Genomic DNA, 143,941 nt, shown 5'->3' on the forward strand with positions numbered 1-143,941 from the left:
CCGGAGGCACAGATTCTCCGCCCCCAAAAAGGTTTTTGAGCCGCTCCAAATTAAACAACAAATAAAAGATTTAGCTTTTGAACAAGACTCATCGAACACCAAACGTTGTACCGACTACGCAGTCCGCGTAGTTCCTTCAGCTCCTTCAGATTGCCACCCTTAATTTCCCTTAGAAAAACAAGTAAAACACATCATCAAGACAGAGGTATGACAAAACAGTTGTTGACTGATGTGATGTGGGATATGACGTTTTGAACACCCTCGGGGACGCATAGCACCCTCGGCTTCGCCTCGGGCGCTATGCGTCCCTCGGGTGTTCAAAACGTCATATCCCACATCACATCAGTCAACAACTGTTAAGTATTGCATAGTGATCTCTGTACCCCAAAGTGATCATTTGTGACCATAACTATCAAAATGTGGACAATTGAGGGGGCTATATATACAACTCATCAAAATGGCAGCCTCCACTAGTAAAGTTTCGTGGTGAGTTTCTTAAGATTTTGTTTTAGAAATTCTTCTTTCTCTAAGTAATGGTCAGTTGGTGGCCAATTTATGTTGATGTAGTGATTCAGGAATGTAAGGGGACACTTTACTTTGTAAAATATCATATATTTTTATGTGATTTATATCGTCCACTTTTGTGGACACGGGGCACTATAGGGCGCCTATCAACATATTATGTGGACGTCGGGCATTGTGGCACTGTAATTTGTGTGCACCTACATGTACTTCTATAAATGTTATATCAACAACAGTGACAATCTCGAAAATACTTATATTCTTGTTTTGTTTTGTACTTTCCTTAGTGTTCATCACTAATTGTTGTATGTTGATAGTTATTTTTCATTTGTCTATTTAACAGTATTTTAAAACGCATGTCGGATGAGAGCGAATTCATGAGGAATATAGTGTATAACGCAACTGTAAATGCCAGATAGACGACATGTATGCCTGCTCAGAATTTTACATTATTTCCACATTCTATTCTTGCCATTTTCTGCAATTATTGCCAGAATGCTTGTCACTAACCATCTTAATGAATAAATGTTGCAACTGAAGTTGAATTTTACACCAGACACGTGTCCACAGCGCAGTTTATATCAGTCCTAATTCATGAGGAATATAGTGTATAACGCAACTGTAAATGCCTGACGTCCACATATGTGGACGTTTCGTAAATTGAAAATTAAATATGCAAATTGGCAAATGTGAATATTTCTCCAATTAGTGAGCCTATAGTGAGACACACAGCCAGTAGTATCAATTTTAGTAGCCAGCAAGTACTCTCAGGCACTAAAGGGCTAGCAAAACGTTGAATCAGGTCTCGTTTCGGGCGAGTAAGGCCTTTCAAGTTTACGTTGAATCGGAGTACCCAGGTACCAGTCTAAGGGGTTTTTCGAAACTTTTGCTTCGGCTTCGGCTTCGCCTCCTACTTCTAAATCACTGAGAGGCAAACTAAACGAAATTATTCCAATTTTTGTCTTCATATATCAACCGATTGAATGTTCCTGAAGCATAACAGGCACCAAAATGTAGCTGGAGTCCCCGAAGTCGGGGGCCTAAAATGTCATTAAGCCGAAAACGAACCAAAGCCAGTCGTTTCGAAAACGCTCATAGGCTTGACAGCTCGTCCTCATGAGGGCGCGTGCTCCAATGAACTGCGCAGGAACTCTTGTGAAGACGTAAAGCTGTATACATGTATCTGCATATATTATTGTCGGTAAAGCATCCCGGGGGAAACATGACACCAACTAATAGAGAGAAGACAATGAGAAGAAATTACAGTTTTAGAGGTGGGAGGAAAAGCCCAGAAGATATTCTGAAGAAAACCCACGGAATCAGGTAGGGACTGAAAACCCACATATTGACCCAGGCGGGATTCGAACCCGGGCCACAGCGGTGGAAGGCGAGGAAAGTACTGCTACGCCAACCTGACTCCCTTAAGTCTTGAGATGTAATGGCGAACAAATCACGATAATAACGACTTCAGGGTGTTGCTCCAGTTTGACTTAATACGTCATAGCAGGATCGCCAACGGGAAGGTAGCAACATTATGATCCCAGAATGTATTGAATAGTCACATGCTTTAACCTCTTCGATGGTAACACTTATGGTGGGACTAATACAATTCTTAAAGTCTGTGTTTTACGAACTCCAATTAGAAAGAGAGAGACAGAGATTGCCCTTTATTTTGTTGATTATGCCAGCGATTGTGCAATATTATTATAATCTTTGAATTTCCTTTTTTTATTGTACAGATTATTATCTTGACCTTTGCTCAAACGTAACGATCATTGTTTATTTTAAAGGCTTTTTGCAGAAACCATCGATAGAGGCCAGACACCGAGAGTGCACACACAGCAGTCTATTCGCACCATGTTAAAAACTGTGCAAAGAAATTTGTTATGAATAATTTTTTTGTGCAACATCAGTGTGCGACATCAGAAACTCATGGTAAGAAGCACTTTGAAATGCTGGATTTCCTTTTTTGGCAAAACGATAAGAAATTCATGTGGTGGATTGGTTGGATGTGTGGAACTACCAAACAACGGACTGACTGCCTGGAGTTTACTGCTCTGATGAGTACATGCAGTATATATACCCTGGTGAGGTTTCTTCTTAGTTCCCTGATTAAACGATCCAATGACGTCTCTTAATAGATCATTGGTTGATACAAACGACACAATCAAAAATAGAACACGACACAGTAAATTGCCCTGCCCGGCCCTCGTCCAATCGTGTATTACTAAATTATGCCTACTTGACTTTCAACGCTGTTATATGTCTGCTTTGCTTGGCATCTATACCTAAGTTATTCGTCAGATAATTCGTCACCGTTTTCACGAAGAGCCACATATCTCCAAAATTACAATTTTTTTCGATTTTGATTTTTTTCGATATTTCGCATTAAAACAATGTACTTAACCATTTTGACATGTGTCTGTAAGCAAAACATCATTAATTTCTAAGTTACATTAATGTTGCAAGGGGCAAAAATCTCGATAACTGCATTTTGCGTTTTCACGAAGAGCCACATACATTTTGGCCCTTTGAACGCGTGCAAAACCCATTGCACGGAAATACGTAAAAGTAGGTCAAATGAGATTTGCGTTTTCACGAAGAGCCACATATCTTTGTTACATTTTCAGGCGCGCGCGCGTACTCACGCGCGCCTATGGAAATACACGTTGAACAGAAAGGGCCAATATGTCGGAAACGTGAATTTGCGTTTTCACAAAGAGCCACATATCTTTACTAATTAATTTCTACTAATTAACTGCTTTATTAAGTCTTATTACCGGGTTTATGTAAAACTTCAGCTCACGTAGAATCGTGTGATGGTTTTCTTGCTGCACAAAGTTGTTGCAAAGTAGTATTTCTTGCAGTTTTAAAATATAAGAAACTTCTTTTGTGATTATCTCGAAAACACTTTACTTCAAAATCAACATAATATATATAGTATGTGGCTGTTCGTGAAAACGGTGACGAATTGTCGGAATCTTTTGGTCTGGGAACAACACTAAGCTTTCCCAAGAATTCATCGGTTTCAGGAAGTGACACATTTTTTAAACAGGAAGGACTAAAGACCGCAATGAAACGCGACAAATTCTGAGCCCGGTATAGCCGACATGGTGTGCCCATCATTATCAGAGTCATGTTGCGGATGGTGGCGCCGGGTCGTGTCATTCGCGACTTTCGGTCAGTTTTTCCTAACCCCTGTTCAACTTCAGTATATACCATTCCAGAGTCATTTTCTTTCTATTCTCTAGACGGACGTCTGAGAACATCGAGGAGAAGCGACGGTGAAGGCTCCGCATTCTGAGGCTGCATTGTACGGCCGATATGGTGTGCCCATCAGGGTCCCGTTGCGGATGGTGGCGTTGGGTCGTCACATTCGCGACTTTCGGTCAGTTTTTCTTCACTCTTGGACCCCTGTTCAACTTCAGCATACTGTTTGTGAGTCTGCAGGAGGATTTCCATTCCAGCTCGGCGTTGACAGGTTAGTACGGAAATATGATCCAGCGAGATGAGAACTTGATTTGGGTATGCCTGATGCAGGCTAGACCGGGCCATTCGTGGATCGCGTTGCCAAGTAGCGTTTGGAAACTAAGAGCCGCCATAAAAAAAGGACCGCAGACCTGAAGCGGTGAATCAAGGTTTGCAAGACAGAGTGATGACGTTATTAAGGGATCTTAGTGAGAAAAAAAAATGGGGGGGGGGGGGAGGGGGCAATATACTATATTGGTCAGTCGGAGGGGCCTGATTATTCGGATTTCACGATTCCATAGACTATAGACAGGGGAAGAATAGCATCGATTTAAAAACAGGCTTCTCTTCTATAGTTGTTTAATGCCTACTAAAAGAATATTTGTTCAGGTAAAAAAGAAACCTCAGGGTAATTTTATAATCCCCATTTCGCTTTCAGGTTGGCTAGGGTCTCTGTCAATTGCACTGACTTGTCTTGCTAGTCCTCTCTGCTCTCTCCTTACACACAAACTGAGCAGTCAAACCGTCGCCATTTTGGGAGTGATTACCTTCTGCGCAGGACTGTTGACGACGTCATTCGTTCCCGTGCCAACGCTGGGATACGCGTTCTTCACGTTTTCGATCTTGACGGGCGTGGGCGCCAACCTGGCCACGAATGCCTCCTTGGCCCTGCTGCTGGACTGGTTTGCCAAGGCGAACTTCTCGCGGGCAAGCGCCCTCGCTCTAATGGGATCCACAGCCGGTAAATGCGATGATAGTTTCCCACAACTATGTAAACATACACAGATTTTCCTTGTCTTCTATAGAACGAATCCAATTTCTAGCGATGAGAGTGTGTAAGAGTCGGAAAAGACACACGTTGATGATTGTTTGACTCGTTCAAATAATGCACTAGTATATTCTAGTCTACTAGACTAATTTATACTTCATTTTAATGGCAATTTTCTTTGTTAATCTTTCTGATATGCAGGCATGCTTGCCTTTAGCCCTTTGTTGACAGCCTTAATAACTCACTACGGATGGCGTAATGCGCTGAGAATTCTCAGCGGTGGAATACTCGTGATCGGGATAGCTGACGGTCTGCTGCTAGCTGACCCACCATCAACCGAGGACTACGCTAGGGCGCCCGATGAGTCTCCTGGTGATGAGAAACTTGAATTGGAGAGCATGGTCCCGGGGAAGCAGGTTCATGATGACGGCTGCATTGAAGAGACTGACGATGATGCACGAGAAACTGACGATAAAATTACCAACAACGAGGAAGCGAACAATTCAAATCAAGCATCGCTCGAAGTTGGAGATGAGAGACATTTTCTCGGAAGGCTGATTAGTGCTTTAACGAACCCTGAGGCTTGGGCGTGGTACTGTGCTGTAATGTTCTCATACGTGGGCTGGACTTTCTTCAACATTAATTACGTACGTTTCCCACAATTTGTGGTTTACCTGTATCAGCAAAGCAAATTAGGCCTATGTATTTTGACTGCTTTCGTTTGACCAGGCATGGTGGAGCAAAATTTACCTCACATGGCTAAATTAAAGTTGATAGGTCTTTGTGAACATACCTGCATTACTGTGGTCCTTTGACGGTCGACAACATTTATATCACATTTTCATAAATCGACTTAGATAGTAAATGCCATTGCAATGCACCAGTTTATCGTATGAGAAATGCCGATTATTAGAATATAAAAGGCAAGTGCAAGTAACAATTGTAAGTTTGGTACAATAGGCTCCATAATGCAGCATGGACTGATGTTAGACTGAATATAACTTGCTTTGGTTCTTGCAGGCTAGTTTTATGGACGGACTTGGTCTGGACAGCAACAGCATTGCCTCCGTCATCGTATACTTTGCTTTGGGGGAACTTGGCGGGAAGGTCCTGATAGCCGTAATTGGAGATCGTCTGCCTTTCTTGTATCTTTATCTATTGATGGCCTCATGTCTCCTGGGAACCGTCGTTCTGGGGTTTCTGACCATTGCCAAGACGTTTGCTGTCATGGTTCTCCTTGCAGTAGGTAAGGCATTGCATATAATTCTGATCTCTTATCTTTCGAGGTCCGTTTATGTGCAGAACTGACCTGGTCCATCGAGTACACGAGCCATTGGAGACACACTCTTAAACGTCTCGGGTGCAATTATGTACTTTGTCTGCAACGAAGTATAGTACTAGTCAATGACCATAATGCGAATGCATCACTTGGTATAGCGAAATAAAAAAAATTCTCCAGACCCACGAATCAGAAAAAAGTAACATTTCATCGATCAGTTATACAACATGTACTAGAAGTCTAGAACTCATTTACGGGTGAACCAGGTCTTTTGGCTTAACAGGCGTCGTCTGGTTTTACCCTGTTAAACTATTCGGAACCCCGTTCTCGAGTGACTCGTGAACAGCGTTGTTTTCAGGTTCCCGATTACGAAATGTGGAGTGCAACTATGCGAAATTTCAAGATGGCAGCCGCCATATTAAAACGCCGAATGAGAGTGATGGGAAAGTAATGATCTTATGAAAATTATTTAAATCTGGGACAGCTTTAAAAATTGGCAAAGACAAACCCACTCATTGATCACGAACAATTTTTTTGTATCATCTGCACATGCTGCTCCTGCATTGAATGAGTGCTTTGAATCTTATGCATACAAAATTAACGCAAGTTGCGATAGGGGCCTAAGCTCCACTTTTGTTCTTAACGTTCTTCGTCTACTACCCGATAAGTCATGGGGAGTGAAAATCATTCAAAACCCATTCGAAAGCCGTTCTCGTGTTCATTAGACACAAGAACTGGGTTTCGAATACGCCCTATCTGCAAGGGCGGATCCAGAACACAATTTTTTTGGGGGGGGGCAAAATTGTTTTGGTCCCAAACAAATTACGGCGTGGGGTTCGATAGTTTTTTATTCCAGCCAGTGCTCTGTGGTGCGATCTGAGGCAATTTCTGCCCACCGTGACCTATTTTTTTCGGAGGAAAAGAGGGTGGTGTACCCAGTGCCTGCCTTTATTGCGTCGGCACTAAAAAAAAATGGGTTCGTTTTTTTTTTTTTTGGGGGGGGGGGGGGGGGAAGGCAATGACCCCATTGGCCCCCCAGATCCGCTTTTGCCCATCTGTAAAAGGTTTACTGTACCTGTATAAAGTTTGCGTCAGGGTATAGAAGTTTTGAATGCTGACGCTATGCATGAGCGCATAAAGTTAGCTCAGAGTAGAATCAGAGCCATGAAATTGGTCATGTAACTTGCAGGCGTGCAGAGAAAGCGTCAAAATATGCTAAGACAAAAAGCAGTTTGTCATGCAATATTATATTGCCTCTCAGAGAATTCTTGTTTAGCATATCAATTTTGCTAAGTTATTATATATATTTTTATTGTTTTAGTTTCTGGATTTCTACGATCGGGCATCAACGCAACACTTTTCGTCAGCGCAGCAGAACTTTTCCACGAGCAGTACGGGACCAAAGGGGTCATGGTTATATCGTTTGTTCCAAATGGAGTGGGCAGTCTCATCAGTGCACCCTTAGCAGGTTAACTTAATCATCTTTAATTTCACACTATGGATAATGTGTACATAGTACCACCTCACTCGGTTTCAAAGCTATCAAAGAGAGTTGGAACGTATGCCGTCTGCACGCTTGGTGCTCATGTGAAGACGTTCTCATTTAGAACAGTGGTGGATCAACGGGGTATTGATGGGAGGGGGGTGTCAGGGGTCTTATCCCCCCCCCAGTTTTGAGCCGAAACAATAGGAAAATAAAGCAGGAAAAAAAGCAACACACGTCTGCTAAACTACCCCTTAAAGCTAACCCCGCCCCCAGCCAAACTTTAAGCTGGACCCGCACCTGTAAAATCAAACAAGCCATGCGAAATTCGCGGCATTCGCTTAAAAAAGTGCTAATTTGTTGAAGTTCACCATCAATATTTTGTGTTCCTTCTAGAAAAGAAGGGATCAGTTGCCTTGAAACCTGCACTATACAAGTCCTTGTTTGCAATTGCAATTTGAAACTGAATAAGATCATTTTTTTGTACTCGTTTCTTGTTACTAGGTGCACTGTATGACGCCACGGGTGACTACGTCCTCAGTCTTCTTGTCATTGCTGCGATGTTCCTTTGCGCCGCCGCGGCCTGTTTATTCATACCACTACGGAGGAGATTTCGTCGACGTGCTGCACACAGATCAAGCCCACCCTCTGCAAACGTTACAAGCATATAAAGTCATAGCGTCGTCAAATCATATAGGTCCGGCAGGATACTGAACTGGAAAATGATGTGACAATCACAGAAGTGGACCTCATCAGATGACGATACCTAAAATAGATCTTGGCCATATTCCAAGATGGACACTACCTAACTAAATGAATAATGCACATTATGTGCATTATTCATTATAAGGCCCGAATCATAACAGTAGCCCTTTGATATAATCCAGCAGACGTTTTTTTTACAGGGTTGCAGATGACGAACATACAGTGCGAGTAAAAAAAAACCACTATACACTTGTAAAATTGGCCATAGTTTTATTCTGTAGCAATAAAGATAAGATATTTTCATATGTACTTTTAGAGTAACTCTTCCTGCTTCTTTTGGTGACATTTTCACTGGATTAATTTTTCATGCATGACTGCACAGGAGACAATTAAAGGGGTCGGGTGAAATCTGACTTGTCTCCTGTGCAGTCATGCATGAAAACTAATCCATTGAAAATGTCACCAAAAGAAGCAGGAAGCGTTACTCTAAAAGTACATATGAAAATATCTTGTCTATATTACTACAGAGAAAAAATATGGCCAATATTTTTTACTCGCACTGTATTGGAAACAGAAATTTGCTAGGAGAAAAACTATGTTCAAGAGCACATACGAGGAGAGCAACTTTCAATATAAAGAAGTAAACACATCGGTACGATACTTTTTTAGTTTGCTGCAATCGTCAACAGCAAAGGCAAGGGCCACTGAAGTTGACAACTACAAACAAGAAGTAAAGTATTAATTTAAAGAGACAGAAATCAGTTGATATTTTGATTGAACTGTGATAAGTTATGAGAAGCACGCTCTTTCCGTACGAGGAAAGACGCTTGTAGATATACTTCAGTAGAAAAAACGGTACTAAACAATTGTTGACTGCTGTGATGTGGGATAGGCCTATGCCGTTTTAGCATCCGATGGGCGCATAGCACCCGAAAAGGAAACCGCGCTTAGGCTCAGTCCGTGCCGTACTGTTATAGATACAAAGTCATGTAGTCTCATTCATAAAGGTTAAAGTTCTCGGGATTTATATTACGTTTTTGTTAAAAATAAAGATTTTTCAGGACGAAACAGCATACAAATGCGCGTGAGTGTATGGGTTACTTATAGTGTATAAAACCAAGTTGTGATATATACCACAGCCTTAAAGCAGGTTACATTATTACCCCAAACTGCTGTGGTATGCAGCAAGCAATATAATGCCATCGTATAGGTCATCGGTCCCATTTTATAAAACACGCAACTTTTAACGTGAAGACATGAGTCAGATTCTCTTTCAACAATTAGGGGGGGGGGGGCCGCGCTATCAACAATTCTCGATAATTGTTATTCATTAATCAAAACAGAACAGTTCAAAATGATATTGTCAGGTCTCAATTGCTGAGTTCAGTATTGACGGCAACCATCAGACCAATACGTTACATCCCAGCTTAGGTTACAGAAAGTTCAAAAGCAAGGAAATACATATAACCGATTTGTGGAAAACTGATTTGTGGAAAACTCACTGGGATCCGGTGGTTTTTCTAAAAAATAAAAAAAGGCTTAAAAGCTGAACCCTGCATGGCTGTTACTGAATACTTCTGTATTCAGTATTCATATTCCGAGAAACCAAATACAAATTGAGTTACAGACAGCACTGGTAATTAGGCCTACCATCCGTTCTAAAACTCGAGAAGAATATTCCTATTATACTCATTGAAACCCTTTGCATGAAACAGGTCAAAATTAAAGCTTCCTCCCACTCCATGATGACTGTTGGGTTCACTTTCATTTAAACATCCACAGAAATTAATGCATTTTCACAGTACAGAAAACGGTAAAGTATTGGCCCACTTGCCTTCGACCGGCAATTCTCTCTTGATAAAGAGTTTTGTGGCTCCTGAAATTGAGGATTTGTAGTACAGAAATGGGAAGTATATCCAGCTGGCTTGGGTGAAATTTGGCAAACTCTAATCCCGTGATGAAGAGCTCCCACAACGCTGGAAAACAAAACCAAACAACTGAGAGATCTTTAATCAGTGTAATTGTTCCGGTGCTCTCTTACGGTGCTGAAACTTGGTCAGCAACCAAGAGACTGGAGAAAGACCTACATAATATATGAGTCACAGACAGAGAGCAATGGACAGAATCTGGATTGGTGTTACAAGAAAGGACATGCAGAGTTAGCAACCAAGACCTGAAGCAGAAAACAAAAGATATAATACAAGGAATTAAATTAAAGAAGTGGAGGTGGGCTGGTTATCTATCTAGAAGACAGGTGGACCCATAAGCTGCAGCTGACAGACTGCACACTTGCGCATATCAGGCAGACTAAACAGAAGGTGGATAGATGTCATCAGAGAATAATGCGTTACATGGAAGGGGCCTGAGAACAGCACAGGACAGAATATTGATGAAGGGGTCTTCCTTCTGCATGCAGTGGAGTGAAATAGGCTGGAAAGAAAGGTAAGGCCAAAAAAAAAGTCTCCGGTTTCTGGTATGGAGCTTGCCCCAAAAATGGTGCGGCGACGCGGCTTTTTTTTTTTTTTACCTGGTTTTTTTTTGGGGGGGGGGGCTGTCCAGAGAGGGAGTCCAGAGAGGCCACATAAAGATTATTCTCGATCATAACCCCATCTAAAAACACGTTAAAATTGTGCAGCAGCAGGATTCCAGTCAAACCAGTGAGTTTGGCGGTTTTGAGACATCATCTTGTATTGAAAAAAAACTTTTTCATTTTGCCGACGCGCATGGCTACGGCGACGCGCGCGCATACCAGAAACCGGAGACTTTTTTTTTGGCCTAACAAAGGGTCAGTAATACCGGTCTTTGAACTACTTGGCAATGGACCCGAAGGACGCTCACTTCATTTTTGCAGTGATTGTAATGGTCGGCGATGGGCTTTCGGGAGTACTATAGTCGGGATTACTTTGAAGGCCGGATGATGATCATCTTAAATTGGAGGGGAACAAATCAGCCAAAAATCATCGGCAACCCAAAATTGGAATAGAAGGTGAACGAGGGTAAATCAAGTTACTTGGTGTATTTCTGGAAGTTCTTTTAAGAATTCAGAGTATCATTTTTCCCCCGATTGCTTTTGAAGAGATTTATGTCTATGGGAAGTTGACTCAGTGGTTTGCACATGTTGTGGTCGTGAAAAACCGAATGAGGGCGCGACGTCGGGCTGTCATGGCTGTGAGAATGGTACACAGTACGTATTTACTGTATACGCCTACAGGTTGGCATTATTACTTCCTGCTTCCCGATCGGTAAGTCATCAGATCGGATTGTAAACAGGTAAGAAATTGATCTCTGAATTTCGTACTATACCGTGTATTTGTTTTCTAGCTTTTTAAGGAGAGAGTTTACATTGGCGAACTTTTGTACTATTGTAGAACTAGAAAGTGACTGATCAATGATCAAACCAACAAACCTCATGTAGAACACGTGGTCATTGTGCAGTGATACTGGTACGTACGGTAGGCTATACTGTACAGCGTACTGAGAAAAGTTGCGTTCAACATGGTTCCTCCATGGGTCGACGAAGGCCCAACAACTGTACACTACAGTTTGTGTATACACATGTTGAGTGTAAATGGGCATGCGCACATTATGCTACGTGGGTGTTTGGGGGCATGGGGGGGGGGGGGGGGGGGGGGGGGGGGCAGGAGCTTGAAAACATTTATTTTATATTTGCACACCATTTGGTGTGTCACCATTCACTGTCAGCACATCAGACTCACTTCGGAACCATTGAGTTTCAAGAACACATGAGGTCTAAGTTAATGTAAAATTATTTTGTATGTATTGTCGGTGCTCATCACATGATGCCTATATGTATACCAGCTATTTTCTCAAAATTTTACTAAGGCCTGACACCAGAAAGTTGTATGGATCTGTGATAAGTTCAATTGCAGGTTTAAGCCTTTAGTCTAGAGCCATATTTGTGGGAAAGAATGTTGCAACCTGACACTGCTTTTTTTTTTATATATCATCTAAATCTCAATGAAGGTCAGTTGCAAAATGATGATAAATCTGGGACTGAGAAACATTTCCAATTTTGCTAGGAAATACTTGGAGAAACTTTTCTTGAGTCTCCATAGGCTTTCCATGGCAAACTCTTGGTTGCAACATTCATTCCTATTTGCCTTTTCATAACTGTTTATGTTTGGAATATCCAGCTAAAATACCTTCACTCCGTTTGTATTCTTTTAAGAATAGGGAGTTGTAAAAGGTCACAGTGGGACTTTGACATGCAGAAAAACCTGTAAAACAGTGGAATCGGACCAACTTTATACTCACTCTTTAGCCAACCAAATTCTCCAATATTTTCATGAGTCAAAGACAAGGCAGTATTTCACCAGCCAAGTTTGAGGTCTCAATTCAATTTTTAAAGGAGACTTTTTTAAAGACATTTTGCACATGAAAGTGAAGTCAGGTGATTTCAATTTGAAGCCTAAGACTAGACCGGTACATGTCCAACAAGATTGACCCGTCAGTAGTCATGGTGGCATGACTATGGAAATGTGTAGAAATAGAGGCCTGTACCAGATGTTTCTTTTGACACAGTTGACTGATGCAGCTACATGTAGTACTAAAGATTGGTTGTTTCATGTGCCAGTCTATTTTCTTGTATTGCATGTTTTTACAATCTTTAGTTTCGGGACACTCATAGTCATATATACACAGGATATATTCGAGAGTCCCAAATTATTCCGACTAAAGGGTAAGAAACTGTCGAATTCAGATTTCTCACTTAATTTCATTTTATGTATCTCAAAAATAGATGGACTTCAACGGGTCAATCGGTTAGATGGCATCATCTAGCTTGATCATCTGGCTGTACTGGTCTTGTATTGTGCTCATGTTGCCATGGCAACCCGCATCCGTTCTGGCTCCAACCACTACCTCTTACAACTGCACACTTTGTAAGTTAGCACGCAGCAATAAATGGAATTAAATATCAGAATTGGAAAATATTAATGTACATAGTGAAAAAAAAGTAATCATAACTGATCATCACAACTTTAACACAAAAGATACATGTTATCACTGTAGCGGGGGGGGGGGGGGGGGGGGGGGGGGGGGGGGGGGGGGGGGGAGTAACGTGCCTTCCCCCAAAAGAATCCCAGTGCCACCCCCCCCCCAAGGTACTGGTACGTGCCCCTTCTCCCACAAAAAAAACCCAAAATTTAAAGTATCTTTTTGAGATCTATACTTGTATTACACAGAAGAAGAATGTAATGACTATTTTTTTAAATTGATTCTAATCCCCTTAACTCCCTTAACCCTATGGCTTTATGAAACTGAAATGAATTGGTTTAAAAAAAAAAGCACGTCTGGCGTCACATGAGGCCCCCCCCCAGTCGGTGCCCTGAAATTCGGGAATATTTTTGATGCAGGACTGCCCTTGGTGCCCAAGCCCTTGGTGTCCCCCCCCCCCCCCAAATATTCTGGCTACGTCACTGTGGTGAAGACATACCCGCATTACAATATACAAATTCATCCTAATTATGTGAAGTTTGATTCTTGTCAATCCCAAATTTTTTCTGTAAGTACACTGGTCCCTCAGTATGAAACCAGGCTTAAAAAAAAATTTGGGATTTTGCTTGGTGGGGGGGGGGGGGGGGGGGGGGAGGGGAGAAGCAACTTAGCAGATTAAGCAAACAGCTGTGAACACCTCATCTCCTGACGCAGTCCCATGCATATTCCCTGTTTAATTGTTTGTTTTAATGTTTTTGGTGTTATCTTTATTACTTTTCAACTGAGGGGGGGGGGGGGGGCCTGGCACCATGCCCCCCTTCCCATTAAAATACTCCACTGCTTGTGTTCTACTTGTGACTGACCCATGATTAACCTAAAATTGACACAGTGACAAATCTTTTACATGCAGTGACCCTGGAGGCTGACCCCAAGGTCGCCCAAGCAGGCAGCACTGTTCGTCTCAACTGCAGCCTTGGCTCGCAATCAGACCTGCAAAGAAGGCCCTACATGTACAATGCCAGCAACGTGCAGTGGTTTCACAATGGCAGCAGCCTGATGCCGGGGGTCCGGATCCAGACCGTGGAAGCTGCAGGCACTTCACAACTGATTTTGAATGGAGTGGGGATTGAGCATGGCGGAAGGTACAGCTGCTGTCTCAATGCATCCTGCGCCGAAGAAGCTTGCTTTGCCAGCCTAGACATCCTCGTAGGCTGTAAGTAAATGGTTAGCAGTGTTCTCCAACTTTGAAATTAAAGGTCGGTGCGCTGTCAAAAAGCGGAGGGGGGGGGGCACTATAATTATGTTAGGGGCGCTATTTGCAGTCATACATTTCTTTATGCTAGGGGGCGCTATTTGCAGATGAACATGTACATTATGTACGGATAACAGCTTTTAGGCCATTTCTAACACAGTAACAGATACAAATAACAAATAAGTACAATACCGGCTCAGCATCATCTTTTTTAACACATCATTGACCAGGGACTCTGAGGCAGTTTGGCCTTGAAACATTTGATTGCTACAATGGACAGGCTTGTCAGTTTGACAAGTGTTGCATGTTTCTGCTTTTGGCAGAGTTTCTGGCCAAAATGTACCCTGGAGGGTAAGGGTAGTCCCAATTGTTTTTCTTTTTTATTACTTTTTCCTTTTTTTTTAAGCGTGGCGGGCAACTTTTTAAGCTTGGCGGGTGCCTCAGAAAGCTTGGCGGGGCACCAGGTTATATTAACAGGTTGGAGAACACTCCAACCGCCTTCTAGTTGGTAACCCCCCCCCCCCCCACCCTGAAAACAGAACTCTTTCAAAATCAAAAAGTTGGTGGTTTAAAGCTACAGTCCATCATTTGCAGCTATCCAAAAAGTAACTGACGTAAAAATTGTTGAAAAAAATACTTGGTTGAAAGAAGGTAAGGGGACTAAACTCCCCGGCAAGCTTTCATTTTGAAGAAATCAACGAAAAAAGCCCTTTCCAATGGTGCGTCTAAACCGTTGGAAATTTCTTTTAGCAGGCCTATAGTTCGCTTTTTTTTTGTTCGGCAAAGCACGCGCAAGCGTTGGCACGATGCACACAGGCGCGCAGTTGCTATAATTCGTTGGATCGGTGCGGGACATCGCGTAACTGCACTCGGCTCAGTGAGAACATGTCTCGGACGCTGAATTCAGGCCCAATTCAAAACATGATTCAGCAACTTTTGATTTGAAATCGAGATCCTAGAATGCTAATTTTCTTGGAATATACAGCTGGAGCTGAGCTAAAAGTTCATCAGGTCAGTTGTTCAGCACCCTTCTCTAGATTTTGAGTACGTTTGTTGCTTCAAGCGAACAAAATGCATGAATTACAAATGATGGACTGATAAACAAAAACAGTGAAAAAGTTACTTGTAGTACAAGCCAACTAAAAAAAAAAAAACCCTGGAGGAAACCATGTGGAAACATATGTTCCATAATGAAGGAAGATCCTGTGTTTCTTTTTCTGTGTGTTTTTCACATTGTTTATGTAAAACTTACAAGAACGTTAATTAATGGAACTGAAGAGTTTAACCAGAGGTGAAGAATTCATATGAAACTAGCACAAATAATAAGAAAAGTATAAATAAAAAGAAATGCAAAATTAGAAGATGGTTAATGACTTTAGTGCCAATATAAAGTGAGTAAGAAACAGAAACAGGGATATGAATCCCAGAGTTTTGATCGGTGTTGACCAGGCATTGATTTCGTGATGCAGGGCCGCCGGAGAAAGCGAAAGATTTGCGATGCACAAGCAACGATCTCAAAATTGCAAACTGCACGTGGACGAGGGGTGGACAGCACAGTAACCTCCCAAGCAAAGATGTCCTTAAACGCAAAGCAAGGTAATAAGGCCCCCCAAAAATTAAAATGGTTGTGTTACCCTCACATGAAAAGTCATATCGGGAGGGTCGGTCGGTCGGGGATTACCCCCCCCCCCCCCCCCCCAGCCTCTGCATTTTACCAACGTACTCGAAACATTTAGGCTACATGTACTGCATGCGCCAACTACACATGCATGCAATACAATTGACAGTACAGTTTTTGCCATTAACCCTAACAGAACTCAACCCATCAAACCCCAACAGCATGATTTGTTGGAATCTGTCAGGATGGGTACAGTACCCCTAATCTGACAGTCTTTTACATTGGGTTGGCACACCTCCAGAAACTAAGTCAGAAATATGTGTGTGCAGTTTCCCATATGATGTTGGAATTTGCCAGGATGGGTGTGGTTCCTAGTAAATCATGCTAGGGAGTTTGGGTTAAGGCCAAAAAAAAAAATATTCGGTCTCTGGTCAGACCAAAGTTCCGGAATTGACGCGGCGACGCGGCTTTTTTTTTTTTTTTTCAAGCTTGGATTGTACAGACAAGGTGGGGTACTATTTTGCTTTTTTGGTGTCCTCATGTACATTGGTGTCCTTCATTATTTGCCTTGGTGCTCTCGATTATTTGCCTTGGTGCAATTTCCCATTCCTTGGTGCTCTTTGGTAAAAAAAATTGAGGAGGTGCGGCAATAGAGGGCGCTGTTGGAGCTACCGCGGAACATTTTGGAAAGAAAAAGATTGACGCGCGTGATTAAAATCGATGCGCGCGCTGACCAGAGACCGACTTATTTTTTTTTTTGGCCTAACGATGGATTTGCCCCTTTGTTTTCCAGTAGAAAAGAGTGGCAGCTGTGCAATGATGAGGCAGATGCCGTCTGCACGGCCACATCCTGTCATTTGTGCTGCTCTGAAGCCAATATGTGGCACACGTATCGTGTGGAATCCTCCAATGTGCTTGCTACCGTCTACTCCAATGAAACCATCTTTAATCTCGACACTGAAAGTAAGTACTGCTCCTAGAATTGAAGAATTGTGCGTGAATGAGTATCCAGAGCATGATTTTGAATGCTTGTGTTATTTTGAATGATAGATTCACGAAGCGTTTTCATACAACATGCACATACATGTCAGAAATTGAAACTAAATTAATTTTTGGAATTTGTTTTCTTATGTGATGTATTACAAATGATTATTGTTCACTAAAGTAGTAAAGTGTTGCTAGTAAGTAAAGATGCAAAGTTCTTAAGATGTGTCATAAGTTGGTCTTTCCTTGCATAAGTTAGCATAAGTTTAAGTACAAAATGTCACACACGTGACCGTTCAAAATGTCACACACGTGACCGAACAAAATGTCACACACGTAACCACAGCACAATTTCCATTTAGTAAAAGTAAAACAGGCTGTGAATGCATTCTGTAAATCACAAAAGACTATAGTCTTACATCAAAATAAGTATTGGTGTTCGAGTCCTTAGAACTTTGGAAAAAGTGTGAATGTCCAGTATGGGCTGGACAACATATTTATGTCTGATGTCACGCACGTGACCAAACTTTGATGTCCACTCCAAATATTTGGACACTGTTTGTGAAAGTAGAAACTATACTCTGAGGAAGGGAGTAAAATTTACTAACCTGATGAATCAGTGAACATGGTGAAAGTAATATGCCAGATGTAGTTAACAAGGGGCAAAGCTTCAAAAATCAGACAAGCCCAATTTTACGTCACACAGTGACCAAAGATTAAAGAATGGCCCAGGTAAGTTGTGAAATAAATGTCCAAAATAAAGTCTGGCAACAATTATGTATTTTGGTACATTAACTTGTACAGTTCATGTATTTCTACATGTACTTCTACTCTAAAGATAAGTATATTTGTATGAAACTATAAGAAGAAAAGCATAACCAAGCTGCACTTTCTTTTCTGACAACATTAGAAACACTACATTTTGTGGCCAAACTTTAAACAAAAAGAGTATTTTGTCAACTTATAATCCTAACCAGTCTGGTTCCCCCTTAATCCCAAGGGCCTCTTTAAATTGAGTTGGCTGTTGTAAATACATAAAACTGTAGATTTTCTTTTTCAAAGCTGCTGTCACCAGATAACAAGGCCTATATGTCACATGTACTGTTCCCTTGGGTTACAATACACATCAGCAGAGTTGGCCAGCGTAATGTTTTAATGCACACAAGGTCCCAGTCTGAGAATTGCCCACTTTCACTTTGGATATTACAGCATACGTACAGTATTTAGCAACATGGCACAGTAGCCAGCTCCTTTGTAGGCCCATTGCATTACTGGTAGCAGTCTAAAATGGCTCCCATTAGCACAGGGGTTGGTGACACCGATAAGATACATGCAGTTAAAGGGGCCATTACGGACTGAAATCCCTGAATGTTTTGAACTTTATGAAACTTCCCGAAATGGAATGAACATTCTTTCTGATTGAATGAACAAGTTGCAAAATTGGAGGGGAACACCTATAGATAATAAAACATTACACATGTTTGACGTTTCAAGTATAGAATGTCTGAAAGCAAAGGAAATAACATGTGGCATGATCGATAAAATGAAAAAAAAAGGAACAAACAATCCCCTAAGATTTGGTATCAGGTGTCTGCAGCCATTTACTACGTATACCAAGCGCATCACCAGGCTCGGGCCAAGTCTAATTTCAGCTTGAGCATGAAAAAAGCGCAGTATACTGAGCTTTTTTTTTCAAAGGAATCACTACCTCTTAAAAAAATATAGAAAAATTTGAAAAATCACAGGAATATTAACATTAATAGCAACCCCATCCCCAAAAGCGCACCTTTTACAGGATGAAAATAATAATAAAAAAAGAAGGCATGTTTCAGGTTTCAAATTTGGGAAACCTAGACATGCTAGAATTTCTGAGAATATAACAGAAATATCAATTGAAATGAAAGATGACATGAAAACAAAGAGGAAAAACCAAACCCCAAATTTTGTATCGGGTGTCAGTAGTAATATTATACTGCACATGCCAATCCCAACACCAGACTCGTGCCAAGTCTAACTTCAGCTGTTTAAAAAAAAAAAAAAATCCTTTCCTCTAAAACGAAGCACAGCTTGAAAATATCATAGGGATATTAGCTTAAAATAAAAAAACAAATTTCAGAGAACAAGAGAAATACCGTGTGTATTTTGGGCTGTTTTTTTTATCACAAACAATTCCACCCAACGAATAGACTGGTTTCTTTTCTTCCACAACTAAACCGGGCTGAATTTTTGGTTGGATGTCTCATTCCAAAGTGAACAACTCCTGCATTGCTAGAAATAAAAAAGCAGTTAATTTTTTTAAAAAAATCCAACTTTGGGGGTGAAAATAGACACTTCGGACAAGTACCAGAACATCTTTAAAAGGGCCACAATCTTTTTAGTGTCAACATTGCCTTCCTCGGTCAGTCTCCCGACAATGACAAGAGCAGGCTAGTTGAAACATTGACACCAAAGACAATTTTGTTTAGAACTTAACGCAGGACTGTTCTTATCAGAACTAAAACTTCTTAGCGAAAGTTGATAATAAGCAGAACAATTTCTTATCTGAACTAAATATTTACTGAGCGACAGTAGTTATCACCACATGGTGTTACTGCAAACCAAAATGATATGATCTCTCTCAACAGCAATACCGGATCCTCCGACAGGTGTAACTGTGACCAACAGATCCTACTCCTCCCTCAACGTTCACTGGTCCACCCCCCCGGCATTGGCCCACCATCATACCGAGGAGGGGGCCCTAAACCTTATTGGCTTCTGTCTCCAATACAAGTGGGAGGGCAGTAAGACTTTCACCAAAATCAAGGTACATCTAACTATAAATCCCAGGAATCTCTGTGTGTCTGTCTGTACTTTGATTATCTTAGTAATAAGTTCAGTTAGTAATTTCATATCCCAAAATGTCACCCACCAATGTACCGGTACAAGCCTTTGTTCGTGCAAGAATTTGGTTAACTGGAAATTTTGTTAACTGGAAAAGTTCCTCAAATACTCCATTGTGAACCCTTGTTTTGTTTTTTTTATCAAACTAGAGATGATTTCAAGAAAAGTAACTGAAGCTGTAAAAGTGCGCTGAAAAATCGGACCGATCTGACTGTTCACAAGACGACCGCATAAAATCAAACATGTTTGATTTTTTTCGCATCCGATGTCACCGGATCGGATGTCATCGGAAAGGTGTGTGGGCAGCGCACCATTCCCGTGACATCGGATGCCATATTTTATGCAATATTTATGTTAACCAATCAGATTCACGAAGGAAGTCGCATGATTTAAAATTGACGGCTGCTTCTTTGCATCATGTTACTGGTCATCATGTGTCTGAACATCATGTGACCAATTATAAAACGTATTTGGGCACGTGTGCTGGTAACATTGTGGTGTAACAGCAAGAGTGAAAAAAAAATATCGGATATGTGGTCAACTGGTAAAATCAGAAATGTGTGCTGCAGGTTTTAGAAGAATTTTTGATTAAATGAAATCTGTCTCTTTGTACTTTGGCAGTTTTGTACGCCACAGAATCGCACTGAAGTAGCAATGAAATATGTGTACTTTTTTGCCCTTCCCAATCCCACCAGGCTGACTCTACGGACTACACAATAAATAACCTAACACATCCATACGGCCTGTACCAAGTCAAGGTTGGAACCTTCTTAAAACACACTGAAAAAAAAAAATGCTGGAAGTTTTCAAAAAAGGTCTTTGGTCATACAACAGAAGTTGGTAAGTTTCTCAAGTTTTATTTCCTTTATTTCCTTCTCCTTATTTGTGGGACCCAGAGGGCCAACCTACTGTCCATTTTTAACCTGACTGACTGACTCCCCGACTGACTCACTCCCCGACTGCCTCAGCCCACTGATCTCTATATAAAGACTGGATAGCTTATAAAGAGCCGCACAATGAATGAATTTGACGCCATATTGGTGAGACCGGCTGGTGATCTACAAAGGACAAGTTGCCGTCTTTATAGACAGCATGATTTCTTTTGTAACGTCGCGGTTCACTTGACTTAAATTTTTGCCACCACCACTGACCAAGGTTTACTACAATTTTTCTAACGTCGTGGTTACTTTTATAATGCCGCAAATCACTTTTTCGGCGTTTTTGAAATAATAATCACTATGGAAATGTGTCCCTTTTAGAACATCATAATATGTGTACGTGACCAAAATGCGCGTCAACTGTTGATACAACGCGCGCGTATTTACACGTAGAACGTTCGTGTTATACGCGGCCATCTTCGTGAGATCGGGGGCGAATTGGTCAATATGCAAAGTCTACTGTGTGAATGTTGTATGCATATCCGCTATCCAGTCTTTATATAGAGATCAGTGCCTCAGCCTCGACTCCATGGGCGCGTGCACATTCCCTACACTAACCCCTGGCCGTGATGATGACGTAAATGACGCTGATTGGCTATTCACTGCGTACTGCGCGCATTTCGAAGATTGCACGCCGGGCGCGCCCATAATGCGCTCGCGTGCTTTGCACGTAAACGTCACGTTCGAAAAAAAAGTGTTATTCAAAAGTCGCGATGCCTGTACGATATGGATTATGGCAGCCTCGTTTTTCGCTAAAAAATCCCTGTATCTTCGGTTGTAAAGGGACGAAAGGGGTACGTACATTTAATACAAATCTTTGCTAAATAACGCAACGTCCAAACGTTATGTTTGAAAGGATTGATTCTTCAAAATCACAACTTTTAACATTTTAAGATGGCGTCGGCACGTAAAACGGATAAACTGCAGCCTAATTATAATGTGCCATATTTTGACACATTTAAATTACACGATTCCAGGGGTTAAGATCGCGCAAGGCATGATGGGAAACAAAATGGCGCAGCAAGATCGTACCCATGGGGAATGAGGTTGTGACTGCCTCACTGTCACTCGTGAGTTGGACTTGCTTAAGTCTCTTCTCGGCCAAAATATTTGACACTGATGGATATATTATAGGCCCCTTAGGCCAAAAAAAAAAAGTCTCTGGTTTCTGGTATGAGCGCGCGTCGCCGTTGCCATGCGCGTCGGCAAAATGAAAAAGTTTTTTTTCCAATGAAAGATGATGTCTCAAAACCGCCAAACTCACTGGTTTGACTGGAATCCTGCTGCTGCACAATTTTAACGTGTTTTTAGATGGGGTTATGATTGAGGATAAGCTTTATGTGGCCTCTCTGGACTCCCATATATTTGCACTAAGTTTAGTCGGGCACCATTTGCAGTCATCAGCCGACATTTGAAGCAAAAAAGTCAGATAAAAAAAAAAAAAAACCGCGGCGCCGCACCACTTTTTGGACAAGCTCCATACCAGAAACCGGAGACTTTTTTTTTTGGCCTTAGGGCTTGGCTCTAAATATATCAATATAGGATTTGTAACAACTTCCCTGCAATCTTCCCCCAATTAAGTAGATCACCAGTATATCTTACCCAAATATACCGAATATTCAATCACCACCTGAATATTTGAATAGCTTTACCCCGGTTTAAATATTTAAAAAGAAATAAACATGCACGTGCACACAAGACTGTGATGTTTTTTTGATTGTAAATTTGTGGGTTTTTTAATTGTCGGACACCATGTTTTTTTTGTAGACCGTATCGTTTTTGTTGACGCCTATTTATTGGTCCCATTCTTTGGTCCAAGTCCCTTAGCAGTTATAAAGCACTTACTGCAAAACCTCCAGTGGCCCATAATATCCATTGCTATTTGCAAATTTTAATCGGCGCGCTTTGAATGCAACTTTCAATTAAAACCCTGCGCAGCGTTTACAAAAAAACTATACAACTCGTCAACGGGGGCCCTCTGGGCAGCAGGTATTTCCCGCACTACGCAAGACCCTATTCATAGCAATACAACAAAAAGCCACGTGCCAGACAGTGTCCAGACAGTGTCCAGACAGTGCACTGGAAAGATACTTGACTGGTGGCCTAGGTATGCAGTAATGAAGGGAGATGGCTGTGTCAAGTTACAGGTCTTTGTTGATGTTTCAATGAGACTTGGCAGGAGGCCTGTTTGAAAGTTTGTTGACACGGCCTGGGTGAAGCCCTGGCTGCAAAGTTCATTGAACCAGCTGATTTGGCAAGGGTTGAATGAGGATTAGATAGGAGGTGACCGTCATTGGCAATCAATTTTTTTTTTTATTCAAAAAATTCGGTCACCTGATGCCCCAGGGGCATCAGGTCACTCCGCCCAGGGTTCCCAGCGAGGAAGGCAGCTGCAGCTGGCGTGTGTAAAACTTGATCGGCAAGTTTTGAATATTCGAATATTTGGTCAATTGCGGTTTCAAATAATCAAATACTTAATTATTGGAAAACCGATAGCCCTAGTATAAACCTTCAAACCTTAAAATGTCTTTCCAAGTTTTGTTTTACACCAGATCAAGTAAATTGCAAAACTTGAGTGACTGGTACATGTACACGTATTTTGGAGGTCACATGTTAAACTCCCTTGAAGTTCTTTGTTTTGCCTGAAATCAATGAAAATGAGCTTACTCACTCTTCCCTTTGTGGTTGATCTGGCAAATTGCTCTCCCCTCCCGTCAACAGCGCCTGTAAATTCTCCTGGGAGTTTCACTTGTCCAGTCTCTCTTGACCAGGGGGTTGACCAGGAGGATATCCAGAACGTGGATCTCAGCTGGAAGGTAATAATTCAGGTTCAGATAGATCCGCAAGATACTTGCACTATAGGATGAGTAAAAAAACCCCGAAACCCAAATGTTGGAACCATTTAAATAGTGAAGTTCTGCATGTAGCACTTTCAAAATCTAGGATATGAAAGCCCATTCATAAGCTTTCTTTTACTACAAGAATCATTCAAATCACTTGTGTACTTTTCAAGTTACAGAATTACAAACACACACACCGTTTTTAACTTCTGTCCACGGATCACAAGAAGGTTTGTGTTCTTTCAGCAAAACAAAAATGAATCACATAGGGATGTTTGTAAATTGTTTTCGTTTTGCTGAAAGAACGCACACCTTTTTTTGTGATCTGTGGACAGAACTTTAAAACGGTGGTTGTGTTTCAAATTCCGTAACTTGAAAAGTACATAAGTGATTTGAATGATTCTTGCACTGAAAAAAAACTTATGAATTGGGCTTTCATGTCCTAGATGGGTCATTCTATAAATTTGGGGTCCAAAGTGTGACATTTTTCCCGTCCCTGTTACCTTGGTACTTTGTAATTTGCCATTCAAGCATCATTAAAAGTGACTTCAAATGATTGTTTATTTGTTGGGTAGGTAGTTTGCTATTCACAATCACTCTTGGAGGATGACCGCATTAAGGAGTGCATCAGAATTATACAATCATAGACATCAGATGTAACAGGAACGGGAAAAAAAGTGGACCCCAAATTTATAGAATGACCCAGATTTGGAAGTGCTACATGAAGAACTTCAATAAAATAATAGTCCCAACATTTGGGTTTTCCTTTTTTTGACTCGTCCTAGTATACTAAATAACAATGGCTGCGTCCGAATTACTTAGCCATACGGCTGAAAGTAACACACGGATCTACGGGCAGTGTGGGGAGTGTGGTCTGGTTGTTAGGGTTTGTGACTCATAATCAGAGGGTCAGGGGTTCGAATCCAGCTGCTGGCCATATGTTGATTTCTTGGGCAAGCCACTACACCCCCACTTGCCTCTCTCCACCCACTAGTATAAATGGGTACTGGCATCAGCTGGGGACTAACCTGCGATTGATGAGCATCCCGTCAAGGGGCAATAGAAATATTCTCAGTCATTTTGTGCTACTGAAATGCTGGCCTGATGTGTCACATTTGTTTGTGACAGAATTGACTTTTGACTTTACTCTATGGGAATTGGCTGCATTGGTCTGCTTCCATAGGCGTGAGTGTTATTTTCAGCTGCAGCCAAGATAAATTTTGAAATCCTATTAAATTTTTTCAAAAACTTGGACAAATACTTGGTAGATGTAACTTATTGAGTGACTGCACCATAAATAACCCAAATGCAATGGAATCAAATATCCCAAAACCAAATGGTACGAAAATCAAACATCCCCACAACTGGGGAGAAAAACAGTTGAATCCCCACATATTTAATACACTCTGACGACCACAAAGAAATAGACGCAACACTAAAATACAATCTTTAACCACCCCAAATAATTGGAAGTTCTCATTTTTATTCAAGTAATAATCAAACCAGTTCAGTGTTAAATTGTACCTTTCACCGACGTGTTTATAAATTGGTGAAGGGCAAAACCTAATATTGATTATCACGCAAACACAAAGTCCGTCTTATGAATAATCAAACCGACTTAGTTTGTCGGTAATAGCAATGATGTATATTTACCATTTTAGAATTTTGTTTTGATCCTGTCGTCATGTGAAATGAATGGTTTGGGAAATACGGTACATCCAACAAAATTATAACAATATTGATGAGTCCATAGTCAAAAGAATGAAAAGAAGAAGACAATGCAACATGTTTGAAGTCTTTGGAACCTTCTCTGAAATTTTCCAGGCAGTGCCCAATGAGTACAAACAGAATGGAGAAATCCTCGGCTATCAGATTGTGGTTCATAACCAGAATGTGAAGCATCATGTTACGGAAGTGGCCGTTGGACCTAACATCACCAGTCACAGGATCCAAGGTGATTTGAAGTTCGATGCATTTTTTTAAAAATCAGCGGGAGGTGGGTTGCAGGCCAAAGCCAAGGAAAATGCAAGAAACAGAGTCGACTATTTTTTCTTCTCAACTTACTTTTTCTTCTCAACTTACTTTTTCTTACAAATTCACTGTTGGGGTTCGCTCATTTTCCTGTTCCTATTAACATCCGACATCTGTGATTTTATATGTCCGAGGTATTAAGTCTTCCTTAATGCAGTCGTCCTCCAAGAGTGATTATGAATAGCAAACTAGTGGGTTTGCCCCAGTGTTTCTGGCAGTGGCTGCAATATGCGCCACAGCACCTTCTAAACCCTTATAAGGTGCTACATAATGGGTCTCATATTTCTCATCATTATTACCCGGTATTTCCCTGTAAAAGACATTGAGTACCTAATTAGTAGATACCGTACGTGCACTATATAAGACTCCCATATTCTATTATATTATTATTACCTACACAACATTGAATAGAATTGCACAGCTCCCCCTACTTGGCTGAACTTCTTTCCTTTCATGAACCTGGTAGGGAGGGGCTCAGGTCTTCCGACAACAATCACCACCAAGAGAACAGGAGACAAAGCATTCTCCATTGCAGGTCCAAAAGAATGGAACAATATCCCATCACACATCAGAGACTCCCAATCTATCCAATTTTCAAGAAGCTTCTCAAAACCCATCTCTTTGCTCTTACCACCAGCTCTTCTTGATTGTTTCTTTCTTTTCAATGCTTTGATCTTGCTAAAAGCGCTATACAAATCACCAGTTTATTATTTATATTACATACTTGAATGGCAAATTACAAAATACCAAGGTTACAGGGACAGGAAAAATGTCTGTTTTTGGACCATACCGGTACATTTATTGAATTGACCCAGTAACAAAAAAAAAAGAAGAAGAAAGAAAAAAGAATCACTTACACTTGTATGAATCGGGCGCAACCCTCTAATAGGTGGAGCCAGCCTTTTATTGAACTCAGAATCAAAAAGTGTGACTTTCCTGTTTGAACCATGTTTAAGTTGATTTGTTCACAAATATGCATATTTTCGATAAAATGTCAATTTGGTGCAACTGGGACTAGTGTTGCAGAAGTCACAAACTTGCCCAACGTGCAAAATGTTTCTCAAGTGAAGTGACAGATGTTGCGCAAGGCAGTGTTGAACTAGTTAAGCAGGATCATGATTTATTTCTTTTAATGACCCTGCAGGCCTGCTCACTGGTAGACATTACAACATCAGCTTACAGACACGTAACTCCATGGGACTGTCTGACCCCAAGTGGTGTTCTGTACCAAGCATTTCACCAGGTAATGTTTGGAATCATATCAGAAACTGCACAGATATCCAAAAATGTATGCATATACAGGAATCCATGCATTTGAGCCAAATCCTGCATGACTTTTATCTTATGGTCACCTTCATAATAAAAATACAAAGCTTTATTCGGACCTTTTTAGGTGCGTCCTTGGTGTCATACACTGGGCATTATGGTCACCTTAATAATAATGTAAAGCTTTATTTTGACCTGTTAAGGTGCATCCTTGTGCCATACACTGGGCATCATGGTCACCTTAATAATACAAAGCTTTATTCTGACCTTTTAAGGTGCGTCCTTGGTGCCATACTCTGGGTATTATGGTCACCTTAAAAATAATACAAAGCTTTATTCTCACCATTTAAGTTGCGTCCTTGGTGTCATACACTGGGCATTATGGTCACCTTAATAATAATACAAAGCTTTATTCTGACCTTTTAAGGTGCATCCTTGTGGCCAGTGTTTGTGTCCGTACCTATCCTGTGTGTCCTGCTTGTTGCGTTGTGTATGGTTTGGGCCAAGAAGAAATACAAAAGCTCCATCAGGAGATGGCCTGCAGCCAGACTGCCCACGCAATTCATAGTGAGTGTTGTAATGGTCTCAAAACTTAGATGTCTTAAGTTTGAATAAATCCATGTGTCCACCATGCATTAAGCATATTGTGTAGTGCGTGGTGCATAAAAATATGTTTGAAAAGCAATTGGCGCATGTTTTCACGTTCCGTTATCTGTTTTAATTTCACGCACTCTGTTTGCAATTAAAATAGGTGGTCCCTTCCAATACACACATGCTCTTTTTGGAATAACTCAAAGAAACAATGTAGTGGTGGGATGGAAATATAAATATTAATGGTAGGCCTAAAAAGGAAGCACTTTTAGTGTTTCAATTTTATTGGAAAGAACTGGGACCTGCTCTGGTTTTCATTTTTCAATTTTCTGTTAATACTCTGTTAATACGTTATCAAGATTTTTAATTTTGTTAATTTTTTTAAGTTTAATTTTTCGTAAATCATGTACTTTGCCAACGATTATCTAATGTCATTATAACTTGTTTATTTTATTTGCGACCTGCTGAGTGTATATGCACCAGTGGATTTTCAGAATAGGCTTCACAGATATGCAACCAGTTAACGCACAATGCATTACGCACATTGAAAATGGACACATGATTTTTGCCTGTATTAAAAAACCCACTAGTTGCACCATTTTTTGCATTTGTGCTTCTATGTACTGCATGCTACTGTGTAGGTGCTGTGCTTTTTTGTGCATGTTGAAATGGAAATGAATCGCACCAACTTAATGTTTGAGGTTTTACTTCAGTTCAATGCTAACCAGAACTCATGTACCTCCAAGGAAATACAGTTGGAAGTAAGAGCTCTCTCAACTTGTCCAACTTGGAGCCCATACCCTTCATATAAAGTCAGATCCTCATGTGGTACAGTTTAGCCATCTAAATGGTGAAATTCATTGATGGCATTGCTGTGAAAATTATACTAAAAAATGGACATCCAGCCCATAACGCCCCCCAAAAATTCTCTAGTTTCTGGTATGGAGCTTGCCCCAAAAGTGGTGCGGCGACGCATCTTTCTTTTTTTGACCTTTTTTTCCCTTCAAATGTCGGCTGATGACTGCAAATGATGGCCGACTAAATTTAGTACAAAATGTATGGGAGCCCAGAGTGGCCACATAAAGCTTATACTCGATCGTAACCCCATAAAAAAACACGTTAAAATTGTGCAACAGCAGGATACCAGTCAAACCAGTGAGTTTGGCAGTTTTGAGACATCATCTTACATTAAAAAAAAAACATTTTAAATTTTGCTGACGTGCATGGCTACGGCGACGCGCCGCATACCAGAAACCAGAGACTTTTTTGGGGGGCCTAAATACAATTAAAATTTTCTTAGAAAGAGCAAATACAAAAGTATTGAGCAAAATTAAGGTTGGGGAAAATAATGCTCTTGGCTCATTTTCACTGTAAAGTGAAGCAGTTTAACCCTAACTCCCTCTAGAGCATGATTTACTAGGAACCATACCCATCCTGGCAAATTGCAACACCATATGGGAAACTGCACACACATACATTGTATTTCTGACTTTGATTCTGGAGGTGTGCCAACCCAATGTAAAAGACTGTCCATTTTTACTGTGCCCATCCTTACAGATTCCAACGAAACATGCCGTTGGGGTTTGGTGGGTGATCTGTTAGGGTTTATATGCCCTCCACCGTGTATTTTATCTTGTATGTGAAAATTCTTCCTTTTTTTATGGTTATGCAGAATAACAACATTACCCATGCTCGGGGTCTCACGCTGGTCCGAGAGAGGGAGGTGTTTGATGAGCTGCCTATCAAAGAGCAGGTCCCCAGCGACAGTAGCCAGGATGGAGGATTGATTCTGATTGGGGCTCACAGAGGCGCTTGTGGTGGGCGATCACAACCTGTAGCATTGGAATTGCAAGGCCTCGGCCAAGTGAATGCGGGCAGTGATACAGACAGCTTAAGTACCATCTCGCCAGGCAATAAGCAACTCCCTAGCAGCCGCATCAGGTATCCCTCGTCAGAAGCCTCCTCGCCCCACAGTCCATTGAGCGTGGCCAGTGGCGGCAGCTACATGATTCTAAAGGATCCCATCCACTCTCACATTCGGGAGGGTCTTTCTCCGGTTGACAGGGATCGACAGAGGATGGGAAGCGATCCGTCACCAGGCCTTGTGGTCAAGGATGATGTCACTGGGTCGGCCTCCCGCTTTGTTTGGGATGAAGGGATCATTGATGGACGATCCTTACGTCTTGGTAGCTTCACAGAAACTGGTGACCATCCCTTGGGGTCACCTACTTCTTCTTTAAATAGCCCTAAAAAATGCCCTCATTGCCACTCAATCATTCAAGGTAAGAGACACGCACCTAATGAGTCCCAAACTGATGCCTCAGTCACAGGTGAAAGTAGGTCTCCAGGACGGGGGTTAGTACCAGTTGCTGAGGAGAAAGATGAGAAGGAAGAAACACATGAGCAGAGAGAAAATCCAGATGTTTTCTTCGATTGGGGGGAGCCTTCAGTAATGTGGGAAAGCCTTCCCAATATCCCAAGAAGTGATGCTGCAAGACCGAAAACAGAACCGCTGATGGATTCTAAGAGAGGAGAATTAAATCTTGCAGCAGGTTACTGTGGGATGAATCAGGGGGGCTCAGAGAAAGTGGCCAAAGTAGAAAGAACAGCTGCATCAGATTATTGTAAGATGAAGAGCCAGATTGGCGTGGATGAATCTGTCAAGTCTCCAGAGGGAATTGATGGAAGTGTTTGGTCACAGTGGCCTAGGGATGCATGTCATACCGAGGGTTTTCTTTCCGACCAAGAGCCCCTGCTCAGTCCAGATTCGACTGTTTCTTTGCCCATCGACTATGAGAGTCTGAATTATGTCTCTGTTTGCACAGATGGAAGTGATGAAGACATGGAGGAACAGGAAGCAAGTTCACAGCTTAACACGAGCAAGCTTCTCAATGATTCCGATGATTTAGCTACACAACGGGACAACAGTTCAGCAGGTTGTCGGGCTGAAGGTAACGGCAATCCAAACCAACCGTCTCTTGCTCCTCCAAGAAAGAATGACGATTCATTGGTTGCGTCCGAGACAGGAGAATTATCCCCTTCAGAAGGTTACTGTAGGATGGACCAGGTGGGCTCAAAGAGAGCCACGTCCGAGGGAGAAAGCACTCCTGCATCAGATTACTGCGAGATGAACCCGATTGGGTTGAATGAATTCACCGAGACTTTAAAAGGAAACAACAAGGGGAGTGATTGGTCACAGTGGAATAGGGATACAGGTGATGGCGAGGTGTTTCCTTCTGAGCAGGATCCCCTACTCAGTCCAGGTTCCAGCATTTCCTCACCCCTTTGTGAAGATGGCAGTTTACACGGTTCTAGTCTTCTTAAAGATTATGAAAGTCTGAATTATATCTCTGTTTGCACGGATGGCAGTGATGAAGAGGAGGAGGAACAACAAACAAGTGAGGCCTCACGGTCCCTTCACAATTCCGATGCTTCAGTCATGCAAAGGGACTCCAGCCAGGGCATTAATACAAGTTCAGAGGACTGTCTTGCTGAGAGCGATAACAGGCCAAGCGATGTAGCTCTTTCTTCAGATGAAGGCTTCGAAGAACAACAAAGGCAAGTACCGGTAACATGAACTGCAGCTTCATCTCTTTCTGTTTTTGTTTAGTCCTGGGCAAGACGACGTTGTGGTTTGATATGCGATAAGCCACCGCCGCGAGGGAGTTATCACAATGAACTGCTATCACCCACGAACCGCGAGCCAGCAACAATGTGTAGGGAATCTTGTTTATCTTCTAGATTTACAAGAGCGCATGTGCTACTTCTGTACGGTCTATTTTCTTTCCCACAAAATGCCACAAAAGAGCTGCCCAGTGGTTCTCAGATTTATAATAGCTTACACATTCCAGTGACACAGCATCTGGTCGACAGTGCAACTATCTTGAAAATCAAGATCAAGACATATTGCATAGGAAAGCTTTCGCCAGGAATCTCGGTTGCTCGGGAAAGCAGAGCTGAAAAATTATGCTAGACAACATCCTTACATGCATATTTGAGAAAACAGTATGAGACGTGTGTATTAAATGAATGCTTTAGATCACATTTGCATATAATACTTTGCCAACTAAGTTACATTGAAAAAAAGTGGATGTTGTTACGGCTTTTTGCTTGCCATGTATATAGTTACCATTCTGCCATTTTTAACATTCCATGTTTTATAAAATAATGCTTGCCTCACAGTACATGTAATGTATGTATTTTATGAAGAAGTAAAATTCCTATTTGCAGTCAAACCACTTGCCAAAAGAAATCATGCCAACAGTATTTGAAATCAAGACCGTCCAAGTTTGTGTGTGTGATGAATTACATGTAACTTGTGATCAGCCAGTACACAATAGGTCAAATATTTAAGAGGCATAAAAATGTACATATGTGTAGAGTATAAACAACTGAACTGTATACTAACTGGACTAGATGCTATACCTGATTTGCACTTTGAAGCAGCTGATTTCGCCATCTTGGATCCCCAAAATGCCACGCTGTAACATACAATGTACATTGTTCTACAATTGATATTTTTTTTTACTTAAAACAACAATTCCCTAATAATCTGTTATTCTTTGTATGTTGGTACGAAAGCATCAAAGTGCCGCAAGCAATTTCAAAAAATCTCAATTTGTATCTTGCCGTGGCAATTTACTATCTCACCGCAGGGACTTACCGGTACTATCTCACTGTGACAATTTGGTATCATGCTGTGCCGAGATGTTATCTCGCCGTGGCGAGATGCTATCTTGCTGCTGCAAGTAAATGTTCCCGTAGTAACTTGCCGCAGCAAAATAGTGTCTTGCCACGGCATGATACTATCTCGCCGTTTTGTACACTTGAGCACAATACCCGATGTACACTTAAAAAACCTGCGTCATGTGGTTGATTCAATATGGCTGACGGTTGCTTCATTGCACAGGCATTGACATCCATTCCACTTTAAGACCAGTGGTGTAAACAGTTGACTTAATACTGGAGTGAAGTTGTAAACTTTGAAAGTTTACTGAAATTTGTGGATGGAAAAAACATTCAACATATAGCTGGATGTATATTTATTGCTTGTCGAGATTAATGCAAACTAGTGTAGGGCTAGTCCGAAAATTTAGGACTCTCAATACTGTGTATGAGAGACCCAAAACTTAAGGTACAGTGCCATATGGAAGCATGCAATACAAACAAATAGACTGGCACATGTATGAAACAACCAGTCCAACAACCCTTCAGTACTGCATCACATTTTTCCATAGACGGTCAGCCGCGAAGAGGTCAGTCTTTTCAAATGGTTGGATCATGGTTGGAAATGTACCAGTCAGGTCTTTGGCCTCAAAATGATATCTCTTGACTTCACTCTCGCGTGCAAAAACATTTTTGTTTTTAAAGAAAAGTCTCCTTTAAAAATTGAATTTAGACTTCAAACTTGGTCAGTGAAATACTGAGTCATCATCATCATCATCTTCCTATACTGTGCAGAAACCTCCGCTGGAGTATACTCGCACATTGGTTGAAGTGCAAACAAGCAGGTGCAGACATAACTCGAGGCATAAAAAGACAAATATGTGCAAGTAAAAACAGCTATTTTGGGACAGGTTGGTTATCTGAAGGTGACACCGTTCACTCTGGTCTTGAAGACATCCAGGGTTGGTGACTCAACAACTTGCTGGGGCAGTGAGTTCCACAGGCGGATGGTGTCTGGGAAGAAGGAGCCCTTCAGTAAGGTTGTACGGGTGGGTGGGATGAGGAATTTCTGGCTGTTGCCTCTGGTAGATGAGTTGACCGGGATAAGGTGGTTGTCTGGGATGTCGATGAGTTTGTTGGTGATCCGGTACATCATTGCAACTTTAGAGATGGCTCTTCGGTGTTGTAGAGACTCCCAACCCAGTTTACTCAGCATGGTGTTGACACTGCTGTCTCTGGAGTAGTTATTCATGATGTACCGGGCAGCACTACGCTGGACAGATTCAATTTTGGTGATGTTCCTTTTTGTGGAAGGGTCCCATACGCAACTGGCATACTCAGCAATAGGCCGCACAAGGGTGGTATAGCAGCGGGTCTTTACTTCACGAGGGCAGTTGCTCAAGTTGCGTCGTAGGAAGCCAAGAGATCTCAAGCACTTCTTGGAGGTGGTGTCTACATGTCTGTTCCAGGATAAGTTGTCAGTGAGTTCTACCCCTAGGTATTTAGCTGATGGTACTGCCTTCAGAGGATGGTTGTGGATGGAATAAGTGAACTTTACCGGTTTGCGACGTTTGGTGATGCGAAGTCTTTGCCTTTTCAACAATTTGGAGAATTTCGTCAGCCAGAGAGTAAAGTTGGCCTGAATTTGTTTTGCATGTATTTCAACACTCAAGGTCCCATGTGTGGGGCGTAAACTTGAGGTCATGTTCTTTTTCTTTTATGGGATGTAAAAAATATTCTGTGTGTGCCATTTTTGAGTTCCACTAAAAAAAAATGGTTGAAAAGTACACACATGGGGAATTATATGTACATGTATTTGCTGCCAAACATTTGTTAATATCTAATACAGGCTAGACTGGTTCCTGCCCCCAACTCAGCATCATTAATGTGGGGTCTAGGAACTAGTCAACTTGCAGGGTGGATCCGGTTGTGTGCAAAAGCACCCCAAAGTAGATGCAAACCTTTTTACAGAGGGATTTTGCCCAAATCAGAACTGTATTTTGGTAAAATTAAAAATACAAAAATTGGGGAGTTCTGGACAGCACGGCTTATGTTTGGATCAAGGCATCATTGTTGTTGGTAAACCCGGGAAAATTATCACAAAAAGTGTGGCTTTGCCCTAGTGTTTCTTACCAATTGATTGATTTGTATCGAAACAAAAAAAATAAATAACAATTAATATTTTTTTGTACATTGTTTAGATAACTGTTTTATATGTTAACTGCAATATCGACATTTTGTACATGTATGAGGTTTGACATGCAATGGTTCAATTTTCTTTTTACAAAATTAAGAGCTATTGAAAAATAGGTGCTACACAAACTGCTGTGTAAATTAATGCCATAAATGCAATTAAGATACAATTAGATATGTATTTATGCAATTACTGCAATTTAGAATTAGCTTTACCGTAGATATACATGTACTTCAACAATCCAAACTTTGATCTTGATACGTTGAGTATTTTTCCTCCTGCTTACGTGCAGTGGCGTCACCAGACTTTTCAGTCTGGGGGGGCACAGGGGGGGGCACCAGCATTTGATGGGGGGGGGGCACTTAGGTGGATACGGATCGCCGTCCTGGGGGAGGGGTCTAAGGGGAGGGGGTGCCCCCCTCCCCTTTGGAAAATTTTCGCATACGGAGGATGGGCTAGATGCAAAATGGTGCCACATTTGATGCTAAATTCGATCTGAAGATATCTCCAGAAATTGCTATTTTTGAGGTAATGATTTTAACAACGCGCAGAATTTTGCAGAGGATAGGGGGGCACCAGCATTTGATGGGGGGGGGGGGGGGGGCACGTGCCCCCCCTGGCCCCCCCTTGGCGACGCCACTGCTTACGTGTAAATATGTAGTTTTATAGCTTTTTTGACAGATTCTTGGACTTACTTTGACCTAAATATGTGAAATTATTCTTAAATTTTCAAAGAAGACACATAGGGAAACTGACTAGGTGTATTATAATTATTTTAAGGTTGAACAAAGAAATTGACAGGAGCAAGGTTTGAACCTGGGACCTCCGAATAACTGTTCCAGTGCTATACCAACTGAGCTATCCAGCCCTGTGTTGGCGGCTCCTCATTTTTAAACAGTGTCTTTGTTCAAGGGGTGCTAGTCGGAAGCCATAAACCCGTGTGTGCCATGTAGCCAGGGATCACGCCCAAAGTCACGAGCACCGGAATGGTTATCCGGAGGTCACAGTTCAAACCCCGCTCCAGTCACTTTTCTTTGTTCAAACTTTAAATAATTATTCTGAACTTATCTTGCTGACAGTATTTTACTACATGTATTGCAACAGCTAGTTGCCATAATGTTTATTATGCAGTTTTATATCATAAGCTGCATGCTATTGGTGCTAATCCTGTTTAGGGATATTGATGCTCTTTGACGAATGTTATTAATATTTTACCAAATGTCCTAAATACCAGATTGAGTATATTGTTGATATAAGAACATTTTTTTTGGTGGACAACCCACATACAGGTACTTAACAACTTAATGTTGTGTTTTGTCGCAGCTGAGAACTGCCTTTATTTTAATACAACAATCAGACGGGCCTGTGTACATGTATACATATCACATGAACCAATTACAATCTGATAAAAAAAGTGTGTTAAAGACACCCACATGTGCGTGTAGGAACATTTGTAGTTGACAGGAAATGTACCTACATGTACCTACCTACATGTACATGTATTAAACACAATAGGACTGGTACCCAATACCCTGTGAAATTATTCCGCCTGAAATGGTGTCATTCGGAAGAAAACAATCATTGAAGGTAGTTTAACCTAACCTCAACTTCAGGTAAAGCTACAAAACACTACTATAAGTAAACTGTAGTACCTGTATGCAGTACTTTCATTATTTAACCCTAAAAGGGCCGGGGGGGGGGGGGGGGGGGGGGGGGGGGCAGAATCTGCCCCCCCTCAACTTTTTCCAAGATAACCTTGAATTTTTTTTTTTTTCGCGACCCGAGCTGTAATGACTTTTTAGCCTCGAGCCTTGCGCATCTTTTGATACCAAAAACATAAAAAAAAATTCCGGCGCTATGCGCCGTGAAAACTGAATGTTCCCGTATACGTCGTGTACACAGAGCAGAATTGCCATTCGTACATAATCAATTAGCCATAATTCCAAAACCCTTTGACCTATAGTCATGAAATTTCTTGGGTATGTTCATGTTTCGTGAAACACCCCTCTGGCCACTTCCATGGTACGAGCTGTGCGCGTGTAGTGCTGAAAATGTCGATCGACATGTGCGGGGCTCGTATTGCCCAACTGGGTGCAGAACGCAGCTCGGTGCAGGAGAAAGTGTTTAAAACCAGCCAGTGTTTTATCCGCGGTTTAAAACCACTCCCATGACGGAGCTCAACCAATCGGAATGGGTAAACTGTCTACGGTATTTATGAATGTAAATTAAAGTTCCTGCAGCTCTTTCTGTGACACTGGTGTTTTGTCTTTTTTACACTAAAAACATAAGCATTTGGTTTTTTTACAGGTACTATAAGCTATGTTAAGAAACTTTAAAGCCCTTTGTAACATTGAACTGGTAGCTTATTTTACTTTAACATGTTAAATGCTCATTTGTCATAACCTATTTTACAAAATATAACTCAGTATTGGTATGGATCGAATGTTCCATCACAAATGTTCTTTAAAGCAACAAACCACTCAATGTTAGTAATAATTATGGAGAAGTTAATGAACATTTAAGGATTTATGTCAAACAAAATATACACATTTATTTTTAGCCTTAAAAAGTTGAAATTTACAGTTCTATTAAAAAATTATAAAAAAACATTACTTTCTTCAGAATTGGTTCATTGTGTATCATAGGGCCAATGATTTTCCATTTCATGAACCCCTAATCTTCTTAAATGACTGATACTAGGAACTTTCCTTACACTTGCAAAATTCAACACCATATGGTAAACTCAACCCCCTAACTGTTGGACTCTGATTAAATGGTGGTATACATGACCATGTAAAGCATAATCAGTTTACTAGAATGTCCAGCGCAGTTCTCACTCCAACAGAATCAAGCAAAATATATATATGTGCTCAACAGGTAAGATTCCATCACCGCGCCCCAACCCAGCAGAGACGCATCTGTCGTGATCAGGTGGACTGGAGGGCTGGAAAAAAGGCCCGATGGATATTGTCTGGTTGGATCCACCACCGGAGATACGACCAGATATGCTGTGAACAGATATGCGGTACCACATGGGAAACAGGATGGGACAGAAGATAGAATTGAAGGGGTCGCATATATAGGCGGCACAGCGGAAGTAAGTCCTCAAAGCTCACAAGTAGGCCACGAAATCACAACCATGTCAGGGTTGGTGCTGTTGGCACATTGACAAACATTGGCGATTCGCTCCTGCGTCGGGTAAGTCATGCCCCGTTGTAGATCGAGGACGGTGCTGAGATAAGTGGACCGTTGAGATGGAATTGGCTGGGATTTGGACTTGTTGATGAGAAAACCTTAATGAATGGCTAGAGCTCTCTAGGGAATAATGTACCCGTAGTGGTTCTACAGGTAAGACGAGCGCAGAACTGGAAAACTTTCCTCCCGGAGAAAGCTGTTAACATCCCTGCATGGCGTGAAGGTCATGCTACGAAGGCACTTTACGCACGTGCTTGCCTGATTTCTTGTGCTTGCGTTTCAATCATTTTACACAAACTGCACTGGATTTTTGTGTTCATTTCCGAAACAAATCATTGTAGTATCGTGTACACATTAACAAGGCATATTCACTGATATAAGCGTATAATGTTCCAGTGTCACAATGAACATAATGTAGGACAGTCGTTTGTACAGATACAAAGTTTACGCCCAGCTCGGATACTTTTTCCATGGTCTCGGTAAATTTTCCTAAGAAAAAAGTTTTCAAGTACAGACCCTGCTAATGATTTGCCAATACGGATTTAATCATCATCTCCTTAAAATCGCAGAAAGTGTACTTTTTCAGCTAATATTTGTTTCTAAAACGGATTTAACCATCATCTCGTTAAAATCGCAGAGAGTGTACTTTTTCAGCTGATTTTTGTTTCTAAAACGGATTTAACCATCATCTCGTTAAAATCCCAGAAAGTGTACTTTTTCAGCTGATTTTTGTTTCTAGAGCCCCGTTGCTTGGCAACTGACTTCCCACAGCTGTTTTGCCAGTGCCTCATCTGTTGCCATGGCAGCCTCGTTGCAAGGCTGACAATCGACAAAGTAGGCTCCCGTGTGTTCCTTGACCGAATCGTCGATTGCGCAGTGGATCACGCATTGGGCTCCGGCGTCGGGAGTGCGCATGAGCAATCTAAAGTGCCAACACAAAGAGAGGCCAAAACCAAGGGGAAATAAAAATAATAAAGTAAAGAAATAAAATTGGTACAGTGTAGACCACGTTTGCCTTGTTTTTATCATGTTGATAACATGACTATTCAAGGGGTATGGGATTTGGTGGGGGATGGTAAGGATGGGTAACGATCCCCTACCGTCTAACCAATTTAAATTTTATACGTAGCTGGGAAAAATTATTTTCCCGAAACATGTGTAAAGTCGTACAATAGTGCAAATTGTATTACGTGAAAAAAATCTCAAGTGCATAGCAATGCACATGTACGTTTTGGTGATCAAAGATGGTCAATTAGTTACTTTGAGGTGTTTTGGCCGATCAGCGTTTCGCAGCTAGTCCAGTAATTATAGAGTGCAGTGATTCGCAAGGAACAAGGTTCTTACCTGAACAATGGGATGAGTAGCTTCCTTAAGCAGCCTCTACGTAACAGACCATCGATGGCCCCCGTGTAGACTATACCCGGATGGATAGAGCACACCGTCACCTGGGTGTCCGCCAACCGCCGGCTGAGCTCGTGCGTGAACAGGTTGACCGCCATCTTACTGATTGGGTAGCTGGCCAGCTTAGGGTAGCGTACCGCACCAGTTTCGTCTGCTTCCGCAAAGTCAAACTCCGGCGAGAACCTGTGGGCCAGGGAGGTCAAGTTGATGATGCGACTCGGCGCAGATCGCTTGAGCAGATCCAGGAGGAGGTTGGTGAGAAGGAAGGGGCCAAAGTGATTGACACCAAACATGAGGTCAAAGCCATCTTCTGTTTTCCCCTGTTGACCTATACCTGCAAGCACAACAGGTTCAAGTTGAAAAAAGAGATATAAGATATTAATCATCATTTAAGAAAGCTACAGGGTAATTCCATGGTAACTAGTGTTACATTTTGAAGGGGACTTTGGTCAACTTTCTACTGCTATTTTATGAAGTCAAAGTATTTAAATGTATGTAGGGTGTGTTGTTCTCAAGTTGGACCTTTAAAATTAAGTGACTTAAAGTACATTTGTACCAAATAATAATCCGGCAAACAAAATAAAATTTTGTTGGTTTGGCAATAACTTTTCTTATTGAACTACTGAAAAGGAAATAAAATTAAGAACCATGCTTCTGAAAATTTCCTCATACTGTGAACTGGTGGGAAATTTTTTTCAGTGCCCTTAATTATGTCATTTAGGGTATATGTCATACGGTACCATATCACTTATTTGTCCATCCATCTTTGGTGCAAGATCAAACATACCGGAACATTATAATCTCAAAATATAAAACCAAAATCTCACAATAACACTTGTAATTTGCGTGTAACGACAAGGTGCCAAAATGACTACCTAAAGTCATAATTTTATCCCCTCCCTAAAAAAACCCCCAAAACAACAAAAACCCAAGGTTTTTAAGAAAAAAAACCAACAACACACACACACACACCCACACACCCATCTTTGTTCTGTGGACAACACAAGAGTTGTCCCATGGTACTATGGGGACCGAAGACGTTGTGGGGACAGCAGAAAGTCCCCATAACTCGGTCCTAATTTGCCTAACAAAAAAAAAAATCCCCATAACACAGTGACGGCCCGCCCACAACCACGCAGCGTTACACATTGTGGGGAAGACCTTTGTTTCCTTTCTTTTGTTTTCCTTTGTTCCTATTGAAATCTGAAACTCCTCAACGTTTCCCTTATGGGGTAGATTGATTTCTAAAGACTTCCTCATGGGGTCTATTGTTCCATTGTGTTTTCTACCCCATAAGGAACACTGTACATATACACATATCCCATCTCAATGGTAGACCACTCAAATGAAAGTTCTTGATGTTCCCTTTTTTAATTTGATTCTCATTTGAAATTGTGATGCTTGTAATTCTGAAGTTTACATTAAAGTTCCCATTTTCAGCCATGCCAACTTTCTTATGGAATTGCGAATTGAAACTAATTTCTATAAATATAGTCTAATTAGTTGAGTCATTGTAACAAGTTGGAGAAAGGAATACAGTACTTTTAATAGTTTCATAGATTAGTGTGGTGGAGGAGTTACATGTATCTCGCATCAGTAAACTGACTGATTAAAGATGTTCTGTCCATGCTATTCAATATTTTTCAATTTTGTCTCCTAAATTAGACCTAATTTGACTGTTAAAATACATTATTTTCCTCTATTTTTGGTGTCTGGAATCCTCTGACAAAGTCTTATTTTAGATTGCTTCTGTGAACAAATAGTTTCAGCCTTTGAGAAGACTGGTTATCCCTTCCCTCTTATCAGGCAAAAAATAACAAACATTTGTAAAGTAATTGTATCATAACTAAATTTGGGCCATTTTTTTTGTAAATGATTGACTCATTCAAAACTAATGACATTTTTATTTTGAGAAATAGGGTAATTTACAAAAAAAAACATTCAAGAATTCTTAATTGTTGTACGCATAATACTTGTAATTAGTGTACATGTAGGTTTTAATGGTTTCATAGTTTCTTGACTACACATGTACATGTACATGTAAGTTATAATTTTGGCCTTACTAAGCATTTGCTCAAACAGTTAGTACCGGCCCTCATACAATGTTCAATGTAAAAATCAACTCTTAAAGGGAATATACATCATTTGCTTTTACTGTAATTTTCAGAAATGGATGGAATTGGGGGGTTGGAAATACATGTATATAGCAAATATAGTTACACTGACTTTTTTGAGGTTTTGGGTTCGAAAATGCTAAAAAAACCCAAGAAAAACAATCGTTTTCCTGTAGTCTGGTTCCCTGACTCCATATAAGAAGAAACAGAGCAGTTTACATACATTGGGGAATTGTAAGGTCAGGGAACCAGTCTAGCTGGCTCGTACCCGTTCATAGGTTTGTAATCGATTGCAGACAAGTGCGATGGTCAATTGGGGCCAGTATTTGAAAAAAAGCCAGTTTTTTCAAACGCTGATTGGCTGATCAGCGTTGGAAATTGATACAAAAATACCACTTTTCTTGAAAATGACAGTATACCAGGTGCCATGATTTTACAGGATGCTTTACACTGTCATTCACTAACAGTCCAGCAAGGTATTTTAAAATGATTTGGTAGTTTTATTTTTTGATGTTTGCAAATGTTGTATTTTCCCTTTAATACAAGATCTATAGGCTACATACCGGTACGATACTCGATAGAGAGTAGCAGGTACAATGTACAAGTACTGGGCATATGTACACAACCATCAACAAAATGATAAGAGGAATTTCCAATTATGAGAAATTGTGTTCTGAGGAAACATGCAGGCAATTGTGGCGTCACAATACATGTATGCAGTGGCTGTGTACTTGACTGTGGTATCCAGTTCAGTATTGAAAAATCTGTGGACAGTAGTGCTGTAATACGTACACCTATGGTGTGGCTGATTCTGTTGACAGAGTGCATACAGGAAAAGACTTCCAAACTGTACCGGTACCATTGCAATAAAACAACTACATTGTACAATAAGTAAGTGGATGATGATAATGCAGCTAGTACATGAGAAATATAATAAATAGCGACGTGCACGCGGGACCCCTATGGAAATATACCAATGGGCTTTTGGGCCTTGCACACATGTACTTGTAAGCATGTTGTTGAGTTCATCTGCATAAAATTGAAGTGAATTGAATACATGTACCGTATGTAAACTGTTAGTGAACATGAGTCAGTACATATATCATAGTTACATGAACATGTAGTGTGCATTAAAATTTATTTTCATTCTTATGTATGAAGCGTACAACTGAACAAGATGGCAGAAGGGGGTGTGACTGATCTAGTCTTGGATGAGACTCGGAAGGAACTTCAAGAATGTCCTATCTGTTACACTGAGTACAAGGATCCTAGGAGGCTAGACTGCTCACACAGCTTCTGCCTGAAATGTCTGCAAGAACTCAAACTGACACAAAATAAGGATGACAAGAAAATTGTCTGTCCGTTGTGTCGAAAGGAAACTGCCCTGACCGAAGCTGGCGTGGAAATGCTACCTGGAGGATCAAAGGATGTCAATCAAAAGGAACAGACTGAAGGTCAGGGGTTAAAAGTCATGTGTCAGGTATGCGATGAGTTGGAGAACGAAGCTATTTCTCGATGCGTGGATTGCAAGCATTATCTTTGTCAAGAATGCCAGAAAGCACACAATCGATTTGCAGCACTGAAGAGTCACAAGATTGTTGCTTTGACAGAGCTACCTGTTGAGTCCGAAGAAATAACTTAGGACATTGAACTCAAGAAAGTTCCTAAATGTCGCAAGCATCCAGATCAACATCTCTGTCTGTATTGTGACACATGTGAAGTCCTCATATGCAATGAATGCACAAACTTTGATCACAGAGAATCTATGCATTCTCATGTCAGTATCGACCAGGCGGTTAGCAGATGTAAACAAGAAGTAAATGAATCCGTGTCTAAAACAGAAGAGTACATTAAAGCATTCATTTCTTCGCACCCCGTTTCAACAGACCATTCACGTTACAGACTTGACAAGATGCTGGCAAAAACATACAAACAAATTTCACAGAAAGCAGAAAAGGAAATTGCCAAAATCAGAGAGAAAGAAAAACAACTCAAAATGGAGGCCAGGGACATTGCCGCTAAACAAGACAAAGAATTTGCATATGCAGCAACACCACAGCAGACTCTGAGTAAAGTGAATGAAGTGATGACTACAGCATCATGCTATGAGATCCTGGAGTCCAAACAGAAAATGCTGCGGGATTTGAATGAGCAGGTGGAAGTGCATAAGAGTTTGGATATCAAGCATGGGAAGTCATTCCTTGGCTTTAAGGAGAGCAAAGAGATTGGTCAGCTTGGGACTCTGCTCTTGAAGGAGAAATGGGAGAAGGATGAGGCCTTTTCATCAAGTTTATTTTTTGATGATGCCACAGCTCATGTACAGGTACCAGTAGCAGCATACTCCACAAGTGAAATGGTTGTGGCAGACAGTGATCAATTGCATACATTAGATCCTAAGGGGAAGGTGATTTCTACAAAGACCTACAAACCTGACCCTGATAAACCAAACGAACCCCATGACCCTAATGACATACAGAAAGCAACAGCTCTAGCCATCAACAAGGATGATCAACTTCTGATCCTAGACAATCCTGCAGTCAAGATCTTCAACAAGGAATACCAGCTCCTTCATCAGTTCCTACTGGGTAAAGAGGCCGGCGTGGACGGCACGCCGACGTGCCTGGCAGTGGACAGCAGCAATCTGATAGCAGTGGGTTACAAGGACAAGGAACAGATATCTCTACACAACCCAGATGGTTCCCTCGTCAGAACACTGCCTGCTCCAAAGATTGATGCACATTTGATCTTCAGCAACAAGCGGCTTATTTACACCAACAGCAAGGAAGGTTTGCTGATGGCTGTTGACTTACATGGCAACAAACTGTTCAATCAAAGTTGCTTTTCTCCTGAGGGGCTGTGTTGTGATGATGCAGGTGATATTTACCTTCGTACCCCAAATAACTTTTGCCATTTCAGTGCAGATGGCAAGCGCATTGCTTCATGGTACTGTCCAGATAGTCCTGATATCACATACACACCTGCACATAAATTAGCAGTTACAAAGTGGAACAAGTGGAGGTCAAACACATACATGTATCACTCAGTTTAGAAATATGAGCCATAACATGGACAATTTGCAAATTCAAGCAATGAAAATAATAGGCAGTGAATACAAATTCAAATTCATTTATTTTGTACAAAAATGATATCAACACATTGTAATATCTACATAAACATGTACATTATTGATGCGCCATGCACCCATGAACATGTGCAATGTAAACTTTCTGATTGCAACTTCACAAACAGGACAGACTTAAAACACTTTGAGCCGGATATGGATTGTGCAAATAGAAAGTTTACATGCGTTATAAAATCTTACATTTGGTATCTTACATTAATATTTGGAGCTTGTATATATGTGTTTTAACAGAAGTGCTAGTTTGATATTCCTTTTTTTTAATTCCCAAAATGACAAAATTTGTCCCAAACTGATAACATATTGCCTCAGAAAAATAACAATAAATTTAACATGAGGTGTCAGCCTTAAAAAAATACCGCATGTGTTGCATGTTCTTCTCTACTTGTATTGCTATCTATAGGCCTACAAGTGTAAATACTGATGGTTATCGTGCAACATACATGTACCGTATTGTCCTCTTTGTCAAGAAAAGAAATGGAAAATTACAGACGAATTCAAACACCCCGCCCATGAAGTTTTGACCAATCATAACCACGCATGCATTCACATACATGTGCACGTCCGGCACATGGCACACGATTGGTTGCCCACATGGTGGGCGGTGCCAATTAGAATGGTTTATTCATCAAAGGCTATTTCCAGACCATGCAGCTTTATTCTTATTGGACATTCAGAAACAGTAACTTAAACAAATTAAACTTCCCAACCAAGCCTTCGTTGTAACTTGGTTCACTGCAGTTTCTATACACTTTTCTTAAATATTGAGACTGTTTTGTATTATGAATATGAGTAGAGCAGCTAGGACATGAGAGGCGCACATGCTGTTGCCCTTGTGTATGGTTGGTGGTAAAGGGTGCCGTTTAAACATTGAAATGATAAAAATTCTTAATCCATTTACAATTAATTTTCCAAAATGTTTAAACGAAACCCGCATTGTATAATGTGACATAATTTGTATGTTTACTGTATCTGCCCTCGTACCGATACGTATGCATTTCACACACACACACGCAGTCGTTTTTTGCTATGCTTCCAAAGATTGGCTTTGTGTTTTCCTTTGTTCCCTGATCTAAACCTTTCCCATAGACTAAGTGCACAAACCTGCGTTCGAGGACAAATAGGCACCATCGTTCGAGGATTAATGACCCCTTTGTGCTCGTTTTGTTATCTGTCCTCGAGCGTAATACAATACAGGAACTCCCACACACACGTGTGTAAATGCCGGCAATCGTGGATATGCCCCATTGTCCCTAATCCTCTTTCCTTTGTTTGTACTCTCAACTTTTTAGCGACAGCTCTCATTGGTTTTGTACATGATTTGAGATCGTGGACGTTCGGTCAATCATGGACGTATTGTTTGCGCCCCAATTCTTTTGTCCTCCACGATTGCCGGTGTTTACATACTCACGCACACACACACACACAGTCGTGTTTTACTATACTCTCGAGGACAATGCTTTGTCTTTTCCTTTGTCCCTGTAATATAACACTCTCCCATGGACTAAGCGCACAAACGCACGACCGAGGACCGATTTCAACAAAAGATGAACTCTCAAGGACAACAAAGAATCTGTTGTTCTCCCTTTGTCTGTCTGTCCTCGGGGTGTATATAGTTCACATACACGCACCCCCCCCCCCCACACACACACACAATAATACTAAAGGACCCCTTTAAACCATTTTATTTACAAAGCAAAAGACAGTCCATTATGAATGATCTGCTTTGTAGATCAGTGTCGATGCTGCCCTTCGTTTGCTGTGTACCATAATTATTTAATGTATATTCTTGTAACTAACATGTTCGTGTGCAAACACTGGTGCAGGTGGCATGCAGCCTGTGTGACGTGGCTAAAGGTTTTAACGTTTTACATTGGGCTGAAATACCCCCGGAAGATGTGCTAAATGTTTCCAAAATAGATGCAAATCATGGAGGGCCAGCTCCATCAGAATGAACTGTTATATAGGCCTACCTTGGAATATTCTGCACAATCGGTTAAATATTCTTTTGAGATAAGATCAGCTTCATTCTTATTGGAGATTCAGAAACACTACATGTATCAGAACTTTTATACTGCTTTGCTTTGTATTATAAGCACATGTACCGGTATGCATTGGAGCCTTTGGTTTGGTAGTTTTAGTTTTATTTACTTTAATAGTTTGGCTTTATTATTGATCAAGCATACAATTTGATCAGGCATTTGTAGCCTCAGAATAAAGGACGATTCTCCATTAAACCTAAACAGTTTGACTAGTTTTCTCCTTCTTGCTGTGGTTTATTTATTTAACCTACATTTCAATGACTGCCAAAGACATTGGTTATTGCAGATGAGTTAATTCTGTTTCATTTTGAGTTTTAACCACTATGGATGTGTAACCTGGAAAAATGACACACCTGGGGAACTCGCGAAAACTAATACAACTATGGGGATTCTAACCAAACTAAACTCAGGATCTTTGAAGAGAAAAGGCGCGAGGAGACTGAATTAATAGGGACAAGGGACACAATTCTAGATTTCGAACAAAAAAAAGACAAAAGGAATTTATTTACAAGAACTTCAAATCAAAATCAAAACAAAAGATGAAGACCAAAAACTTAAACCTAAAACCAAAGACTCAAACCAACACAGTGTGTATATTAGTAGACCTTAAAGACACTTCTGGCAGAAAATCTGTAAAACAAGATAAGAGAGTAAAGAACATAATAAGAAACAGTAAACAATGCAAACAACTCAAGCTACACTAGGTCTAAAGTAATATAAACAATGCCCTGTGGACTTGCTATACAGTCTTGCCAAGAACACCAAAAATCTCTTGTGAATACCTAATGAGCAAGATAAACAGTGGTCCCTGTCTTCTGAATGCCAGGTGGGACTAATCACCAAGGGGCTAATTCGCATTCCTGAACAGTAAACTTGCAAAGGTCCAAAGCAGATAAGAATAACTAAATGAAACAGGTGGCTAAATACAAAATAAAGGAAATGCAAGTCTACAGTAAATGAACAGCTTGGACAAGTCTAACTAATGAATAAACATGGCAAACTAATCAGTAAGAAGTCTGTGGGAAAACCACTCCTCTTGGCTTTATACATGTACAATCTATATATATAAGAGAGAGTTTAACTCGGCCTCCGAGACGATGTTTGCTCATGAAAGGATCCGAGACCGCGGGCTCCCGCGGCGCCAAAATCGCTCCACGTCCGTGGAAAAATACGGAGGGTGTCTTCCGCCGGGTCGGACACTTCGGGTCGTCCTGATTTTCCCGTACGGACCGGCGATCCTTTTCGTCGATTTTTCGTGAAGCATTTTGCACAGGAATTTGCCGTCGTGTGCGCTTTCACGTTGACTGCCTGGCCGCCCCCTGTGCTGGCTTTTCTGCGAGTCTAGACTGTGCGAGGTCAGCGAGGTCAGCGAGGTCAACGTAGGGGTTTCGTTTACGTGTTCTAACTCAGCCGTACTGCCAAAGCGTTCACCAAATTGTGATATGGGGTGACCTTGGTAAAATATTTTTTCTCCATGGTGCGTGGCCACCGAGTGCCCCTATTCTTTCATATGCTTCGCTTGCCGCCCCTGCGCCGAGTGCAACGAATACTCAGAAGGACTACACATTAAGTATGCCTTGCGCGGTCTGACCAATCGAAAGTCTACACTGCGTAGTATATCCGGGCTATGCAAAACTGTCGATGGCAACGCGTACTGCAGCCTGCTCCACACCCTGGAAACGAGGTTGGGTCTACGGTGCTCGCTATTTGCATGATTTGAAGCACAAGCATGTGAGTGACGTGTATAGTGCTCTGTTGCTTCCATCGTGTGTTAATACAGCTCCATGCTTCCACCAAGGCTGAGCGTTGTGAGTTCGCTGCCCGCCACAGTGTTGCGTTATAATTTCGGGGGCCTGTCTGGGATCAACGAAGGATCGATGCATTGCTTCAAACATCGCGATCTTAAACGCAGTCACACAAACAATCCACGAAAATGTGTCCGATCCGGCGGAAGACACCCTCCACATTTTTCCACGGACGTGGAGCGATTTTGGCGTCGCGAAAGACCGCGGTCTCAGATCGTTTCAGGAGCAAACATTTCTCGGAGGCTGAGTAAAATTTGCTCTTATATAGATGGTTGACCCAAGTTGAATAACAGTTGACTCGACAAGTTCCTCGCAGACAGTCTCGCAAATTGTAAGACGTTCAAGTTTACGTTTGTTGAAGAGTCCAATATACTGAAACTTAATTATGACCTTCTTAATCAGCCTTCGCCTGTGTACTACGGCAAGCATTTCAAGTACGTTTTCTCACAAATGCCACTGCCTCACAAAATGCCAATTTAACAGACCAAAGGGAACATTTACAGACTGTTGCCATGGTACATAATTATCATGGGCGTCAATCGGTGGGGACGGGGAACCCCTCCACCCCCCCCCCCCCCATTTTAAAGCGGTGGAGACTTTTTTGGTCCCCCCCCCCCACTTTTCTTCCCCGAATAAAAATTGTAGCTACTACATGTATAATGATTCCATTACTCAGAATAGCTGATTCAATGACACCAAACTCGAAAATGATGTTTAAAAGATGATCTTCGTTTTCCAAATGCGACTGCCTCACAAAAAGCAAATTTAACAGACCAACGGCAACATTTACAGACAGTTGCCATGGTACATAATTATCATGTGCGTAAATCGACGGGGGACAGGGGAACCCCCCCCCCCCACACACACACACACACACACATTTTGAGGGGGGACATTGTTTGGTCTCCCCCCCCCCCCCCCCACACACTTTTTCTTCCCCGAATAAAAATATTGTAGCCTACAATAATGATTCTATTGCTCAGAATACATGTAGCTGATTCAATTACTCAAAACTCAAAACTTTCACAGATGATCTTTTGCTCAAATTGGTTTTAGTGATCAGAAATTGCCTCAGATCACACCACAGAAATTGATATTCTTTAACTGCATGTCTCACCAACTATATCCCCCATTTACATTTAACTCCCCACATTTTCATCCCCAACACTACGCCCTACCCGATCTATGATCGGGTAAACCAGCTTGTAAAACAATAAAGGTGAAGAAAACACCATCCAAAATACTGAAATCAGATGTCAAAAGAAAAAGGCAATGCAATGCATCTATCCAAGTCATTCCTCGGAAATTAAGTCAATGAAATAAATCAAACTTCTGACAACACAGTTTTCCTCGAAAATAACAGAACTCTAACATGTCTAATGATCCTGATCAATCAAAATCAAACAATACAAGCTAACTTTCTTCAAGTAATTTCTAAATAAACCCAATCTCAAAACTTCAAGTGATAATTCCTACAACTTACAAGGCTGTTCAGGAATTCTATAAAACTTGATTGTCAAAACTCTGAACAATACCAAAACAGATCAAAACTTCTAAAAAAACTTAATAATACACTTAATGAGAAAATACAAAAAACATATATCAGAACTCACCAATAACTCGAGCAGATAAACTCTCACACAGGGCAAAGCGCACCCAAGAAAATCAAGGGGGAAAGAGAGGTAATAAAATGCACGGTCCTCTCTCTACTGCCGCTGGTCTGCTACTGATCATGAGGGGTCTGTGGTCTTACAGGGTGAGTAGGGCACATGGTCTTGAGACAGGGGGAACCAATGGCATGGGAACAATTTACATACAATGTGAACTGTTACTGGGGAAAGCTAATCAGGGGTACACACTTCTATGAAAGGGTAGGGGACATCTAATAAAAGGGGTGATTTATTCAGGGGACCTACTCCTATCCTAAAACACTACAAAAAAATACAGTAAAAACTACAAGTAAAACTTGGCCCTGCCACAGATGGTTACCCAGACCAGTGCTATGGGCCCATGTAACAGACTGCCTATAACATGCACTGGGCCTCTCTGCGGCACACGGAAAAATGTGTGGAAAATCTTATTTCTTTTGGCTTTGATACACATTAATGCATTGGCAACTTCATTGGGTTTAGAGGCACACTTACACAGACTGGTAGGGCTGTCCCAATTATACAGAATATTCGATCATCAACTGAATAATTGAATAGCGTTTTGCTGGTTGGAATATAATACGAAAACAAAACAACTGCGCATGTACTCACACGACTGTGATGTTATTTTATCATAAAGATCAGCGCTTTATTGTCAGGTGCAACTTTTTTTGTCGATGGTAATTTTTTGGTCACGGCAGTTCATTTTCACTATCCTTTTAGCATGTTTAGCAGGTTAAACCCAAGCTTGACAGTTATAAAATAATTACTGCAAAACACTTGCATGCAACTTTTGACCGATGTGGCATGCAGTTGCAGGTGGTAGTTTCGAATATCCGAATATTCGGTCAAACACAGTTCAAGAAATCGAATACTAAATTACTCGAAAATGGACAGCCCTACAGACTGGGTACTGACATGAATGAGATAGGAAAATTAAACTAGGCATTTCAAGATGTCTATACCTACATACATAATTTCCTGAGGATGAATTTTAAACTGTGATAGAATGTTTGCATCAATTGTTTTTGTGTGTCTTAGAGAAGTACAATCTTGATTAATCAGGTTGCCAAGCTTTTTCTACAATTTCTTACAAATTTGAGGCATGCCTATAATTTGAAAACCATATTAGCACAGAGTGTATGCAATACTACCTGTGTACAAGCGTGGTGCTAGTCTTGATCCAAGAACTGGATTTGGATTGTATTCCCCTCATAAGGCCAGTTCATGACAAGCGAGGTCGCTACCAACAAGATGAATCAAATCCAGTCTGGGCAATATTGGCAGTGCTACCCAGGAAAATCTGATACCTTACACGCGCTTTATACGATCGAGTTAATGCCTGTGCGTGAGGTTTGCTCAGAATTTCCCAGGAAGTGCTGCCAAATATTGCCAAGACTATAGATTCGATTCATCTTGTTGATAGATGCCTCCACTGCCATGGCAACTGAACAGTATTGTCACGGCACTGGCTGCAAAATAGGAGAATCAAAATAAAAAATCCAAGTCTTGAACAAAGACTAGTGTGGTGCCACCTCAGCAATGGTTTATTTTGGTCATTGGATAAGGCTGTAGGGAGTTAGTTTTTGTGCTTTTTTTCTCCAATTCTAAGGATATTGTTTTCAAAAGAAATTGTTTGTCTAATTGGATGGGCCTCGACTACTGGATGGTGTTTTATAGATCAGTGTGTTTCATTGATCTGTGTGGGAGCTATGGATATTGCACTAAATGTCTTACAGAAATCAAGTGCATTGATTATTTAATATGTGCACACTTTTTTGGTAAAATATAGTATAAATTTGTATAATATGTTCTATTACATTTTAATGTTTTAACGTTCCTTAAAGCATTAATTCATATGAGAAGGACCTCATTGATCACCATTTGCTAGAATGGTTACCCTCATAACGTTTAAACAATTTTTTAAAAAATAAACTGTAATACACAGATCCATACGCCTACATGCATGCACAAGCAGTTGGGTGGTGTACAAGTATTATGTGCACACAGCGACAACATCGTGTATGCTTGAGGTCAGAGGTGTCTCATGAAAAGCTATTCGTAAAAACCTGGGAGTTTCCCATATGAGAAATTGTGTTCATGAGGAGACAGTTCAACTGTGACGTCGCAATGATAGCTGTTGCAACTCAGTAACTGTGAACTTGACTGTGGTAGTGAGGCACTATACAACGGGTACAGCACGTACAGTACAGCAGTGAGCACTAGCGTAGTACATGTAGCAGTACATGTAGGGTGTGGCTGATTCTGCTGAAAGACTGTATGCGAGAAAAACTTTCAAACTGTACCCATAAAACGGCTACATTGTAGGTAAGTGGAGGATGATAATCAAGCTAGCACAGGAGAAATACAGCACCATGGGACCCTAATGGCATAAGTAATTAGCTTTTGGGGGTCTGTATCCCAGATGAAATTGATTTTTCTTTGATTCTTTCTGACTGTCCTTTCTCTATCTTCAGGCAAACTTAAATCTTTGATCCTGATTCATGGCCAAACAGTGTGGTATTATCCCATACAACATATGATCCCTATCGCACTGCACATATTGCGATATTCTACGATGCGCGCACCATTCCTGCCACAGCGCACGAACGAGTGATATGATTTACATACAACTGCTCAAGGTTCATGCTTGTAAAGTTGTACATGTATGTATGGTGAGTGTTCCAACATTACTGTGCATTAAGTTTGCTTGAAGATAACTTTGTTATTGCACTCGCGGAACACAGAAAATGCGTCTGTGTTCCCTATGCCACTATGGTCTCGAGGCGAATACAGAGGCACTACTATATTGTGTGTCTTACTCACGCCTGTTGAGTTGCATGTTGTTGATTTCTTCTGAATGGATTAAAAATTGAACATTGAAGTGAGTTGAATAAAGTGTTCATGTGCATGTAAACTGTTATAGTGGACTCACTGAACATGAGTCAATCTACATGTACATGTACATGTACATGTACTGTATGTTCACATGCATAATCCTTCAAATATTTATTTTTCATTCTTATACAGGACAACTGAGCAAGATGGCAGAGGGGGGTGTGACCGATCTAGTCTTGGATGAGACTCGGAAGGAACTTCAAGAATGTCCCATCTGTTACACTGAGTACAAGGATCCTAGGATGCTAGACTGCTCACACAGCTTCTGCCTGAAATGTCTACAAGAACTCAAACTGACACAAAATAAGGATGACAAGAATATTGTCTGTCCATTGTGTCGCAAGGAAACTGCACTGACTGGAGCTGGCATGGACATACTACCTGGAGGATCAAAGGATGTCAATCAACAGGAACAGACTGAAGGTCAGGGGTTAAAAGTCATGTGTCAGGTATGCGATGAGGCGGAGAACGAAGCTATTTCTCGATGCGTGGATTGCAAGCATTATCTCTGTCAACAATGCCTGAAGGCGCATAATCGATTTGCAGCACTGAAGAGTCACCAGATTGTGGCTTTGACAGAGCTACATGTTGAGTCAGAAGAAATAACAGAGGACATTGAACTCAAGAAAGTCCCCAAGTGTCGCAAGCATACAGATCATGATCTCTGTCTGTATTGTGACACATGTGAAGTCCTCATATGCAATGAATGCACAAACTTCGATCACAGAGAATCCCTGCATTCTCACATCAGTGTTGATGAGGCATTCAGCAAATGTAAACAAGAAGTAAATGAATCTGTATCTAAAACAGAAGAGTACATTAAAGCATTCATTTCTGCCAACCCCGTTTCAGTAGATCATTCACGTTACAGACTTGACATGATGCTGGCAAAAACTGACTCTCAAATTACACTGAAAGCAGAAAAAGAAATCACCAAAATCAGAGAGAAAGAAAAACAACTCAAAAAAGAGGCCAGAGACATTGTCATTAAACGAGATATGGAATTTGCATATGCAACAATACCAGAGCAGACTCTGAGTAAAGTGAATGAAGTGATGACTACAGCAACGTGCTATGAGATCCTGGAGTCCAAGAAGAAAATGCTGTGGGAATTGAATGAGCAGGTGGAGGTGCATAAGAGTTTGGATATCAAGCATGGGAAGTCATTCCTTGGCTTTAAGGAGAGTGAAGAGGACGGTCAGCTTGGGACTCTGCTCTTGGGGGAAAAATGGGAAAGAGATAAGACCTTTAGATCAAGTTTTCCTGATTCCCCTTACCTAGCAGTATACTCCACAAGTGAAATGGCTGTGGCACACACTAATCGACTGGCTATATTGGATCCTAAGGGGAAGGTTATTTCTAGAAAGACCTACAAACCTCACCCTGATAAACTAAACGAACCCCATGACCCTAATGACATACAGAAAGCAACAGCTCTAGCCATCAACAAGGATGATCAACTTCTGATCCTAGACAATCCTGCAGTCAAGATCTTCAACAAGGAATGCCAGCTCCTTCATCAGTTCCTACCAGGTAAAGAGGCCGGCGTGGACGGCACACCCACGTGCCTGGCAGTGGACAGCTGCAATCTGATAGCAGTGGGTTACAAGGACAAGGAACAGATATCTCTACACAACCCAGATGGTTCCCTCGTCAGAACACTGCCTGCTCCAATGATTGATACGCATTTGATCTTCAGCAACAAGCGACTTATTTACACCAACAACAATGAGGGTTTGTTGATGGCTGTTGACTTACATGGCAATGAACTGTTCAATCAAAGTTGCATTTCTCCTGGTGGGCTGTGTTGTGATGATGCAGGTGATATTTACCTTCGTGCCCAGACAAAAATCTGCCATTTCAGTGCAGATGGCAAGTGCATGGCTTCATGGGACTGTCGGGGTAATTCTGATATCACATACACACCTGCACATAAATTAGCAGTCACAGAAGGGTGGAACACGTACATGTACATGTATCACTTGATTTAGAGATATTGTAGCGTTTGACCAATAGATTCAAGATGATGGATGTGATTTTCCAAGGAGTTTGCCGACAGAGTACTGTAACACAATGACAGACTAGACAACACGTTGACATAAACGAAATAAATCTGACCAGGAGACAGTGCCTTATCAGTCAAGTTTTTAACATTTAATCCTCAACAAATCACAAATATGCCAATCACTTTATAACAATAATTACTGGTTATTTGCACACTGATTCACCTTAATTTAAGCAGGGGGGTGAGCTATCCGTCGGGGAAGATTCGGGCTCGAGTCCTTTTTTGGAAGTTCCGCAGCACATGACTGTTCAATCCAAAGCTAACACAACAACCTTTTCGCACGTGAAGTTAATCAACACAATACATTATCCTGCGCTGCTAATCTGCACGTGCGCGACTGGCCCCACTCTCCGGACGGACAGCGCCACATGTGATAATCGCTACAGTACCTTACACATACTGGTACATGTACTTACATCAACTGCAGTGTTATAAATATTCCGGTACATGCAAACTTATTTGGACCTTGTACAGTTGTACATACGTACCGGTTTCATGTGTTTAAACTAAAACTTAGTTGTTGTTTTTTAAAACTTCCCAAAATGACAAAATTTGTCCCAAACTTGTGGCATATTGCCTAAGAAATTTGTGCATGAGGTGTTCTACATGGTACATCAAGGTTAAAAAAAAATTATTAGAATTTCCTTTCAGCCTTGAAAAAAAAAAAGGAATGTGTCGCATGTATATTTTCTACTTCTACATTTTTTGCTATCTATACAAGTGTAAATACTGATGGTTATCTTGCAACATTTAGTATCCATATTTCCAGCTACCGGTACAATGAAGAGACCGATGAATAGTACAGTGACACCATACTCTCCTCTTTGTTTAAACAGGTGGGTTTGTAGACTATTCCACACGCTCAGCCCGAGGAAGTTTTAACCAGTGCCTGACACGTATGCACAAATTTGTAATGTGCATGCATTCGCAAGTCCGGCACATGGCACACGATTTAATTTGCTGCCCACATGGTGAGCGGTGCCAAATGGTATACAAATATTGAATGCTTCGAGTGGTGTAGTAAAACTAGCCTCCCTCGGTGATCCATGGACCATTCTATTTTCCCGAGGCGAAGCCGAGGGAAAATAGAATGGTCCATGGATCACCGAGGAAGGCTAGTTTTACTTCACCACGAGATAAAGCATTCAATATTTGTTTTATAACACTTCACCAACAGATTCTGCTTGATTTTAGTATTTTACATTATTTAAATCTGAACACAGTTGAAATAAACTTCAATTTCAATACAAAATTGGTGGAAAATGTATTTCTCTCTTAAAAACTAACCCTTCACGAAATGTTTGAACCCAAGTCTGCGGCGCGCTCTCTTTGGAATAATACGCGCTACGCACAACGGGCAACGCGCACACCAGCATGCATTTGCACACAAATACCGCGCCGTGGAAATAGTACTTTGGTTGCTAATGGTATAGTACTTTGGTTGCTATGCGCATAGTACTTTTGGCCGTGCACAGAGAGATAGCAAAATTAGAAAGTAACATGTGACTCGCTCTCGGCCAATCAAGACACAGAATCTGTGGGTGAGGTGTTATAAAATAGTCTATTCATCAAGGGCAATTTCCACGACACATAGTATGTACTACTCAATATTCTTTTCAAAAGATCCCTCTTTTTGTTTTTAAAAACAAATAAGACCAGTTATTCTTATTGGGCACTCAGAAACACTAACTTCAGCAAGTTAAACTTCCCAACCAAGCCTTCTTTGTAACTTGGGTCATTGAACAATAGTTTCTAGGCACTTTTTTCAAATGTCTTTACTGCTTTGTATTATGAATATGAATATGTGGAGTCTTTACTTAAACTCAGTTAAAGTAGTTATTAGCCTTGTGTAATTGATCAAGTATTCAACTTGATCAGGTATTTGTAGCCTCAGAATAAAGGATGGTTCTCCATTTATTTACCCAAACAGTTTGACTAGTTCTCTCCTTCTTGCTGAGGTTTATTTATTTAACCTACATTTCATGATTGTGTAACATTGTTTTGCATCACCGAAAACAAACTTTTCATTGACAATGATTACCAAAGACATTGGTTATTGCAGATGAGTTGTGTTTCATCTTGAGTTTTAACCACTATGGATGGTTACCCAGACCAGTGCTATGGGCCCATGTAACAGACTGCCTATAACATGCACTGGGCCTCTCTGCCACCCACGGAAAAAAGTGTGAAAAATCTGATTTCTTTTAGCTTTGATACACATTAATGCATTGACAGCTTTATTGGGTTTGGAGGCACACTTACACAGACTGGTAAGGCTGTCCTGTATATACACCGAATAGTCGATCATCAACTGAATAATCGAATAGCGTTTTGCTGGTTGGAATATACGAAAACAAAACAACTGCGCATGTACACACGACTGTGATGTTATTTTATCATAAAGATCAGCGCTTTATTGTCAGGTGCAACTTTTTTTGTCGATGGTAATTTTTTTGTCAAGGCAGTTCATTTTCGCTATCCTTTTAGCATGTTTAGCAGGTTAAACCCAAGCTTGACAGTTATAAAATAATTACTGCAAAACACTTGCATGCAATTTTGACCGATGTGGCATGCAGTTGCAGGTGGTAGTTTCGAATATCCGAATATTCGGTCAAACACAGTTCAAGAAATCGAATACTAAATAGTTCGAAAATGGACAGCCCTACAGACTGGGTACTGACATGAATGAGATAGGAAAATTAAACTAGGCATTTCAAGATATCTACCTACATACATAATTTCCTGAGGATGAATTTAAACTGTGATAGAATGTTTGCATCAATTGTTTTTGTGTGTCTTAGAAGTACAATCTTGATTAATCAGGCTGCCAAGCTTTTTCTACAATTTCTTACAAATTTGAGGCATGCCTGTAAATTGAAAACCCTATTGCTTTAAGGAGCACAGAGTGTATGCATACTACCTGTGTACAAGCGTGGTGCTAGTCTTGATGCAAGATTGGATTTGGATTGTATTCCCCTCATAAGGCCAGTCCATGACAAGCGAGGTCGCTTTCAACAAGATGAATCAAATCCAGTCTTGGCAATATTGGCAGTGCTACCCAGGAAATTCTGATACCTAACACGCGCGCTGCATTCAAGCTAATGCCTGTACGTGACGTTTGCTCAGAATTTCTCGGGAAGTGTTGCCAATTATTGCCAAGACTATAGATTTGATTCATCTTGTTGATAGAGGCCTGCTGCACTATAACTATGTTTTCACGGCACTGGCTGCAAAATACGGGAATCAAAAACGAATCCAGTCTTGAACAAAGACTAGTGTGGTGCCACTGTCACATGAAAATCTGACTCCTATGAAAATCGGACCCCTTTTCCCTTTTATTGGTTAATCCCTCTCACGTGACCAGTCACTTTCCTAATTACCATACTTACGCACGCGCGGTATTACCAATGAGTCCAAATTTCATAGAAACGTAAATTCACGCTACACCACCTCAGCAATGGTTTATTTTGGTCATCGGATAAGGCTGTAGGGAGTTAGTTTTCTGTGCTATTTTTTTTCTCCAATTCTAAGGATATTGTTTTCAAGAGAAACTTTTTTATTTAACTGGATGGGCCTGGACCACTGGATGGTGAAATCATAGATCAGTGTGTTTCATAGATCTGTGTGGGAGCTATGGATATTGCAGTTGCACTAAATGTCTTACAGAAATCAAGTGCAGTGATTATTTAATATATGTGCACACTTTTTTGGTAAAATATAGCATTTGTATAATATGTTCTATTACATTTTAATGTTTTAACGTTCCTTGAAAATTTAATTCATATGAGAAGGACCTCATTGATCACCATTTGCTAGAATGATTACCCTCATAACGTTAAAATTTTTTTTTTTTTTAAATAAACTGTAATACAGATCCAATCCATACGCCTACATGCATGCACAAGCAGTTGGGTACAATGTACAAGTATTATGTGCACACAACCGACAACATCGTGTATGCTTGAGGTCAGAGGTGTCTTATGAAAAGCTATTCGTAAAAACCCGGGAGTTTCCCATATGAAAAATTGTGTTCATGAGGAAACAGTTCAACTGTGACCAGGTGATGTCGCAATGAAAGCTGTTGCTATACTCAGTAACTGTGAACTTGACTGTGGTACATGTAGTCAGGCACTATACAACGTGTAAAACACGTACAGTACAGCAGTGGGCACTGTTGTAGTACATGTAGCAGTACAAAACCTGGTGTGGCTGAGTCTGATGACAGACTGTATGCAAGAAAACAATTTCAAACTGTACCCATAAAACAGCTACATTGTAGGTAAGTAGAGGTTGATAATCAAGCTATACCCACAGGAGATATACAGCACCATGGGACCCTAATGGAATAAGTCAATGTAATTAGCTTTTGGGGCCCTGTATCACATCCAGACAAAATTGATTGTCCTTTGATTCTTTCTGACTGTCCTATCTCTATCTTCAGGCAAACTTAAATCTTTGATCCTGATTGGTCAATCCATAGTGACAACAGTGTGGTATTATCCCATACAACATATGATCCCTATCGCACTGCACATATTGGGATAATCTACGATGCGCGCACCATTCCTGCCACAGTGCACGAACGAGTGATATGATTTACATACAACTGCTCAAGGTTCATGCTTGTAAAGTTGTATGGTGAGTGTTCCAATGTTACTGTGCATTAAGTTTGCTTGAAGATACCGTAACTTTGTTATTGCACTCGCGGAACACAGAAAATGCGTCTGTGTTCCCTATGCCACTATGGTCTCGAGGCGTATAGAATTACAGAGGCACTACTATATTGTGTGTTTTACTCACGCCCGTTGAGTTGCATGTTGTTGATTTCTTCTGAATGAATTGAAAATTGAAAATTGAAGTGGGTTTAATATTTAAAGTTTTCACGTGCATATACACGTACATGACATTTGTAAACTGTTATAGTGGACTCACTGAACATGAGTCAATCTACATGTACATGTACTGTTATTGTACATGTTCACATGCATATAATCCTTCAAACATCTATTTTTTTATTCTTATAGTATACAGTGCAACTGAGCAAGATGGCAGAGGGGGGTGTGACCGATTTAGTCTTGGATGAGACTCAGAAGGAACTTCAAGAATGTCCAATCTGTTACACTGAGTACAAGGATCCTAGGATGCTAGACTGCTCACACAGCTTCTGCCTAAAATGTCTGCAAGAACTCAAACTGACACAAAATATGGACAAAAAGAATCTTGTCTGTCCGTTGTGTCGCAAGGAAACTGCACTGACTGAAGCTGGCGTGGACATGCTACCTGGAGGATCAAAGGATGTCAATCAACAGGAACAGACTGAAAGCCAGGGGTTAAAAGTCATGTGCCAGGGATGCGATGAGGAAAATGAAGCCATTTCTCGATGCGTGAATTGCAAGCATTATCTCTGTCAAGAATGCCTGAAAGCACACAATCGATTGGCATCACTGAAGAGTCACAAGATTGTAGCTTTGACAGAGCTACATGTCGAGTCCGGAGAATTATCAGAGGACATTGAACTCAAGAAAGTTCCCAAGTGTCACAAGCATCCAGATCAAGAGCTTTGTCTGTATTGTGACACATGTGACGTCCTCATATGCAATGAATGCAGAAACTTTGACCACAAAGAATCCATGCATTCTCACGTCAGTATTGACCAGGCATTCAGCAAATGTAAACAAGAAGTAAACGAAAGCGTATCTAAAACAGGAGAGTACATTAAAGCATTCATTGCTGCCAACCCCGTTTCAATAGATCATTCACGTTACAGACTTGACAAGATGCTGGCAAAAACGTTCAACCAAATTTCACAGAAAGCAGAAAAGGAAATTGCCAAAATCAGAGAGAAAGAAAAACGACTTAAAAAAGAGGCCAGGGACATTGCCGCTAAACGAGATACAGAGTTTGCATGTGCAGCAACACCACAGCAGACTGTGAGTAAAGTGAATGAAGTGATGACTACAGCAACTTGCTATGAGATCCTGGAGTCCAAGAAGAAAATGCTGCGGGATTTGAATGAGCAGGTGGAGGTGCATAAGAGTTTGGATATCAAGCATGGGAAGTCATTCCTTGCATTTAAGGAGAGTGAAGAGGCCGGTCAGCTTGGGACTCTGCTCTTGGAGGAGAAATGGGAGATAGATGAGACCTTTCAAATAAACTTGTACAATTTTGAAGATCTAGCAGCATACTCCACAAGTGAAATTGCTGTGGTATGCACTGGTAAACTGCTAACATTGGATACAACAGGGAAGGTGATGTCTACAAAGACCTACAAACCTGCTAAACCAAACCAACCCCATGACCCTAATGACATACAGAAAGCAACAGCTCTAGCCATCAACAAGGATGATCAACTTCTGATCCTAGACAATCCTGCAGTCAAGATCTTCAACAAGGAATACCAGCTCCTTCATCAGTTCCTACCGGGTAAAGAGGCCGGCGTGGACGGCACGCCGACGTGCCTGGCAGTGGACAGCAGCAATCTGATAGCAGTGGGTTACAAGGACAAGGAACAGATATCTCTACACAACACAGATGGTTCCCTCGTCAGAACACTGCCTGCTCCAAAGATTGATACGCATTTGATCTTCAGCAACAAGCAGCTTATTTACACCAACAGCAAGGAGGGTTTGCTGATGGCTGTTGACTTACATGGCAACAAACTGTTTACTCAAAGTTGTAGTTATCCTCGTGGGCTGTGTTGTGATGATGCAGGTGATATTTACCTTCTTGCCCCAGCACGCACATTTTGCCATTTCAGTGCAGATGGCAACTTGTGCACTGACTCATGGAAATATGATTCTTCTTCTTACATGTGTATCTCAACATTCATCACATACACATCTGCACATAAATTAGTACTTACAACTAGGACTGGGATGATAAAAATGTTCCACTTGGTTTAGAGACATCAACCAACATAAAATTGCAAATTCAGGCCAACAAAATATTAGGCAGGCAATAAAAAAGGCATTGAGGCCTATTTAATTACAAACTTAAAAGCAAAATGATTATCATCATACCCGTAGATGTATAGTATGGATGCTCCATATGGAAATATATATGTGTACATTCATGAACAGGATGTCCAAAAAAAAGTAACAAACAAACAGGGGGATAATTTGAAGAGGTTGGGCAATTCCACGGTAACGGAAGGACGTTTTCACTCATTAAACAAAATTTCAAATGTGTGCATCACAAACACTGTTCATAGTTACAGCAAACAAATGTCACAATTGTATTGCTATAATGCTACTTTCATTTTCCACACTATTGGGGGGCTTGAATGCCTCCCGTTTATGAATTATGAATATTAATGAGGTCGGTGACGGAAGGACGGTAAAACGGACAACTTACTCGCGTTTTGCGTAAACTCTGTGAATTTTATGGGGCAATTATATTTTAAAGGTAAGAAATGGAATCCCTGAAGCTTTATCTATACTATACCACCTTTCATTTGACTTTAAGTGTTTCGGTAATATAATTACAACGTTTTAAGCAGATTATAATTTGGTAACGGAAGGACGGTAACGGAAGGATAAAAGTTTTACTCAATTATAGCCTGAACAAAATGTGAATTTACACTGATTATACAAGTGAAACAAATTGCTGAAATGTGTAACTGAATGTGAAATCAACAATAAGCAGACCTGGCATAAATAATTATACCCAAGAAACTATTGAGATAAAGATAGAAGCCTGCTAATTAATGATAACAAAAGAAAAACGAAAACAACCCAGAAACACATATTTCACGAACACAGGACTACTACAGAAATATACTTCAAACCCATCACCTCAATCCTTAAAAGTTTAAATACACAGTATTTGAACTCTTGAGTATATTGGTTACATGTTCACCAACAACTTTTAATAATAATACCGGTAGGTAAAAACATCTACTGGTAGAACTGATGGCTTCAGTTAGGTGTTGCTTTTAATTGAAATCTAAAATCAATGTTTGAAATCAAATTACAATGATTTAGAGTAGTAACAATTAATTTATAAACATCCAAACTGAAATTGTTAACTTGGGCATAATTTGTCAAAGATTGCACCTCACATGTCTTACACATGTAAATTGAATGAAAGTGCCCAAAAGTACCGGTACTTTCTGCCATCTCATTTTTGACTTAATTTGCTTCTGGAATGGCTTCACAGAATTTGTATCTTTCTCTATTGTCCATGAATGCTGATGGCAGCAACTTTATGATTTGATTTTCTGCAACAACTCCATACATGTACAAGTACTGGTACATCGGCATATATGTACATATGTACATCATTGTCATGTCCACTTTGGTGTGGAATTGCCCAGTTGTAAATTTAGTGGCCGTTATCATGATTTTATCATAAACTAGGGGCAGTAAGCTTTCCATTGATATCTTGGATGCATTCCTCTGGTCATGCATCACTGAGTTCCATTGTTTTTAAAGTTAGCATAGTAACTCTGTGTATTTGTTTTGTTATTGTTTGTAGAAATGTATAGATCTCCGAACATATCCAATAGGTTGCATTATTAGGTGTCCACAACATTGCAGCAATGTTCACAGAGTGGTAGAAACGTGTGAAAAGGTAGCAAAAACCTGTCGACTAAGTTGCAGTAATGGGTCCACAAAGTTGTAGAAACGTGCCTTTAAAGTTGCAGTAACAATCCCATAAAGTTTCAAATACATGTCCACAAAGTTGCAGCACTAGGCAATTACATGCCCACAAAGTTGCAGTCTCAACATGTCTATTAAATTGCAATTACGTGCCCACTAAGTTGCAATTACATTACCAGTGTAGTAACATGCCCATAAAATAGTGAAGGGTACAACGGAAAGTGGCAAGCGTATAGTGTCATGGGGCCATGTGTGTCATTTTGATATCACATACACACCTGTACATCAATTAGTCTTCACAACAAAGCTCATACATCATGTACATTGGGAGGGCATGTTCAAGGGTCATTGCATAAATAAGGGGTCCAAAGCGGGACATTGTTATGTCTGGTTGCAAAATATATTCTTTAACCTTTGCAGTTTAAATTTGTAGGACTGGTTGATCTTAGTACTTTAAACATAAATTGTTCATCTTCCGACTTGATTTTCTTCTTTACATGACGCAAAACATGGTTTACCGTGTAACAGGGACACCAGCATGTTACATGTGAAATTTGTGACTTATTGTGCCATACTTCTGTTGGTTTTCATTAAAAATGTCTAAAATTCATATTATATAAAACAGTCAAGATACTTGTGTCTGTTATGAACATTTGACTTTTCAATGACAGGCTTACCCTTAAGAAATACCGGTATAGCACAAATAAGTTGCTAATGTCACAAGTAACAGGGACACCATGGTGTCCCCCCAAATGTCTGTTACAGTGTTAAGCAAAATTTGGCTTTCTTTGAAAATTTCTGAATTACATACATTTCATAAGCTAATAAATGACAGTTATTTTCAGATGGATATATTGCACAAAATATTTAGAGGTCGGTGTCCCCACATGTGAAACCATGTAACTTTTATGTACCATACATGTATATCTTACGCTTACGTTTTTCATTCAAAATGTCTGAATTTCTTTTAGTAGGCCTATATAATCATACCAATTAGGTACGTTATGAAATAATGAATTTCAGACTTTTTTTATTGTAATCATGCAGATACATGTATTTATGACAAAACAAGACAGTGATTTAACGAGGACACCAAATTTAGTGTCCCCGTTACACATGAAACAAAGTTTTTCATCATGTTTGAAGAAGACAAGTTTAATTTGTATGATTCATGTTTTGAGTGACAAGGACAAACCATTACCATATTGAAACTGGAGTGCAGAAAATACTTATAGTACAAAGTTACGCATATAAGATACATTGGCACCCTTATTTATACGGACATACTAACATGCGAGTGCAACCATACCGCAGCAGCCTGTGATGTGAAGTGGCTAAAAGTTTAATTGTTGAAATTGTGCTTTAATAAATAGATTTTCCAAACGTTTTCAATTTAAATGCCAATTCCCATCCATAGTCATGATAGTGGGCGGTGCCAAATGGATCAGTCTATTCATCAAGGGCCAGCTCCATAAGAATGTACACATCTACCACAATACCTTGGAATGTTCTATACGGTTAAATTTCTTTTGCGACCCATGAGATCAGCTTCATTCTATTGGACATTGAGAAATACTTACTTTAACAAGTTAACTTTCCAACCAAGCCCTCTTTGTATCATGGTTTTGCACAATAGTTTAAATTAAATGCCCCTTTTATCTGAACTATTGTACTGCTTTGTATTATGAACACATGCATGTAAAGGACCCTTTGGTTTTAGTGGTTTGGTCTTGGGTAGTTTACCAGGCATTCAATTTGATCAGGCAGAACAAACGATGATTCTCAATTTATTTACCCAAACAGTTTGACTATTTTCTATCCTTCTTGCCGTAGTTTGTAAAACTTTTGAACCGACCTGCATTCAATGACAGCGTAACATTGTTTTTTTTTACCACTGAAAACAAACCTTTCATTGGCAATGATTACCACTAAAAAAACTAGCACCATCAATGGGGCCCAGATACTAGACTGCCTCTTTAAACGGAAGTGGGCCTCACTGCTGCCCATGGAAAAATGTGTGGACAATTTGATCTCTTCTGGCTTTGATACGCACTTTCTTATGCATTACAACTTAATGGAGTTTAAAGGCACGCTTTTAACACAAACTAAAGGTGGGCTTTTCAAGAAGTATATTTTCTAATTACCGTACTGGTACTCTACATGTGCATGTACACTTGCTTATTTCCAAAAGAAAAGTTAAAAAGTGTGAACTCTGCACTAATTTAAAGTTGTGATACTGATTGGTTTTTGGTGTCTAAACTGTTTCTTGACTTAATCTGGTTCATGATCTTTTTACACTAGCAAGATGCCGTGTGAAGAGCTAGTGGAGTTGTGGCACGCGCTATACCGTAGCTGGGTGGAATCCTTAAGTTAAAACTTGACAGATTTATCAACGATGATGAATTAGGCTAATCATCGTATGACGTTGCTGTGAATCTTACAAAGGATCGGTGCGCCATCAATTGACGTATTTTTCAGAAGGGCTCATTATACATGTACATGTACATACCGGTATGTATAGTCAGGATTTGAATATTCATATTGTACGAATTCTAACGATCGACGGTAAAAGAGTTATGTACTAATTTGTATTACTTTGACCTCAATTTGCATGTTGACCCCAAGTGGGCGTGGTAAACCTTGGTGAAGCAATGTTGCCACATTTTTCATCATCAACGATATATTTGGAATAATACTGGTAGCGTTACGTTTTAAAGTGTTTTCATAATGTTGTAAAATTTAACTTTTCAAAGAAAACCCACTTGGTTGAAGGTCCGGAGTACTGAATGCACGCATACTACATGTACCTGTGAAGAAACGTGCTTCCACCTCAATAATATGGTTTATTCTGGTCATAGACTATTATCATGTTGCGGTCATTGGGATTTTTTCCATTCAAATCAACGTAACCGAAGCGACGCTGGAAGGAAAAATAGCTAGTCTGGTTCCTTTTTGCACAAAAACATTATTATTCATTACTGTTATTGGATACTGGGGACATGACTGAAATGGTGGCAGCATGATAAAGATCTATAGGATAAGTCTGTAGGGCAATTTGTTTTGTTTCCCCATTTTTTTTTTAAGAACTACATGTATTTTCAAATCAATTTTTGTTACTGAATGGGTTTTGACCAGTGGATGATGAATGCAAGTGAATTTTAATTGTGGAAGAGGGATTACACTAAATGGTGAAATGATTATTTAACATGCACCGCATTTAACGAAGGATTTTTGATAGATGACAGTTTAAATGGCATAAAATGGAATTTGCTTTAATGCAATTGTTGTTTTGGTGTCCCATTTAACTTTACTTTTTTAGTCCCTCATATTGCCATTTTTAGTGCAGTTTGGCAACTTTTTGGTTTTACGCTACTGCCAATTTCATGAGCAAAACTGTGATGTCATTCAAGGCAGAAACTTCTGTGTCACATCTGCGACAGCATAAACAGTCACCAGAAGTATGCGGGTTGGATGGGGTTACTATTCTGCTTACAGTGATTCATTTGTTATTTCAGTACATGACAGCAAGACTTTGAGAAAGCTTTACATTGTAATCAGCACAAATGTGTTCAATAAGCAGAATTGTGGGTTTACAATTTGAAGAAAACTCTGATCTGAAGGGTGTGGGCCTAAAGGTGACATCACAACAACTGCGCCCAAGCCTGCCAACTCTCACGCATAACGGTGAGACTCCCGCATTTCAGGTTATTCACACTCTCTCGCGTAGTGGCGTAGCCAGGAATTTTTCAGTGGGGGAGGGGCAAGGGGGGGGGGGCTGGAACATTTCATGGGGGGGGGCATCATGTTGATCAATGATAATTTTTTTAGAAACTCACAATTTCAGTGGGGGGCGACTGGGGGGGGGGGGGAGGGGGCGACAAGGTTTCATGGGGGGCTGTCGCCCCCCCCCCCACGCCCCCCCTGGCTACGTTACTGCTCTCGCGCCCTGGCAGGATTTCTCACGCTTAAAAATAATCCCAGAAAATGATAATTATCTTTTTGCTAACAAAAATTGGTTAAAGTGGTCAGCAATTGCCTCAGATCGCACCACAGATCGTCTAGAATCCACGGTTTTTTGGGCCCCTTCAGCGGGCCCCATACCCACGCCGTTAGGGCTTCACGCTTCGCGCTTGCGCCCTATGCGCCCTCTGTTGTCAGGAAAAGCATGATCACATTTTAAATTAAAAAAGTGCACTTTGCAAAATATATTACCAAAAAAAGAAGTCTCATAGTTTGTATACAATTTAGAAGAATGTATAATTTCCTCAAATATGCTTCAGAGTAAAAATCATTTCCTGGACCCTTCAATGTTTTTATATTTCTTGAAACATTAAATACTTGAGGTGGGCCTTATTCATCACCACTTTCTAGAAATGTTACCATCATAAAGTCTTGTTTCAATTTTTTTTAACTGTAGTACACAGACCCATACATCTACACGGACAACAACAGCTGGGTATTTACATACATGTGTACATCTACAATGAACTTGAAATGGGCACACACCAACAAATGTAAAAGTATGTACGGTACATATGTATGCGAGGTCAGAGGTGTCCTATAAAAAGCTTTTCATTCAATACCGGGGAAATCCCAATGAGAAATTGTATTCATGAGAAATACAGCTCAACTGTGACGTCACAACGGAAGCTTTGCTAGGAAGTGTTGGTGCATCATAGAGCTGTATGAACATAGTACATGTACGTGAGCAGAAACGTACAGTAGTGCTGTACAAGTAGGGTGTGGCTGATAATCTGCTGACAGCTAGAGTGCATACAGGAAAAGACTTTCAAACTGTACCTAGAAAACATCTACAATACGTTGTACAGGTGAGTGGATACAATTACAGTATGCGGTAGAAGAAGAAAATAAAAAACAGCACCATGGAACCCCCATGGAAATGGGCTCTGTATCCAAAAAAACATTGACTAACTGTCCAATTGACTTACCGGGAGTATCTTTACCAGCTGTTACATGTTTGTATACGCAATACACATGATGTTGATTTCATCAGCATAAAATAGAATGAAATTGCATATTTTTTTTTCTTCACACTTATTTATTTTCTGAAATCGTAACGTATGTAACATGGTGTCCTGTTTGTGCTATAAACAACATTTATGAGGTTGATAACTTGTGATAGTGAAATGCGTTGGCATTAGTCAGGGAGCCCAATACTTGAAATATCGACCTATGTGGACCAGGACTTTGGATTATAGAGAAATGGCCAGTTGATTAATGTACTGAAAGACGCTGTCACAAACGTTACACAAAATGTACAGAAAACACTTCAAATTTTGCTGTTGGTAAATTTTAGTTACTAAATGTTATATTATTACAATCAATTTGTCATTTGAAGTACAGAAATGTGCTATAATATTGTACATACCATGTTGGGAGATATTTATTAAACGTTAAAGGGAAAATACAACATTTGCAAACATCAAAAAATAAAACTACCAAATCATTTTGAAATACCTTGCTGGACTGTTAGTGAATGACAGTGTAAAGCATCCTGTAAAATCATGGCACCTGGTATACTGTCATTTTCAAGAAAAAAGGTATTTTTGGATCAATTTCCAACGCTGATCGGCCGATCAGCGTTGGAAAAAACTGGCTTTTAAAAAAATATTGGCCCCAATTGACCATCGCACTTGTTTGCAATCGATTACAAACCTATGTACGAGCCAGCTAGACTGGTTCCCTGACCTTACAATTCCCCAATGTATGTAAACTGCTCTGTTTCTTCTTATATGGAGTCAGGGAACCAGACTACAGGAAAATGATTGTTTTTCTTGGTTTTTATAGCATTTTCGAACCCAAAAGCTCAAAAAAGTCAGTGCAACTATATTTGCTGTATATTAAACCCCCCAATTCCATCCATTTCTGAAAATTACAGCAAAAGCAAATGATGTATATTCCCTTTAATGTCAGAATATCTAACGTACGTAACAAAAGACACCAACATCCACAAAACATGTAAAACCGCATAAAACACAGTGACTTATGGAATAGGCTAAAAATGAACATTAAAATGAAGATTCTATACATTTGCTTATAACTTAGTAATCAAAATATGATGTAAAATGAAGCCTAATTAAAAAAAAATCCCATTTAGCTGTAACATATGCAACAAGTGTCAATTGTGTGGACACCAAAGTTCATCCATGCACCTATTCTTAATTTATATTTGAATGTTTTGAATTGTGAATCGTACAAGATGTATTCATGGGTACCTTCACTTCAAATATATTTTAAAGCGAATTGTTTCAATTTGCTTCACTCTATGTAGGAGGAAAAATGAAATGTTACGTATACATGTAACAGTTGGACACCAAAATGATTTGTGTTCTTAACGTGATTTTTTTTGTACATGGAAAGCACATGAAGACGATAATTTTTATTTAATAATATGTCATAACTTCTGATGGTTGTCAACGTTGTCCTAGAAACAGATCACTGAACGCTTCAGTAATTTAGAAGTATCTCGTGTCCGTATAGTCCGTGTGTATTGTCCGGGTCGTCTTATACGTTTTTGCATGTAGATTGTAAATACTAATAAATAATGCATGTTAGCTTGTAATATTCATGTTGCCATGGTCTGGTCTTTTATGTTGTTTGGGCGTTTTTAGGTTCTTTGTTTAGCCTGATACATGTAGTCATGTGACGCGAAAGCCCCGCGTTTTAAAAAACCAAGAAAAAGGAGAAGAGCTCCAACGCCGATCGCCATCAAAATTATGGCAAAATATTATTGCAAGCTTGCATGAAAATTAATAGATCCGCCGATGACCAGGTCTTGAACCTTCGGTGGACTCCTGGAGCTAATTCTGACATCTCTGCCAGCAGACCGTAAGTTTGAGCTTATTTGTAACTATTTTCTCTAACAAATTGCGTTTGGCTTACTTGTTAATTCAATGGCAGTTATCGTAATAATCATTGCTCCTTGATAAGGTACATGTACCTTGTTTTATATAATGTACCCACAACCTTGATTTAGCCTTAATTATGTGATTACATGTATTATTATGGTAAGCTCTTCATAGCAATGGCAGGCAATCAATTATAATTTGATCTTTAGGGGTGCATCAACTCTTAAAAATTGCTATAAATATTACAGATGGCAACTTGGCCTTACTAGAAGCCATCCCTGACCGTCCAGGCTACGCGAGACAGACAGGTCCACGACAGGCCGTATCCCTATTTGGTGAGGAGACCGTCCGTCGTGCGAGGCAGACAGGCCCCTCGACAGTACAGCCAATAGTGCTGACAGAGCTACCGGTCTCCACAGAACCACACACCTACACAGAGGTTGCGCATAATACCGGTAGCTAGGACAACGACGGTCAAGTTCAAGTGAGGATATCACAGACACCCACATTTCAGGCGGGCCCATTTAATATATTGCCGGCTTAGTTTAGGATAATTTATTGTTTATTTTATTAATAAGTTACTATAAGTTGCCTTATTAGTATTACAATGTATTAAGATTTATTAGATTAGGATTAAGTTATCATTCGATAAATTATCTAATTCCTATAAGGCCAAAATATTCGGTCTCTGGTCAGACCAAAGTTCCGGAATTGACGCGGCCACGCGGCTTTTTTTTTTTTTTTTGCTTTTTTTTTATTCTTCAAGCTGGGATTGTACAGACAAGGTGGGTACTATTTTGCTTTTTTGGTGTCCTCATGTACATTGGTGTCCTCCATAATTTGCCTTGGTGCTTTCGATCATTTGCCTTGGTGCAATTTCCAATTCCTTGGTGCTCTTTGGTAAAAAAAATTGAGGAGGTGCGGAAATAGAGGGCGCTGTTGGAACTACCGCGGAACATTTTGGAAAAAAAAGATCGACGCGCATGATTAAAATTGACGCGTGCACTGACCAGAGACCGACTTATTTTTTTTTTTGGCCTAACGTATATCGTTTCATTAAGTTTTCGTGAATTAGAATTAATTTATTGTTCCACCAATTAACCAGTTAAATTATTGTTGAAATGCTTAGTATAGGATTTATTGTGAGATCTAAGTTCTGCTAATTGATTAACTTAATTCCAGTTTAAAGACTCCACCCACATATTAATTTAGAGTTATTCGTTCTGTACATATAATTATGTAAATACCAAACAATACGTGTAAATACTCAAGAGGAAGTTGTACATATTAAATAATTTGTAAATACTTAAGAAAATTCTGGACATTTAATTCTTGAAGTATTTACGAAGTTTGCGGGTGGGAAAATCAATCCCGAAATTTATTAGCCGTTTTCTGGGGCAGTTGTGACGATGGTTCACAATCACTCCACTTTCAATCAGGACTTGTCTGTTTTCAGTTGTTGTTATGCCCATGTTACGTTTGTAACATATCGGACACCAAATGTTACAAACGTTAGAGTTTTCATATTTCCTCATTTTTATCAGAATTTTCAAGTATTTTCCATAGGAAAGTCTGGTATTTATAACAAGAACCATTTATGGGGGAAAAAAAATCGGTTGTCAAAAAGAAGTAAAATAGATAACAGTTTATCAGGAAATAGAAGAGTTCTAACCCCTTATGTTGCATGTCACATTTTTGGTGTCCATTTTGTGCCCTATTTTCACACTAAATAACTGATAAAAATTAATTCCCATGTCCAGTGGTCATAAAGTTATCTCCTTTATATCTCTCACTATACAGGTATCACAAGTCCTAAGTTCCCCCCAACATTATTCTTAATTAATGAAATAGAAATGCACGATTTCAACAATATCCCAAATGCAAATGACAGAGGGCACTCTTCTGCCCATTTTGTGAAAAAATGATAGAAATCCAATCACGCATACCAACACGAAGCTCATTTGAATGAAAAAAGTGCCAATAAAAAAAGTTGCAGTAAATAGCATTGCTCCAATGTACTGGTTTGAGTGATCCTGCAAGGCAGGGTAGACTTTCATTAATTAATAACTTTACCTTACAAAAGTTTCCTTGTTTAAAAGGATGTTTAACTAAAACAAGACACAATCTTGGTAATCTAACAGATAATTATAGATCTTTTAATGCAAAGATGACAAAGAAAATGCAAATTAAATGTAACATTTTTGAAATTGGTTTTCTTGTTCTTCCTCTTTCAAGTAGAGACTCCTGTTTTTACATGGGAAATTTCAAAAATGTTACATTAATTTGCATTTTCTTTGTCATCTTTGCATTAAAAGGTCTGCAATTATCTGTTAGATTTTTAAGATTGCGTCTTGTTTTAGTTAAACATCCTTTTAAACAAGGAAACTTTTGTAAGGTAAAGTTATTAATTAATGAAAGTCTACCCTGCCTTGCAGGATCACTCAAACCAGTACATTGGAGCAATGCTATTTACTGCAACTTTTTTATTGGCACTTTTTTATTCAAATGAGCTTCGTGTTGGTATGCGTGATTGGATTTCTATCATTTTCTCACAAGATGGGCAGAAGAGTGTCCTCTGTCATTTGCATTTGGGATATTGTTGAAATCGTGCATTTCTATTTCATTAATTAAGAATAATGTTGGGGGAACTTAGGACTTGTGATACCTGTATATGCACATGAGAAAACAATAAAAAGACCAAAAGGTAACAAGAAGGTTATTTTCTCACCCCAAAGTCTCTCCAGCATCAAATACATATGTAAACTGTTAGTGGAGTAACTGAACATCAGCCACTCCAGACCAAGTTAACATGCAAGTTAACATTTAAAAATTTGCTTTCATTCTTATAGAGTACAACTGAGATGGCAGAGGGAGGTGTGACCGATCTAGTCTTGGATGAGACTCAGAAGGAACTTCAAGAATGTCCCATCTGTTACACTGAGTACAAGGATCCTAGGATGCTAGACTGCTCACACAGCTTCTGCCTGAAATGTCTGCAAGAACTCAAACTGACACAAAATAAGGATGACAAGAATATTGTCTGTCCGTTGTGTCGAAAGGAAACTGCCCTGACTGAAGCTGGCGTGGATATGCTACCTGGAGGATCAAAGGATGTCAATCAACAGGAACAGACTGAAGGTCAGGGGTTAAAAGTCATGTGTCAGGTATGTGATGAGGAAAATGAAGCCATTTCTCGATGCATGGATTGCAAGCATTATCTCTGTCAAGAATGCCAGAAGGCACACAATCGAATGGCAGTTCTGATGATGAAGGATCACAAGATTGTGGCTTTGACAGAGCTAGATGTTGAGTCTGAAGAAATAACTGAGGATACTGAACTCAAAAAAGTCCTCAAGTGTTTCAAGCATCCAGATCAAGATCTCTGTCTGTATTGTAACTCATGTGAAGTCCTCATATGCAATGAATGCACAAACATTGATCACAAAGAATCCATACATTCTCACATCAGCATCGACCAGGCGGTCAGCAGATGTAAACAAGAAGTAAACGAATCCATATCTAAAACAGAAGAGTGCATTCAAAGATTCATTTCTGCCAACCCCTCTTCAGGTCATTCACGTTTCAGACTTGACAGGATGCTGGTAAAAACGTACTCTCAAATTTCACAGAAAGCAGAGAAGGAAATTGCCAAAATCAGAGATAAAGAAAAGCAACTCAAAACGGAAGCCAGGGACATTGCCATTAAACGAGATACAGAATTTGCATACGCAGAAATGTCTGAGCAGATTGTGGGTAAAGTGAATAAAGTGATGACTACAGCAACGTGCTATGAGATCCTGGAGTCCAAGAAGAAAATGCTGCGGGATTTGAATGAGCAGGTGGAGGTGCATAAGAGTTTGGATATCAAGCATGAGAAATCATTCTTTGGCTTTAAGGAGAGTGAAGAGGTTGGTCAGCTTGGGACTATGCTCTTGGAGGAGAAATGGGAGAAAGATGAGACCTTTTCAGAAGAGGTGTTTGGCAGAGACTATCTACATACAGCAGCATACTTCACAAATGAAATTGCTGTGGTATGCAGTGATAAACTGGTTACACTGGATCCAGAGGGGAAGGTGATTTCTACAAAGACTTACAAACCTGACCCTGATAAACCAAACGAACCCCATGACCCTAATGATGTACAGAAAGCAACAGCTCTAGCCATCAACAAGGATGATCAACTTCTGATCCTAGACAATCCTGCAGTCAAGATCTTCAACAAGGAATACCAGCTCCTTCATCAGTTCCTACCGGGTAAAGAGGCCGGCGTGGACGGCACACCAACGTGCCTGGCAGTGGACAGCAGCAATCTGATAGCAGTGGGTTACAAGGACAAGGAACAGATATCTCTACACAACCCAGATGGTTCCCTCGTCAAAACACTGCCTGCTCCAAAGATTGATGCACATTTGATCTTCAGCAACAAGCGACTTATTTACACCAACAACAATGAGGGTTTGCTGATGGCTGTTGACTTACTCAGCAACAAACTGTTTAATCAAAGTTGCTCTTCTCCTGGTGGGCTGTGTTGTGATGATGCAGGTGATATTTACCTTTGTGAGTCAGGTAACATTGGCCATTTCAGTGCAGATGGCAAGCGCATCGAGTCAGTGTCCAGGTACACTACTTTTGTTTGTTTTGCTGTTACATGTACATACACACCTGCACATAAATTAGTAGTCACAGTAAAGGATTCAGGGTTAGGCATGTTAGGGAATAAAGACAAACCATATGTCATGCATGTGTATCACTTGGTTTGATGACATTAACCAACATGAATTCAGGCAATTGACATATAACTAATAGGCAAGCAATCAAATATTTATTTTATTACAAAAGTGCTATCAGGATCATTACAATTATATAGTAAGCTTTTGAATGCAACTTCACGGACAGGACAGACTTAATCATTTTTGAACCAGATTTTTTTATTGGATTGTGAGAATATGTCTAGTATAGAGTTAGTATACATGTAAATCATACATAGCATTTTGTACCTGACTACATATGGAAACGCTTGTCCGGTTTTGTCTCCAAGGGGCCTACGATATAGTCACCAACTTTTTTGATAAGAACTTACTGTACAGTACAAGCAGCTGTTGCAGAAAGCTAATAACCCTGACCAAATTACTCGCATTTTATTGAACAGTGCACAATTTCTGATGAATGATTCTGCAATTTGAGGTTGGAAAAAACATACGGTCCCCACAGACCATTCCGAGCACTATCGCTGTACATGCATGCACACTGTACTGGTACATTCACAAAGGCCCTCTTTTATGGCAAACATGGCAAAAGCATTCAACAAAGCAATTGTCCCATGACTGATAACAGTGACATTCTGAACAATAGCTGGCATAATGCTTTTGCCATTGAAGGGGCCTCTGTGTTAAAGTGCACAGTGACTGCGTGCTCAGAATAGTTTTTCGTTTGGGGAAAAATGTTGCAACCTGACGCAACTTCAGCGGTTGTGTACAAAGTCTATGGAGAGTCAAGACAATTTTTAAAGTATTTCCTAACTAAATTGGAAATGTTTCTCAGTCCCAGATTCATGTCTTATCATCATTTTTGCAAAGACTGACCTTCATTAAGATGAAGACAAAAAGTGGCGTCAGGTTGCAACATTTTTTCCTTCATTTTTACTGAGCTGGGTTCACACAAACAAAATTGAAAAACTATTATGAAGAAAGATGTGTTTAAGATTAACGACTGATGTAGCGTGTGACATAATGTACAATGTTACATTGTACATTGGTAATTTTGAGTTTAGCATGTAAAAATTACTTTAAAATTTTGTATGCAAGTAATTTGTCTGTTTAACTCAATTGTACGTACACTCTAAATGTATGCCTCTAAAAATGCTGCCTGGTTGAAATAAAAATGTAGAAGACTAGTCTATTTACATGTACATGTATCTGCTCAGTGTTGCTGGACTTTAACATGTACCTATTCACTCAGAATTGGTGTAAATGCAAAACAAGTACATGTACAATTCGGGCGATTCACAATGCCGAGCGCCACCAATAGTTTGCCACGGAGAGTTATTTTTTCCCAGTGCATTGTGGGAGATGGTCGACAAATTCGCAGCGCGGGACATTTGAAATTGTTTGGTTTTTTTTGGTCATTAGTTTCGTAAGCGTGTGATTCGAGTATATGTTTGCCTATTCTTTTCTTTGTACATGTATCAATATGGTGATTTTTGGTAAGGCGGCAGAACGCTCTGCCCAAAGCTCAAGTGTCTACTGACACTCATTCAAATGGGCCATATTTTGTCGACCGTAAACTTGAAAAGTTGACTCTCCATGGCAAACTCTTGGTGGCGCACTGCCTTGTGAATTGCCCGAATTACAAAAAAAAAAGACATTTAAATGTGCCCTTTTGCCAGTCAACCATGTTTAATGCAACATTAGCAAGTGAATTCATTCCTTGTTTATAGTGGGGGAGTGTGGCCTAGTACCGTAGTTAGGGTTCGTGACTATCATGATCAGAGGCTAGGAGTTCGAACCCAGCTGCTGGTCATAAGCTGTGTCCTTGGGCAAGCCACTTCACCCCCATGGGTACTCACATTATACATGTAGCTTGGGAGTAACCTGCGATGGACTACATGTAGCATCCCGTCCAGGGGGAGTAGAAATATTCTCAGTCGTTTCATGCTAATGCAACCGGAGATAAACGCCGGCCTGATGGGCCACATTGGCTCAAGACAGACTTTACTATACTTATTTCTTAGTAAGCCCATATCCAGCAAGGGGGGGGGTATATTTGTTTTGGTTTTTTTAAGGAAATGAATACACAGCATCCCACCCTGAACTGCATTTTATCTACATGTAACTGTATGTTTGCAATTTTTTATTTTTTTTAAAATGGAGCCATTTTTGTTGAAAATTTTTACACTTTGCCCCATTAATTGACCGAAAACCTGGACATATTGGGGAGGCCTGGTTGCCTCGACCAGTATGAATGTAGATGTTGAATCCATTTGTAAATGTGAAGTTGTACTCAATAAATACACCTTAAGCTTTTGCTGGAAAGTGTATGGATTTCAGTTCCACAGCACTCTTCTCTTAAAGCTATAGTCCATCATTGCAGCTATCCGAAAAGTAACTGGCGTAATTATTGTTGAAAAACACACTTGGTTGAAAGATAGTAAGGGGACTAAACTCCCTGTGAAATTATTCTTTCTGACAAGCTGTCATTTTGAAGTAATCAACGAAAAGAAGAAGGCATTTCCAACGGTGATTCTTAAGAAGCACCGTAGGAAAATTTAAATTAGTAGTTCGTTTTGTTATTCAGCGCAGCGCGCACAAGTATTGGAACGACGCACACGCGCGCGCGGTTGTTGTAATTCGTCAGATCAGTGCGCGACCTTGCGTATAGCTGCAATTCAAAACAATTCAAAACATGATTCAGTAACTTTTGATTTGAAATTGAGATCTTAGAATGCTGTTTCTCTCGGAATGTACAGCTGAAGCTTAGCTGAAACTTCATCAGGTTAGTTGTTCAGTATCCTTCATTAGATTTTGAACTCTTTGGTTGCTTCAAACGAACAAAATGCACAAATTACAAATGATGGACTGTGGCTTTAAATGTGCCTACCTGCGTTATTGATCAAAATATCAATGTGTGATTCCTCCTGGATGATTTGCTCGGCAAATTTCCGCACGGATTGCAGGCTTGCAAGGTTCAGGTGACGGTATAAGATCTCCGGTCCTTGAGGTACCTTCTGCTTGACCTCGCTGATGACTTGGGCCGTCTTTTCTTCGTTTCGGCAGGCGAGGATGAGGTGCGCCCCGCGACGGGCCAGACCCAGGGCGGTGGCTTTTCCAATGCCAGACGAGGCTCCTGCAAAATCATGGAAATGTGGGTTGCACTGAACTAAAATGTGGAATAGATCAATTTATTAAATTTGTTATTAATGAACTCTATGGAAACTTAAAAAAAAAAAAGAGCACTTATTAGGCCAAAAAAAAAAACAAGTCAGTCTCTGGTCAGCGCGCGCGTCGATTTTAATCATGCGCGTCAATCTTTTTTTTCTCCAAAATGTTCCGTGGTAGCTCCAACAGCGCCCTCTATTGCCGCACCTCCTCAATTTTTTTTTACAAAAGAGCACCAAGGAAAGGGAAATTGCACCAAGGCAAATGATCGAGAGCACCAAGGCAAATTATGGAGGACACCAATGTACCGTACATGAGGACACCAAATAGCAAAATAGTACCCCACCTTGTCTGTACAATCCAAGCTTGAAAAAAAAAAAGAAGAAAAGCCCCCCCCCCAAAAAAAAAGCCGCGTCCCCGCGTCAATTCCGTGACTTTGGTCTGACCAGAGACCGAATATTTTTTTTTGTGGCCTTATTGACATTTAAATTTGTTTTTTAATTTTTAGATAAAAACGTGGAAAATCACTCCTAAAAGCTAGGAAAAAGTTATTCCGAGTAACTTCAGGTAGGACTGTATGAATCGCCTTTTTTTAACATTTGGAGATGGTCGGGCGATAGTTAGTAGGTCCTACATACGTGTACATGTACATGTAGGATCATAAAGTACATGGCGTTACCAATAACCTTTTTTTGACCATTTTCATTGTACCCCCTATCAAAATCTGCAGATTTCACCCCCAAACCAGCCCTCAAACTGTTCACATGTACTTTGGGGAAGAAAAGAGAAATTTCACCTTCAATTTTTCCTAAATTCAAAATAAAAGCCTCAAACAAGGCGTGTGCCACAAGGATGTTTCCTGAATTGAAGGTGAAATTTCTCTTTTCTTCCCAAAGGTATGTGAACCTAACCATCACTATTTGTATTTCCAATACCCACTGAAGCCTACAGGGGCGAATCAGGCAGTTTGAGGACTGTTTTTGGGGGTGAAATCTGAAGATTTTGATAGGGAGTACAAGTGAAAATGGTCAAAAAAGGTTATTGGTAACCTTGATCCTAGGACCTTACTTTCGCCCGACCATCTCCAAATGTTAAAAAAGGCGATTCGTAGGCCGAGTTTGGGCGGTCTGTTTTTGACCCGGATATATTGTTCTGGCACTCGAACGGCGGGAACACGACCCACGAACACTGCACTCGGAACAGGATCACACACCACCGACATTTGTATCTGTCAGGGTTTTGCAAGAACAATACCCGCGTCAAGAACAGTCCGCCCAAACTCGGCCGTAGAGTCCTAGTTATTCAGGCAATGAGTACACCACCATCTTTTCCTCAAAAAAACATTGGTTAAAGTGGTCAGAAATTGCCTCAGATCGCACCACAGAGCATCTAGAATCCAAAATTTTTTCGGGGCCCTTAAGCGGGCCCCAAACCCCACGCCGTAATTTTTGACCCACTTTTTGGGGGGACCCAATTTTTTTTTTGGCCCCCCCCAAAAAAAATTGTGTTCTGGATCCACCCTTGAATGTAGGTTGATCCCCAGAGTGGCTACACAACCACGGAGTGAAAGTGTGTCGGGGATGGCCAAAAGAGGGTGCTATCTTCCCTTTTATGAAAAAATTCTCCAACACTAAACAGTCAAAACAGTGCAGATTTGAATGGGGACGATACTGGCACGACTGGGGAAGATAACATTTACAGTTTGAGTGAGAATTAAGATTTTTATATTGAGGGTGATCAACCATAACTGTAGCTGGCTACGAGCAGCCGGGGTTTCCTCAAATTTGGGACATTTCATTTAACTCACTGAAATGTTAAGTATTATTTGGATATCAAAAAAGTATTAAATCTGGCCCAGTTTTGAGGGGTCATTTGCAGGCCATATGGCTATAAAACGCAGCATGTTTTGGAGGCCTACAACAAGTTACTTTAAGTACTAGAAGTACGTCAGGCTGTTAGCCCAGGTTGGACGAAGTCTTCATTGCAATACGTAGGGAGGAAAGGGAGTCCACCAGGGCTAGTCAGGCTGTCAAATTTTACATTGTCATTATGTCAACTAAAAATAAAGTTGTACTCCCTGAAATTATAGGCATAGGCCTATTTACTTCTTCCAGGCCAGACTTGTCGTACCTGTTATAATTATTGTCTTGCCTTTCATTGACACACTGCTGGAAGCGACTCGGTACCGGAGAACGAACCAGTAATAAACAAAACTCAGTAGACACATCACGGCTAAGACGGAGCCGATGACAACCAGCGCGACTGCCCAATCTTCCAGCGCCATGATGCTGTCACCGTCAACATATCCCGCGTCGTCTGCTCGACCTGTCGGCCCCGGGCACGAATCTCCACTTTCACCTGTGCCTTTGTAAGCTACTCCGTGGAGTGCTTCCCGATCCTCCACACATTCCATTATTGGACAATCGATATTGTAGTTGTACAGGTATTATAAAAACTGCTGAACAACCTTCATCGCTGCACTGTTCATTTGACTTCGTTATGTAACTTTTCTGTGTGCCGCGCATAATAGGCCTCGCCACCAGGCACGTGTCCCAAAGAGCGCCCTCCTTCGTTCAAGTACGTACATATGGTGGGTGGGTGGGGAACAGGCCTCAAACGTGGGGGGGGGGGGTCTACCCCTAGGTTCCTGCATACCCCTCCCCTCCCCACCCCGACCAACACAACCCAATCCAAAGCCAGTAACCCATACAGAGAATCAATAACATTTATTTTTATTCCTCAAAGGTACACCAACAACCACTCATCCACACAGCCCACCCAAATGAACTTACAAATACTTAAACAAAAGAGAAATCAAGTCAAGTAAGTCCAAAAAATATGTAAAAACTGGGACCTTTGAAAAGTAAGTGTTTAGAACAGGGAGTCTTGAAAAAGTTTCAACTTGAAGCAACATCCTTGGGGTGGGGAGAGGGGTTGGGTTAGGGTGGGGTGGGGTTGGGTTGGGTTGGGGTGGGGTTGGGTGGGGCAGGATGGGGTTGGGTTGGGGCAGTTGGGACAGGTTGGGGTGGAGTGGGGTTGGGGTTACAGAATTGTTGAATGAAGTATTCCACACACAACATATAGAGCCAAGGCCTTTACTTTTAATACACACACGTACATGAATAAGAACATTAATTTGTACACCCCAAGTAATAGATATGCTCCGATAGATATACTTTTTAGAATAACTTTTACATAAACACACTTAATATTAAACAATTTGCTGTAATTTTTTACAGTATGAAATAGAATTGATATCAGATAGAAAGAGTGATTCATTAAAATCATTAGAAAATAAAACATTTCAAACAGCTGCAAACACATGTCATTAGTACAATTTCAAACAATCGCGACACAAAAAATGGGGGAAAACAAAGAAGATATAATTTCAGCATTACAATTAACCATAGATTTTTACAAGACATCTTTCTCCAAGCAAATACGATAGACATTGATTTTTTTTTTATATAAATTTAAATATTTACATATTCACAACACAAAAAAGTACATTATATATTCTGTATTCATATAATACTGTTAGAAGAATAGACTGAATATACTCCATTGTTATTTTCAGTGAAATTTTTGAAGCCAGAATATTGGTTATAAACACTATTCACAATTGTGAAGCCACCATGACAACTGCTAATAATACTCTTCTTTTGTATAGCCATATCAAGGTTCATCTTATTTACAAATATTCAGAATTCCGCAAGCATGAATTATTCTACCACTTGTTACATACGTCACATTTTCACGACAAGAAATTCTTAGCAGAATCATTGAAACTGAATGATTTTTACCGTGGGCTCTTTCTTTTTTTATGGCAATAGTAGATCATTTGCAGCTACCAAAAAAGTAACTGATGAAATTGTTGTTAAAAAGCATTCTTGGTTTAAAGATAGTAATGGCGCTCCCTGTGAAATTGTTCTTTTTGACATGCTGTCCTTTTGAAGAAAACAATTATAAAGAAGGTAAATTTCCAAAGATGCATCTGAAGTTAAAACGCATTTTGTGAAATTTTCGTTAGTAGTTTGTTTTCAACCTGGCAAACCGTGAATGGGTGCACGCAAGCGTTGACATGATGCACACATGCACGGTTGTTATCAGTTCAGTGCGTGACATTGCGTAGCACTAGCTGCTATAGGCTGAATGAGAATGTGTCCCGGATGCTGATTCTGGGTGCAATTCAAAATGTGACTCGGCAACGAATTGAAATTGAGATCCTAGAATATTGTTTTCTCGGAATATACATGCACAGCATTCTCTGAGCTAAAACATACACCGGGTTAGTTGTTAACCATCCTTCCTTAGATTTTGAGCACTTTTGTTGCTTCAAAAGAAAGAAAAATGCACAACCTACAAATGATTTACTCTACCTTTAAGCATACCCACAATGATACAATTGACAGATTTTTTGGGGTCACTGTTGTTCTGTTACATTTTGGGAGCTCAATTTATCTAAAATTACTTCAAATGTGAAAGTGAAAGCATCCATTCCAAATAGCTTTCTCACTTTCTTTTCAATTAAAAAAAGGTGTTTTTTTATGTAGCATATTTATTTTAATTTTGTGATAATCTGCTCTTACATGTAGGAATCTGTGGAATTTTTTTGAGGAAGGCCATCAACGACATTCTGATTGTGGATCAATGCCAAAGTTGAGTAGAACTTCTACACTTGTATACAATAGGATGGTGTGGACATCCAGGAACTTCTGAAATCTACTTATCTCATTCCCAGACCCATTTTCATAAAACTGAATGGTTCTTGAGTCGTGAGCCTGGAGCTGAAGGCCATGGGTACTACAGATGGCAACAGGTGAAAATTTACGTGTTAATGAAAAGATCTTTTCATCGGCTCGGCTGATCACGATGTACAACAGGTAATGCCACACTGCCCTACATGCCCTATGGATGGAATTCTGGGTTTCTGTGCAATCGCTCTCACAATTCTTGAACTGAATTCTTATACTGCCTCACTGATCACTTATGTACAAAAACCAGAGCAATTGTACTGGACAAATAATATACAAATTGTACAAACAAATGAACAAATTGATACGTGGTATCACTCTTCATGATTTTTACATCTGCACACTGTACAAGTATGCCACAATTTGGATTTTTTTTACAAAAAGATTTTTCATGTTCTTTTGTATACATGTAGTCTTATTTAATATTTACAATGTACAAAAAAACATGGTTTGAGGGCGGATAGTCGATATTAGTTTCCTGAGATATTGAAAGTTGACAGACAAGTTCCCCAGGCAAAGCCGAGGGAGCTACTGGTAGTCTGTCAACTTCCAGTATCTTCAAGCAAACTTGAATCCTCGATCCTGATTGGTCGATCCATGGCAACAAGCCGTGCTACATATAACCATGTAGCACGTCCTCGGTTCATACCGCACTCCGCGTATTGCGCTTTTCTAAGATGCGAGCGCCATTCCGTACAACACGCACGTGCAATAGGATAACTGCTGAAAAGTGTACAACGTGCGTGTTCCATCTTTACTGTGCGTCAAGTTTGTTTGAAGATAAATTCGTTATCACGCTCGCGCTCGTGGAACACGGAAAATGTAGTGCGTCTGTGTCCCACAAACCACTCGGCCGTATGCGGGACACAGACGCACTACATTATTCCGTGTTCCACTCGCGCTCGCGGGATAACTTATAATACTGAGAGGAGTTAATGTCAACTATCCAACCGAAATAAACCATATTTTACTTTACTACACCGCATACATATTCACCACAATTTTGTCGAGTAATGCATCACTGCATCAGTTTTCTTGGCAAAACATTGCTGTACGTGCGTGTGCCCTTATCTTTACACAGAGCTAGGGGGATGTTTGCACATGCGCACTTCCCCCATGCGTTACTTCCACAATTGCTTCGTTACAAGAGCACATGCATAGTACACAAGCGCACGAGTACATGGAGTAGCCCGTGTGCTAGTCTACTATGCATGCCATTTTAACCTGTGCGTGAAACCTAGTGTGTGCCATTGATAAACTGCAAAACTAGCTATTGATAACATGTGATGGTGAATGAACCAGTAGGAAATCAGCTCCTGATCATGAATATGTATGAGGTATAAGAATATGGAATAATCCAAGTTTGCCATTGCTGTATTGGTTTTGGCCGCTGTTGGGATGCTACAGTGTGCAGTGCAAATCACACACACAACACACAAAATCTACTCATCTTCAAAGACATGTTTTAAACCTGACAAAAAAAGGCACACGTGGTGTCAGTTTTCTGTGATGTGCACTTGAGCACAGGGGCATCCAAAAAGAGCATCCCAAAATGGTCCCAGTGTCCCAGCAATGGGAAAATTGGGTTATTCTACAAACGTCTACATGGCTATATCTTTACAAAGGATTGTCTGAAACATTGAGTTCAATAAAAGCTACTTAGAGAGGACAATTAAAGGGTATATACATGTACAACATTTGCAAACATCAGAAAACAAAACTACCAAATTATCACAAAATACCTTACTGGACTGTTAGTGAATGACAGTCTAAAAGCATCCTGTAAAATCATGGCACCTGGTGTGCTGTCAGTTTCAAGAAAAGTGGTATTTTTGTATCAATTTCCAATGCTGGTCGGCCAAAAACTGTTTTTTTCCCTTCAAATACTGCCCCCAATTAACCATATTTAGTTAGTCCGCATTTTGTTTACAATCAAATACATACCTATAAATGGTTACAAACCAGCTAGATATGTTCCCATACATTACAATTCCCCGATGTATATAAATTACTCCGTTTCATCATACGTGGGGTAAGGGAACCAGACTACAGTTACAAGACTGTTTTCTTAGTTTTTCCAGCGTCTACGAACACAAACCTCAAACAAGTCAGTGTAATAATATTTGCTACAAAATACTAACCCCAAACCCATCCATTTTTTGAAAAACTACAGCAAAAGCAAATGTTGTATAGTCACTTTAAGCATCACAGATTAAGTTTCACTGAGACAACACCGTAACTCAGCTAGTTATAAAAATAGTATCATAATACGTATTGTATCATTAAAATTGCTAACTTTACACCCCCAATATTCATACTATGTACAATTGTGTGCGTAATTCAGTGAAGAACTCATTACTAGTTGAAAATGAAGAGTTTATATCCAAAACGTCATTTTTCTCTTCCCTGTTTAAAGGGAATGTACATTATTGGCTTTCGCTGTAATTTTCAGAAATGAACTACAAATATTGTTACACTGACATGTTTAAAGTTTTGTGTTCGAAAATGCTGGAAAACCAATAAAACCAAAAATGTTCAAGTAGTCTGGTTCCCTGACTCCACTAAAGATGAAATGGATAAAAAATGCCGGAAAATGGTAAGGTAAGGGAACCAGTCTAGCTGGCCTGCACCCGTTCATGAACATGCAACCAATAGAAAACAAAATTTGGTCTGAAAAAAACCAGGTAAATTTGGATGAGTAGTTGAAAAACAGTTAGGTTTTTCCAACGGTGGTTAGCCGACCACCACCGTTGGAAATGTAAACAAAACTATCATTTTTTCTTGAAAATGACTTCACACCAGGTGCCCTAATTTTACAGGATGCTTTAGACTGTCATTTACCAACATCCTAGTGAGGTATTTCGTAACAACTTGGTAGTTTTATTTTTCAATGTTTGCAAATGTTGTATTTTCCCTTTAAGTATAGAAGCCGGCGAAATTGCTTTTGGGCAGCCAGAAGAGAGCAGGATTCTAAATGGGAACAGAATGAAGTGTATCGCATTTTGGAAATAAACTCTTCAACTTTTTACTCAATACACAGGGAAACTATTTATATATTTTTGGTCACTAGACATTGTTTACCTGTACCGTGTGTATGCATACAACAACCACAATGACAACGTTACGGCCAAAAAGAAAAATACACTGTACATGTAGGCCACCACAGCACAATGTACATGTACACCCTGGTAAAGTGGTATCTGAAGAAAAAATGGTCGATATAGATGTTATTATTTTTTTTTCAATTTAAAAGATAAAGGTACATCATATGTACAGTATGTACACGTGCCTACAAATCTTATATATATTTTTTAATCTTATATACACCTGTATATAATATATTAACACGTACAATAAGAAAATATTGTGTATGATAAAGTGGGGTCCGCTCATAAGTCCAACGCCTCATAAGTCCGACAAAATCGTATTCCCCAACCAAATAAAGGCCCATAAGTCCGACGCCTCATAGGTCTGACACCTCATAAGTCCGACGCCTCATAGCTCCGACACCTCGGACCTATGAAGAGAATAAATAAATTTTATGCCTCATAAGTCCGATGCCTCATAAGTCCGAAATTTTGGACTTATGAGGCGTCGGACCTATGAGGTGTCGGACTTATGATACGGCCCCGATAAAGAAACAAAAAACTTGTGACTTAGAGATACTGTCTGTGCTTTCCAACAAATTTATTCTTTTCTATGAATGCCAAGTTTCATTTTCTATTTTGGTGTGTTTAATCCTCTGAATAAAGGCATTGACTTTAACACACTAACATACACACCTAAAACTAATCTGGCCCATACATTACCAATTCTGATGGGGATGAGGTAGGAACCACTCTAGCCTGCGAGAAATGATCACCCCAGGCCGAAAATAGTTCAATATATGTGAAGCGTTTATATTCACATCTACATGTGTGTGTACAAGTAGAGGTGCCAACTTTTTGGTTTCACGTCTCACTCAAAGGTGAACAACTTTTGTATTGCTATCAAAATAGCAATTTCATCACAAAATTCACATTCCAAACCTTTCTGTAGCTGTTACTGTTCAAGGTGCGTCCTTTGTACTGCTTTTTATCATCTCTCGCAATTGTGCCTCGGTAACATAGTCACTGTTCGTATCATTGGACGCATCGTTCTCCAATCCATTGCACTTTGTGTTTGCCGCTTTTGGCACAGCCCACTTGGCTACCTCATCTGGGCTGACGTAACTGCCCATTTCAGAATCTATTTCACCATTGCAACTGGTATCCCCAGTGCCAGAGTCGGCCGCGCTGCTAGCTTTGGTCAGGGATTGTAGCTGGTCTGGCGTGACGTAAGGACCATCATCCACATTTGGATTAGCACATTTGTCACCGTTTACGGCACTGGCTGAGGCTGGTGGAGGCAGCTGACCCACAGTGATGTAGCCCCCTTCACCATTAGCTGTGCTGGAACCAGTACCAGGCTCACTACCAGCAACAGCCGCGTGATTTGCCCTGCCCTCTTCATCCGATGGAGAGGAGCGTTCAGAAACGTCACTGTCATTCAACATGAGAGGCGTGCTCTCACTCAACGAATCCCCATTGCTCAGTGAGACGGAGGAACTGCAGTCGCTATCCTGACTGGGATGACTCTCACACAGGGGCTGAGGTGAGGCTGCATCTGGACGTGGATTCGCCAGCAATGGCTCAGCACTACCAGACAGAACACAGGTGTTCAAGACATATGGCTGGATGTCATCCTGTGAACTGTCTGGCGAGTCCAACGAGCTCGGCGCTTCGACACTTTGGTTTGGAGGGGACAGAAGCCGGGAGTGGCCAGGCAAACCCTGCACTGGATTCTCAGTGGGATCTGTGTCACCCCTGGGTTGTGTGGGTGAACAAGATTCCAACAGTCTTGGAGTTGTCCTGCCAGAGGGGTTAGGTCTTGGAGATCCGGACCGAGAGGACGGAAGTTTGGGAGACGGAGACAGAAACAATCCCTGCTGGACGTAATTTCCAAGGGTATTGCAAGGGTCGTCCTGAGCAGCTTCAAGAGACTTGTCATCAACAGCACAAGGATGAGAGTCACTAAGAGATTTGGGGTCATGCTGACTACCTGGCAGGTTCTGACGAGGTTGGTCCCTTAATTCCTGGCTCCCTTTCCTTTTCATATCGATGTAAGAGGAACCATGGCCGTCATTTTCAGGAAAGCCAGGATGCTGGGACAAGTTCCCAGATCCTCCTTTGACATTGCCAATACCCATGACAGTGTAGGGACATTCAGAAACATCTCGAGGTAGCTGCTCCAGGTCTGGTCTGTTGGCACCATCTTGTGGTAATGATTCTGGCCTGGTTTCCTGTGCATCCCCTAACCTATCCTTCCCCACTCTTTGGCCGTCTTCGCTGATAGGGGTCAGCCCTCCATCCGTCATGTTGGAGTAGCTGGCAGCATCTTCCTCCCTCAGATGCATGTAGCTGCCACCGCTGCGGATACTTAGAGCACTGTCTTTCCAGCCGCCATAGTGGTGGGAGTAATCTCCCGACGGCTCTTCGCACTTGTCAGGCTCCACCTCCGGCAGGAATGGGTCGTCGCTGAGAAGGGCCTCTTGCTCTGTCGGAGCCAGTGAGTAGTTCTCGTTGACCAAACTGTTGGTCCTCCTAGCGCTTAGCAGCGGGTGTTTGCGCCGGTTCTCCAGGGGCTCCAAAATGGGTTCTTTGCTCTGGCCCTTGTCAATGACAAAGCCATTGGTCATGACTCCATTGCAGCAGGGATCACAGCTGTCTGACTCTGGAGTCAGATCCACGAACAGGGTAGAGTTGATCAACTCATCGTAACTCTCTTTCTCACGGATGGGGCCCCGATGGGGACCTCCATATGTGTACAAGTTGTCCGTCTGTAAACAAAAAAGAAATTTAAAAATGTACTTTACTTCTGAGGACCCTTATTTGATGTCTTCTTTTGTTCCAGTTGTTTGGACTTTTTCTTGACATCTCGCATAAGTTTGTACACAAAACCCTTCTGAGGTCTTGGGCTCCTATTGTCCTTCCATAGTTTATACTCAAGTTTAAAGCTATAGTCCATCATTTGCAGCTATCCAAAAAGTAACTGGCTCAGTCGACTCAGTGAGAACGTGTCTCAGATGCTGAATTCAGGCCCAATTCAAAACATGATTCAGCAACTTTTGATTTGAAATTGAGATCCTAGAATGTTGTTTTTCTCGGAATATACAGCTGAAGCTGAGCTGAAACTTAATCAGGTTAGCTGTTCAGTACCCTTCTTTAGATTTTGAGCTCTTTTGTTGCTTCAAACGAACAAAATGCACAAATTACAAATGATGGACTATATCTTTAAGTGAAGAACTCCCACATGTTTTGTATTTTGTTTACTGGAAAGGAGGTTTGCGGTAACACAATGTGGATGATTTCTCTTTGTGAGTTGTGTGGTTCTGAGAAGAACCAGTTGGATTAACTCGACATTTTGAACTTGTTTTTTGCACGTAGCCGCCTTCTAAAAAACCAAAGTGCCATCTGCGGTTTCTGCACAGAGTTCATAACTTTACCTGGATGTAGTTTGGCAGTCTGATGTCTGGGATGTGAACCATTGACTTCTTGACTCTCTGCCAGGCATAGACCAGAACGATGATACAAACAATGAAGAGGAGTGTCGCCACTATTATGCCTGCAACCACTGGGGTGGAACTTTCAACAACTGGAGCAAAAAAAAGAAGATACCAAAAAGAAACCCCTATTTGTTCAGCAAATTTCAATATTGGGTTTTGCCTTTTACCAACAGAATACTTTTCAGCATCGCACTTCCTCTGAGAGTTTGTGCAAGAAAAAATTTCACAAGTGTACACGGGAGGGACTAGTAGAACCCATGACCTCTTGCTTATCATCGCAGAGTTCTTGCTGGATCAGGTCAAATTAAACAATACAAAAATACATTTTGGGGATTAGTCATCCTTACTCGTAGCAGGAGCTGAATTGCGAAGGATGCAGTTACAACGCGGTTCAGTTGTGGGGGGAGTGTGGTTTTGTGACTCATGATCAGAGGGTCATGGGTTCAACTCCAGCTGCTGGCCATATGTTGTGTTCTTGGGCAAGCCACTTCACCCCCACTTGCCTCTCTCCACCCAGGAGTATGGGTACCAGCATTAGCTGGGGAGTAACCTGCGACGGACTAGCAATCCGTCCGGGGGAATAGAAATATTCTTAGCCATTTCATGCTACTGAATACGGAGATAAAAAAAAAGACCAAGCAGGCAAGTTGTAGTCACAGCTGTTGTATCACTCACCCAGAGTCAAAGCATAGCTATATCAAGTTACATAAACAGTCCCAGCCAGTCAATCCTGCTTTACATGTATGTTGGCTGGAAATTCTTAACTGTTGAAAACAGTCACTTGATTTTGACTGCAAGGACAACTTGCCACAAAATAAAAATGGGTATTTATAAAGCGCACATATCCACCATTATTGGTGCTCAAGGCGCTACATCATTATTACCCTGCTCATTGGGCCAATGAAACATTCCAAATACCATCTCAGCTCCCTGGGGAGTATACAGCTCGATGCTGCCCTTTTGGCACAAAGCAGCTAAAATCAACCACAATAACCATCTCTGCCCTCACAGGTACATATTTACTCCTGGGTGGAGAGAAGCAATGAGTGAAAAAGTGCCTTGCCCAAGGGCGCACGCACAATAGCCACAGGCTAGACACAAACACACAACCTGCAGAATTACCCGCAGACCACGAATTCAATGCTCCAGATCACGAGGCCACACCACTCAACAGAATGTATGTTTGCATAGGAGGGTTAATGTCAAAGGATAGAAATATTCTAATGGCTTTACCTGCAGGCATGGGATGCACTTCACAAGTATCTTCGTCTGTGGCACCAACAGAGTTGAACCCGACAATAGAAATTTGGTAGTACTTGTATGGGTTTAGACCTGTACCCAAAACAAAACAACAAAACAATTGAAAGGAGTCATTATCAAAAGCTGGGGAAAAATGCTGAATTATTATTTTTGGATTTGTTTTACACTAGTTCGAAGCCGGTTATCACGTCAAGTTCTTGCATTGCGCATGAATAAAGTCAAACTGAATGTGCACAACACACCTATGCACACTCTGTGCCCTTGTGCTAATACAGTGGAACGTCGCTATACTGAACACTGCTATACCGAACATTCGGCTATACCGAACATCATCCTTGGCTCCTGATTTTTGTGTACAAAACATACCAAACATGTTGTTGAAAAATATCAACAGATGAGCATCTAGTGGCTATAATTTCCCCAAGGAATAGAAGGGGAAAGCCACCAATTGCTGTAGGTAGTATGCTCAAAAACTGTGTGATCAAATTAACTCAATAGTCGGCATGTAGTCTGAAGGGCGCTATTTATTGAATAGTCAGCTTCACAGAAATTATAATAATGTTCGACATAACAGCGTTTCACTGTATTTGTGGCACAGAAATGCAGGACATGGTGGAGCAAGCTGGAATGTTGCACAACCTCATGCATCCATTTAAAGTTATAGTTGCAAGAACTCTGTTTACAAGTACTCCCTCAACAATTCAGGCGATTCACATTGCAGTGCGCCACCAAGAGTTTGCCATGGAGAGTCCATTTTTCAAGTTTAAGGTCGACAAAACATGGCCCATTTAAATGAGTGTCAGTAGACAACTTGAGCTAATTTGTTATAGACTTGGGCATCGCATTCTGCCACCTTACAAAAAACACCATTTACGAAAACAAAAGGTCAAGCATATATACTGGAATCATACGCTTACGAAACTGCTGACCGGAAAAAATAACAATTTCAAATGTCCCGTGCTGCGAATTTGTCGACCATTTCCCATGAAGCACTGGGAAAAATGAACTCTCCGTGGCAAATTCTTGGTGGCGCACTGCATTGTGAATCGCCCGAATTAAAAGAGAATAAGCGAGTTTGGTATTCTCCCCCAAAGACCACCCCCAACACAAAAGGTATTTCCCAAACTGAAAAATTAGCTATTTGAAAAAGGATTCCCTCCACAACATAGCTAAGCAGAGCCACTTTCAGACCCAATTGCATCCGAAATGCTCAGAATTAAAAGCCCCAAGTCCAGGCCAGAGGTGCAGTAATGTCTTCAACCCCCACTTCCATGGCTCAGAACTCTAATAATAATAATAATAATAAACAGTCTTATGTAGCACATAACACATTAAGTCTCTTTCTCCCCTGTGCAAGTGAGCAGGTGAGTTTTAACAAGTTGTTTGAATTGATCCAAGGTGGGACAGGTTTTGATATGGTTAGGGAGATCATTCCATAGTTTGGGAGCAGTGAATTGAAAGGCACGTTGACCGTATGATTTGGTGGTAACTGGATAAGGAGTAAGAAGATCTTTGGAACTAGAGCGGAGGGTTCTTGGTGGTTGATATTTGTTGATTAATTCTAGGAGGTAAATTGGGGCTAATCCATGTATGCATTTGAAAATCAGAACCAGTAGTTTGAAAGTGAGAGATACAGAATGATTTGAATGTATAACAATTATTCACGAGCTCGACGGATGGATTTTTGGCCTTTTTACATATACATGGACTTGGTTGCACCCCCAGCTGCCCCACATGGAACCGTGTGCGTGTACGTGGTGCCTCTCTCACTGGAGCTCTCATGACTGGCAGAAGAGCGCCCTCTACTGTTCATGCACAGAGCCTGTTACCACTGGTTCTGCTACACGTACTCACCTCTTTCCAAGTGACTGCTGGAGTTTCCTGTTGCGTTAAATAACGAGCCATTGACGTTGATCACATAATACAGAACCAATCCATTCATCTTGTACTCGGGCAGTGGCTGCAAGCAAGCAATAGACCATTATCATGTTGTGGCCATCTTGATTTTTTTTTCCCATTCAGACCAACTTAACCAAAGCGAGGCTGGAAGGAAAAATAGACTGGTTCTTTTTTGCACGGAAAACATTATCATTCAGTCCTGTTATTAGATACATGACTGAAATGGTGGCAGAGTGATAAAGGTCTGTAGACCATTTTGACCAATCAGCAGGGGCTTTCTATATCCAGTCTTCAGTCATTCACCATTGTCGCGTCATAGACATGGATAAAAAACCTAGACACAGCAACAAAGACTTGTGGTCAGGCGCTCTGTATGATGTTACGCGACACGCGCCCGGCTGTTGTATAACAAAACACTGCATTCGAATTGACTAATCACAGTTTTAGTCCTGATTTGGCTATGAAATGACGTCACTATTGAGTAAAGTCGACTCCGACTGGCTGTGGCGCGAGATCGCAAAAATCTGCATGCTTTGGCATATCAGACGTTATACAGGAGTCTTGGCTCCGTGGATAACGGGTGATACTCAGACTACCTACCTGCCAGAACAGTTGGACATTCCTCTCTGCTGCAGTTGCTGTCTTGTTGACTGCTATACAAGTTAGGCCCAGGCTTACTCCGGACAGTGGAGCTAAAAGAGAAAAGATAAACAATTACAAGAGCCACAGAATAAACAAACCGTTAACGTCCTTAGTATTGTTTTAGTGAGAAACTTTCCTAGGTTTGCAGCATTGGTAATAATGCTAGTATCTTGGCTTTGGGTGTGATCCCTGCATGACATATCGTCCTGTCTGTGCAACAAGGTCGTATCTCCTAAATGGGAGCAGAGTTGTAATGAATCGAGTCAATGACTCGACTCGACTCGACTCGAGTCACATTTTTTGGTGACTCGACTCGACTCGAGTCCCTTAGGGTAAATGACTCGACTCGACTCGAGTCACTGCGAGCAACTGACTTGACTCAATTCGAGTCCCTCATCAGAAGACTCGACTCGACTCGAGCGAACGCTAATAAGACTCGAGTCCCAAAAATAAAAGCAAAACTTTGCGAAAAGTATTTGCAATGACTTACGGTGCAAAATTTATGCTCACTTCACTTTGCGAATAGCAGTCATGTATAAATATACAACGTGTCACAGACTACCACCTCATGGTTCTAGAACGCACAAAATACTATCCAGGAACCAAAACACATTTTCTAATTCGCAGTTTCATCATTGGCTTTGGGCGATTTCTTATAAAGCTCTTGGATTTGAATGCTGGTTAAACTTATGGCATCCTTTTATAAATTTTGGTATATAGTGTTCAAATATTCGTGACTCGAATTGACTCAAGCTAAATATTTGACTCGACTCGACTCGACTCGACCTTTTGACCTAATGACTCGACTCGACTTGAGTCACTTCTTTAAAATGACTCAACTCGACTTGAGTCACTTCTTTAAAATGACTTGACTCGACTCGAGTCACAAAAATCAGTGACTCGTTACAACTCTGAATGGGAGATACATAAAATGCGAGTTTCAGAAAGTCACAAGGTTGTATCTCACTTCACATGGCCTGGATGTACACACAAAGTCAATGGATGTCGAGATACGACCTTGTTGCATGGAGCGTATTCGGGCGAGATACAATTGTACATTTTTGTTGCAGAAAAGTGTTACGACCTTGTTGCACTGATGCGATGATATACGGGTTTATGGCTTCTGACTAGTACCCCTTGAGCAAAGACGGACAAAATGGGGCGCCCGCCAACATAGGGCCGGATAGCTCAGTCGGTAGAGCACAAGAACAGTTTATGCGTTCAGTAATTTCACCAGTCGAAATGGAGGGCTCAGTTCAAATTTTAACCCTAACGTATGCACCTGATCATGAATCCTTCAAAATCCACACCCCTGTTTAGGAGGAATTCGGTGGATTCAAAAAAAGTTTGAGGGATTTTGATGGATTCAGGACTATAAGCCAATCGGTACTGCGGGATTTTGCTGGATTCAGGATACCACCATATTGCAATATTGAGCAGTTGGGAGACTTTGATGGATTCAGTATTTCAACAGTTTAACTCCTTGGCTATATGTTTGCTGTTTACGAGGTATATGCACTACACTGGTGGATTCTGATGGGCTAACTGGCAGATTCTGATGGACTCAGGCCACCAACATATTTTTACATGACAAAATTGGTGGATATTGGCAGATTCAGGATACTTTCTTGTAAAAGTGCTCAAGGGGTTAGGGTTAAAAGAGACTATTCCCCATTATTTCACATGACAAAGCAAAGACTCCCAATCTGAATTTTAAAGTGTAAGACTAGAATGGAACCTGTCAAGTTTTTTTCGAATAATGATGGACTGTTTAGTAGTCTGGTGTCATGCCTGTTGAGAAAAACAGTAATGAAGTTGAGACTGGGCCACCAAAATTTTCTAATGACATACTTCTGCTATGCAGTGCTAACATGGCCAACTAAAGAAGTGTTTTATTCAAGTCTTTTTGTTCTGACCTTTTTCACAGTTGCAAATTGCAGAAGAGTTCCAAATGTTTGAAAGCCTGGTTTTACCTGCTTCGCTTGTTCTTCCTAATTTGATGTTGGACCAATCACTCCAGTGTTTAGCAGATGGAGCTTTTCCTCTCAAGCTGATGCGATACAACCCGTAGGGTTGAGACAAACTGCCAAGATCGTAGCTGGGATGAATCAAGTTTCTGATGCTGCAGAATTTGCATGCCTCCGCCACCTGGTAAAGAGAAGAAAAATAGAGAGGGAAAAGCAAAAATGTTATAACGGCAAAAAAAACCCTATCAGCAATCATGGGTATCGCTCGTTGGAGGGGTGTGAGCGTGACACCCCCACCCCCCCCCCCTCTCCTTCCCAGCAAATTTGTCAGCAAAATTGTTGTCTAGGAAAGATCAACGCATGGCATCATGGGTGGGCGCCAAGAGGCGTATTATTGTGCGATTAAACGCTTAGCGAATTGGCCAGCCGGCAAAGGGAAATATGCAAATGTAGTTGCTATTTGGGTTAGATTAACAAAGTAGACTACGTAATACATTCATGAATAATACCCATTCCTATTGGTCGAGAGCCTGTCACGTGGCCGGTCTTTAACTGTTGATAAAGACATGGCTGGCTGGTCTTAAACACAGGCATGCAACCGGGAAGTCACCAAAAAAGAGGAAATTCAACTCTTTCTAAGACTTTGCACAGTGTTTTTCTATTTTTAATGGCACACATGCGAAGTAAAGAAAGAGGAAATCAGCTGATCCAAGGAAAAGTTGCACGCCTGTAAACACTTTTCCAGGGTCACATGAAATTTGGATTCCTATGAAATCCAGTGCCTTTTACCATTTTAATGGTTGAACATTCAAACTTCTCATGAAGGCATGTGCAATACTACCAGTGAGTCAGAATTTCATGGTCCTATATTCACAATACACCGGCACAGCTGCGTTGTGCACCGCGTGCGATGCGCACGCCAATTTCCATATAAGGAGTTGTTTACAATACTGGACATAGCTAGAGAGTTGTCCCGAAAAACATGAGGTAAAATTGTTGAACAAAATCGTTGGAAATTTATAGTTTTGGACTTGTTTTGACGTTTGGACCTAAAAGTTTGGATTATAGGCCAAAAAGGTATTTATGAATGGTAATTTATGAATGGGATATTCATGAGCAAAAGTGTGATGCCATTTTAGGCAGAACCTCACTGTTACAGCTATTTTAACATCAAAATGTGCCACAAATTTGGATAGTTTGCTGTCATATTTTTTTCTTTGGTGATTTGCTGTTGTTGATTCAGTACATGACATTAGGCCAATGAGCAAAGTTTTCCCCAGAAATGTATTCAATGAGCAATTTTTGGGTTCGCAATTTTAACAGAAAACCCATACACTGAACAGTGTCTTCCTGAAATGACATCAGAACAACAGCGCCCTCATTTGTCAAGAAAAGCATGGAAAATTTGTAATGCTAAAAAGTGTAAGAAGTGCACTTTTCAACTAAATTAACCAAAAAGGGATGACAAATTAGGTTTCATACATTTCAGAGGAGTAAATTGCATAATATATGAGCCCAAGTAAAAATTCATGTCGTGGGCCCTTTCATCCGGTTTTTTTTTTTTTAATAATGATTTGGTAGGTAAGTTTTTGGGATAAATACAAATGAAATCCCATTACGACAAACATCCTTGCAGATCAACCGACTCAAGATTGCGACAAAATGGGATCTCACCGTGGTTGCAGGAGAGCATTTCTGCCAGGAAGAATTGGAGTCTTTGTATTCGCACCGCAGCTGGTAGTTCAAATGATTCTGGACTGCTGTGGGATAGTCGCCATAATCAACTGGTGGCTGCCACTTAATGAGCAGGGCTGACTCGGACTTGGCAGTCACAGCGGTGAGTCTTGGTGGATTAAGCACAACTAAAAAGACAAGACAACCGCCAAAAAGAATGAAGAGGTAACTAACAACTCAATAATTTATTCCGTGCACAAGCAAATTTACCTCCTCACTTGGTTATAAGACCACAAAGATTGTTCGGTTTTGTGCTCATTCAAGGGTGGATCCAGGGGGCCAACAGGGGCCATGGCCCCCCCCCCCAAATAAAACGAACTCAATTTTTTTTTAAAGTGACGTCGCAAAAAAAGGTAGGCACTGCGTACACCACAATCTTTTCCTCACAAAAAATTTGGTTAAAGTGGTCAGAAATTGCCTCAACTCGCACCACAGAGCATCTACAATGTAGAATCACAAAACTTCGGGGCCCCTAAGCGGGCCCTGAGCCAAGCCCCTTGCCGTCATTTTTTGGACCCACTTTTTGGGGGACCAAAAAATAGTTGGCCCCCCAAAATATTGTGTTCTGGATCCGCCCTCGTGCTCATTCAGGATATAATATTTGTACGTACTTCGTGCCATACGTACTCAAATCGGTGTCAAGCCCACAGAGCTCTCAGAATTGGGTCGACCCAATTCTGTCGACCGTCTCCCACAATGCACTGCGAAAATGAACCTTCCGCTGCAACCTCTTGGTGGCACGCTGTATTTGGAGTCGCCCATATTGGATGAAAGGTCTGAATGATGCATTTCTTTCTGTACTGATCATGTTTTTCTCTCAGATTCAAAAAGTCTGAATTCAGACTTAAGTCTGAATAATCTCATGCCTGCCACAGACTTTTGCGACAAGTGAAATTTCCCCAGAGTAAGCACTTCATGAAAATGAGCTTCGCTGGGATAGAAGTTAAAATCTGGATTCAATGCAGATTGAATTTGTTTTTCCTTGGGGGGGGGGGGTAGTTCAGGATTGAGGTATGCATAATCCAGGAGCAAGTTTGGACGAGGATCATTAGGCTCTCCCCCCCCCCCCAAGTCTCCAGTTTCTGGTCTGCGCGCCCATCGCCGTAGCAATGCGCATCGGCAAAATTGAAAAGTTTTTTTTTCAATGTAAGATGATGTCTCAAAACCGCCAAACTCACTTGTTTGACTGGAATCCTGCTGCTGCACAAATCAATTTGTTTTTAGATGGGGCTACGATCGAGTATAACCTTTATGTGGCCTCTCTGGGCTCCCATACATTTTGCACTAAATTTAGTCGGGCACCATTTGCAGTCATCAGCCGACATTTGAAGAAAAAAAAGTAAAAAAAAAAAAAAAAAAAAAAAAAGCCGCGTCGGCGCACCACTTTTGGGGCAAGCTCCATACCAGAAACCGGAGACTTTTTTTTTGGGCCTTAGTGGACTAGTGGTTGATCTGTGATGTAACGTGCACATGCGCAATGGCAACCTGCGAACGCCTCTAGTCAATTCGCTGGTCAAAACGTCTTCACAAAACTTCTTGGTCCTGGCTCCCCGCTGTGCATTATGATATGCGTGGCTATTGGTAACCAGTGAAGGAACCGTGCCCTGTGGTCCGGTTCCAAATAATCGACTAGAGAAGTCCCACCATCCTGCGTTCGAGCGAAGTTAGTCAAACTATGGTTAACTCGCCCAAACCTGTTCCAGAAATAACCCTGATCCTTGAGTGTCTTCCTTGTACTTACTTTCATCTCTTTTAAAGGGAAGTTGGTCACTCTTAGTATGGTCCAGTGCGTTGGAAGAGTTGACCGTGAAACAAGCACTGTCCAAATCTCGCAGGTCACATACCGTCATGTTGCACGGCATAAAAACATCGTCATAACTGAGGACAAAAAGAAATAACAAAGATGATCATGATTAGTCAATAAATGTTATCATTTTCGGTCTGTACAGGGTGATCCAAGAAAATGCAACACTAAAACATTTGTCTTTTAAAAAAATAAAGGGATGGGTGGATTTTTATGTTTTGGGTATCAGATTAAGGCTGAGAGCTTTTTCTTTTAAATACTGAAAAAAATCATGAAAATAGCACTTTGGGTTGCTGAGAAAATACCATTTATGTAAAAGTAATCATTTTTAATTTTTTGGGACAAATTTATGATGCTGAAAGGGTTTAAAATACGACTAAAAAGGATGAGATACCTGTTCAGGTGAAAAATAAAAGGTATTTCCATCAAATTCATTTGTACTCTTGTCATATTAATGTGCCGTGTTGTTTGTAAGGATTAGGACATGCACAAATAGATACAGTGAAAATCCCTTAATGAATACAATGTATATCTATATTAACAACCCTGCTTTAATTGACTAACAATAGGATTGATAAAATCCACCTTTTTTTTTTAAAGACAGGCCAAAAATTGTACTCGGATCAAAAAAAAAAAAACATTCACAAATGCACCTGACATCCTGTGTAACAATAGTAAGAATATCAAATCATGGTGCCAAGTAAAAGAACAAACAGGATTCTGTAAACAGAAATGTTATTAAAATACAGGAATTCGTTGAGATCATGTCATTTCCCAAAAGGAACAACATGTCCTCAGTTTACCTGTTGACCACTAGGGGAAAAACAAAGGAAGTTTGCATGTGCATCCTGCTATTGTTAGTGTCTGGTATCGATTCAAAGATAGCTGATATTCTGTGCAAAGATTTTATCTCTATTTATTTCAATTTCCTTGATAGCATCACAACATACTGGGATATTGCGGTTTAAAGGGAAAATACAACATTTGCAAACATCAAAAAATAAAACTACCAAATCATTTTGAAATACCTTGCTGGACTGTTAGTGAATGACAGTGTAAAGCTTCTTGTAAAATCATGGCACCTGGTATACTGTCATTTTCAAGAAAAGTGGTATTTTTGTATCAATTTCCAACGCTGGTCGGCCGACCAGCGTTGGAAAAAACTGGCTTTTTTTCAAATACTGGCCCCAATTGACCATCGCACTTGTTTGCAATGGATTACACACCTATGAACGGGTACAAGCCACCTAGACTGGTTCCCTGACTTTACAACTCCCCAATGTATGTAAACTGCTCTGTTTCTTCTTATATGGAGTCAGGGAACCAGACTACAGGAAAATGATTGTTTTTCTTGGTTTTTATAGCATTTTCAAACCCAAAACCTCAAAAAAGTCAGTGTAACTATATTTGCTATATATTTCCAACCCCCCAATTCCATCCATTTCTGAATATTACTGCAAAAGCAAATGATGTATATTCCCTTTAAAAGCCAACCTCATTCCCCCCTTGGCTGTTTGGGGCCATAAAAGGCCCCTGCAATGTAATTTTATTTTATACAATCCTTGAAAGTACACCTTTGCATCCCATTTAAGGGGAATGTACATCATTGGCTTTTGCTGTAATTTTCAGAAATGAACTATTTGAGGGGTTAGTATAATAGATCAAACACTGTTACACTGACAAGTTTGAAGTTTTGTGTTCGAAAACGCTGGAAAAACCAAGAAAAACAAAAATATTGAAGTAGTCTGGTTCTCTGACTCCACTAAAGATGAAATGGATAAAATATGCCGGAAAATTGTAAGGTAAGGGAACCAGTCTAGCTGGCCTGCACCCGTTCATGAACATGTAACCAATAGCAAACAAAATTTGGACTGAAAAAAAAGGTAAATTTGGAGCAGTAGTTGAAAAATAGTTCGGTTTTTCCAACAGTGGTCAGCCGACCACCGTTGGAAATTTATACAAAATACCACTTTTCTTGAAAATGACTTCACACCAGGTGCCATAATTTTACAGTATGCTTTAGACTTTCATTTACCAACATCCTATTAAGGTATTTCGTAAAAAATTGGTAGTTTTGTTTTCCAATGTTTGCAAATGTTGTATATTCCCTTTTAAGTATAAATGTTCATTTGGCCATTTTTTAAAGGGTATTTTGGTGCCTTTTTGGTTTGTACATGTACATAGTTTGCTTATGCCAATTTTCATATTCATGATTAATAGGTGTAAAGTCATTTTCAGGCAAAGACCTCAATGTTACAGTTACTCTTATTTCAGCAAGTTACAAGAATTTTGGATATTTTGCAAATATTTCTTTTCTTTGGTGATTCATTGTTGTGTCTGTACATAACAGCAAGCCAATGAGCAAACTTTTCTCACAAATTAGTATTTCCAATGAGCACATTTTTGGGTTCACAATTTGAACAGAAAAACCCCCTAAACTGAACAGTGTCTTCCTGTAATGACATCACAGCATCAGCGCCCTCAGTTGTCCGGAAATGCATGGACATTTTTGTTTGAATCATAAATTCTTAGATACTGTCATTGTCCTCGTCCAAGATGTTTTAAATTATTTATAACGTTGCGCAGCTACGCCAAGTTTCGTGAAATGGTCTCTAAGCTCATTGCGCACACAAATTTGTTGCGTAAGTCTTACGCATGGCACAAGCTACGCTCTTTTCCATGAAATCAGCTGCCTACACTAGTTTACAGAAAATTAAAACATCCAAGTTTCCCTGTCTGAAACAAAAACAATTGGGTCGACCTGAGTCACTCAAAAGGCTATTTTGGTTCGAGGCCCTTTTGGAGAACCGCAGTACTCACCAGTACTCCTTCCATAGCAGTTGGTGTGACGTGGGCAGGTTGGTGTCAGGTCCGTTGGTCCATGAGCAGTGCGCAGTCATGAAGTTGCGGCTGTAACAGCGCAGGTCCGTTATCTTGGCAGGTGGCACTGTTTATTAAAATAAAAAAACAACAACAACAACAAAAAATGTAAAAAAATTGGAACTGTGCCAACATTTGTTCAATATTAAATTTTTCGCATGAAATCCTTTAAAAAAAAATACAGCAATTTAAACTTGTGCGATCCCCTGGGCATGCTGGCAATATTTATACAGTCAGTTAGTAAGCACACTTTTCAGCGTTATCTAACCAAAATCAACAATGACCTCATTTGACCCCTGGTGACCTTTGACCTGAAATGTCTTGAAGTCATCTAAAGTCCCCCTACCCAACGATTATTGTCACTAAATTTGGTTGTGAGTGAAGTCTGACTTTTCATATGACAGCCCTTTTCAGTTTACCTAACCAAAAACAATGACCTCATTTGACCCCTAGACGACCTTTGACCTCAAATGTCTCAAGTCATAATAAGTCCCCTTACCAAAAGATTATTGTCACCAAATTTGGTTGAGATTGAAGTCTGACTTTTCACATCATAGCACTAAACAGTTAACATTACCAAAAAACACACAACTTGTATATTTTCGGCTAATAACTCATGTAAGTTTGTGCTGCACTTACATCCAACTTGTATGGTGACGGTCGACGGCGGTGAGCCATCATCCAGCCTGCAAGCATAGACACCACTGTCATCAAACTGCACCCTGTCGAGTATGAGCTGTGATGAGCCCACGACCTCCACCCGGGCATTAGCCTTGGTGATTGGTTCTCCGTCTCGAGTCCATGTTATGTCGGTAGCGTTGGTTGCGGCCCGGCCGGGGTTGGTGAAGGTACAGTTGAGCTGAAGGGTGGTGTTGACTTGGACCACGCTGTGCTCCACTTGGATCGTCACTGAGGATACATACAGTGGGGACAGAGATTGTTCACGTCCTGAGCCCATTTGTCCCTGTACCGCCCCAAACTGCCCCACCTATTACTCCCTGTAACACATGAAACTGCCCAAGTGCTCTATAGTTGTATAAATTCGTCAGTGAATAAATATATACAATGTAATACAATGCGGTGCTATGCTAATGGGCTTAAAGCTTCTTCACACTTCACGCGAAAGCAAAAGTGAAGCGAACTTAACGTCAGGAAAAAAGTCACAGTGAAATTTGACGGAACTAAAATGTATTCAAACTGTTGATAATTTGCAGAGCAAATATTTGCTGTGACATCACAAGTTCGCATGAATTTGCATTATTTTGATTTCGCGCCAAATATGAACCCGCTTTAATGCACTGTGAACCAGGTACATGCTCTATCTTGTCTGTGCAGTACATGGAAAGATCATGAGCAACCCCCTCAAAAACTCCCCAAATGCTGCTTGAACCAAGTAAATATTGTTGACTAAAAGCTAGTTCATACTTCTGGTCTAGTGAAACTGTGGGCTACTAGCCTCAGGGCTGTTCCATATTCAAATAATTTAGTATTTGATTTCTTGTGGAAGCTGCGTTTGACCGAATATTCCAAATTCAAACTCGCCAATCAAGTTGCGGGTCAAAAGTTGGACGCAAAAAGCACCGGTTAAATTGTGTGTGTGGGGATTCATATTATGGGCCAGTGGAGCGTTTTGCAGTAAGCATTTTAAAACTGTAATGGCTTTAACCTGCTAACAGGATGGGAAAATGCAATGAACCGCCTTGACAAAATGTCCCCATCGAAAAGTGGCATCTGCCAAAGGGGGGGGGGGGGATTCAAAACCATGGTGTCATGCTGACTAGTTACAAACGCCTTAACCTTCTCAATCACCGAGCTTGCCAGGGTTGGCTGGCCATTTGAAATCTCATAAACAGAGCAGCAGGTCTCACAATCATAGACTTGCACTAATTTTTTTTAAATTTTTACTTGAAATTTGAGCCTGAAGATGTAATGCACTTACAAGGGCCGTCCTCCAGGGCACAAGACGACCCAGCTAGGGCAAAGATCATGGCCACAATGAAGAGCAGTCCAGTCTTTGAGTCCCGGTTGAGGTTGTCTGGGGAAAGTGGCACAACAACATGTAGTCTCCTGAAGATATCCATGCTCAGTCCATGTAGCCACGCAGCATCATTTGCCACTGTTGAAAAAACATTTTTTTTGTTTTACTTTCCAAGTTGGAAAAATTATAAGTTGATAATGTGGTGCTTATTTAAAATTAAAGCTTTATGCCAAAGTCTCCAAGTGCTTCACAATTATTACCCCTGTTCTTCAGGTCATGAGACCAGCTCAACAGCTCGAGATCTACCCTCACAGAGGGACCCATTTATACTCCTGGGTGAAGAAGGCAATTGAAGTACCGGTACAGTGCTTTGCTCAATAACACCTGCACCACTTTCCCAGTCAGGGTTCGAAACCACGTACATCGCAAACGAGTCAGACATCACAGCCATTGCGGCACTCCAAACACACAAACAAACAAAACTGGCTAAGTTTATAATTTAATCAATTTTGGATTGAACACAGACATTACAACCCTAACCCTAGTAGTTCCTCAGGACTACCCTGCTAAATCCAACAGAGTCAAATGGTAGTTTCCTGTTCAATCCAACAGAATCCAACTGTGCCCTAGCTTTTTTTCAGTTGCCTGCCGAATCCAACATATTGCAATCAGGAATGTACACCAGGGGTTTACTGCTCAATCTAACAGGCTCCGGCGGGTATATGATATAGTTGGATCCTGTTGGATTCAGCAGGGTTAGGGCAATGCCAACTGTAGTGGGATTTGAAACTATAAGAAGTTGGAGCTTCAGGAAAATCATGACAATATACCGGTGAAGTACCACCAGGGCTATCCAGCCCTATTGTCCAGTCCATTGGTCAAGGCACGTTGTCAGAAACCACATTGCGGCCAGTGATCATGCATCCCTCACAGAAACAAAATCGTCTGTGAAATGAATCAGTGTTTCCAGTGCATCAATCCATGTACAAACTTACAAGTGTCACTACATGTAAGTGATCGTTCAAATGTGTCATGCAGGTGTTGAAGTCATCCATCAAATTTCTTTTGGTCTAGCATTTGGACCTATATGTACATGGTGCTTCATGACCAGTGGTGAGAGCTCTACATGTATGTGCGAGACACCAGCAGCGTCAACACTGCCATGATTAATCAGCTCCAGTGGCCCCTTCAAGAACAGTGTGCACAGGCCAAGGCTGTGATGATGTTCCGAATAGTCAACAACCTGGTTGAAGTCCCTTATACCTACATGTACCTGACACCAACAGTTGCCCTGAGAGATACATTGTAACTCCGTCAGATACCGGGTACCTCATACCAACAGGACATGGGTATAGTACCATTCACCAGGACAGGGGTACATGTGGTACCGGTATATCGGCAGTCATTCTTTCCATAGCATCAGAATCTGGAACACCCTTCCACAAGACCTTGTCAACTGCGCATCACTTGCAAGCTTCCAGCAGGGTATGCAGCCAGTCCAGCTGTTTTGGCCGCACCTTATGTTATTAGCTAATCACCTGCACTGTATCCTCACTTTGCATGCACACAACCACCGCAGTACATTAAAAACCAGACTGTACTTCACCAGAAGAGAGAGAGAGAGAGACACACACACTTGCGTGTGTGCAATTAATGGTTCAAGGATTCAAAGAACGTAAGGCATGGCACATTTTTTTTTTCCGAGTGGGAACTTGTGCACAATCCTTGGACCCCTCTGGCCATTACTTATTACACAAAAAATGTATTTTTGTAGACAATTGTGAAGAAAAAGTAAAAAAAAAGAAAAGAAAGAAACCAAAGTTCATAGGTGACTGGGGATCAACCCCGCCCTCTAAAGCTCTTTTCACACTAGACAAATCTCGGGGTTGACGCAGGGTTGACGCAGGGTTGAAAACATGCATCGGTTCACACTTGAAGAATTTCAACCCTGCATCAACCCCAAGATTGATTTCGCCCCGGGTTGAACTCAACCCTGCTCCAGACCAGGGTTGAGATTTTCAACCCGGGTTGAAAATCTTGCCAGGGTCCAAAACGGTAGTAACTGAGCATGATAAGCTTGATTTGCATGAAACAGTGTGAAATGATGCGGGGTTGAACGCGGGGTTGAAAAATCAAAACCTCAACCCGGGGCGGCACTGGATTCGCCCAGGGTCGAGTTCAACCCGGGTTGAGAGGCTCTAGTGTGAAAAGGGCTTATATGTACCGGTATGATACATGTAACCCTGCCTTCTAAATAACTGCTTCCAGCAATCAATATAACTCTTCTGAACATTGCGCAGTGGAATGCCTCATGCATCTCCTGCCAATGCTGGTTTTTCCAACAAAATCTAACCGGTATCCACTTTGATTTGTGAACTGTTGAAATACACAAATGCAACCTCAGTTTTCAACAAACAAACAGGGCTTACCTGACAGAGATTTGAAGCCAAGATGATGAACTAGCATTAAATTCAGGTGTTTTTATTTTAATACATGTAGTTTCCAATGATCCACCAAACGGCATGGGGAGATTTACAAATGTAGGTTAAAGCTTTCTCAACTCACGACTTGCACTTCCCACAAAAACGTGACAACTGTTCTGAAGTTGAAGGCCTCTCTTCGTTTAATAAAAGCAAAGCTTTTTCACGTACAACTGCTGTCACACAGGCACATCTGTGCCTTCACAGTCAAATTTCAGAGAAGTAAATACCATGGTTGGCTGAACACAAATTGCATTGGAACCTTTTCTCTGTTTGTTAAAAACCCATTTCGATCGGTAAAGAAATTGTGTTCACAGTCGAAAGATTGCATACAAAAGCCACACATTAAAAACAATATATACCCGGCAGTTCATGCCCACAAAAATTGGTAGTGAACCACAAACATGTATGTACGTGTACATTCTTGTTCTGTAACTATTTCGTGTTATTTTACCAGGGTAGCCCCATCAGTTGTCAATGAACTGTTCTCCCTGGGGGCCCAAACTATGTCTGTGGGGACTACACACGAGTTGTCCCACGATACACTATGGGGACTGAAGGCACTATAGGATAGCAGAAAGCCCCCATAACTCGGTCCTAATTTGCCTAAGGCCAAAAAAAAAAACACACACAAAAGTCGGTCTCTGGCTAGCGTGCGCGTCTATTTTGATCATGCGCATCAATCTTTTTTTTTCCATCAAATTTTCAGTGGTAGCTACAACAGCGCCCTCTACTGTGGTACCGCCTTACATTTTCCTACCAAGGAGCACAAAGGAATGGGGAGGGGCACCAAGGCAAATGATGGAGGGCACCAAGGCAAATGATAGAGGTCACAAATGTATATGAGGACACAAAAAAAGCAAAATTGTCTGCACAATCCAAGCTTGGAAAAAAAAAACCCCAAAAACCCCATCGCCGCATCAATTCCGGAACTTTTGGTCTGACCAGAGACCGACTATTGTTTTTGGGGGGCCTAACAATAAAAAGTTACCCATAACGTGGTGGCAGCCCGCCCACTATAGTACCGGCACATGTGTAGAATATGGTTAATGAACGTCATGAATGAAACACGTACATACACACATTACACGTAGTAAAGAAAAAATGGTGTACCGGTAGATACACATACGGTACATGTACACGTATACCGGTATGTACCGGTATGTAACTTTCAAACACCTAGGCCGAATTTCAAACCAGTCTTGAAGAAAAGAAAGACTTCTCACAGAAATGACAAAGATTTCAAGAGAATTGAAATCACAATTTATAGCCTCAAAGAAACAAATTACATGCCTTACCATGACTAAAGAATGGAATTTGGAAAGTTCTTATCTTCATCTTGAGTGAATCGCAGTCACATGCAATGAACGCCCCATCACCATTAACTTGTCGCTTGTCACACATTTTTTTTGTCTCTAACGCAAAACACTCTACATGTACAGTATGTGTTCCTCAATGAATGTTCAATGTAGAATTTGTAGTGCGGTCCAAACCCTTTTATGCAGTTTTCTGTCCCAAATTCCAAGGAACGCACTACTACCACGAAGGCAGGAAAAAAAAGTTCAAACAGCCATAATTTGATTCCTTTTCTGAATATACCGATCACTAATATAAACAGGTGACTAGTAACTTGATTTTTTTTTAGATGCTGGATGTTAGAAACCTTGCCCCTGATGACCTCCAGAAATTCTCAACCACTCTTTCTGAAAGTCTTTAATCCTGTGTACACATGGTAACAGGACATCACATGTTTAATTTACTTGGTAGCAGAAGTTATGTGAATGAGGAAAAGGAAAAAAAAAAAATCACCAGGAATAGGATACAACCTTTGGACCAATTCAGCATTCTTGGAAATACAATGCACATGTTTTGCACACTGATTCGTCATCCGTTGACAAACTCATTAATTTCTTTTGGAAGTTATATTGGTAACTACATGTACATGTAGATGTTTGTGCAGATCTCAAGAGAAAAAAACAAAACAAAAGTGGTCACGGCTTGTAAGCAACAGACTAGATTTACATAGTCCGAGTCTCTCAAAATACCGGTACATGTACATGTTAAAGGGAAATTGTACAACATTTGCAAACATAAAAAAACTCAAACTACCAAATTATTATGAAATACTGGTGCCTTGCTGGACTGTTAGTGAATGACAGTCTGAAGCATCCTATGATATCATGCATGTGCTGTCATTTTCAAGAAAAACTGTATTTTTCTATCAATTTGAACTGTTTTTTTTTCTTCAAGTAGGCCTATACCCCCAAAATACCACATTTTTGTTTGCAATCGATTACACACCTACCGTATGATGAACGGGTACGTACCGGTATGTATACCGCCAGCTGGACTGGTTCCCTGACCTTACACTTCCTTGACGTTTATAAATTGATCTGTTTCATCTTACGTGGGGTCAGGGAACCAGACTACAGGAACATGATTGTTTTTCTTGGTTTTTCCAGCATCAACGAACACAAAACTTCAAACAAGTCAGTGTAACAAAATTTGCTATGAAATACTGACTTCCCAAATCCATCCACTTCAGAAAATAACAGCAAAATCATATATATTCCCTTTAAGTCCACGTACATGTGAATTGATGAACATGTACACATGACGCCTGTCAGGTAGCAAAAAACTCTATCCATTTTTATATATTGTAGCACAATAATATAAATAAATATAAATAAATTCACATCTTTCCAAGACTTTGTACAGTGTTTTTTCTATTTTCAATGGCACACATTGGAAGTGAAAAAAGAGGAAATCAGCTGACCCAAGGAAAAGTTGCATGCCTGGTATATAGTACATGTACCGGTACCACAAAAATGAACAAAATGAATGAAATTGATTTCCAATCAATGGCAATTCAGAATTTGATCATACCGGTACCATCATGGTACCGTGGAGCTCTATAAAAAGATATACATACATGTACTTACACTGGGTTTTTACGGCCATAATGCAAATGGTACAGCTGTGCGTAATTCCCAGGCCCAGTCAGACAGATACACGGACCCACTCCCGGCTAGCTGTTCAATGTGTTTGTCCGGACATGCACAGAGGAAAATCAGGAAACTTGATTTCTTCCAAAGTTTATCAACCATTTCAAAATGAGAGTATCGATAAAATAAGGCCGTGGTAAGCCAAGCTAGACCATTTTTCCCGAGTACTGCTATTCAAGTTTGAGTACTTTGATGATCGAGTACACTCTCGACATGCCGAGTACGAGTACTTCGCTGCCTGGAGTAGGAGTGCTAGCCATTTCGAGTACAAGTTCTTTGACATTCGAGTACGAGTACAAGTACCCGAGTACTCTAAAAAAAAAACATTCGAGTAGTATTAGTACGAGTACCGAGTACGAGTACTACAACACTGGATTTGTTTATCAAGCACAATTATAGCACAAATTGCAGACAAGTACATGTACATGTACCGGTAGATGAGTATATTTTCCAGTTTCAAAACACTATTCTTAATTTCTGCAACAGAAATTTTCTTCAGACTCCTTACTGTTATGCAATAGAAATCTTCAAAATTCCATCCTGAATAAAAAATACGGCTAGCACTTTCGACCAGTTCTGCTACATGCATACAAATGCGGTAGTACCATCTTTGAAAAAGTACAACGACTTTCCTTTACATAATTCCCTCATTTAAAAATATCATTGAACGTACAATGAGTCTATATTTGGAGGGGGATAGCAGACATGTAGACAGTGCGTACTTTTTTGGAATGTCGACAGTAAAGCATGACTGAACACTGGGATTAAATGCACTTGATAATGGGAAACTGTACATATACTTCATGCAACAAGAAAAGACCGCCTGTAGAAAAACTAGAATGCACATTGATTGTCTCTGACAATGAATGCCCCAGCGACAGGGGCAAGCAAGCGAATCAAACACATTGTAGGAAACGAGGACAGCTGCAACCAATGGACCAACAAGGGTTGCTGTACTTTTTCCCCCCTGTGGAGCAGAACTCAATTATCACAGGAAATTGTACTTTAGTTTTTCACCAGTTTACAAAACTGGATAGATTTTGTTGTGGCAAATCGGAACAACTAACAGGGGGAATTGTCAAGGCCTCTATATTTGTAGGAGGAGAAGACGTCCATTGACAGAGACGTGTACACTGATTGATAACCCCATTCCCTTCATATCCTTAACTCTAAAAGGGCCGGGTTATTTTGACCATCTCTCAGCTGGATGGGGGGGGGGGGGGGGGGGGGGGGCGGAGGTGGATGCTGCCCCCCCCCAAGATCTCGGCCATCTAGTAATGAAACATTTTGAAACTTGGTACATGTACATGTATGCATAGAGCAACTCATCATGAACAACCATGTACATGTACCCAAGAAATTTCATGACTAAAGGTCAAAGGGTTTTGGAATTATGGCTAATTAATTATTCATATGTACAATGTACAAATGTACATGTACCGGTATGTACCGGTATTTGAGGACTTTCAGTTGCAAATTTCCATGCCCAAGTGCTACAAATACATGTATGTATGTAATAATTGTGGTCCCTCGTATACCAGTGCTAAATGTTAAGACAAGGTTTTTAATGTTTTTCATAATGTGTGATCTATGCAAACCTACCGGTACGCGTACATGTTGTATATGTGTACATGTACATGTACATGAATGCTCCCATGCATTGTGCATCTCATGAGTATGCAGAGCTATATTTAATGTAAAGAATTACATAACAGAGTGATGGGTTGTGGGCACCTTGTTTTCCCGTTTATGAATGAACAGCACATGCACACTGATCCCTGTAAGAGGGTAGGCCTCCGCATTATGGGGAAGTTCTTTTATGTTCATGATGTTATAGGCAAATTACATGTACATGTTTTGTAGGACTGAGTTATGGGGACTTTCTGCTGTCCCCACAGCTTTTTCGGTTCCCACACCTTACCGTATTTTCCCGTTTATGAATGAACAGCACCTGCACACTGATCGCTGTAAGAGGGTAGGCCTCTGCATTATGGGGAAGTTCTTTTATGTTATAGGCAAATTACATGTACATGTAGGACTGAGTTATGGGGACTTTCTGCTGTCCCCACAGCTTTTTCGGTTCCCACACCTTATTTTCCCGTTTATGAATGAACAGCACCTGCACACTGATCCCTGTAAGAGGGTAGGCCTCTGTGTTATGGGGAAGTTCTTTTATGTTATAGGCAAATTACATGTAGGACCGAGTTATGGGGACTTAATTCTGCTGTCCCCTATGCTTTTTTGGTCCCCACAGCTTTTTCGGTCTCCACAGCTTTTTCAGTCCCCACAAAAACCTACCTCGTAGCGACGAGTGTTTGTCCCCACAACTACGGAACAAGAAGGGGTGTCGACTCCACGTACTGATATACTGGTACATTGTACAGTGTACTGGTACGTGTGTGAATGATGACCATTGTGAACAGTGATGCTCCAGATCAACTGGCCAAAAGACATACATATGTACATGTAACATGCACAATTTGCCAGTTCAAAAATATCCATTTTGGCCTACATGTAGATGCCATGCCATGCCAGGTCTTTTAAAACCATAACACCCCCCCCTCCAAATTTCACAACCTCAGCCCTGCCAAAAATAGACACCCAGGGTTTATTTCTGTCCCGGACTGTAAACTGTCCGGGCCGTTTGTTCAGTCACCCACTTTCCTGTTTGGTGTTCAACATCTCAATGGGCCGTGAATGCAGGGGCCTGATGAAACCGAGCCCCCCGGTAACCTGAGACTTCTCTCGCCAACCACACTGCCGGGGTTCGGATTACGGGGATCAACCCAAAAGGATGGTCTGATACTGTTTGTGAAAAAAGCCGTGAATTGACTCCCTATTCCTGCGCAAAACAACAATCTGCCTGTGTGTAGGAGAATCGTGACCATTGTGAAGTCTGACAAGCCTCTATTTTACACATGTGGCTCATGTTTGCTGCGAGCTCATGGTGCGAAATTTAAGAAAAATACACGGAACAAAAAGTACAGATGACTTTATACTGTACATTGTCCTATCCATTTCTTTGTACTGTACACTACATGTATATATTTGTCCAACCGCATGCCTGTGCCCTGTCCCTGCAAAATGGTGTTCGTTTATAGAGGACTTTGCATTCCCCATGCTATTATCGAGTTTCATCTTGAAAAATAGATTCCTTTTCTAAATTGCTATTTTTCTAGCAATACAAAAGTTATTCCCTTTTGTTATAATTATGACATCAACCGGAAAAAAACCCACAGGCCCATGTTTCATTATTGAATTATTCCTTTACAATTTGGACAGTATTAAAGTTCATTGTTGCGGGGTAGGCTGGTTCCCACCCCAGTATCGAATCAGTATAGGCAGTCCGCTCGCTAAGTGGATCTGTTTGTGCCCAAAACAAAAAAATTTCCACAGGATTGCAGACATCCAAAAAAAGGGAAAAAATGAGTTTGTTTTTGTCAGAAAAAGCATACAAGTTGAACATTTACAAAAACATGTATAAATACTGTTTAATAGAAAAAAAACTTGTTACTGAGGGGTTAACAGAGAATTGTGTGCCCATGCAGACCCACCTGCATGTACATGTACATGTAGTTGTACATGTACATGTACATGTATTCATATTGTGTGGATGGTGTGTAGGCCTACATGTACCGGCATGGTGAATACCTATTTAGAATGGTCCAGTGGTTACTGTGTTTGACTTGTACAATGGTATGTGGGTTCGAACCCCCGCCGTGAGCATGGTGTTTGTGCCCTTGGGCAAGACACTTCACTACTATTACCTCTCTCCACTCAGGAGTACACATATGATGAATGGGTACCTGTGAGGGTACCCGAATGTGAATGTGTGCCGATATCGCTGCCGCGTTGTCTCGTGGCCTGATCGATGAACGGGGGAAAATTGCAAAGCGCTTTGAGTTTGAGATACGATACGACATGATGGAAAGCGATGCCTCACAATTTATTATTTACATGGTGTACATGATGTTGGCACCTCTAAAGATCAACAGTGAGCATGGTTTATATTAACTTTATATATTTTTTCTACTATTTTTTACCTCTTTTTCAATTACCAAAGTACATGGTGTATGTTTGTTCATTTATGTACATGTACATGTACCGGTACATGTATGTACGGTACATGTACATGTATGTCTATACATGTACACTATACAAACATGTGTGGGCGGACAGGCCGTCACCGCCTTATGGGAAAGTTTTTATTGTAAGGCAAATTAGGACTGAGTTATGGGGACTTTCTGCTGTCCCCACATCGTCTTCGGTCCCCATACTACATGTACCATGGGGCAACTCGTGTGTAGTCCCCACAGTCACAGAACAAGTATGTGTGTACATGTACCGGTGCCTGATTATGTTTAATTTGCATTCTGCGAGAGACTTGTATTTTGATTACTAATAATGGACTTGTGATGTGAATTAGCTTCACCTCTCTAGCAAAATTACCATATCAGTACATGTACCCGTAGATAAGGACAAAAAAAAGTCTCCGGTTTCTGGTATGCGCGCGCGTCGCCGTAGCCATGCGCGTCGGCAAAATGAAAAAGTTTTTTTTTCAATGAAAGATGATGTCTCAAAACCGCCAAACTCACTGAATTGACTGGAATCCTGCTGCTGCACAATTTTAACTTGTTTTTAGATGGGGTTATGATCGAGAATAAGCTTTATGTGGCCTCTCTGGTCTCCCATAATATTTGCACTAAGTTTAGTAGGGCACCATTTGCAGTCATCAGCCGACATTTGAAGCAAAAAAAACCAGGTTAAAAAAAAAAAAAGCCGCATCGCCGCACCACTTTTTGGGCAAGCTCCATACCAGAAACCAGAGACTTTTTTGGGGGGCCTAAGATCCCTCAACCTCCACTCGCTCCAGAAAATTGTCAGGCACATCTTCTTCAAATGGGCATGGGAATACTCCGGAATCCACTTGTGTATTAAATAACTTGTTGTGTAAAAATAACTTGTACAGGTATCTGAACAGATCATCTGAAGAACCCACTATATCGTTTAAACCGCGTACAATGCACATCTTCATGGACAAATCTTATATCTTGAGGCGTCTTGCAGAGCTAGCTGTGCTATCATTTGTATTTTCGGCTTGTTTCCATGGCAATTTGCGATGGTGCAGATGTGAAGTATTAGTTATCATAAATTTGTATCTCACTCAACATGAGTATCTGATTGGAAAACCATGTGCAGTATACAATGTACGTACAATGTATGAGGGGAGTACATCACTTTACATTTTATGTAGAAATGATTTTGATTTTAATTTTTATTTTATTCTTACGATGATCAAACCAGGGAAGTCTCCAGATTTAGTACACAAGTTGTACTTACTTGTAAGGTACATGTACAATTTTTATGGAAATTATTTCAAAGTCAGTATGGGATTTTGTTCTTACAGGTACATGTACAGTAGCTGTAATTTCTCGTATATGTAATATGGTCTGCTGAAAATGTGTCAAGATTCAGTACACTGGAGATCGCATCTTTCATTTCCAAAATTACTGAACTCAAAACTTTAACCCTAACCCCTTGGGTATTTTTACTAGAAAGTATCCTGAAACCGCCCAAAATCTATCAATTTTGCCATGCAAAAAAATGTTGGTGGCCAGTGAGTCCATCAGAATCCTAAAGTTAGCCGGGAGTAAATCTGTTGAGATCCTGAATCCATCAAAGTCCCCCAACTTCTCAATATGGAGGTATCCTGATTCCATCAAAATCCTGCAGTACTGCTAGGCTTACTGTCCTGAATCCATCGAAATCCCCCAACTTTTTCAATATGGAGGTATCCTGATTCCGCTGAAATCCTCCAAAACAGGGGTGTGGATTTTGATGGATTCACATACATGTACCGTAGGTACATTAGGGTTAAGGGCCTTTTCTCAGTATTTTTCTTTTTTGACATATCGACAAATATACCAGTACTAACTTTAAACAGCTCTATAACTTCTCAATGAAAATAATTGAATATTTCATTAAATCAGCACCAAAAACAAATTTGCAAATTAAATTTTTTTTTCCAACTATCCAAGCATGTTTGGCAATCCTGTGTCTGGTATCTTTTTCCACGAACTTCCATTTCGTCGTTATTGTGTTGGTCTTGTAAAATGTGTCCCGGTCCACTAAATTTTAAAAGGAACTGGCCCTGATTTTTCATGAAATTCGGCCCCTCTATTAAATAATGCGTGCATGTTATGAACCGGTACATGCAATGAATTATTGATGTCCACACTTACCTACGGTGCTAAATTTGCTGGGGGTTGATTTATCGGGCTGGAAGTTGTCATCGCTGGTAACTAGTCGTGGAAGCAAAGATGGTTCACATTCCAGAGAGGCCGAGTTCAGACATAACACTCTGTGGTTTTTCCGGGCATGGCACGGAGGCCGCTGCATCATCAAAGCCTACCCCAGCCTGCGGAGAATCCGGAGAACCAAAAATAAATAACAACTCTCATCGATTCTCATACCAAATTCGAAAGGAAGAAATTGGGGAAAGCATTTTTGTGTGGAACGCCAAAGCCGCCTTCTCTTGTTCACTTTGATTCCATTTGCCAATTTTATCATTTTATTCATCAATTCCATTATTTCATTTGGCAATTTCATCATTTTATTCATCAATTCCATTATTTCATTCGGCAATTTCATCATTTTATTTATAAATCAATTCCATTATTTCATTTGGCAATTTCATCAATCATCATTTCATTCGGCATTTTCATTGGAATGGAACGATAAAATTGCCAAATGAAATGATGAAATTGCGGAATGGAATGAAAGTGAACCATAGAAGGCGGCTTTGGCATTCCATGGTTTTGTCTGTCATTGGTCATGTTCATGTATGTATGCGAGGTGTTCTGGCAAAATGAGACGGAAATAGGCACAGGCCTTATTGGAAAAAAATGCAAAAACCAAACAGGGGCGATTCTTTTTTTCGATTTTCAGATGTATTGATATTTGTACCGGTAATCTTTGATATGTCTACTACACATATTTTTAAATAAATAGTTTAAAAATCATTGAATAAAAGTGGTTTTAATGGAAAACAATTCACATTTTACATTTTCACAAATACAAAACTGGAAAATATTAACGTTTTTCTACATATAGGGCCTATGTACTTGTATCAGTATTTTACTTTTTTTGACATAATGTCGATAAATGCCAACTTTAAACAGTCATACTGGTACGGTAGCTTGTCAACGGAATGTCCGATTGAAGTGCAACAAACAGTATTGTAAGGAGATTTTCATTCTCTTTCCAAATACTTGCAAACCCGCATTTTGACCTTTGCCCAAATCTGTCTCATTTTCTCAGAATTGCCTCCCACATGTGCTGAATCAGTGTTGCATCAGTGCAATTTCTCCACGTTAATTAGGCTTGTGTGGTATAGGATTTTGAGGGTCTACGGTGGTTTACTCTCACAAATATTGCAGTATACATCCGTTATTGCCCGGTACTTTTCTGTTATGTATGTCATCAAAATATAATTTAAGACACAGTGCAATCAGGGAAACTGCAAATACGGTATGCAACATGGGTAGAACTTCAAAGGCCTTGCACAGTTACTAGTATTTGTAACCACAATTTGTACTTAAATCTAGATCATGTGACTTCAAGGAATTTAGACAATTATCTGGCCAATCTATTTCTGTCACTTTTTTTAAGGGCTTTTGCACACATACATGTAACCACATTTACGGTACAAGGATACATCGTGGTAATCAAATTCTTCACCGAGGTTGTTTGTATTTCATTAAATTAACAACATTCGGTATCACTCGGTATCAAACAAATATTTGTCCGGCACTGTATATACATGTAAAGTATTTTTGAAATACGGTCCAAACCATAACACTGCAAAAAAAAAAGTAAAAAAAAAAAATCACCAATTTAAGATTTATGGGACTGCATAATTTATTATCACCATCATTACATGATTCCTTTTTTCCCAGCGACGCATACTGCACATTCCTGTGTACATACATGTACAAACAAATCCTCCACATGTACATGTACAGTGCATGCCACTGTTGAACATGTACATGTTGTATAAGCGGACATTACATGTACATGTACACAATGTACTTTGCATAATGTGTAATGTATTATGGTACATGTATAAACTGTGCCTACACGTACGTGTACTATGCACAGTCATGCCAGGTAAAAAGTCCTCACTGTTTTCACTATTTAATTCAATTGCTGCATTAGACAAGGACTTATACAGCATCTGAGTGGCCATGGACTGACCATGGCCCAAGCCATGACTGACCAGCAAAAATTGTTCTGACCATCACTTAAGTGTTGAGGATGCACTTGCATTTCTTTCCTTGATAAGGGGAAATTGACAAGAACATTTTATGAAAACACAAAGATATTCCTTACGGCATGCAGCATTATTTTAATGTCTTGTTTTTTTCATCTGGCTTTAAACATTAGGGCATTTTCAATTACAAATTTAAAATTATTCACTGAAGCAGACTGGAATTAATTAGGAATTAACTAGTGCTTTCATTTCTCTTCGCTGCAGTTCCAAAAATTAAGACTTTACCTCACTTTCAAGTCAATATGGCCGACTCGTGAATAAGGCCCATTATATGTACATGTATACATACATCAACACATACAACAGGATCTTGAGGTCTTGGTGAATGCATGGACCTCCGATTCCAGGCCTACATGTACATGTAATTGGCCTCAAGAATACCAGGCCTTAGTGTCATCGATATCATCCCATCAATATCAGTCCTTAAGACCTTTAACCAAATGTAATTAGTTGTTCATCATGGCCAAGGTTATGAAAAAACAGCCAGACACACTCTCATAAACACCCAGTCGTGTTTCACTATACGCCTGAGGACAACCTATTGTGTTTCCCTTTGTCCCTCTAATATAACACTTTCCCAAGACATAACCGTACGATCGAGGACCGGTTTTAACAATAGGCACCGTCGTCTGAAGATCAAAGGCCCCTTTGTGCTCCTTTTGTTGTCTGTCCTCGAGTGTAATACAATACAAGAGCACACATACACATGTACGTGACCACTACCTGTACATGTAGGTTCATGTGAAATCTTGATAAGTCAAACCTCAATGGAATGACAGGTTCAAAATTTGACTGAAGTAGAGTCAGCAACTTTGGTAACTTTCTTGTCGACACTTTGGTCCCATTTTTGTTACAGGGTAAAGTCCCGGCCTGGACAGTTATGTAATGCAATTGCAAAACACTCCAGCGACCCATAGCCATCGCTGCATGCAAATTTAAACCGGCGTGCTTTGTTTGCAAGTTTTGACCAGTGAGGAAAGCAGCTGCAGCTGGCGTGTGTAAAACTTAATTGTCAAGTTTCGAATATTCGGTCAAGTGCAGTTTCAATAACCAAATCCTCGTTTCAATAAGACGAGGTCGTAACACGATTCTGCAACAAAGTCATATCTTGCGCGAATACGCTCTGTGCAACAACGTCGTATCTTGCATATCTCGACTTTCAGTTTCAAATAATCAAATCGTCATTTCAGTGCAACAAGGTCGTAACTCGATTCTGCAACAAAGTCGTATCTCGCGCGAATACGTTCTGTGCAACAACATCGTATCTCACGTATCTTGACGTCCATTGACTTTGTGTGTGCATCTGGATATTTTAAGCGAGATACGACTTTTTGACATTCTACAACTCGCGTTACACGTACATGACGGCATTGCTATTTTAGGAGATAAAACCTTGTTGCACGGACACGACGAAATACTACATTACTCGAAAATGGACAACCCTATTGTTTGCCCATTGACCAACTCAACTTTAAAGGTCCAATCAAATGCAGAAGCACACAAATAAAACAGACACAAGAATCTGCATAATTTAAAAAGGCCTGAATGTACATCTGTAACTTTACTTACTGGATAGCTAAATTCTTGCGTACAATACCCCGATGATCTGCCTGACTACTACCTGTATGAACGGCTGCCCCAATGACCTGTACTATGAGCGGCTGCCTGCCACTAACACGTACCAGTAAGTTGAGGAAAGGGTGAGCGTGCTGTTCTGTCACACCTGATCCTTAAACATACGAAGGTCAAAATGTTGACTCCCTTTTCCAGTGAACTTCCCCAAATCAAAATTCCAGTAATCCAGTTACACTTGTGGCTAAAACAGGTGTATGTTAGAATTGATCTTCCTGTGTGGCGTACCGGTGTACTGGTAGACAGTGTGTTCATATTAAATGGCCTGATGTCATTTTTCCAGTTAAAGGCAATACACAACATTTGCAAACATCGGAAAACACAACTATAAAATTATTATGAAATACCCTACTTGACTGTAAGTGACTATTACATGTAGTCTCAACCATCCTGTGAAATCATGGCACCTGGTGTGCTGTCATTGTCAAGAAAAGTAGAATTATTGTATCAATTTCCAACGATGGTCGGCTGACCATCGTTGGAAATTGATACAATAATTCCACTTTATTTGCTTACAATACTGTTTTTCTAATACTACCCCAAATTTTTCTAATACTACCCCAAATTAACCAAATTTAGTCTACATTTTGTTTTCAATCGGCTACACATCCTTGAACGGTTGCAAGCCAGCTAGTATTGTCCCTGACCTGACAATTCCCTGGCGTCTATAATTAAATTGCTTTTATTTCGTCTGAAGTAGGGTCAAGGAACCAGATCACATGAACAGCATCTTTTTCTTGGTTTTCCAACATCTACGAACACAAAACTTTAAACAGGTCATTGTAATATTTGCTATAAAATAGATACTATAACCCCCAAATCCATCCATATCTGAAAATCACAGCAAAAGCACATGTACGGTACCTTTAATTGTCTTTCCATGAAGTTACGGTAGGTATACATGTATTTATAGAACTTGAACGTTTCTTATGTTTGCCACATCTGTAGATGGGGTGCATGGATACCGGTATGTACATCTATAGTCAGCGATCCTTTTTAAGTGGTTCCTCTACATGTAGTTGTTTTATAATGTGTCATCAGTAGGTGTTCTTCATTAATATATTGCAAAAGAAAAGAAGAAAAGTGGAGACAAACGTACATTGTACATGTGCGAACATCATGGATACCAAATTTAAATTGTTTCTTAGAATAAGCACTTTACTTTCAATTTCCTCCCAAACAGCTACTGGTACATGTGAACAAATACTGGCTAAGCAAGTACCGGTACATTTTCTGTACTCTGCAATCTTTAGCACTTACAGTTGTAGCTCTGTGAAACTTGAAACTGTAGTCATTAAAATTTGAGCGTTTTGATGAAATATAAAATGTAACTTATTGATAGCTCTAAACACAGCGTGAACCTGTCAAAAATTAATGAAGTCAAACTGAGGATGGTTAAATATTTAAGAACTGAACTGTATTTTGTAGTTTCAGCTATTTTGAGAAGCAAAACAAACAATAGTCCAGCTTGCATAAATATGTTGCTACAGCAACCTGAATTAATAAAAGAATGTCCAGGGTAGCGATAAAAACCTGGAGGTCATTACTACATGTAGACGTGTGCGACTAATGCGACTAGTGCGACTCATTAGACTTGAAATCAAGCCGGTAATTGGCCGGGTTTAGTTCGCCCAGCTTTATCATAACGTACCACCTGAACTGGCGTGACACAGTACTGTCATGACTGTGCTGCACTTTAACCTGATGATGTGCCTGCACCCGATTTCATCAAACTCTTCATAACTTACGATGCATCGCAGCTGCGACGCGTCCTGCGATCCATTTCACTAAACACATCGTTAGTGCGACGCGTCGTAGGTGTATTTATAGCACAACTCGGTGACTGTTTTATGTCTTTAGTCAGCGTACAGTAAATAGTCGTCTGATATTCAACAAAGAGTCGTCGGATCTCAGCTTGAAATTTGTTAAAACGTAAAACAAAATGGCGGCCGTGCGATGCAATTTTGAAGGAAAACAAGCTCTCATTGGACTGTATAGCTACTTTGAAATTTCAACTCTAATATTCCGGTCTAATTCATAATTATTCAATGAATTTTCTATTTACACACATTGCCTCGGTATTATAATCTCGTTAATGTAATGTTTGTGGCATAAAACTGGCTTAGAAATGACTCTTCTTATTTTGCGATGACCACTAGACACGTCGTAACTTGCGACGTGTTTTAGCAGTGATGTAGTGCCTTGATGCTGGGCCTTGGCCTTAAGGCTGCCTTAAGGCTGGATTTTAGGGCCTTGGCCTTGGCCTCGAGGCTTGAGGGCAAAAGCCTTGGCCTTGGCCTTGGCCTTGAGGGATCACGGCCTTGCAATTTTGAGTCAAGGCTCTTCAAGGCCCATAGATTTTTGCATTTTCCAGATAAATCTGTTCGAAATGTTGCTGTTACCATTGTAATCGTATTACCATGGAGGAGGGAAACCCCTTGTAGATTTGTGTGTTGGACACACTTCCACTTTTATAGCATCACATGTTGTTACCACTATAGTAGATTTGCTGCAAAAATACCCTGTACACTTGTGGGGCTAATGAGATGATCACTTAAATTGCATACAATTATGGAATAGAGGAGTCATTCCACCGGGTTGGGGAACAAAGTGTGACATATGACCATATTAAGAAAAGCATGAATGCCTTGCTAGCAGTTGCTCTACATAATATTTGTTGTTGGGTGTTTCACTACTGCAAAAAGTTTGAAATCATTTCAATGTATTTTGCCAAAAATATGAGCAAAAAATGTCATTTTGGATGTAACATTGACATTGTCAGTGTTACGTCCAAATATGACATTTGTTATCTTTTTAAAAAATTTCTGCGAAATATTACCCAAATTTACTTTGCGTACTTCTTACTATAGATGCAACACAAATTTGAAAAGTTTTTGTTATGGTAGTCAGACATCAAATGGAGCAGAAATGATAGCTTGTTTGTGTGGATGTAACATTTACACGGAGTAAACCCCAAATGTCACACTTCCATTGAGTGATTTTTACACTGTTACATCCACACTTGAGGTATTGTTTCTGCCATATTTGAACCCTGACTATACCAAAACAAAAGTTGTTCTTGGTGCTTAGGTGTCCAGTTGTAAATATGCAATTGAAAGAGAGGAACAAGAGGCCTGCTTGGAAGAACCCTGGAGCGATCAATATGATGGCAGCACTTCCACAACTCAACAAAGAGTGGATCCTCTTAGCAAACAACAGAAGGGAGGCTTGGCACATTTTACATACGTGTAAAAAATGGCCAAAAAAGAATTTTTGGATGTAACATTGAAACGGTGTCAATGTTACATCCGAATTAATACATTTTTGCTCATATTTTTGTCAAAGTACTTTCAAATGATTTCAAACTTTCTCAAATATTGAAACACCCTAAGACACATATTATGTTGAGCAATTGTTTAGAATGCATTGATACTTTTAATAGTATAACCAAATATATGGATGTAACATGCACTGCTTCCCAACCCGGTGGAATGACCCAGATCTGATTGGTTGTATGTCTTCCTGATAAGTGCTAAAGATTTGCATGTATCTGTTTTAGATAATGCTGATATTTCTGACCATGTTGGCCCAGCAAATAAAAATTTCCCAAATCAGTTTCTTGGATCCCCCTTTTGTTACACTCGGGAGAATTGTGCGTCAATATAGAAATAATTCTTTTTTTTTGTTTTAGTTAAACCATATTGAAGACCTGAACTTATACTTTAATAGATCTAATGCAGTCATAAAACGGTGTATGCGAGCGTGTTCATTGCAATTTAAGACATGTTGTTCTTCTTAATGGGCGATTCGTGATGATGTGTCATGTGACTATAATTAGTTCTATATCAGTGGTCATTTTATAAAACAGGGCCTTGGCCTTGGCCTTAGCCTTGAGGGTTAAGCCTTGGCCTTGGCCTCGAGGCTTGAAGGTCTAAGCCTTGGCCTTGGCCTTGGCCTTGAGGGTCAAAGCCTTGGCCTTGGCCTTGGCCTTGAAGGTTTAAGCCTTTGCTCCAACACTGGTTTTAAGCCGTTGTCAAGGAATTTACGACGCGTTCAACACATCGCAACTGTAGTGAAATGGAAGATACGACGCGTCGCGAGTTGCGACGTGTTACACGTCGTAACTTGAGTTGCGACGCGTCGCAGCGCTTCGTGAAATCGGGTGCTGTTGTTTTTCTGCCCAGAATGCTTATTGCACACCCGCAGACCTTTTTTAGATGTATTGCTACAAAGGTATTACTGGATAAATAAATATATGTGTTACCGGTCGCGACTAGTCAACTAGTCACAACTTTTTATCGCAACTAGTCATGCCTACACCTAGTCAGCACTTACAGACTTGGATGAATGAGAAGGTTCACATGCTGCAAAAATACCGTATGCACGCTTACTTATTATTCAGAGGGGACCGTGTTTATGGGAAAACAACCAGAATCGCAATGAACCTGTATTTTTTTGGGGTTGCAATTCATTGGCATTTACTTTTATTCAGTGATCAGGAGATTGTGAATTCTCAAGGTGCCTTTGTATATAATTTGGATTTCAGTCAATTGACTGCACTGACCTTTACAAGATGTATGTAGATTGCAGCGTACAATGCATCTTTACACACTGAAAGTCAAATTTGTGACATTTATGCCGAGTCAGTGAACGTCAACGAGCTTGCATGATCCAATAGCTTGGACAAAATCATATGCACTGTAACTCGTACCGGTACCTAGACTAGCAAAATGTGAATGTAACGACTGTACTTAAAGGAAAGTTCAGGCAACATCTTTTACTAGACCAAGGCACTGGACCAAGTCCATCAAAATCCATCAATCACTGTGCGTCCAATAAAAAACTGTACATGACATAATGGAATCCACCACTGACGCACTGGTTGACATGCATCGACTTGCTACACATGGCTTTTATCATTACATTAGCAGTACAGGAAGCTAGGCAAAATCAATCGGATACCCCTAGCACTGCTTCAGGCCATTAGGCCCAAGTCCATCATACACCATCAATATTAAGTCGCGCCAGGCCTTCTGGACCAGTCCCCCTAAATCCACCAAAATAGGGGGATGGATTTTGATGGAGTTGTATAAGGGTTAATACATTTGTACTTGCCAAGAACGTATTTATTCCCATTCATAATTTTTTGGTCCAAAAGTTAAAACAAGTCAAATCAAGTTACTTAAGCCCGGTTCATACTCAGCGCGAAAGCGAACGCAAACTTGTGACGTCATGGCAAGTATTCGCGCTGCAAATTCGTAAAAGTTGAACACATTTCAACTCGGGCGAATTTCGCAGCCAATGTTTCATGACCCCAAATTCGCTTCGCATTCGCTTTCGCATGAAGTATGAACCAGGCTTTACTCAGTCCAAGGCAGTCAATCCTGCTTTATTGTGGGCTGGGAATTCTGATTTGATTGAAAACAGTCACTTGATTGATTTTGACTGCAAGGACAACTTGGCACAGAATGTATTTTCAAATCAAACATGTTTTGAATGCACTCCTTGCATGCCTTATTGCAGTCTTCCGGAGTGATTATGACTAGCAAAGTTCCCTACCCCCAAAAAGACCAAAGTGTTTGAAGTCATGCATGATGAAAGGCAAATTTCAAAGTTCAGACGTAACACTTACACTGGGACAGGAACAGTGTCTCACTTTGGACCCTAAATTCGGAGAAAGACAAACATTTCGTGTGCACAGTCATCAACAGACCTGCTGACATTGCTTATTTCAAGGTTGCTTTGTATCAGTCTCAGTTTGAATTGATTAAATCGGGCGTTTATTAAACATGGGATGTATGCTAATTAATTCCCTGGAGATCCCCAACAGACTCTGTTTTATCGACTCTGACATTGTCTGAGGTGGAATATTTTAGAAGAAAGGCGTACTTTTCACTTGAATACACTTGTCTACAAGAGTCTTACCTCGAAATTGCCACCCCAACTATGCAACTGTTTCACTCGTACCATGAATGCTCACACACATAACACTAGGTCTGGGGCCAATTTCATAGAGCTGCTTAAGCACAAAATTTGCTTCAGCACAAAAACGTCTTGCTTAATAAAAGCAGGTTACCGGCCAAAACTCCATGCGATTGTTATGCTAAGTAAACAACAGCTAAATACCAGTCACAAGCAATGTACATCACATGGAGTTTTGGCCGGTAACCTAATTTTACTAAGCAAGGTTTTTTCGTGCTTAAGCAAATTTTCTGCTTAAGCTGGTTAAGCAGCTATATGAAATTGGGCCCTGGTTCTCAAGGCAACCTTGTTCCCCCATTCAGTAAATCTAAATCAGGTAAACGGAAATTTGTGGTTCATGGAGCTTATTCATTCAACGCCCAACCATGCCCTTTGGCTGCTACTCTTGCCAGCTTTAAAAGCACGATACAAAAACCTGCCTTTTTAATGTACTAGTGCAGTACCCATCGATAATGCGCCTGTCATAATGGGGCAAACTACTTGGCCTCTCTTTTTGGTTGCTTGCAGCTTTTTGAGAACTGCTCATCATGCAGACAATTTATGCGCAAGATTTAATATTATTCACGCAGAGTTTTATGCAGTGCATAGGTGCTTTTGTTTTGTTTTTTTCAGTGCAATTTTTTTGGGTGTGTGTATCTGTTTTTTGTTTGTTTTTACTGAATGGTCCATGATTATTTTTTATATATTTTAAGTGTTTTTATGTACCCATATTTTACTATTTACTATTTTTTAGTGTTTTCTGTAATTGTAGTTTTAAATGAATTGTTCTGTATAATTGCTGGGCACCTCTGGAAAACAGTGTACCACTGAGAGGTTTCCCCAGGGTAAATAAGAAATAAAATAAATAAATAAATAAATAAATTCTGTCATCTACAAGGGTACAACACAGCAGAAGACAACAGCTACCGTAGTCCAGACTACATGCACTGTTACATCTTGCTTCCAAAGCAGATCTATGCGTACTCATTATCTGATGTACAATGCACAGGTACATGTATATGTACATGTATGTAGTCAACGTTTTAGGGGGAAACATCATGGCTGGTAAACCAAAAAAAGGGTAAAAGGGACCAGACTTCACAGGAGTCCAAATTTCATGTGATACTGGAAAAGTGTTTAACACTAGCCGCCCTATCTGTTTATGACCGGGCATGTGACAGGCTCTCGACCAATAGGAATGGGTAAACTGTCTTAGGTATTTGTGAACATTATTTAATTTCTGGTATTAAATTAAACCAAGGATTCCTCAAATCGCCCTAGGCACTGCAGCTCGCAAGCCTGTAGAGGAGACATTGAGAAGAAATTACAGTTTTAGAGGTTACGGAAAAACCCCCGAGGAATATTCTGGGGAAAACCCACGGAATCAAGTAGGGACTGAAAACCCAATCCACAGCCCAGGCAGGATTCGAACCCAGGTCACAGCCGTGGAAGGCGAGGGTGTACCGCTACACCAACACGACTGCCCTGTATGTGTACACAGGCATGCAACTGGGAAATCACACAAAAAAAGAGGAAATTCAAATTTTTCCCAGACTTTGTACGGTGTTTTTCTATTTTTTAATGGCACACATGGGAAGTCAAAAAAGAGGAAATCAGCTGATCCGAGGAAAAGTTGCATGCCTGTGTACACTCTACGATATTGGTCAATCCATTTTCGTTAACAGCAGCTGTCATAACTTACATAATACGTACGTTTGTACATGTACCGTAATAGATACATGTACATGTAGGGGGGTATACATGTAAAAGATGTACATGTACTGTACATGTACAGGGGGTATACACGTGTAGTAGCGCCAGTGGATGTACAATGTACTTTGTAAACAATGATATTACCATATCCAAAATATATTATCTATCATATTGATCTTCACAAGTCTTGATGGAATGAGAACTACATGTTCATTTTATGTACAACAGAATACCTTGCCATACAAGTACATATAACACTGACAAACAAGATTGACAGTTATTTTTAGTACCTAAAATATGTATCATTTTACAAAAACAGGACATGTGTACAATGTACATGCATGAACATGTACGGTAAGTTCTTGATTGGCAACTATTAGGAGAGTTAACGCATGTGTGGGTCATTATATAAAAATATATGAAAGTAGTCGAAGTGTGACATTTACCCTCTCCTGTAATGTACCATTCAAGTACCAGTATGTACACGTATCATTGGGTGCGTTCGAGTACATAAGCAGAGGGGTTATAGCCACAACAGCCGGGCTAATCGAATGCTCAACCGTGGGACATCACGATCCTCATGTTCATAGCCATGGCCGTAGCCACTAACAAAACACTCATTTTGTGCTGGGTCTTCGTTTGAGATTTACTGCTTTTCAGTCAATTTTTTTGCATAACGCAAAAAAAGTTACGCTGGAATTGTAACCTCTAAAGTCGCAATGAACATAATAATAAATTACCTTTAGACTTTGAATAAAGTTGATTTTTGGGTCCACTTGACATTTCTGCTGGCCGGCCGCCATATTTGCCCATTTCTAGGGGATGAACAATGCATGCGTGTGACGTATTTCCACCAGTGGCTCTGCTCACAAGCAGGGTCTGTGGTGGCTGACCCGGGTGAGCCCAGAGAATGACGTCAGAGCTAATCGAATGGCACAGGGCTGACCCATGTCGACCCGAGTGAGCTAAATGAATGCACCCATTATGAATGACTTTGAACATTTTTTAAAAATCTGTTGAATAGGTACCGGTAGTTTTCTATTCACAATCACTCTTGTACTTGCTTTTGTCTGTGGATGGAATATGAGTGACTAGTCACGGTGCCTTATAAATAATATGATGTGACCAGTGACTGCTGGTGACTAGTGTAAAAGGAATAGCAGGGGAAAATCTTTTTGACTGTCTGTGACTGATCAAACAAAAGGTTATATTAAGGAGTGCATCAGACTTATAAAATAATAGATGTTAGATGTAACAGTCGGACAGCGTCAGGAAAAAAGTTGACCCCAAATTTATTAGGGCTGTCCCGAATATACTGGACTTGACTCAAGTCGGAATTGCCTTGAGTTGGTACCGGTATCTCAAAACAAATCAAAGTTTAAAATAAATAAAAAATCACAAAAACGACATACATGTACGTGCACGTGTGTGGTACTTTACATAAAATGTACATCTTCCAGAAGTGCGACAAGTTACACTAAAGTGCCGTTCAACAATGCGCGGAGCCGCGGACACTGTTATCAAATTCAATTTGAAAAATTCCATTCAAGGTGGGAGTAAGCAGAGATTTCAAAATCCAGTTATACATGTTATATAAATCTTTAAAAAAAAAACAACATTCAAAACCAAATAACGGAAAGCTGATTTCGCCGTAAGTTCCCATCCAGCTCACAGTCATACCAACAAAAACTGACGGGGGGATGGGGGATGGATTTTGATGGAGTTGGGGAGGTAAGGGTTAATTCTGCCACTATTTTGTTTAGGATTTTGATGGAGTTGGGAAGGTTAGGGTTAATTCCGCCACTATTTTGTTTACAATTGCACAATTGTACCGTACCGGTACATACTAGTAGTACCCGGTAGTAGCCTGCTTATTTCCTTATATCCTGGTATCCAAAGAATCCTGATTGGAAAAAAAACCACACATGTAAACTAATTACAAAATACTGGAAATTCCCTGTAAAACAAAAAACAATTGGAACTTTAAAAGTAGAGCATACATGTACATTGTACGTGTACCGGTAGATCTACTACCGGTAGTACAGAGATGTTACAAATATGGACAAAATATGTTTAGTTATACCGGTACTTTACCAACTGTGATGTGCCCATTAAAAAAATCACTTAACTTGATAAATTACCAAGGCCCGTTAATTAAAATTTTAAGTCAGGCATTTATCTCTTCGTAAATTTTGCATTGACAGTCTTTCAGAATCAAGTGGGTGTTTCCATGTGTACATACAAAATGTACCTTTAATAAAACTCCCGATCAAGTCCTGAATATTTTTTTTTACCAATATCAGTGGAGTACAGTGGAGAATAGATTAGTATGACAGTATAATTTTGAATCAGATGTCAGTTTTGAAGTGCATACATATAATACCGGTAGTACATCGTACTTGCGAGAGTAAAAAATAAAATAAAAATTTAAACAAGAAAAAAAGAAGGGAAGAAAAGTATCCCACCAAACCTCAACAATTAATTCCAGTAAAATAATTTCTTCATACTCAAAACATAGTTCACACTTTTTAAGGTTTGGTAAAATTTGCTTGTAATTTGTACTCCTCAACTATTTGAAAGAATGAGAGCATGTAATACAATGGCCATGATCACAACCATAAAATACCTGAATCTTTTGTTTTAGAAACATGCGTACATACCGGTACCTAAGAATCAGGTTACCAAGTTGATTTGTATCATACTCAGTGGGCAGACTATAGGGGAAATATTTAGGGGAATTGTGCCTTGATGATACAAGTATAGCATTTGGCACACAGTTGGGGTATAATTGAGAAAGATATTTGGCTATAGGGCAGACTTGTCCTTTTGAAAATACATTAGACAAGTAATTTTCAAAATGTTCAAAATGGCTGCCATTGCTTGTTATTCTACTAATATTTTTCATGACGTACTCTGACTGTGTGCCAATGATCATCAAAGGCACAATCCCATCACCTACTGGGGTATCTGCTGACTAATCATGTTTTGGAGTTGGACATGTTGGTTACTGTGATTTCATCGGTCTAGAACAGCCAAGTTTCCAGTTTAAAAAAAATACTGTATTTATAAGTAAACACAGCCTTGAATATTACCTCTTGTAGTTGTACACCATGCACATTGGATATAAATAATTCAATATATAAACCGCATTGCAATGATGACCTTGTACAGGTACACATGTAAAGGCAGTTTGAATGATTTTCTACATTTGTCTATCTGCTGGTTGGGATAATAAAGTCTTCATGTACAAAATTATGCTTCATCTAATCATGGAGAAAGTGTTTATAGCTCCATGATCTAATAACCTTCAGCCTAGGTACACTACAGTACTGGTACATATTTCATAAGCTGTACATGTACTATGTACATGTCTACTGTACATTTTACAGACGTAACCTGTAGTCCCCATATGTTTGCTTGATTGTTTAGAGCTTAATTGATTCTTTATGTGTATTTCTGTCTTGTAATTATTTAAACATGAGTAAAAAATACCGTTACTATCTTTGAATAAACATACCCAAAAAACTAGTACATGTACAAACGTATGTAGTGCCTCTTTTACTTACCGCGGTACAAGATTTGACCATCACTATGCCACAGGATGTGCTCCTATATAGTCTAAGGTACACGTAGCACCAGTAGCAGCAGCAAACCACACTAGTTGTTTATGGCATCCCTGGATCAGTTAAAAATGTCACAAATGTCAGGGCAGACCCGTACCCAGTGCACATCACACATGTCCAAACTGACTCCGATCAACGATGGGAATGACACTTGTGCCGGAGAATGAAAGCACACGGAATGTCCATCCCGGACGGTCAAACAAAATACATGTACATCCCTTTGTGATGTAAAGCGAGTGAAGCCACTGAGTGTCAGAATGGGGCAGCATCACTTACATGTACATGTACATGTACAGTGCATATAAAATGTACATGTATGTATACTGTACTGTACATGTACCGGTATACGTGTCTAGCTCCATGCTGTTCAGTTGGAGACCTCGGCATTGACACAGTAAGGGCTGATCACTTATTGGGCTGCCCTGGACATCTACCCTGGCTGGGGATGTGTATATTTTCAAGGTCTGTACAAATTAAAGGTCCAGTGACAGGACCTTCCTATGTACTGTATTGGTAAGTATACAATGTACATAATGTTATTGTTGCACATGCAAATATAGCAAAACCAAATATAGCACCCCAATAAAAAATAGCATCCTTCAATGACTAACAAAAAAAATCTCAACCAGTTAGACAGTCACTATAAAACCTGACCCTGGATATGCCTAATTATAGCCCCCCCCCCCCCAGCTTCCCCAATATAAAAAAAGAAGTAAACAACAACCCCCCCCCCAAAAAAAAAAAAAGTAAATGAAAGACTAATTCTGACCTCATTTTCTCCAGAGAATTTCCAAATACTCATTTGTACATAGTATTTTTTAGAGGTGTCACTTTTTACAGACAAGAAGTACCAGCTCAGCATTGTGCATGCATAGGCCTACATGTGTACTTTTGACCTTGTTTTTACTGATCACAACTTCCAGATGTATTACAAGGCATGAAAGTAAAATTTACGACATTACATTTGAAACCGAATCGGAGTGGGTCACATTCGACAACAGATGTTTCCGAGAAATGAAACACCACCAAGACAACATTCTGAAAGGGGTATTTGACCTGATAAACCCACAGTGCTGGAGTGCTGTGGCCTCGTGGTTAAGGGCACTGGATTTGTGGTGTGCGGGTAAAGCTGCAGGTCGGGGGTTCGAGTCCAGCCTGGGGGTCATGGCGCGTGTGCCCTTGGGCAAGGCACTTTGTCACTCATTGCTTCTCTCCACCCAGGAGTAAATGGGTACCTGTGAGGGCAGAGATGGTTAGTGTGGTTGATTTAGCTGCTTTGCTCCGAAAATGGCAGCATGGAGCTGTATACTCCCCAGGGAGCTGAGATGGTGTTAGGAATGTTTCATAGGCTCAATGAGCAGGGGTAATAATGATGTAGCGCCTTGGGCACCATTCCTGGTGGATATATACGCTTTATAAACGCTCACTATTATTAATATAAACATGTAGTGGCTCATGAACCCATAGCGGCTCATAGGACCATTATAACAACAGGCCAAAGTATGAAGAAAGAAATTACTAGATGAAACAACTTTGAAACATTTACACAAGATTCACACGTTGCTACTACATGTACAGGGTGGCCCTAAGCACCGTCGATATATCGATATTACTCGATTATTCGACATTATTTTATATCGATATTGCCGATAGCAATTTTTTAATATCAAAATATTGAAATTTTCTATATTGAGGAATGATATCGTAAATATCGAAAATGCGTCAGATTATCATCAAAATAAATCTCCCGTTTGTGCTTTCACTTTGTGTTTAACGCTTGCTGTATAATAAAATAAAATTCTGCGGCAACTTGTGCCTCAAAATCAAAATAAAAACATTGTGGAATGCCAAGCGACTGCGGTGTGGTCGGGTGATCCACAGAATTTGAAGTTTTGTGATATCACTTCGAAAACATCCATCACAATGTCACACCATGCAAGCTGAATTCATAAGATGACCCAAACTATTCATATCATGAATGTTATTAAGAACATACATGTACGCAAAATGTATACTTACAGCTGACTATAGCTTGCTTGTAACATCAGCTGGTGCACTGTTATCTTGAAAAGCTTGTTGGCGCTTGGCACACAAATACATGTACAGTGTACATTGTCAGTGATACTGTGTAGCTGATTTACAGTTGACAAACTATTTCTAGCCGCTTGATTGGCTTGTGCAGGTTGAACGCAAAACACATGGACAAAAGAACCCCTACGGGGAAGCATGGATCTATTCCAGGCATTGGATATTGTGTATGCTGCATTCAAACTACATTGTATTTGTCAAGGCTGAAGAATGGGCAGGATGCATGCACACAGAACCAGTAATTTATTGATTTTATGGGGAAGAATAATTCACAAACAGAGTGTGTGTACTGTACACGTAACCCTATCACACAGACCATCATAAAGAGCCTAGATAGATCCATAACAGATCCGAAAAAGTCAGGTTGGCGTAGCGGTACTTTCCTCGCCTTCCACCGCTGTGACCTGGGTTCGAATCTCGCCTGGGCCAACATGTGGTTTGGGTTTACAGTCCGTACCTGATTCCGTGGGTTTTCCCCAGAATATTCTTTTGGAATTTTCCTCCCACCTCTAAAACTGTAATTTCTTCTCATTGTCTTTAATTCTCTCCACAGGTTTCTTCAGGCTTGCGAGCTACAGTGCCTAGGGTGCTTTTGAGGAATCCTTGGTTTCATTACCAGAAATGATTAATAATAATAATGATAAAAAAAATCCTTTCTGGACCTGGGTCCAATACCAAGATTTAAGATTATGGGAACCCCTTTCACTCTAGCAAGAATCCAACAAGGCTTCTACTATATACACAGGCCCTGCTCTCTACAGGGGTAAAATTCAACCCTGATTGGGACCATGGTTATGAGTAAACTTTACCCAGGTAAAAAATGCCAAACCTACAACCGACCTGTGCCATAACGGTGTATCAATTTTTGTGAACGGTATGCCTTGACTACCCTTGTTTGATTGGACCAGCTAGACTTCACTTACATTACGTTGGAACGCCTTTTGGATTTCAACACGGGTCCACCGGCAAGACAATACATGTAGTGTGAAAAGGCCTACATGTACATGTACGGTAGTACATGTATGGGGCTAGGTACGGTACAGTGTACATGTACATGTACATGTAGTGCTCCACCCAGTTGGCCTACATGTACATGTAGTTTTACATGTTAAGCCTTCATTAACCCTCCTGCTATTTAAACAGTCACAGACAGTCGAAATTTCCATCAACTTTCCCTGCTTTACCGGTACTTTTAACACAGGCTAGTCACCAGCAGTCAAATCATATGTCAAGCCATGGGTGTCGCAAGGCCCCCCCGGAAAAAAAAAAAAGGAAAAAGAGGTGCGAAGCCATATTGCTGGGGGAGGGCAAATGCTCCCCTGCTCACGCTAGGAAAAATGATAAATTGAGAATATAATGAAAAAGTTGAGGAATCTTGGGGAAAAATTTGCTTGGCCTCCCCCCCCCCCGGAAACTATCCTGGCGACGCCCATGCAAGCAAGCACTGTGACTAGTCAAACTCAGTCTGTGTAAATGGTCCGTAGTCTACAGACCATGAACATACAAAGCAGGCAAGTTGTGTGGGCACGTACAGCTGGCTCATCAATTATCAAGTTGTACATTTTGTATGCTTAATTATTACTGTTTGCTTCCTTGATATGTATGCAGTGCATAACAGCCAACCAATGAGCAAACTATATATGTACTACATGTACATGTATGTGATTGTTACAAAACATCTAAAAATTAAAATCATTGGGAACAGTACTTCATGGTGAAAGGAAACAGCGTGGATACAATTGAAAATACATAAAGTGAAAAATAAGATTAAATTCACCTTGAAAATAATTTTAAAAAAAGAAGGGAGTTTCATCGTTTTCATTTTAAGAGGCAATGTACATACATACGTAAAATTTTACCTCCCAAACACCGACTCATTACAGTAATTACTCATCTCATGCCCCTTTAAATTAAATGTGTCTTTCAGCTTGATATTCTAAGGAAGTTATATCCCCCTCGCAGATGGTACACCTATCATTCACAGGTGCATCATCTGCATAGTGGGGGAAGTGACCTATCTAAATTACACTGTACAAATCAAAAATATACACTGCCCAAAGTAATTACTCTAACGGAATAGCCACACATCAGCAGGCTCATAACTGTGTACATCTACCCAGATTATCCACCCCCGGCCCCGTGATAAATGACAATGATTGTTGATACTGAGGCATGCACTGATGCGCCACAGTTATTACCACTTGTGCACTAATGTAATAAGCCTTGCGGTTTTATCATTAATTTGTGTGTTTTTTTATTGCATCAATTTAGAGCTGACGTGGGCAACTGTTCACTTATAGTCAATTGATACAATGTACATAAATTACATTTGGAATTGAAATACCCGTACACTGCGTAGGCTACGGGAACACATAAATGTTACTTTAAAACATCATTAGCATGATTAGGTACATATTAATTTAAATTTAGTGCGTGGAAATTGATTTCTGTACCTGGTATTGTTAACGTGCATTATGTACGCATGTTCATCAACCCTAACTCTGCTAGGATGCAACCTCAATCCTGCAAAATCGTCTGACTGCCTCAATGTAAAACTTGCATACACTATCAGCCTCAACCCTCCGATTTATTACAGGCATGCAACTGGGAAGTCACAAAAAAGAGGAAATTCACATCTTTCCAAGATTTTGTACAGCGTTTTTCTATTTTCAATGGCACACATGGGAAATGAAAAAAGAGGAAATCAGCTGATCCGAGGAAAAGTTGCATGCCTGTGACAAAGTCATCTGTTATTTCTTGATTGTGGTCCTTAGAGGGGTGACCACTGCCCCAATCCTGCAAAATCCTCCAGCAATGACTGTCAATGTGTTGAGGCAGACCACATTCTGGAGCAGTGCGGAGGATTTCAAGTATACATGTAATCTAGGCCTATGCACAGCTGAACATTATAAACAAGTAAAACAACACAAGTTCTGGCCTAAGACCTTGACACAGTGCATCCTCCAAAATCAGCCACACATTGTTGACATAGCCTAAATCCTGCAAAATACTCCACTTTGCAAAGATAATTTTGGAGGATTTGGGAAAGTTAAGGTTAAAAATATATTCGTTTAGCATTTTTCTTTGATGGTTAGGCAGTTAGACTTCTACCTTCTTTGAGTTCTACGGTAAATAGGGTTGGAGCAAGAAAGTGAATGTTTACAAATAAACAATTAATCTGTCCTTCATTCAAATTACTTGAATAATAGGTTACGGCCTCAATCCTCCAAAATCATCCATCTTTTCTTGAATTTGTTTAGTGAATTAGATTTGACCACCACACAATTCTTCGAAATCCTCCAACAATCACTGTCTGCTTATGTACCAGTAGAGACAGTGCTGATGATATCCAGTAAATACGTACAGTATTTTGCCTTGATGTATGCATGGCTAAGCATAAAACAACAAAAGTGACAGCTTTAAACATTGACAGAGATACATTTGTACATGTACATGTACACATGTAACAGCATGTACCTGTAGTACATTGAAGACTCCATCTTTAGTGTTTGTACCTTGCCTTACATTATATGTTAGCGGTCTCCTTCCAAATTTTTCAAAGATGTTGTTCAAAGGGCACTTGTCAGTAGTCAAGTTAAAGGGACATTGCGATTGCGGCCTACAATGCACCCAATTGGGCAACAAAATTCCTTTTTTAACGCAACTGTTTTAATTGGAAGGAGCATTTTAAGGAAGGAGTATTTTGTTTAAATTGGAAGGAGAACGAATTTCGGGGGTCACAATTTTGTTCCCCCCCCCCCCAAACATCGAGCTGTGCTCAAGGCTAGTTGCGAATCCAGCAGCACAGTGAAATCTTCGCAGTATGCAGACATGTAAGAAACAACACTTGTGTGACACACACACAACGTGTACTGTTCATTGAATAGAGACGTCTTGAAAATGCCTAAGCATGCTTATGCCACACACACACACAAATGTGTCTGATGTAAACAACCGGGTTTTTCGTCCTAATACCAAACGGTAAGACATTAGGGTTGTTTCCTTTCAACCAGACCTTTACATGTTAATGTAAGAAAACAATCCAAAACTTGAAATTTTGGGGATTTTAGACTGCAATGCCCCTTTAAACCCGAAATGAAATAAAAGCCTGCTTACACATGTAGGATCACTTTCTAACTTCGTATTATAACCTGCAAAGTGACAGTATGGAGGTGATTTAATGAGGATACCATTTTTCATCACATGATAAATAATCACAAAGAAAAGAAGAAAAAAGTGACCCCACAGTTTCACCATGAGAGTGAAAATGACGTTTGACAAGGGTTTTTTGATCAACATATAATATGTATGAGAAATTTTTCTCATACAATCTATGTTTTTGATGAGCACATTTTTTGGGTTCACAATTTGAACCGAAACCCCTAAACCTGAACAGTGTCTCTCCGAAATGACATCACAGCAACAGCACACTCAGTTGTCCGGAAAAAAACAGACAATTTTAATGTTTATAGAAGTGCACTTTTCAATAAAAATTAACCAAAAAAGGATGTCAAACAGTGTTCATACACTTAAGAGGAGTAGAAAGATGCACAAAATATTTTCCTAAGAAAAATTCATTCCGTGAACCCTTTATAAGGATACGCTTTAGGCCCCTATATTTTTTCAAGCCACTAATGACGGATGTTGACCAAGCCAGAAAGTATGTGAATTACTTCCTGTATGGTCCTCTGAAAATGAAACCACATTCAGTATTGTCTGTCAAAAGGAATACAGATCTATATTAAAGCTATAGTCCATCATTTGTAATTAGTGCATTTTGTTCGTTTGAAGCAACAAAAGTGTTCAAAATCTAATGAAGGATACTGAGCAACTAACCTGATGAAGTTTCAGCTAAGCTTCAGCTGTACATTCCGAGAAAAGCAGCATTCTAGGATCTCAATTTCAAATCAAAAGTTACTGAATCATGTTTTGAATTGTTTTGAATTGCAGCTATACGCGGCGTCGCGCACTGATCCGACGAATTATAGGCCTAACAACCGCGCGCGCGTGTGCGTCGTTCCAAAACTTGTGCGCGCTGCGCTGAATAACAAAACGAACTACTAATTTAAATTTTCCTACGGTGCTTCTTAAGAATCACCGTTGGAAATGCCTTCTTTCGTTGATTACTTCAAAATGACAGCTTCCCAGAAAGAATAATTTCACAGGGAGTTTAGTCCCCTTACTATCTTTCAACCAAGTTTGTTTTTCAACAGTAATTACTCCAGTTACTTTTCGGATGGCTGCAAATGATGGACTATAGCTTTAATTAATGTTTAGTTTTCCATTACACTGCAATGATTGCATGGTGTAAATTGGACAGTGCTCAGACAAAATGAAACAACACTATCAAGTTTTAGGTGTTATGCAGATTGTCGAATGTCATGAATACATTTTCTAGTTTTGATTTTTTTTTTTTCATTCTCAGAAGCATACATAAAAATTCCAATTGGGATTGTATTCTGCCTAGCACTAAAAAGGAATCAAAAGAATTTACAATTTTTTTAGATTTGTTTGTCCATGAAAACGTAAACCTTTAACCCTAACCAGCCCAAATTGTCCAAATCCTCTTTGCAAAATGGAGGCTACCGGCAGTGTTCGATTTCCTTAAAAAGAATTGCATAGCAAGGCTGTTGGACAATTTTGCAGTGCATTGTCACCTGTGTCCTTGTCCGTAGCAAAAATGCTTGACCTTCATTCAGATGATATAGCTTGAAATTTCCAGCTTTATGGGGAGTCTGGCGAATCTCCCCAGACCATGTCAATAGTCATCCAGTAGAAAGCTAGAAATTTCAAGCTAATACTTCAATTCTAGGCCTACCTATGAAGAAAAAACAGGGGTGTGAGTGACCTCTGACAAAAATAGCTGAAAATAGCTGAAAAAAGGTGTAAAAAAAAGCTGAACTTTGGAAATCTCCTATACTTTTGTACACAGCAAGTGAGGGAAAATAGCTGAAATCCAAAACAAAAAAAGCTGAAATCAGCTATAAAGCTGAGATTTCACACCCCTGAAAAAAGTGGCGTTCGGATTGCAACATTCTTTACGCAGTCAGCATGGTCTCACATGTCACAGGTCATTTTGGAAAATAAAAGAAATATCAGAATGTCACTTAAAATTGAGTGTCATTTAGTCAGCTGTTTTGGTGAGTCTTTTCAGGGAAAGATTTCCGTATACATAGTTCACTCAACACTCTGTGTACAAACCCTATGAGTGGACTGAAAAATTCTAAGTGTTTTTTAAGAAAATGCTTGTATTTTCTCACTGCTCAAATTGACTTTGATGACATGAAATTGCTATCTGGGGGCTTGTTAGTCAATACAGAGGAAAATTAGTGAACTTCGCATATGGTAATCTTGCCCTTTTCAGGAACAGGGTCCTAAGGGCGATCGTGAAGTGTAGGGCCCCTGTTTTGTTTTTTCAAACATGTCAAATTAGAATCAAAAATGTTTTTTTATTGCTCAAAAATCACCTTTAAAGCTAGTCCGAGTAACTTGGACCCAACTTATCGCCTTTTTTAACATTTGGACATGGTCTGGCGATAGTAAGGTCCAAGCTAATATAGTACCGCGACCTAGACAACACAGTCCCAAAAACCAACATTTTCCAACAAAAAAAATCAGATTTCACCTTCAAAACGGCCTCCAAATTACTAGATATGCCACCTTAGGTACAAGTAGACATCGATAATTAAGATGGTTGTCCAAATGTTAAAAAAGGCGATAAGTTGGGTCCAAGTTACTCGGACTACTTTAAAGCAGACTTTTATCAATTCTAAATTCTAATGACACCTGTTTTGCAATTTTGAACAGATTCTTGGGGTAGAAATCCTAAAAACAATTCAAAAACTCCAACAGAATGGGGGACCATGACAATACACAACTGCCTTAAATTTGTCGATTATTTCGATTGTCAAATTAATTTCGGGTTAGGGGAAAGTGCGCCATCAAGTCATCGATCGTCATTTCCAAATTAAATACAAACACTCCGTTTGCCCAGTTTCCGGACGAGGACTTTTCTGTGCACGATCTGGGCCCAAGCTTGGAGTTTTGAGGTCCCAAAGAGTGAGATTTTAATATATTATAATATAATTCAAAAATATACATGTAGGCACTAAACAGAAAGCAAAAACTGAAAAGTTGTAGCGATTTACCTGGTCAAACGAACTGTGCTGCGCATCCATGCTCATCGGCCTCGGCATTCATCGTAGGTCCCCGCAGGTACCTAGGGTGACCGTATGGAAAAGACACAATTCTGCTAGATGCGCTTCAAAATATGCTAGATTTAACAAAAATCTGCTATTCCAGTGCTAATTAGCTTGAGTAACTCCAGCTCTAATGCGATAGGCATTAGAGCCGGAGTTACTCAAACTAAGTACTAATCACCAATAATTACACAAAACACATTAACACTGATGATACGGACATGCAGATGTCAGAAGATTTCCTGTAAAACAAATTTTAAAAAATATAAAATTTCCTTTAAAAAATGACAAATTAAAAAATTCACTACAAAAATGGCGCTTATCTAGCCTGGCATTTATATTTATTTTCTGCAAGGTTCACCGATTTAACAGAATTATTGTTCATTCTGCTGGAGTGCTAGAGTTTCTGGCACTGGCAGATCCCATTTTGTTTAAAACAAATCTGTCAGATCTAGCCGAAAATCGGCTAAAACGGTCACCGAAACCCATGCCAGGCCGCATCGATCGCCTGCCCCCCCCCCCCCCCCCTCCCCGGGCCCGGCCCCGCCCCCGCCCGTTTTATTTTCTTCATGGGGGGGGGGGGGGGAGAAAAGGGAAAGGACACTATCTGACTATTGGGGGCGCTGATCAAGGAGAACGATATTATTATTGTGCACAATGATAATAGTGCTGAAAAACAACTTCGAGCATTGTTTTCTTCCGAACGATAAGTTCCTGGTTGAAATCCTTTCACAGGGTACTACATAAGACATGAGACATAAGAAAACTTTATTAATCTCCAGATGAAGAAATTACAATGCTCGCAAAGCTTATTAAAAAGGGAAGTACACTGAATACAAAATACATTAGTTACAATTTACAGATACCAGATAAAAACATTGCACGTGAAGGAGAAGCCTGTACCTGTCACCCACTGTCTAGTCATCCAAAACAAAATTCATCTTTTAAAAATGGCATTGAAGAATTTAATTCCCATTGGGGAAAAAGGATGAAGATGGCAATTGGTGCGAGCAGCCGGCAGTCTCATTCTTCCACTTCTTCTATGACCTGCAAGCTCATGCAGCGCAAAGTGTGTATTTGGTACCAGCCCTATTTTTCAGTCAGAACACTAAGCTTTTTCTCATTTTATATTGATGCATATTGCATGTATAATAACCATCGTGTCTGAGGTCAAGGGCGGATCCAGAACACAATTTTTTTTTGGGTGGGGCCACAATTTTTTGGTCCCCCCAATTGAAAGTGGGTCAAAAAAATTACGGCGTGGGGTTCGGGGCCCGCTTAAGGCTTCTAGATGCTCTGTGGTGCGATCTGAGGCAATTTCTGACCACTTTAACTAATGTTTTTTGAGGAAAAGATGGTGGTGTACTATGTCACATACAAAACAAAAATTGGTTTCGTTTTGTTTGTTTTTTTTGGGGGGGGAGGCATGGCCCCCTTTGGCCCCCCCCCGGATCCGCCCTTGTCTGAGGTGCGCAGGATTGCATACCGTTTGAAGCATTGAAGTTATAGTGACTTGAAGTGCTAAGTCTTCCTCTCCAGCCTTCAAAAGCTCCATCCAAAACCAACAAAAACGTCACAGCCCCTGCTAGACATTAATCCACTCTCGTCAACTTCCAGTTAAGTCTCTGGTGGACCGTTCGGGAGTTTGATCTACAAAGTACAACGTACAAGTCGGGTTGAAGATCTGTTTCTTGAGTTGTAGCTACAGGAGCATTTTCTGGGGCATTGTCCTTAAGTAAACTCTAGAAAAATGAATTTCCTTCAATTAATTCTATTCCTGGGCTCGGAGATTGAGAGGCGCGGGGGGGGGGGGTGTCTGTTCCTTTGATGTAGTAGCGTTTTCTGGGGCAATTTCCTTAATTAAGGTCTTCACAAATAAATGTTTCCGTGCAGGACCGGGACGGCACCATGGTCAGCCATGACATGATTTTCCAAGTCTTGATTTTCGGGCAATTTGTCAATAGAAGATTCCCAATATTTTTGCATATGTGTACTTGATACTTTCTACACTCGGAAAAGTCTGCAGCCTATGGGGCCTTATGCACGAGTCGGCCTTAAGCGAAAGCCGGGAGGAAAAACATTTTTTTTTTAACTTTCGAAGAGAAATGAAAAAAAATTAATTACTTAAATTCCAGTTTGCTTCAATGAATAACTTAAGATTTGTAATTTTACAGTGCCTAATGTTTAAGGCCAGATAAAAAAAAAACCAATCAAATAAGGCTACCTATGTTATCCCTGCAAAAAATAGTCTAGCGCCATCACATTCAACGTGAGTTAACAATACATTTGGGGAACTCGACAAATTAATATGGCCAACTAGGCCCGCCGGCCGATCACGTTCTGGCCGTATTTATTTTTTTGTGCAGCTTTTTCCCCGCCTTTGAATGTCTGTCATTTGGGCTTTGGCCAGCAATGACATAACATAACTCAAATTTCGGGCATTTTGCCAATAAAAATTACAGGACACATTGTAGCTGGCTAGTTTCGCTACTGTGCATATTGTACCATAAATTTGAAGTCCGCAGACCAATATAACTGGAGACAAATAAATTGAAGTCCGCAGACCAATATAACTGAAGACAATAGACATAGGCCTAGCACTGAAAAATGAACTATATATAAACACATCAGAAATTCCTGACAAGTCTGAAAAGACTATGGAAAATTGCAATGGAATATTGCAAACAAACTCTTCATCGTTCAAAAGTCGGCCAATCAGGGCTACAACATGCACAAAACAACCAAGTCTTAATTCACACCCAAGACTTTTGGAGAAAATACAAGATATAGTAACTAATTCCCGCTAGTTTCGTTTTGTGCAGTAACCCCTATAGCAGGGCCTGTCGGCGCCGTGTAGGACTGGCTCTCTATAATTATGTCAGTCACTACAATGGAATATTGCAAACAAACTCTCATCGTTCAAAAGTCGGCTAATCAGGGCTACAACATGCACAAACAACCAAGTCTTACACTGTAAAAAATTTGCCCGTAATTTTACGGTAAAAGCACTGTCAAACGGGTTGCCAACAAAAGACCGTAAAATTACGGTCAGTTACGGGTTTCCAAAAATGACGGTGACCGTAATTTTAACGCGAATTTCCCGTAAATTTAACGGCAATTTGCCGTAAAGTAATGGAATACAAAGTGGGTGGCGTCAGAGCTGAGTGTAGGGGTAGGGAGGGGGGTAGGTTCTAGTTGCAGCAGCTGGGAGTGGGGTATGCATACGTCTTGCAGCTTGTCTTTTACACGCATAGTGGTTTTCAAATCACTTAAGGTGAAATTATCTTTAAGTTGTAATTTTCATTTACAACTTTTTACCGATCCCACAGAAAGGGGTCAACCTATTGCTGGTCAACACCGCAGGATTAGCTGCTTGACTCTTCAAATTTCGCAATACCAAAGCTTTGACGTCCCAATGATCAGCACGTAGCGAACGTTGCGTGAGTGCACACGAATCACAGCTTTAAAAACTAGGCGGTTGTGAGGGTTTGAAAGGGGAGGGGTTTTGAAAAGTTACGAATACAAACCATTGTGAATCCCAGCCTGCGTCAGGGCACCAAGTTTTACTGGAAATGCACGTAGCACGTTCTTTCTTGTGACGGTTCGAGCAATAACGGTACTAAACCGTAAACAATACGGGAAATGGACAGTGTTTTTACGGGTTTTGTTTACAGTGTAATTCACACCCAAGACTTTTGGAGAAAATGCGAGATGTAGTAATTGAGTTCCTCCAGTTTCGTTTTGTGCATAACTCATATAGCAAGACCTGTCAGCGCTGTTCTCGACTGGCTCTCTATATCTCGATCAAAAGGTACCTTAACATTGGAAATTAGAGACAAACTCTACACCGTTGGAAAGCTGTTGAATAGGCCTACATTGTGCAAAAACAACCAAGTTCAGACCCAAGACTTTTGGAGAAAATGCAAGATGTAGTAATTGAGTTTCTCGAGTTTCGTTTTGTACAGTAACTCCCATAGCAAGACCTGTCAGCACTCTGCTCAACTGGCTCTCTATATCTCGATCAAAAGCTACCTCAACATGAATTGTACAAACTTTATACTGTTGCAAAGCAGATGAAAAGGCCAACCAGCATACAAATCGGCAAGGCCCTAGACCTGAACATTTGGTGAAAACCGCATATGTATTACCTGATGCCACTAGTTTAGTTTTTGTGCAGAAAATCCCATAGCAAGGCCTGTCAGCGCCAACCCGCATGGCTCTCATGTATCGCAGTCTAAAGGTACCTTAACATGAATGGTTCTGGACAAACTTTATACAGTTAGAAAGCGGATGAATAGGCAAACAATCAAGCAAA

At 40.4% G+C, this 143,941-nt stretch overlaps 8 protein-coding genes and 1 long non-coding RNA gene across 14 annotated transcripts in view; 5 read left to right on the forward strand and 4 right to left on the reverse strand.

Annotated features, from left to right (window-relative positions):
• The first annotated feature begins 433 nt into the window (after positions 1–433).
• LOC119742658 (monocarboxylate transporter 13-like) lies at positions 434–8,500 on the forward strand. Of its 3 annotated transcripts, none has more exons than XM_038218806.1 (8): positions 434–486; positions 2,313–2,609; positions 3,774–4,003; positions 4,430–4,732; positions 4,961–5,406; positions 5,780–6,005; positions 7,360–7,506; positions 8,026–8,500. In XM_038218806.1, exons 3-8 carry the CDS (start codon positions 3,847–3,849, stop codon positions 8,190–8,192), a joined length of 1,446 nt encoding a protein of 481 aa, XP_038074734.1. In that variant the 5' UTR covers positions 434–486; positions 2,313–2,609; positions 3,774–3,846; the 3' UTR covers positions 8,193–8,500. The 3 variants fall into 3 exon arrangements, with proteins under 3 accessions (XP_038074734.1, XP_038074735.1, XP_038074736.1); XM_038218807.1 differs by having other exon boundaries at positions 2,313–2,457; XM_038218808.1 differs by lacking the exon at positions 2,313–2,609 and having other exon boundaries at positions 456–486.
• Positions 8,501–12,985: 4,485 nt separating this feature from the next.
• Positions 12,986–14,403, forward strand: LOC119742829. The gene is made up of 2 exons (XM_038219012.1): positions 12,986–13,127; positions 14,093–14,403. The coding sequence occupies exons 1-2, from the start codon at positions 13,013–13,015 to the stop codon at positions 14,401–14,403; spliced, it is 426 nt and encodes a 141-aa protein (XP_038074940.1). The 5' UTR covers positions 12,986–13,012.
• A 2,527-nt stretch (positions 14,404–16,930) lies between these two features.
• On the forward strand, positions 16,931–33,014 carry LOC119742830. Its single transcript, XM_038219013.1, has 8 exons — positions 16,931–17,015; positions 19,661–19,839; positions 20,612–20,756; positions 23,576–23,670; positions 25,519–25,648; positions 26,870–26,968; positions 27,419–27,558; positions 29,255–33,014. Exons 1-8 carry the CDS (start codon positions 16,931–16,933, stop codon positions 31,157–31,159), a joined length of 2,778 nt encoding a protein of 925 aa, XP_038074941.1. The 3' UTR covers positions 31,160–33,014.
• Positions 33,015–36,763: 3,749 nt separating this feature from the next.
• On the reverse strand, positions 36,764–39,438 carry LOC119742659 (retinol dehydrogenase 11-like). The gene is made up of 2 exons (XM_038218809.1): positions 38,981–39,438; positions 36,764–38,558 (listed from the first exon to the last, which is right to left on the reverse strand). The coding sequence occupies exons 1-2, from the start codon at positions 39,424–39,426 to the stop codon at positions 38,372–38,374; spliced, it is 633 nt and encodes a 210-aa protein (XP_038074737.1). The 5' UTR covers positions 39,427–39,438; the 3' UTR covers positions 36,764–38,371.
• A 2,379-nt stretch (positions 39,439–41,817) lies between these two features.
• Positions 41,818–44,652, forward strand: LOC119742833. Its single transcript, XM_038219033.1, has 2 exons — positions 41,818–42,769; positions 42,800–44,652. Exons 1-2 carry the CDS (start codon positions 42,329–42,331, stop codon positions 44,198–44,200), a joined length of 1,842 nt encoding a protein of 613 aa, XP_038074961.1. The 5' UTR covers positions 41,818–42,328; the 3' UTR covers positions 44,201–44,652.
• A 2,149-nt stretch (positions 44,653–46,801) lies between these two features.
• On the reverse strand, positions 46,802–50,115 carry LOC119743592. The gene is made up of 2 exons (XR_005273068.1): positions 49,751–50,115; positions 46,802–46,962 (listed from the first exon to the last, which is right to left on the reverse strand). It is a non-coding gene; the product is annotated as an uncharacterized LOC119743592 (long non-coding RNA).
• Positions 50,116–75,857: 25,742 nt separating this feature from the next.
• On the reverse strand, positions 75,858–80,601 carry LOC119742834 (retinol dehydrogenase 13-like). Its single transcript, XM_038219034.1, has 3 exons — positions 80,223–80,601; positions 77,815–78,060; positions 75,858–75,865 (listed from the first exon to the last, which is right to left on the reverse strand). The coding sequence occupies exons 1-3, from the start codon at positions 80,503–80,505 to the stop codon at positions 75,858–75,860; spliced, it is 537 nt and encodes a 178-aa protein (XP_038074962.1). The 5' UTR covers positions 80,506–80,601.
• Positions 80,602–86,394: 5,793 nt separating this feature from the next.
• LOC119743031 lies at positions 86,395–139,668 on the reverse strand. Of its 4 annotated transcripts, none has more exons than XM_038219349.1 (13): positions 115,321–115,404; positions 109,016–109,105; positions 103,555–103,731; positions 102,255–102,524; positions 101,556–101,682; positions 98,673–98,809; positions 96,872–97,059; positions 95,204–95,378; positions 93,189–93,280; positions 92,544–92,649; positions 90,663–90,761; positions 89,370–89,518; positions 86,395–88,703 (listed from the first exon to the last, which is right to left on the reverse strand). In XM_038219349.1, exons 2-13 carry the CDS (start codon positions 109,032–109,034, stop codon positions 86,895–86,897), a joined length of 3,348 nt encoding a protein of 1,115 aa, XP_038075277.1. In that variant the 5' UTR covers positions 109,035–109,105; positions 115,321–115,404; the 3' UTR covers positions 86,395–86,894. The 4 variants fall into 4 exon arrangements, with proteins under 4 accessions (XP_038075277.1, XP_038075274.1, XP_038075275.1 ...); XM_038219346.1 differs by lacking the exon at positions 109,016–109,105 and adding an exon at positions 139,576–139,668 and having other exon boundaries at positions 86,396–88,703; positions 115,321–115,496; XM_038219347.1 differs by lacking the exon at positions 109,016–109,105 and adding an exon at positions 132,359–132,496 and having other exon boundaries at positions 86,396–88,703; positions 115,321–115,496.
• Positions 119,012–143,941, forward strand: part of LOC119742836 — a 33,068-nt gene continuing 8,138 nt past the window's right edge. Inside the window, exons 1-2 of the mRNA XM_038219035.1 lie at positions 119,012–119,094; positions 119,991–120,009. Of these exons, the coding sequence (XP_038074963.1) occupies positions 119,012–119,094; positions 119,991–120,009 (102 nt within the window). The remainder of the gene's footprint in view (positions 119,095–119,990; positions 120,010–143,941) is intronic.

This window comes from Patiria miniata, unplaced genomic scaffold (assembly GCF_015706575.1).
Source record: "Patiria miniata isolate m_02_andy unplaced genomic scaffold, ASM1570657v1 HiC_scaffold_6, whole genome shotgun sequence".
NCBI classification, from domain to species: domain Eukaryota; kingdom Metazoa; phylum Echinodermata; class Asteroidea; order Valvatida; family Asterinidae; genus Patiria; species Patiria miniata.

What these genes read in the sequence shown, in the direction of transcription:
- LOC119742658 (XM_038218806.1), top strand. Translation starts at nt 3,847, where the DNA reads ATGGTGTGCCCATCAGGGTCCCGTTGCGGATGGTGGCGTTGGGTCGTC. An exon ending in CTTTCTTCAACATTAATTAC is followed by an intron (nt 5,407 to 5,779) that starts GTACGTTTCCCA and finishes TGGTTCTTGCAG; the next exon opens with GCTAGTTTTATGGACGGACT. An exon ending in CATCAGTGCACCCTTAGCAG is followed by an intron (nt 7,507 to 8,025) that starts GTTAACTTAATC and finishes TCTTGTTACTAG; the next exon opens with GTGCACTGTATGACGCCACG.
- LOC119742829 (XM_038219012.1), top strand. Translation starts at nt 13,013, where the DNA reads ATGGCATCATCTAGCTTGATCATCTGGCTGTACTGGTCTTGTATTGTG. An exon ending in CTCTTACAACTGCACACTTT is followed by an intron (nt 13,128 to 14,092) that starts GTAAGTTAGCAC and finishes TTTTACATGCAG; the next exon opens with TGACCCTGGAGGCTGACCCC.
- LOC119742830 (XM_038219013.1), top strand. Translation starts at nt 16,931, where the DNA reads ATGTGGCACACGTATCGTGTGGAATCCTCCAATGTGCTTGCTACCGTC. An exon ending in TGGTCATACAACAGAAGTTG is followed by an intron (nt 20,757 to 23,575) that starts GTAAGTTTCTCA and finishes TCCCGTCAACAG; the next exon opens with CGCCTGTAAATTCTCCTGGG. An exon ending in CACCAGTCACAGGATCCAAG is followed by an intron (nt 25,649 to 26,869) that starts GTGATTTGAAGT and finishes ATGACCCTGCAG; the next exon opens with GCCTGCTCACTGGTAGACAT.
- LOC119742659 (XM_038218809.1), bottom strand. Translation starts at nt 39,426, where the DNA reads ATGATGATTAATATCTTATATCTCTTTTTTCAACTTGAACCTGTTGTG. An exon ending in CTACTCATCCCATTGTTCAG is followed by an intron (nt 38,559 to 38,980) that starts GTAAGAACCTTG and finishes TTGGCACTTTAG; the next exon opens with ATTGCTCATGCGCACTCCCG.
- LOC119742833 (XM_038219033.1), top strand. Translation starts at nt 42,329, where the DNA reads ATGGCAGAAGGGGGTGTGACTGATCTAGTCTTGGATGAGACTCGGAAG. An exon ending in TTGCTTTGACAGAGCTACCT is followed by an intron (nt 42,770 to 42,799) that starts GTTGAGTCCGAA and finishes ACTTAGGACATT; the next exon opens with GAACTCAAGAAAGTTCCTAA.
- LOC119742834 (XM_038219034.1), bottom strand. Translation starts at nt 80,505, where the DNA reads ATGGAATGTGTGGAGGATCGGGAAGCACTCCACGGAGTAGCTTACAAA. An exon ending in CAAGACAATAATTATAACAG is followed by an intron (nt 78,061 to 80,222) that starts GTACGACAAGTC and finishes ATGATTTTGCAG; the next exon opens with GAGCCTCGTCTGGCATTGGA.
- LOC119743031 (XM_038219346.1), bottom strand. Translation starts at nt 115,480, where the DNA reads ATGATGCAGCGGCCTCCGTGCCATGCCCGGAAAAACCACAGAGTGTTA. An exon ending in AATGCTCTCCTGCAACCACG is followed by an intron (nt 95,379 to 96,871) that starts GTGAGATCCCAT and finishes TCTCTTTACCAG; the next exon opens with GTGGCGGAGGCATGCAAATT. An exon ending in CAGCAGTCACTTGGAAAGAG is followed by an intron (nt 90,762 to 92,543) that starts GTGAGTACGTGT and finishes TTTTGGGTACAG; the next exon opens with GTCTAAACCCATACAAGTAC.